This window comes from Molothrus aeneus, chromosome 5 (genome assembly GCF_037042795.1).
Source record: "Molothrus aeneus isolate 106 chromosome 5, BPBGC_Maene_1.0, whole genome shotgun sequence".
Classification (NCBI taxonomy): Eukaryota; Metazoa; Chordata; class Aves; order Passeriformes; family Icteridae; genus Molothrus; species Molothrus aeneus.
In genome coordinates, this window is record NC_089650.1 from 55,271,485 (window position 1) to 55,378,142 (window position 106,658).

Consider the following 106,658-nt stretch of genomic DNA (forward strand, 5'->3'; position numbering starts at 1 on the left):
ACTTCTGAATTCCAACTTTGAGAGGAAAATGTGATTTTTCCATGACTTCTTCTCTTTTTCAGAGACCATCTTTGGTTTTTTTGACACAAATATGTTCAGACAGTGGGAGTCTAGTGCTTACCTTTTTCTGATTTCATATTATCTTTTGTCACATGTATGGGTTTACAGCACAGATGAAGTTTGGAGAAAAACAAACAAAGAATTCTCCATTAAAACAAGACAGTGATACTGTGACCTTTACAAAATGACATTTTTCTTCCAATTACTTGATGGCAAGAACTTTCAGAGCAAAAGTGTGAAAGCTTTGTTCTATGGAAAAATCTGGTTTAGGTGGAATATCTTTCTGGAAGAAAAAAAAATTAAAACTAAATATTTTTTATGAATACATTAAGTAACATTAGTGCCTATCAGGAAATAAGCCAAACTAAATATATGCTCTGCCAGGCATCACTGGAGAGGAACATCTGCAGCTCAGGCCAGGGCCACACAGCCCCATGTGCTCAGAGTCGAGCAGCTGGACAGAGGGCAGGCTTTTCCCAGGGCTGCAAGGGCTTCTGTCCTGCAGCTGCAGAACACAATATTCACATGAATATTGCCCAAACAGCCATGAGTGTCCAGCCCCAAAAACAGGGGTCGCCAAGCTGTTGGTATCATTTGTGTAGCTTGGCACAACACCTGCTGGGCCAAGGGGAACAGGAACCCTCCACCAGGCACAAAAAGCCTCTCAGGTGAGTTGTATGTAAATCCACTCTCCACTGGAATTTGCTCAAGGTTGTCCCATAGTCCCAAATAATTTGTGTCTATACCCTTTGAGTAGCTTAAAAGCATGATAGACAAAAACTAAGTGGTAGTGCTGCTGCTTATTTTAACTAATTTATACATTGTTTTTAACCAATATATATAATTCATTGCCCGTCTCTATCAAAACTTGGAACACATTGGTAACCTTAAATTGCAAGCAGTATTTTCATCTCCTTTCAAGCTGAGCAGAGAAGGAAGTAATTCCTCCAAGATCAGTAAGAGGCATCAGCACTTTTCCATGTTTCCATGCAATAAGGGAAGAGAGGTGTCATCTCATAGGAACAGGAGTCACCTGCTTCATTGTATGTCTGCACTACACTAAGTGTGATGGAATCCCCCTAGGGTTCCTAAGTACTGTAAAAACACAAATAATGGCCAAGGAGAACAGGGACATGGGATACAATGGGATATATGGGCTATGGTGCTCACCAAGCTACTCTACTGCACTGTGTAAAACTGTGGGTTTAAATTCAACACCTTTGCAAAGGAAGTAAATTTTTTATGAGGAAGCATGATGGACAAGGCAAAAAAGCAGTTCACATTCACATCTTTATTTGTTACCTACACAAGCTATAATTTACAGACTGATATTTTCTGAAAAATAAAAACAAAACAACCAAAAAAAACCTCAATATCCAAACACTGTTTCTTAATCTACATAAAATTTTAAAATTTGCAGAATTTACAAATTAATATTCAGAGCAGTTGGGTAAATTATACATCCTCCCTCAATATCCAGGTTCCAAGAGCTTTAGAAGTCATACAGGCACAAGATAAGATATTTTCTTTATACAACCATCTATTTACATAGCTTTTCCCAATAAACGTGGTTCAGTTCTCAAAGTAACTGCCAAGGTTTGCAAAACAGTGTATTTAAAATACATTTAGCAGCATATAAAATTAGATAAAAAGGAAAGACAATTTGCTTAAAAAAAAGAAAATGTGAGATGATAGAAACAAATCCGTAAGAAAAATAGATTAAGATATATTTATCATGACATTATGAACATCTAGTCATTGCAGAACATAGGCAAAACACAAATAAAACACAGCCATTTGTGGGCATTTGAGTTCTAGTCCTGAGCACAGAGTATACACAGCTGCACAACTTTGGTCAACACAGATTATATGCTATCAACACACAAATCATATGGCATTTGCTGTTAGCGGGATACAGCCATGTCAGGTAGATGTACCGTTAACAGCTTCTTCCCATCTATTATTCACTCCACTTTCCTAACAACAGTGTAAGTGACCTTTAAAATCTTCAAACTGCCTCTCATGATCAAAGGTTTATTCCTGGGACACGTTCCTTCCCCTGTTACCCTAAAATGCAAAACAGCTGATCATACTTGTGAGTGAAATACAGCAGAGCACTTTTGTTATATATTTCGGGTTATAATTTTGAGATGGTCATTAGAGAAGATTGAATTCCAGTTAATTTAAACTGCAAGTATTACATATGCACACAAATTCAGCCATAATATATAGAGATACACGTGACTGTTGAGACTCAAGCATGTTACCAAGAGGTTATTAAATACAGTACATATTTTAAGGACAGCAGGTCTAGTGGAACAGTTCACGCATTTTCAGTCCATTCCAGTCATCAGTGTTTAACTACTAGGACATGCAGCAAACTGCATAGAGTGCACCTCAAATTGATCAATGTATTCCTTTATCCCCTGTAATTTCAATTACTGGCAAGATCTTCATTTGCATCTCCTGTATCTGAGATCTGTCCATCTATTATATTCCGAGCTTTCCAGATCCTCACAGTGCGATCACTGAAAACCAAAACAAAGCAGTATTAGAGCACTGTGATTACACTGGGGAGGGAGAGAGGGCCAAGGGGGGACCAGGGACACTTCCTGAAAAGCTTGAGTGCCTTATTCAGAAAGGTATTGTTGGCAAAATACCAGCTCTTTAATGGACATGCAAGGGTTATTCCATCTCCAGGAGACTTCGCAATTTAACATGTACAACACTGAAGGTTCCCTAACCTTATCACAGCACTGGCTATGACCTTTAGCCATCTAAGAATGTATAAAGACTTTATGCCTAAGAAAAGTAAAGAGGTGTCAGTCTGTCATAAGTAAAAAAAGCACAAAACTACAAGACAATTTGAAGTCCTAACTCCCCAACAAACTCCCCAACAAAAAATACCCAACAAACCCAAACCCATTTGCAAGGTGCTAGATAGCACATACCAGTGAGCTGATGTTTAGAAGCCCAGACTGTAGTTATGTACTTTTGGAAAAAAATCACTATTTACACAAATTTAAAGTATGTGTAAATAAAATATCACATAAAATGTATTACAAAACGCTGTTATAATTTGGAAGTAAAATAAAGAGTTAGTCTTGTTAAATAGCAATTTATTCCATGAAAGGGAAGTTATGAATTTCTCATAAACATTAACTTGAATGACTAGCCAACACTGATTCATATATTCCTCACAACCCCCTCAAAGAAACCAGCAGGCTGAGCAGAGTTGTGACAGTTAAAAGTGTTTTCTGTGCCTTCATTTCACTGTAAATTGTTAGGAACCATCTAAATTTTTTAGACCTTAAGCCCGCTGCTAGAAATACCAAAAGACTGACATTTTTTTAATGACAAAAAAAAAAAAAAAGAATTTCAGATGCATGTATGTTCTAAATGGATTAATAAGTTTTAGGCAAACAGAAACATGAGCTTTGATTTCTCCACCCCTACCTATTAGTGATTAAACATAAAACCTGACCACCAAATATGAAAACTTGGCAATTTTGAAATCCAGCTATGATTCAGAAAGACCTGCTTGTAATTCAGAAGGCCAGAAGCTTCCACAATTGGCACAAGAATGCAACACATCCTCTTTCACAGCTCCTGTGCTCAGACTACACCACAAAGAGCTCTGTTGCCATCTCCTGCATATTTTCCATAACAAGGTACTTTTCTTGGTCAATTCCCCTGAGTTTCAGGTCCTCAATTTGCTCACTTTTACTGAGCAAACAAATATTCAAATCGAGGTGTTTACAGGACAGTAGGATGGCTTGCAAAGCTTCTGCTGTATGCCAGCACTTAAACCAAGCACAAACCAACAGCCATGTGCCATGGCTTTTAGGAGAATTTGCACAGGTAAGGAATGAGTTTTACCAGGAAATAGTCCAACTGCAGAGACAAGCTTATCAAGTTCTCAAGTACTGCCAAATTCTCCCTGCCATCCTGTAGATCAGTGGTCTCCAAACTTGTTTTGATCATGCACCTCTACCACTAAATTTTTTTAAGCCCACACTGCTGTGTATATTTATTAATTATATACACATACCACTGAGTTCTGATCATTTATTCCAGCACCCCAGTGGATCATGTTGAGCATTCTCTGGGGTGCAAGCACCCCACTTTGGGGATGGCTGTGATAGATATTAGCACTGAGGGGCATGGACTAGACAAGGTCTCCTGATGCTTTCTATGAAGTGAGTTACACATGTCCTAAACACATGTGCGTGGACAGAATTCTAGCAGGAGACACAGAAAAGAAAGATGCATGGAGAAGAACTCACTCTGCAGCTGTAAAAATCTGGCTGGAGTTGGTGCAGATGGCATTTATTGGGCTGTCATGTCCCTTCATCTCCCCAATGGGTGCAAAGGTGTCCACGTTCCAGAGCTTGAGGGTGCCTCCCCTGCAGCCGCTGAGCAGAACCGGCACCCCGGGCACCAGGCCAAGAGCACAAACCCAGTCCTTATGAGCATTGGGGATTTGCTGAAAGAGAGAAGGCACACAAGTCTCACAGGGCTGCAGAACATTCCAGAGGAACAAGCACAGAAGTGGAAAAATCCCAAGTTGTAAGCCTGATTCCTTGTCCTGCAGCAGTTTTGCTACGTGGCTCTGGGTGGTTTCTGCACCTTTAGAGCAAGGACAGTGCTAACTTCCAAGAGTGTTTGTTTTTGTGAAATAATACTGCAAAACAAGAAGAAAATCTAATATGTACAATTGACCTAATGTAGAACAGAAATCAGTTTAGGATAATGCAAAGTCTGCATGTTTTCTAATGCATATTTGAATGCATTTTTGAACATATGGTCTCTGTATATGTTTCAAGTCTCTATAACTGCTATAAAACACATAAAAAGAAAATCCAAAGAACTGCACAAAAATACACCAGGAAGACAGAAGCTGTGTTTGCCTTCTTTCTTTCCTGTTTTCCTACTACACATTATACATTGATTTTGTGATGTTGCACTTCACAGAAACACATTAATTCTTTATTGAGGAAGAGCACTAGCATTTTAGTTCTCATTCAGAAAGCAAAATGCTGCACAGATCAGATGAGAACCACATCCTTTTGTTGTTCTCACAAATAAATACACGGGGAAAAACAAAAATATGGGGAAATAATAGCCAAAATTTGCTGTCTTTTGGGGATACCAAATGTAGCTTTTCTCTAGTTCAGTTAGGTAAGAATTGCTTTGCTTGCTGCATTGCTCATAATGGAGTACATTCAGCTTTCTAGGAACTTACCTTGGTGTTTCATTTATAACATACACAGCTACAACAGCACTGGTATTCTGAGTCTGCAGCACTCCATGAAACTGGGAATGGCAGGGGGGTGGGGTGATTGTGGTTCTTATAAATCCCAATTCTGTCACAGCAGGGTTTTGTGACTTGGGATGTGCAACACCAAGTGAAGCAGATGATCTCCAAATTCTTTTGAATAGCATGCTTGTTAAGGGATTTTCATTAATTACAGAGGATCAAACCTGGTCAACATGTGTATGCCAAACCAGAACCTCTGATGCAACATTAGCATTTCTGCTGTAAAGCAGCTTGGCTCTGTTTCAGGTTTTGGTTGCTGGGTAGATAAAGGAGAGCAGCTGTTCAGTCTGCAACCTTGGAGGTTTTGAAAACTCAGCTGGGCAAGGCCTTGAGAAACCAGACCTAACTACGAAGTTGGCCTTGCTTGAACCAGCAGGACAACTTTACATTGTGTGACCTCCAGTGGGCCCTTCCACTCTGAATTATCACATGATTAGCAAAGCAACAGCATTTCTCATTCCCTATAAAAGACAATGAATAAAAATTACTTCTATTCTGTCAAATGCTTCAGTCTCGCCTCATTGAAAAACATTCAGCATTTTATAGAAATGAAAAGAAAGAAGTGTGAGATTATTCTTTTCAAGTTCTAATTTTCAAACCAACAAACAGGGGAAGGCAAGGTAGAGAATCATGTCCATATACCAAAAGGAAAACAAGGAAAGTGATATAAATAGTCCAATTTACATACTTATTCACCCCGATCCTGTATTCTTTCTGATGTTAAATTAATTGCAATAGCAAAAATGCATATTGCATAATTTTTTAATGAGCCTAAAATGCAAGAGTGAAGACACTCCTTAAAATTTTAATGAAGTCACTCTGAGAAAACAAAATCTTTCCAGTGCCTATGATTTTGGTACAAGATCCTTAGCATATTTTTCTGGACAGAGAGATGTGAGGGCAGATGTCCCAATACAGGCAAGTGAAGATTTTCTGTAAGATGCCAAATTTATGAATCCTTATTTTAACTGCAAAGTCTTTGTAGTATTCTGAAAAGGAACTGGCACTGAACTGGACGATTTTGAATGAAGGTCAAGAAAGTTTATATATTTATGGAATACTAATTATGCCCATATATATATTTTCTTTTTAAAGTAGCTAGTCCATTATTTTCTCATGTCCCAATACTTTAAAATTTTATTTGTTTCCTTGCTATCAGTCTGCATATTAAATGCATGCTCCTCCTTTCTGTAAAACTTACTGCAAAACCAGCACTCTCTTCTGGTATTTGTTTTTCTGCCTTCCAGTTCTTGGTCAGTCTCAAGTTAAATAATCACAACTATATCTCAAGAACCTCTCATAAGCCCTAGAAGAACAGACCAGCTTATAGCAGGTAGGCAAAAAGCAAAGTTCTTCATGCCAAACAAATTGCAGTTTCCCTGGACTTGAGGTCCTTTTACACCCACTCCCTTTTTTACCTTTTTACATAAGTAAAAACATACAGCAAATGTGTTCTGACAGCAGGTGTTATTGTGAGTGTGTTGTATACAGATCATAACACCTGCACTGTATAAGGAGATGATCTAAGGTCTAAGACTGGGTGGAGTGAGATAGGCTGTAAAACCTCTTCACAAGGAAATATTTTGTAGCCTGATCTAAAATATTGTTTTTCATTAATGAGTTCCCAATCCAAACTTTACTAACTTGTCAAAGACAAGTATCCAGTGATTCCAGTCACAGATGAGGCAAATGCTGCTTTTATTCTGAAGCAGAAAAACAACCCCCATGTACTCAGAGCTAAAACAGGATAACCACTTCACCAGAATTTCCTGATGCTACATGCACAGAAGAGAAAAGCAACTGCATGTAAAGATCAAGTACATTATTGATTTCTTTCTTAGTCAGTGCTCTATGCCTTCCCTATTAAAAGCACCAGTGTCTATGTGAATAGTCATTGTATGAGCCTGAACATTTATAGAGCCTGAAAACAGTTCTACAGCGTGACTGTCACAGCAGCTGCATGATTTTTTCATTACCTGAAGAAGATCTTTTTGAGACAAATCCCATTTCTTAATTCCATTATCTCTTGAGCCACTAAAAAGGTTATCTCCCATAATAGCAAGTGCTTCAATGCCATCATAATGAGGAGGTTCAAAATTGTGTGTAGGACTCACGCTTCCAAGAGCCCCTTCAGTCACATCAAACATCTAAAATAAATAATACAATATGTTATATGAAATTTTCTGCCATCTAACCTGCTTGAAAGTCATGCAGCAAACAACTTCAGGGAAAAAACTTTTTACAGTCTTATTACAGGCCACAGTATCATGATGTATATTTGACAGAATTTATCTACCAGAACCACTCCTTTCTCCCCTTCCACCTTTTGCCTGAAGTGGGAATACTCCACTGACTTCAGAGAAGACTGCTCTGGGAAGAATTACTACTACTTGAATATCATATACACAGCAGCTTCACAGGAAGGGCCCATATGTACCCTGTGTGGTGGGCTAGAGAAACAAAGCTCATGGGTGAGTTTGGGAAACATAACTCACTCTGGGAGAATTGCACAGCTAAGTCGCTTCAGAAAGAGGCATTAATATGTTTTTCTGGACAAGTTGTTTTGGTAAGGGTTACATACTATTACACACTGATGCTTTTCATGTACTAGACACACCTCTCTCCTTGTCTGTGCTCCAAGAATGGGGTGTTAAACTCTTTAAGAAAGGTTGCTTTAACAATTTAAGCCATAATCAATCCCATCAGGTCTTTGTTGCTAGAGCTGCAGTGTAAGCAAATCTGATTCATTTTGCATTGTAGGGAACCAGAACTCACCCAGTGAGACTGAGCTGAAAGAACAGATGAGCTGTAACTTTTTAAACCACCAGCTCTGTTTCACAAGAAAATGTCAAACTTTATCCTCTATTATTTGCTCTTTATTGGCCTTTTAGAATGAATAAGCTTGACAGTAGAAAAGGGAGAGCTTGGTAGTGTAAAATAATACCTTGTGAGCTAAAGGTGTGTTAAAATACGTTACCACATTCAATTAACATGCATCAGTTCCAACTGTAACAAAAAATTCCGTGATAAACCAGAAAAATCAGGTACCTAGAGATGACTAATATTACTGACTCAGTAGACAAGACAGTAGTTTCCTGTGACATGACAGTATCTGTCACCAGGCCTGGTAGCCCAACAGAAAACCACAGATTGTTAAGGGGTTAAAATGGACCTTAAAGATCATGTACTCCCAAACCCTCTTCGGTACTAGGGACACCTCCCACTATACCAGGCTGCTCAAGGCCTTATCCAGCCTGGCTTTGATTACTGCCAGCATTGGGGCAACCACAACCTCACTGGGCAACCTGTTTCAGTGTCTCACCACCTACACAGTGAAGAATTTAATGTTAATATCATAACCTAAATTTCCCCTTTTTCCATCTGTGCCCATTACTCCTTGTTCTGTCACTACAGTTCCTGATGAAGAGTCCCTCTCTAGCTTCCCTGTAAGCCCCCTTCTGATAATGGAAAGTTATGAGGTCTCCACATAACCTCCTCTTTTCCATGCTGAATGGAAGCCTTGAGAATTCATAGACAGCTGCACATATAGATTATTTATACTATCCAAAGTGGCTTGAGAATTCTGGAGGCATTCACTTTGGAGAACACACACTACTCTGAAGCACACAGAAATGGCTGAAATATCCCTGGACATTGTAGTGGCGTAAGTCAAGAGGCAGGCAGACTTAGGAGGATTTATGTAGCCTGGCCACAGAAAGGAAGTACATTACAGATAAACTTCTCTGCCTGTTGACAGCTTTGTTTTCCAAAAGCCCTCCCACATCCTTGCTTTTCACAGGAGCTCACAGCAAGACAAACTTGCATTACATGATTCCACCCTGTTGTTCCCACTGAGGTCCCTCCCTCATTACCGTGCCAGGATGGCAGCTCATAACTAAACCAATATTCTGAACTGTGCAGAGAAGTAATTCTCAGAGTGTCTGCCTCTGTCTCCCCATTGCCTAAGAATCCCCTGGCCTCTAACCATAGGGACACTGCTGATAGGATTCAAATCCACAGCCCAAACTGTCCAACTGTGCACCAACCTCCCTGGCAGTTTTTTGCATCTGGCACAGTGCCCAGCCAAGCATCCAAGAATTGCAGAATAATATGAAAAAATGAAAGCCTAGCTCAGTGAGAAAGCTCACAAAGACTCTGGATCCTGCTCCACCCCCAGCTGTGTTCATACACTCTCTACAGTGTGTGAGAAGAACAGAACAAAGAGTATCCCCTCATAACAAGCTAGGGTTTCCTGCCCATTCTCTTTGGCCTCATGCATCACACATTCTTTGCAGTGTGAAGGTCACCTTTACATGATGATCTACAATTTATTAAGTCTGGTGATTTGGGTGTAGCCCTGAGAAACAGGAGCTTGTGGGTTTGAATAGCCAGTGGGTGAGGTGAGACAAAAAAAAAATAAAAAACAAACAAAAAAAGACCCCTCATCCCAAAAAACCAGATTCCACATCCTAGAGTGAATTAATCACAACTCCAAGAAACAGAAAAGTATATTGGCCACCTTGCCTGAGAAGTGCTGACCTTGCTGTCTTCCCCACTTCAGAAGGAGCCTGGGCTAAACCCTGGACTCTCTTACGTGAGGAACACACAGGGTTGTCTCTGCTGAAACAATTAGGTCTGCACTCCAAAACAGAGGCACTGACTTAAGATAAAGAGCTAAATGTTACCTAAAAGCAGGTGTTACGAATATTTCTCCAAGACTTTGTACACCTGACATCCAATGTAATGGGGATTAAGAAAAAAACTAAACTGGAGACAACCATGCATCCATCTTCCTTAGTAAAACAAAAAAGGCATTGAAGTGGTAAGTATTATGACTGAATATTATTCATGATCCATGACTGGTGAAATAATTTTCATTTTGGCTATCACATTTTGAATGTGTAGATGTAAGCCACTTCTGCTGAAGCCTGCATCCCATGATGCAGACTTGCTGATATGCCAAGTTACCTTTATATAATGATCCTTTGAACCAGTGATAATAAGATCTTGTCCATTGGAGATCTGATCGACAGTAAGGCACATAACAGGACCCTGGTGACCAGTTAGCTTTCCTGTAGACTGAAATCTTTAAGGATAAGAGAAGAAATGAGGATTTGTTAATTTTTCACATATCCAAATGAGTCCATAGCACAGCTTGTGACAAATGGATCATTTCATTTTCCCTATGTCTTCAGTACTCATCCTATTGTTTACCTATACTCTATTGTTCATACGCATGGATAATTATTAAATCTACATTAAACACAACAAAACCCCTCTACTTAATATAGGAATTAAATACTTAAAATAGGAATTAAAACATTTTAATGTAAAGATTAATCAGTCCCCTCATAAGTATTTTCTGTATTTTGAATGCACTCTTTGGGAGCAGGTTCTGTTTGGAAAAGTGCAATTATAGTGCAGCTATCATAACCCCATATTATATTCCACTGGCTTCCATCATCTCATCAACAATTACTAGTCAGGATTCCCATCCTCACCTCTACAAAAGTGTGTTTTGTAGTGCCTGTCAAACAAAACCTTGTGTTTTTCCAGTCATTTTTACTGAAATGATTCATCACAACCTTAACACATGAGAAAATCATTATCTCAGTAACCACAACAGATGAATTAGCTGATGTGTAACTGATACCATATTTTGCCCAGATGTGGACACTACCATATAGAAGAAATACTACACTGACTGTTTCATATGCACAACTTTGCTGCCTATGCACATGTAACCACCTAAAAACATTCTCTTTGGCTGGTGTTCTGTACCTTTTCAGGTCCCACATCCTCACTGAGTTTCCAGCAGCTGCATAGAGGAATGTGCCAGTTGGATTTAGTGCAATTTGATTGATCTGGTTCTCTCCAGCTGGGATAGCAACTGTTCTGTTAGTACTTCCTGAACACACATCAGCAGGCATAGCTTGGCCTGAAGACCTGAGTACAAAGAAGGAAAAAAGGGGAAAAAAAAAAAAAGAAAAAACCCAAATTCTACAGTTAGTTTGCCATACTTTGTATACTCTCTAGAAACAAACTAATTTCACTGAGCAAAAAAGGTTATAAGCCAATTATGAATACTAAACATCTGATAAAACTCTATATGCGAATTGTTTTGTGTTCTCATATATTACTGGTGTCCCATACTGACTTAGCATGAACATGTAAAGAAACATTGCCAACAGTGTACTTATATTACACTGTACTGCAATACTGAATTAAATATAATAAAATGTATCTAAAATCAAGACTCATTTGAATGTTTGGCATCTGAGGTTCAGCATACTCACGTCAAGGTCCGAATGCACTTGGCAGAATCTCTGATGTCCCACACCTTGATATAGGAGGTTGAAACTGTGAAGACCAGGCTTGTGTAGTTGCAATATTTAACAGAAACCACATTATTTGGGTGACCCCCTAAAGACATAATCTCCTGTCCAGTTACCAGATTCCAGACTTTACAGGTACGATCTAAATAAAGACAAACAAAAACGGGAAAAATATTAACAATAAAAAAAAAAAAACTGAAAAATCTCATGCTTTTGCTAAACTCAGTTAATTTTTAAAAAATTACATTCATTCATTTGCACTCATATATTTTCCTCCATTTCTGTAGACACTGCAGAAACACAGCTAAAATAAGTAGTTCTTTAGAAATACTCATAGGCATCCATCTATTATTATCAAAACCAAGCAAGGTTGATCATTAAATGTGCTTTCAAGATCTGCATATTAGCTCCCAAAGCATTTTAAAAGGTATTAAAATCTAAAGGGAAGTGAAAATGCAGACAATTTAGAGGCTGTAAAGTGTGGATGATCATAGATGAAAAGAAGAATCCAATTTTTAATTCAATAATTCATTAATAAAAACATAGTTCAGGATGAGTTTTGAGACTTAGTATGGCTGAGTTCTGTCTGCCACAACACAACTACAAACGTGAGAAGGGACCCAAACTCTTCAGTGTTTTGGGGGCCTCTGAAAGTCCCAGCAGAGAGTGCTTTAGTCACTGTTTTGATTCCATAGCAAAGGAATTTAAATACTGCAACCTTTTATCTATTAAAATCCCAAATGCACAGAAGTTTTCAAGAAATCTTCAACACTATTGGCAAGAACAGGAAACTCTCCCTGCTGCAGCATGTCTGTATCACTCCAGGTATTTTAGATATACATTTATACTGAAATAAGTACTGGAAGGATGAAGAGAAACCTTCATGTATAGACTCCAGTTATGATAGCATGAAGGTAAGTATAGCAAGACCTGTCTGCCACTTTAAAACACCAACTACCAAAATCAAAGATCTGCTGTGCACATGAGAGCTTACTGGCATTTCTGAATTTGTCTGCAAGTCAATTTTTCTGAATCTGATGTCAGTGAGCTGAGACTTTCTGCTTCAGCAACCATTTCCAAAAGATTTAACTTTATTTAATTAAACAACTGTCTACACTCTTGAGTAAAAGCATACTTGGTAAACTCCCCTCAAAAATATATAGAGAAAAAATTTTCCCATAAGTTTAAGAAGCCAGGATATGACTTCAAAAAGGTAAATATTTGCAACATCTGCAAACATCCATTAAAAAAAACCAAACAAACTACTAAATCTTCAGAATACAAATCTAGATGTAAAATAAAATTATAAAACATGCGATTTTTCCCTCACATAGCCACTAAATTAAAATCTCAACAGAAATTAACTAAGTATTATTTACAAAATCTAAATCAATGTCCTTTTTTGCAACTGTGTATTCTTGTACAAATGTTAAAATGTTGGCTTAAAACCTGTAAGATCAAAAGTTTGCCAACTCACTCAAAGTGTGTGATTTGGTATTTTTAACAGCCAGCTAGTAGAATAGCTATGGAATCCATAACTGAATATTAGCAGTCGAAGACCTGCATCTGATGGGGTTGTCAACTATGCTAATACTGGGATAAAAGGGATGTCCTGAAATTTCAAGGTTTATTCATTATATGAACTAGTTAAAAGGAGAGTCTCCTTGTCAATAGGTGTTAATTCCTTCCCAGCCACTCTAATTCCTGTTAGCATTGATACTTTCAGAAAAAAAAAAAGAGTCTGCCATAGTTTCAGCTGCACAACTAAGAATATAGCAAGTCTTTTATATTAAAATAGGTGTTTGTGAAAAGAAATCATTGAGCTCTGGTGGCCTCTGGTGGTATCTTTAGGCCAAACTGAGCAATGATACTGGAAATTCACTACAGACAGGAGGAAAATGTTCTCTTCAAAACACTGCTTCTATCAGTTTGAGAAGCCTATAGAGCAACCATCCAGTAAGGAACTTAGAGGTTACTAAAATTCCAGGCCCTCCCACAACTGCCATGCAGTTCTCATAACAACAAAGGACAGGAAACGAGATGCACAGAGGAAGCAGAAGACACCCTCAGATGAAGATAGCTCAAAAAACCAACTATGGCATGAAGGGTATTCAAACTCTGTGCAGTAGAGCCAAACATGTCCGAATTCCCACCTCCACCCTTACCTGAAGCTATTTGCATTGCATGTCATGTGTTTGCATGCTACCATGACTGCTTCCATCTTATCACTCAACAAGTGTTAATGTTACTGCTTTTTGTAGTTTTCCACTACAAATAAGCAGCCAAATACTACACATTGGAGTTAGAAACCTGTAGATAATTACTGTAAATCCATCTTCAGCTTATGTTGAGAAACAGACCCTTAGAATTTTCCACTGTGTTTACAGCACTAAGCACAAATTAAGAATTTCACAACACCCCAAGTTGTCAAAGCAGCCTCTGTAGACAGCAGACGTACAAAGAGCTTGCCCAACCTTTAGATCCAGTGAAGAGAAGATCATCAGTTGCATCAACACAAAGCACAGCCTTGATATGTCCCTCAGCTGTGTAGATACACTGAAGTGGGGACGATCGGATGCCTTTTGAAGCAGGAAATGGGTTAATTATCCCCCTAAAGAAAAAAAAGGAATGTGAGTTGGGCACAGTAATAGACACAGATAAAGCTAATTTACTTGCATGTAGGGAAAAAAAATTAACCTAGTTCTTAGATGTGAGGGCAGAACAGCTGAATGCCTTTCATAAACTATGTAAGGACTTTTACTATTTAGCCTCAACACACGTCAACTCTGGCCTATCAGTTAAAGAAAATCACATAAAAAACAAACAAATGAAAAGACAACAAGATGCTAAATGCTGGGTACATGGCAAAGTCTGCATAATGCTGAACAAACCAGGACACTTAAAGCTTCTGTATGCCCAAGATCAACCATCTAAACAGCATAAACAGCTCTGAAAAATGGAGCAAATGTAATGTGCAGTGCCAATTCCAAACTCAGCATGCATTTCACATCATCTGATTTCTATGGGCAGACACAAAGAACTGCAGATAACTTCTGTGTCTGAAAAGGCTCCCACTGCACCCTGTACCCAACAACATGCTCACGGCTCAAATGGCTAAAAGGGAGGACGACTGGAATGCTGACACCCCAGAGGAACCTTCCTGGGCACTTTCAGCTAATTCTGTGGTGATGCCAAAAGACTAACTTGCCTGAGATAAACACCTCACAATTCTTTACCAAACAAAAATTACTAGCTGTCTAAAATCCCATGCATACAATTGCACGCATACAGACCCCTTTATTTCTGTGAAGTGTAGAAAAGCCTCAAGGTGATGCCCAAAACATGCAACACTGTGATCTGGCCAGCTTGCAGTTAAGACTCACTGTCATGCTCTTTTGGGAATCACACACATAACTGTGATGAAAAGGAACTAAACCATAGCCCTATCTCATCAAAACAAAACAAAAAGTATCAGATCCTTTAGGAAAATCTAAAAAATTAGTAATATTGTCCAGAAGTTTGCTATAGAAAGGAAAAAGTCCTTTATGATACAAGCTAACTTTGTGACAGCTGGTTAGTTTATCTAGTACATTAAAATTATGATTTTAAACATTTTTACAGTTCAGGACATCTTCACTCATATAATTCATAACTCCTCAGCAATCCTTCTTTAGATTTTACTAATATTAATAGCATCTTAAATTGTGTAACATTATCGTCCTCATTTTGGAAAGGCATTCACCTTTCATCTGCACCATTCTGTGTTTTCAAGAAAACAGGAACAATTTGCTTTTTAATTAATTTAGGTCTCTCTGCTTTTGTTTTCCAGCATCACACTAAACTAACATGATTTTCTCTGTAGTAGTCCCTGTTGGATCATGCTGCCTCTGAACTGAGTTATTCCTCCTGCTCTTCTCACCCAGGAGAAAGCCACGTAAAATACATGTCCTGGAGCTATTTATCTACCTGTATGCAGTGTTCTAAAATCTACAGACAAAAAAAAACACTACAAGTGCTACAATGACCAGCCAAAGCCACAATTACATTATTAGCAGTTATTTGACTGCCCTTCTCTAGATAAACAAATATTTCATTGAGTACCAAAATCCTAACCCACAGGGACACAAGTAGCAACATTTCTTTGATCTCTTAAGCCACTGTGCATTGTCTCAGAAAGAAGTAATAAAAACTACTCATTTTTATTTACACTAGGATTTCGTTTTTAGTGATCAAAGCATACAATGGAAAAAGAAAAACAAAAATAAGGAAATAAGTAAATAAAACATAATAAAATGTCTGCTCCTATTTTTTTTTTAAACAAAGAGAGAAACAATGTGCCTCAGGAAATGTTTACACCATACTTCAGTTATAATTAAAACACCTGACATGCTCAACAATGATAAAAGAATACCCTAAAAAAGGAGAGGGGGAGACATGCTTGACCCAAATCTCAGATATTTCACGTTCCAGCAAAGGCAAGAGAAACAATGCACAGGTATCAGGAAAAAAATCATGCAACATAATGAAATGCCTTAAGAACTGGAATAACTTTGATGTGAGATGCCAAGAAAACAGAAAAGAGAAAGAGAGAGTACCTTTGTACCTCCGACAGAGAGGAATCACTTTCATCAGACCTACAATCAACAGTGGTGGAATTGTGAGGAGAAAGAATATAGGTATCAGCAAAAGAACGCCTCCACATGAGAAGAACACACAACAGCATGGCCAACTCAGAAAAGCAATGCAAATCCACAAACATTATGCAGCATTGCTCAAGATATATCTCAAACCAATGATGATATGGGGGGTAGGGGGGGAAAAATAATTATCTTAAAATATCACTCTCAGCAGTAAGTTACAGTAGACTGTTTCAGCTCCAGAAGATGAGTAACAGCAGCTGAGCCATTTCTTATTTCCCCAACATTTTCTTAGAGAAGTAAAGACAAAAACTTAAAAGGAGAAGATAGATGCACAGGTTAACCTCCATAAGATGCTTGTTGAGAATATCAAAAGAAAAAAAATACTTTGAACATCAATGCCTGCTAAGTGTATAAGAGACATGCAAAATATTAGTAAAAGACATATAAATGTTAAATATGATAACTCACTCAAATAAATACAGCGATTTGCAAGCCATGCTGAGTTCAAAATCCTTCACCTCTCATTTCGAAAAATGTTTAAAAATAAAAACCAAGAAAACATACAAGACAATATTTTCCCAAGACATGATGATTTTCAGTACATCTTAAGATGCCCATTTTCAACTCAGACAGATTCAGCAGTTTCTACTTGACTTCAAAGTCAGGTCAGAGAAAATGAAAAGGGTTTGGTGGGAGTTAGCAATAAGAACAGTAAGCTAAGACAAGGAAGTCACAAGCACAGTTACTGAAAGCCTTGCAAGCCACTGCCTGGTATGTGGTGGCTGTAGACCTCTGAAAAAAACCCCATTTTATTCAAAAAATAGTGCCAACGGACAAAAGCAATTTCTTATCCTGCTAGAGTTACAAATAAAGGTTTATTTTAAATCTGAGTTGCAGTTCATAAGCACTGCATGGTATTTGTATCAGTACTGAAACCTGTAATAGAGATTCTAGTCACATAAAGTCCACTGCCATTTGGAGAAAGGTTCCTAAACAGATGCCTAATGTGAGAAAAATCTGTTCTACTTCTTCTAAACAAGATATGAATATCATCTACTCCTGCAGATCACCTTCTAAAGTCAGTCAGTTCAATAATTTGGATAATATCTAAACAACTGTGTTCTAGCTATTTCAATGTCCCATCCTCTGGGGTGCTGTTGTGAGAGCACTCTGAGCAACACTGGAGCAACTGAGTAACTGCCAAAAGCACTATTTCCTAAATCATCACCTAAAATCTATTTTTGAGTGTAAACACACACACAAATACACAAACATCTAAGAATTCTACCATTTTCTATTTTGGGTTTAAAACTACAAATACCAGACATAGCCTAGAAAACAGGAAACAAGGTTCAGCAGGAAATTTCTCTTCTCAAATTTTTACAGTGGTTCCATGACAGTTTAAAATATTTCCTTTGAAAACTACACAAAAACATGAGAAATATCTCCTCCTGTCTTGCAGAAGGGCAAAATTTCTACCAGACACTACACTGAAAACTTGAGCACACTTTGCATTTCCCTGGTTGGGGGCTGAGGCTTCCCTTTGTGACTTACTTATCCTGCTGAACTGATGTGTTTCCCTGAGAAACAGTAAGACGACTAAAAACATTCATTTCATTACGGGGCCGGCTTGGTGGGGAAGTAGGAGGTGACAGACTAGCCTCTGGGGCTCCAGAATCTGAGCTACAAAAAAAAAAAGAACATCTTCTTTAACAGGTTATGAATGGTTAGAAAAGTTAGATGCAACATGCCTCAAACGTTAGATGCTCTTCTCTTAAGCAAATGATTAGGATTGTAATACAGATATTTCTCAGAGAAGGCAAAAAGCTTAAGGCTGCAGAGTGCAAGATGGCACAATGTTCAAAGATTAAGTGGTAAAAGTGAAAGCTATAGGCAGAAAACACAAATGTAAAATGAAGAAATTCTTATAAAATTGAAGGCTCTTAGAGATACTGTTGACTTTGATTTAAAAAAAAAAAAAAAAAAGTAATTTGCAAATGCTCCAAAGGGCATTTTCTCAGGGCTCTGCCCCTGAGCTATTTTGTACAGAAAAACAACCTGGAAAAAACCACAAACAACCACACATAAGCTGAGCAATAATATCAACAATGAAACAATACAAACTATCCTGGAAGAAAAGAAATAGAAAAATACAGATTTATTTTTCAAGAAAATTCAAAGTTCAAATTACGTCAGCAGAAATAAATTTAAAATAATCTTACAGTTTTTGTTCTTTTGTCTTTGTCTTTTCCACTGTTTTCTCATAGGCTTTTCTCTTTGCTAAAGGTGAAGGCTCAGGTATTTTCTTCTCTGGAAGAGATGGTTGTCTTGAACTAAAACAAGAGCAATCATTATCTCACTCCAAGGCCCTTCACAGAACATTACCTGTCATTCTTTCAGTGTGATTTCAAATTTTAGAACATACTTAATCTATTGTTGTCTCTCGAATTTAAGGATGATAAACTTGTTCTCACACTTGAATATAAAAATATACTAAGTTATTAATGTTGAAAATTGATCAAAATATAGCGTCAGATACTGAATAGTTAAAGGAGATATGCTAATTCAATAATAAAAGAGACTCACTAAAAGAAATACAATGGAGTATGCATCCCAAATTAACATCATGGAAGTCCTTAAATTTCAGATTCCACATGTGTATCTACAATCGGCCATTTACAGATATGAACAACAGAGACATCACAACGATTCTTATACACAAATGAAACTTTGCAGTAACGTATTAATGTTAATTAGGAAGTGAGAAGAGGTACTTCCCACTGACAAGCTATTATAACATGGTTTCTCTTTGTCCCCCACTTCCCTTCTCCCTTGCTTTCCATCCCTCATTTGTCTCTCCAGTTCCTGCTCTGAAACAATTCCAATTCATAGTCACTGTGAATTGGAACCTCTTACTCCTGTCCCAACCTTTTATTCCCCATTAAAATTAGCAAGAATATCAAGAGGACAGTATTAAAGCGGACACCCAAATGTTTTCATTTCACCATAGTCAGACAAAAGAAAAAAGAAAGGAATCTAAGCGGTCTCCATTCTTCTGAACTTCCATTTCTCACTAGTTGAGCAATCACAAAAGCAATATTTGTTTTGTTTTTCCTATTTCTTTGTATTTAGAAGGATTTTTCCTATGAATATGAAACACTCATTAAAGCAAGAAAGCAGATTCTGAAAGTGGTTTTGTTCCACACAACTCCATTAATCAGATAAAGCTCATTTGGCAGGCCACCTGCCTGACATGGTTATGACCATCAATCTCAGAGCCCTACAGGTTCTGAATATGCATAGCTTCAACTTTTCTAAATGTTTCCCTTAAGAGGAAGTTTGTGCTATATAAAATCCACCTGGAGACTGGAATACAGAAGAACATGATTTAACATGGACAGCACAACCACAAACAGCTATCTGACCCAAGCAGAAGAGACAGTCTCGGGTGATCACAAACCCTAACTGGAATGTGAGGGACCTGTAGGACCAGGTGCCAAGAACTGCATCTCCAGGGTCTTCAAGAGACACGAAAAGGAGGACAAGTGATAACCTGCCTGGTTTTGCACGGAAGCCTAGCAATTAAGTCATAAAAAAAGGGGAGAAAGTGGGTCCAATTCCCTCAAGGCCAGAGCACTCATTTCTATGTAGGGCTCCCTTACCTCTAGGCATACTGTGCAAAGGACACCAAAAAAGGTGGAACAGGACACACTCCCTTCCCTATCTTTATGCTGGACTAGTATGCATTTAGGAATGCAAAAATCCTGAGGTCACAAGGCAAATTCTATGAATCAGGTTGACAGGCCTTCCAGCAAGGATGACAAACAGGCTATAGTGTCTATTGCCAGGGTTGCTTACATGTCTACTGAGCAGCTGCTCAATTAAATAAACCAAAGCAGAAACTGGAACCCAAGCTCCTCTGCCTCACACTGGCATCCTGCATACTCAGACACAGAGACAACTTTCACTTGCTCTCTCTCTACCTGCCCTTGAGTCTTCCATCTTTGACTCCACACTGGAATATCCTCAGAAGAGGGTGTAAATAGCATCATCATTTTCTGAATTCTTCTTGAAAGTCTGGGAATGCAGGTATTATAAAAATACAGCTATCTTGCTGGAATGAACTTCCTAAGCACAGGTGTAAAAACCAGGTGCATGATGGCAATGACCTAACAGAAAAGGAACAGGACACATACCTACTACTTCCAGGTTTCCAGAGCCCTTTTATATCTGCCAGGACAGACATCTGAACAGAGCTGACACAAGTCCTACAGAAGACAACTATCCTCTGAAAAAGCTGCTGTAGATGAGTTGAACATATCAAAGGACAACAGCACTAACCAACTTTGTAAACAGAATTCCAGTTAAATTAACTGCTGGCCATATGTATTTATGTAACAGAATCACACAATGGTCTGGATTGCAAGGGACTTATAGATCACCTAGTTTCAAGTAAGTGGCACAAGGGAGAAAACATTTATTGCAGGTAAGGTCCAAGTCTCCTCCCAAATAATATATTTTATTACAAGAGATATGCTGGCACCACAGGTCTATAAGGGAAGGCCAGATGGGTCATAAAGACAAGATTTCTTCAACTATGACCAGATAAACCAGCAAGAGTTCTAGTTTTGAAAAAACATACACACTTGCAGTGAGAAGGTCACTGCAGATTGATTGTGGGCATTTTTGATCACTTATCTACAGAAACATGATCAATACCAATTCAGTATGTGAGGCCTATTGCTGACTGAATTGACTTTGTGACAGTATGCAACTCTCAAATTCTTGCAGAACATAGTTTTGGGAAAATCCTTGTTTGCCTTTTTGTGGTTCACTTTCATAAATGGATACATTCTAGAAGATAGAGTGAGGCAAAAGTTGGCATTACCTGAGTCTTGGATGTCAGGTCATAACACTTGATGTTTTAGATCTTGAAGCTTCAAAAGTCTCTACTGATCTCATGCTAACTGCTGAAATAAGTGGGTTTTCTCCACCTATGCTCACCCTCAACAGCATTCTTTCCAAGCAGATTCTATTTGCACTGAAGCCATCAGCATGGGTTAATAATTGCTGTCAGCAGTGTTTTACTGTTCACAATTGCCACCTCAAGCACATGCCAGAAATACATAGTAAAAAATACAAATTGCAAATGTGCATTAGGTAGAGACTGCTGTAAAAATATTATGCAAATAGGACAGGTGAATATTAAAAGATGCTTAACTCTGGAACCTGTAATGTGAAGATAGCTACGGGACACTGAATGTGGACACATCATTGAATGTGGGAAGTGCATCGAATTTACACATGAGCTTGTGCAACACAGGAGGTAGTACCTAAAAAAGCCAAGAAAAGGGTCTCTAGCAGTGAATGGCCAATCACCAGCAGTGATATTGGTAGATATAAAATGAACAGCAAGAGCAAGTGAAAATAAAAAAAGTGTGTGTGAGAGACACCTGCTGGTCCCAAAGTAAAAAGACAATGATTTTCAGTTCTGTTTAGAATCAAGAGATACTTTCAATTAGTAAAACTGTTCTGCAGGTAAGTGCAACCTGCAAACAGAAAGGATTTTGAAGATTCATAATATCTAACATTTTCCTTTCAAAGTGTTCAACTTTTTACTTGAATACTCTATTGTTGCATAGACTTCTTCATTTTATGCATGGTCCATACATGACAACTCACTGAAAGACTTTTCCTAATAATTTGGACCATATACAAATACCATTATAAAGTTTTTGGGTTGTGTTTTGTTGGATTTTTTTAAATCTCTCTGCTGTTCTAATTAGATTCTCACTATCTCCCTAGAATGTGCATTTCCCATAGCACTAATACAGCAAACTGTTCAAGGTACTAGAGGGGTTTTCCCCTCTACATAGAGCATGGTTACAATAACAAAGCAGCTTAACAGAACTTACATCTTCAATGAGAACCACAGTACCTACAAGACTGCATTTATACTCTCTAGAGTGGTGATGGTAGAAAGGAAAGAGCTTTGTCAGTATTATTTAGTAAGCATCAAGTATATCAACCTCAGTTGTAAAGTTAAAATAATAGATTACATGAAACTGGCAACATGCAATTTTTAAAAGCAAAGGATAATTAGTACAGCATGGCCAAACTTACATGCTGCCTATCTTAGAAGGTAAGCCAGATGGTGGGGGTATAAACTCTCTGTCCCTAGCAGAAGTGTCATGTGTGTCAGCAGCCACCCCACTTTCCTGGGTTTCTGCAGCTGCTGCAGCAGAGCCAGCCGGGGCAGCGTCGGCGGCGCTGCTGTCGGAGCCCAGGTCGCTGCTGGCCGCGTACAGCAGCTCCATCTGCGTGGTGGTCCTGCGGCGGGCCTGCAGGCAAAAACACAAAAACAAAAACAAACTGCCACTTCAGCCTGCAAAGGTGTGTGCCAAGAGTCCCACACTCAACTCAGCATTAGCTGGCAATTAGCATCCCCCTCAAACACTTGGCAACTGCCTTTGGAAACTAAATCAAGAAGCTCATCTCTGCTTTTGGGCAATGATTTCAGAGGAGGCAATTCAAATTCAATGGCATGAAACACTGATTTGAGAACTGGTTTCCAAGGATATCCTTTCAACCAGCTGCCTGCTAATATTACATGAGTACAATTTTACTCACCTACATTTTATACAAATGAAATGTTATAAAGCAGAGAGGAATAAAGCAAAGTGTCAATTTAAATACCTACAATTATACTGGTGTGACTTCTAACATATACAAACTCTGCTTCTTCCTTAGTTTAAGTCACCTCAAAAGTCCACATTATTAAAATTCATTCAGCATTTCAACGATTTGAAAACAACAGAAAAACTCACAAAGGAGCTAAGCTTTGTGCAACACAGTAATTTGTAAAAAATGGATCATACATGTTTGGTGTAATTTTAGAGTGAAATTAAGATCTATTCCTCAGTGAAAGAAAGACCAATAGGGAAGACAAAGATCCAGTCTGAAAAGAGCCATTACAAAAATGATATGCTTATTTCATTGCATTTTCAGACCAAACTCAGTTAAACAGCCCAAAAAGCTGCACACCAAGGAATGTTACCAAATAATTCAACAGCCAACACAGATGGTTTCTTCCAAAGCCAATTGCAGTTGGAAAAGTGGAGGCTAAGCTTCTATTTACTTTGCAAACTTGGTTTATGCTCCTGTGAGCACAGAAGCAAAATTGCCATCAGTGCACATTTCCAGTTCCCACTGCCATTAATATTAAACTGTAGTCAGCCTAGATATAGTCCTCCATTGTCAACTGTAATTAAGACCCTGGAGGTCAAACTTGTGTTTCATAAACTTCAAGATTCCTGTGACAAATTACAAACAATATGCATGTTCACAGTTTCCACTGGCAATAGCAATGAACTGTAGCCTAACTAATATGAATCTGCAAAACTACACCAGTTTGGAGTGCAAGTAACTGGAAGAACATCTCTTCCTGGAATTTTAATAACTTAATCCCAAAATACTGAAGAAGTATTATTTTTATCATTGCTTCTCAGAGTGGAGTGTCACACAAAATCATATTGCACACAAATCATATGTAAAGTACATAAGTTCACCTTTTGCAAGTCTTCATTCATTAAAGTCTCTTGGGCAAAGCAAGAGCATTCTCCAGAAGGTATCATTAAATTATGAATTATTATAGAATCATAGAATCACTTAAAAGACATGCAGAAGAATTATCATCATCATCATTGTACATCCTACCTTGCTTTTGGGTTTGACATCACCACAAAGCTTCAAGAGATCTGAAGATAATGAACTAAAAGAAAAATTGCATCACAGTTAGAAAGTCATACTTTTGGCAGATTTGCAGGTGTGTATTTTATTTTATTAGTCTTTCTACTGAAATCGTGGACAAAGTATAATGAAACAATGTTAGAGATACTTTCAAAAGGATACATGATTCTGCATTACAAAAGGAGAAAATTGCAGTAATTTTTCTAGAACGGATAGTAAAGATTTCCTCACCTTCCTTCTGTTCCAGGACTATGCAATGGGGCATCCTCATCAGTACTATCTTCCAAATTTTCTAGAAAATTTCCAGAAGAATAACATTAGTCTGTTCCTCTACAACAGGATGTGAAGGCTTTAAGTGCTGTACAAAGCAACTCAGACAATGTTGAATGTAGATGAACAGAGTACTAAAGATAGGGATTTTCAAAATTTCTTGACTATTTTCTATCCAGCCCCCACTGAATTTTCCTGACACCTAAAGTCATTCTTTTCATACAATCTAAATACATCATTCATCTAGGCCTACTGTGCCAAACGTGGTCCTCTGTCTACTGTAGTAGAGGAAGAGATGATCGAAAAACAGAAATTCTAGAAGGAAATCTGTAAGAGAGCAGATAAAGCAAAGAAAATTATCTGCAAGACATGGAAGATATGGGATGTAAATCAATGGACAGTAAGAATGTCTCTTTCTCCTCTTTTTTTCACCTTCTTGCTCCAAGACAGAATCAGTCTGGCTATAATGAAAAAGAAAATTATATTTTTAACTAGCTAGTGAGCTGAGGCTCAGTCTCCTCTGATAAAGAATGCCACCAAGTATTTGAGCTAACAAGAAGCAAAAGAAGCAAGCACTTTATTAGTATATAAGGATTCATTTCAAAAGAGGATGATGCTACCACTTAATACTGTAGAATGGCTTTCTAAAAAGAGCCTAATTTCTAACGAAGTTGCTCAGTAAAAATGTTCCTGAAGCAAAAATGGGTGCACAAACCTGTCCACAGAAGACAAAACCAGCATGCATGCCACACACTAACACTGTCAAACATCCAAGTAACACGTCTGCATGCAAATGGTGCAAAATATTAAGCTGACACAATCAGTCAAGGGCACATGTACAATCAGCTCCAAACTGCTGGGAAAGCAAATCCTCTGAATTGTGTGTTATTCTAATAATACATTTTAGGCATAGATCAAGGACATAGGTAACACATTTTTGCAAGCAAAGTCCCTTATTTCTGAACATACTTGTGAAATATTAAGGATTAAAAACCTTGTAATGACATTCCATTACACCTCCTCTTTACTAGAAGAGACACTGAGTTTCTTTACTTAATTTCTGTCAAAAAGCAGATACCATTTGCAATGCATAGAACAAATATATTTGTAACCCCTATTGAAACAGGTTTGACCATGTATATATCTTTAAGTTTATGTTTTGTAGAAAGGGAGGAAAGATATGCAGCTTTCAGCTGAATTTTGAGAAAGAATGGAAAAAAGAGAAGAAAATACTGCCATTTGTGTATGCTGCATCTAAACATGTTCCCTGAAAAAGTTAACACCATCAACCTAGAACCAACACCAATAATGCACTTCAGAGTTACCCAACTGATTAATTAATTTTAACAATGTAATCTTAATTATCAGAAATACAACAATATTCTAAAGAAAGCAGGGTCACAGGAATAGCACTCTGAATTTTCAGGTTTCTTTTTTCTCCATCATGGATTTGAGGCCATATTAAAATCTTTCAATGCTTATTATTGTCATTAGTGTTGTTATTATTGCTATTATTATTATATGCTTTCTGCAAAAGTGGGGATTTAGAGTACTGCTCCTTTCAGTAAGACAAAAGCAGCATCCCTAAAACAAATGCATTTTAATAAAATATAGGATTCCTATTAGAATTATGTTACTTCATCCCCTACTCATAAAGAACTTATGATCTCTTTTTACAAGTGACTAAGTAGAAACTGTGGAATGACAACAAAAGGTGAGATTTTATTTGTAGGCTCACTCTCATGTGACCTGATGAGTATCTTCAGTTTGCCTGCAATTCAACATAGGAGACTGCCCAAAGCCCCAAGATAGAAACCAGTGCACAGAATCAACAAACAGATAGAAAGAGCAAGATTCTGTGAGAGTGAGAAGAGATGAAAGGAGAAATGAAGTTAGTAAAGACAGTAATGCTTGCAGGGATAGCTGCTAGCAAACCACTGCTTGCAGAACAGGTGGAGAACTTCCTGATTATTCATCTTCATCCATCCTCATGCAGTGGCAACTGAATGGTACCAGAATAAAGCCATACACCAGCACAGTTCACCCAGAGGAAATGACATCTGACCAACCCTCTCAAAATCTGCACATAGATCATTGTGACCCACATCCATTGATGTCCATACATCACAGGTGGGAAGTAAAAGCAGCTTCCACAACTCCTCAAAGAGAAGCAGCATTCAGAACTCAATTTCATGGTCATTTTAACTCTTCACAAGAGAGATGGGATAGAGAAGGGCAGCTGGTTCATCCACCAAGGTGGATGTGCACTGAACGTCCATTCAAGTCAAAGCCTGAGCCTGTGATGTACTTTTCTGCACACTAAAACTTCTTGTCTACAGCTGAATGCAAGTGCACAACTACACTGGGGAATGTTCAAGCTTTGCTGAGCCAAGTGTATTCAAATGGATAAGAACTTTTGAAGACAGTAGACCTAAAAGTAAGCATCAAGAAGGCGAATCACAAATACCATGAAGTGCAATCCCTTTGCTTGGGATAATTTTGCTCTACCACTGAGATGTCAGGCATCCTGGTGAGATTGATCTCAGGATCTGCTGCCACCCACACTCCTACCTGCAGGAGCTGTGTCAGGCCCTGCACCATCAGCGTCCCTGTGAACCAGCCAGCAATCCCAGAAGCAAAGCCTCACTACAGAGGTGTCTGAACTCCCTGCAGCTAAAAGGTCCACAAAACACAGAGTGCCAACAGTCTTGGACCTAGATAAGTGCAGCATACTCAGCTGCATTTCCTTCCCATAAAGTGTGAGCAGAGTCCTGAGTGGCTTAGATACTCTAAAAGCCTCAGATCATGCTTGCAAAGTGTTAAAAAGCTTCTTTAATAAGATAACACTCTACAAAAAATTTGATTACAGAGCTGTTTCAATACATTTAGCAAGTGGCTTTTCATTGCTTCAGATATTGTTAATAAGTAAAAACCTGTCCAGAGCTAAAGAAAATGCAATGCTGTCAGGAGAAACAATGCTCCAACAGGGGTGAACATGCACACACATTAAAGGCCTGTTCTAGAGACACTATGATGCTACAAACCACTGAGGTTCCTGAATAAATAACTGGCTGCATGCAGCAACATCCCCTGACACATCTTCAGGTGTCACCTGACAGGAAACTGGCCAAGTTCTCATCATCTCTACATTATGATCTATGTAGTTCTATGTAGTCTACACTTCCATGTAGTTTTGTGCTTTGAAATGCTGTGCAAACTAGCACAGGACAGCAAAACGCAATTAAAAGTAGCACAAGACACAAAGGAACTATCACTGGTAACAGGATTATTTTTCTCCAGTTCCAAATATAGCCAATTCTTTGGAGGGAAAAAAATAAGCTTAATTCATTTGGGAATAACTCTAAAGCAACAGCAACAAGAGACTTATCTCAAAATCAGTGAAGTCAGTAACTTAAACCCAATTGAAAAAGTGGGATATAATTCTGCATTCTGTACAATATTTACATTACAAAATAAGCTATTTCCAAAAGGTTAAAAGTGACCTGGAAATTAAGAATTGCCTTTTTTTCAAACCTAAAATGAGCAGAATTTGTCACAACAGTAGTATATCACAATATAGTTTTATGTAGTCTGAACATACTTTGGGCTCGCAAGCACCAAGTTATAAATTTGAAATACAGCTCTGCTTACTGTCTTCACTTTCAAATACCACAAGGGCTACTGCCACAAGAGCTAGGGGTGGTTTCAGAAAGGAAGAAGTGCTCTTTAAGCTCATGATAATGAGTACATTTACAGAATATTCATGCAAATTTCACACACTCACAAATTCTAAGATGCATCAGTTAGTGAACATGAATGAATTAGTAACTCATGCAGCTGTACAGTACACAGAAAGCTAAACATACTTACCCAGTGGTATGCTATCTAGGTCTGTGTAAATACAGCAACAAGGAAAAAAAAGCAACATTCCAATCAAAACATATCCATTTATAAAAAGAAATAAAACAAAAGTACGCAAATGTATTCTAAATTTTTCTTAGTATCATCTCATGAGAAGTAGAATAGATGCCGTAACGACATAAAATGCCAATCCAAAATCCCTAGCATATGATGACTGAACGGGATTGAATTTTTCAACTTCCCATTCAGAAGTTTAAACAATTCCAGATTGTAAAAATAACAAGCAGATTATTTGAATTTTAAAAAATCTCAATAATAACAAAACTTTGTTTCCTACATTTCACTGCTGAGAGGGTCTACTTAAAAATGCCATACATGCATGTCAATTGTGAAGTATATGTTACAATACAGCATCTATTCAGAAAAGAAATAGTCTAGAATGCCCAGTACAGCATGCACAAAAGGCAAACATGACATGCAGCTGACTACTCAGAAAACAAGATGAAAAAACTACCTTGCAAAGCATGACCCAGAAAAGCATCAAGTTCAGGATTTAATTCAGCTTTTTCTTTTAGCATATGAAACAGCAGTTGGTTTTGAGTAGCACTAGTAATTTCTGTCTGCTTAAGGCGTCCCTCAAGAACTTTGATCTGAGCTTCTTTCTGAGCTGCTTGGAGACCCTAGGAGAAAGAAAGATAACATATGTTTTATCAAAATCCTTGTTTTACAAAATTAAAATTGTCAAATTTTTTTAAAAACCACAAACACAAAAAAAATGTGTACATTGCAGCTGCCTTCTCACATCCTGAAGATCAGGTGTCAACAAAGGATCTTTTTCTTTCCTTCACCTTTTAAAGAGATTCATTAAGCATTCCTTTAACTTGCATTCCTCAGACTGCCTTGCAAATATGCATCTAGTGGCTAAGTGGGACATGACTCCCAAGTGCAATTCAGAGTCTGCATTTTTTAAGAGTAGCAAGCATCTGAAAGATCAACACCTCCACTTTTCCCAAATAACTACTTTTTAAAAAATTATTACCTACGGTACTCTACGACAAGAACAGGGGGAGGTGGAAGTGGGACAGGGTGCGACACAGAACTGTAATCTTTCCTACCCAATCACTGAGTGAACTTTCAGCTTCTAATGAAAGATCTTATGGCCCAACTTATGACAGAATTCATTCTAAGAGAACTTCCCTAGATCCACAGATTTGTGGGAATTTTTTAGTTGTAGAAAATATAGCCAGAGATAATTTACGGAATGGTTTCCAAATAGATTTCCAAATTCCAAAATAAGCAGTATGGAAAAATGAAGGTACAACACATCTTCTCAAAGGCTTGTAGGGCAACAGCAGACTTTGAGTGCTAGTGCTGGAGTAACAAGTAGCCCTATGAATTTACATCCTACATTTTGACAGAACTAAAGGTACATATCAATAGACACATTCTGCAGGTGAAAACAAACAATAGAATAGACGGTAGGCATGATCAATTTTGCAAAAAAAATATCCCTTCAGCTTTTCTATGTGATAATTACTGAACAAAAAGATGATAGAAGCCTTTACATAATGGAGCTTTTAATCATAATAAAGAGAAATTGTTAACAGAGTGAGTCAGAGGCACTTTTCTCACATTAACTCTGTTACAAGAACCATTCAAACACATCCAAGGGCTGAAAAAATATTAGAAGATTGACTTTTCCAGAAGCCAATATGATTGTGGGAATTTTCTTTACCCTTTATTTTTCCACAAACTTTTTGGATTACCTGCATAGTGACGAATCAAAAATGCAAAAGAAACTCCAGAGAACAGGTCCGTTTCAGTATGATTGAAATTTTCCATTTGACTCAATGAGACAGAAAGAAAAGTAGCAACAAGAGCACAGATACATATGTGCACAGGGTTATAAACTGCCAAATACTTATTTTGAAAATATGAGAGAAAACATATTTCCCCAACACCTTCAGAAGAATCCCTGTGGCTCTACTCAGACTGAAGTATATCATGCATCAACATATAACTTAAATTTTTTGAGGATCATATTTGTACACAGGTGGCTGAGCCAGTCTTTTAAAAAAAAGATCTCGAGTTCTCTTTAGGAGTTTGTTGAAAAACACCGAGATTTATTTGATTACAAAAAGCTAGTGCTCTAGTAAGAACAACATGATCTAATTAATACAGTGAAGAAGGCTCTACTGGGGGTTGAGAAACAGGCAGTAAGCTGAAGAGGACAACAGATCTCAAGGGCCTTCACACTGAGAATCAGCATGACTCAGTAATGCTGAGCAGCTTTGCTTTGTTTAACACATATTAGTCACGTCTTTATGTCAGCACAACATATCTGCCCCTGGCACATGCCATAGTCCTGGCACACACATACTTCACTTAACACATTACCTTATTGATACCCATCATAAGGAAGTGATCAAGCAAATATCGAGCTTCTGTCAAAGTGCAAGCGTTAATCACTGCTGTTACATCCAAGGTCTCTCCTTCTTCCTATGTGTGCAAGAATAAACCCAGTCAGATTGTGAAAAAGTCCCAAGAATTAAAATAAGTTATTGCCAGCGTAATGGAAAGGATCAGCTTTGACATTTAAATGCTTTGCAATCTTAACTGGCATTACACTACTGACACTAAAACTCATGTATCAATTGTATAAGTCTTCATCTCAAACTTCACATACAAGTTTTCACCAATTTTAACTTCCTGGCTCAACAATTACACAGACAAACAAAAACTAATTTCTAAATGAGAACATTTTCAGTGCTAACACAGTTGTGGTTTCCTGTCCCCATTTTACCATTTTTGCAATAACATTTGACCTACCTTTGCTTCTTCCATCTGCATGATGTTTGCTTGGCAGTCAGAAATGCTGTCGTTGATGTAGTCTATATTTGCAGTTACTGATTCCATCTCCTCATTTATGTTTTGGACATTTCTATCTGCTTCACTGCCACCCCCACCCTTGATGAGCTTCTCCCTTTTCTTTGAAAGCTTATCTCTTCTTTTGGTGAGTTCTTCACGTTGCTATTTTCCACAAAGACATAATATTACAGAAAAGGGAATTAGTAAGCCCTTAGAACACTGAAGTGCCTTTTTGTTTTCCTTCCTTTGGTACAGTTTAACAAACATATCATGATTTCCATGGGAAGAAGTTACACAGGGGAATACAGAAATCTATTCGCACATGATGCCATTAATGTACTAAGCACAGCAACCCCATTGTTCAAATGTTTACTGGAGCCAAAAGTGTCTTCACTGATTACAGTAGATTCCACCCACTTTGCCAATGCTGCAATAACAGCAGTTAATTGACAGCAAACATACTTGCAGTGCTCCCTATTTAATACAATGATACAGCCAACAGTGCACAGCAGATCACCCACCGTAAGCAGCCTGTTCATATCTGCCTCCATGTTGGAAATAGTCATCCTCTGCATAATAATGTCAGTCACTCTGCGTTCCAGCAGCTGCCACTTCATTCTGGCTGCCCTTGAGGAGTAAACCCTGCTTGTCACTGCTTTCCGCTGGTACTTCCTCCTGTGGCACGTTGAAGAGAAATACACAGCTAAGTCTGAAGTAGCCCACTGACAAATTTGAATGTGGAAATGATCAGGCTGGAATATTTTTCACAAACAACTTAAGGATGTCATGCAGAAGTTGTTGTAGGTTTTCACAGCACCAGACAGCCACCTCTACCCAGCCCCAAACTCTACTGCACTCTAACATGCTGCACTTGAAAAACAGGTTTCAAACACTGCAGCATCTTCCATGACACACTATTGAGTTCAAATGCCATGTAGGTGTTGTTCCCTATTTAACAAGAAGGTCTGCTTCAATTCACAGTGGAAAAGCACAAATCAACTTGATACACTGAGCTCCATTTTCCAACAAGTTTTTCCATTAACTTAACACTGATGGCATTGGACCACCGAGGTAATTTCTCTTGAAGAGCAGATTTAAAAACCCTCAAGATTTCAAAATTCAGTTTATGTGACATCCCATTTAATGCTATTTATTATTATATTATTGTCTTAAACCCAGAAAACTGAAATTGCATTTGATAATGCTAAAATGCCAATTTAATGAGCATTACATGACAACAGTTTGAAAACTAACAGCTCCTGCAACAGCACCTGCTAGCAAGTCCACACAAATTTCAGTTCTTGTAAGAGAGTCCTAAAAAGTTTTAACCCTTACCCTGTTCCATTTGTTGCAGTTACAGATAATGCTTGAACCCTTGCAACAGGAATTCTCATCTTCTGCTGTGCTGCTGTTCTGGAGCCATCATGCTCTCCTGACAAACTAGAACTTGATTCTTGCATGGAATGCTCAGGCAGGCTCAGCTTCCGACTCACTTTTCCTGCCACTTTATCAGACAGAGGCCTGACTTGCCGACGAAGGGCTGTGACCTGAAACACGGTGCAAAGACACGAGTAACTCTCCCAAAACTGAGTTCTAAGTTTCAGCAATACAACATCATTCTGTTTTCAAAGATGCATTGCTGTTTTACCACAGTACCTCTTCAGTTTTGCGACGTAAGATAACTTCTTGGTTTCTTTTCTGAGCTTCCAGAAGCTTGAGCTGATGCTGTGAAAAAAATAGAAATGGCACGATATTTTTTCCATTCCCTCTCACAAGGACTGCATTGTAGAAACAAAAAAATAGACCTCTACACATTAATACAAATCTGCAAAATTGCTGTGACATGAAGACTCAAGTCATGATTGTTTTTTTGATCTTCCTAGTGCAGAACAAAACCAAATGTTTCACTGTCAATTCTATCAAAACCAGTAATTCCATGAGAACAACTTTGTGAAGATTCACTAATCACTAATTCACTGATAACATTGATATACATACTCAATAAGTACAACAAGACATAGAAGACTTATCACCTGAAGCTAGGAACTGTGTTTACATGGAAGTGAAACCAAATTTTGTGCATTTTCATGCTGAAAATACACAGGTACGTGCCTGCCTCAGTAAATGCACATACACAGTGTGTGCCTGCAAACAGAGGCACATCATAATGACATGTGCTTATTCCAAATGAAAGTTCTTTATCTTCAAATCACCTCTCGTTTGCGTTGCTCCTTTTTAAGCTGTGCAATCTCTCTGTTTCTTCTAGATTCAGTCATTCTAGCTTTCTCCTGCTCTTCTTTCATTTGTTTCATCAAGCGAACCTGTAAAGAAGTCATCACTTAGAAAAGGTGTTCACACTCAAGTGCTGCTCCCTGCCCCCAACCATAGAGAGTTTTCTCTTCAAACTCCCATTTTCCACTATATTACATACTTTTAGCCATTTACGTCTTCCATCTAATGTCGTCTTCACTCAGTGCTGAATAACAGCTAATAAGCTGTGCAAGTTGATGCATGTTTGATACCTTAATTTCTGTTCATTAAACCTAAAAGCTGCCCCTCTCCCCCAGGAACAGCCTGATGCTTGCATCTCTTCTATTTTCAGACTTTCAAGCAAATAACAGCAAGAACAGAGTTATCAGATAGATGGATGCACAGGAGATTTCAACCTAATTTTCAGTAAACATTCATTGTTCAACACTTCCATTTACTGAAATATACCTTGGTTTTCTTCATCTCTGTCACCTCCTGCTGCAGTTTCTTCAGCTGCTTTTCATATTGAGATTGATTTTTAAGCAAACGTGCATGTTCCTTTTGTGCTGTTTGAAGTCTCTGCAGTTCTTTATTCATGGCTTGGAGTTTCTTTTCATATTCTGACTTGATTTTTTTTGCCTTTTCTTCTGAATAGGTCTCTACAGAACCTAGAGTAAAAGGGAATTCTTAATCTGCTTTTGTTCAGGGTACTTTTAATTTGCCAGCCACAGCAGATAACTACCTCCTCTGCTCTAGCACTGCTATAGCATTGCTCTGCAATACCTTGAAAACAACCTAATTTCTCTCTAGTTCTTGCCACCTGCACTGCTTTGAACTTTCCACCTTGTATGCATTCTGGGGTAAGAGATCAACTATTAATACTTTCCTCTGATTTCTTTGTAACTAATCTGAGCACCTGAAAGCACAAATACACACATTCACACATATGTGCACGGGAATATAACAACACTCCTAAAAGCCTAGTATTTCTCTTCTGACACTGATCAATGGGGAAGGTCTAAGGAATAACAGGGGAACAGCAAACAGCTTAGACAGTATATAACCATAAAGCATATATATGTTTAAAAAAGAAAAACAAACAAAATATTTTCCAAAGCACTCCCAAAGTGCAGTTACTTGTGACTTGGTACTCTGGAGTCATAGGCAGTTTGCCATCTCAATACTAATACATATTCAAAAAGGTTTGGTCAGTAAACACCTCTAAAAGCTGTGTTTCACTGTTCCTTGTTCTTATTCTCATGCAAATAAAAGAAAGTGGGGAAGAAAGTTCCTGATTTAACGTTTTTTTTTGTGTTCTATCTCCAGGATTATGAGAGCTCTTAGAAAACTGAAAACGCTTATTCACCCAAATCAAATACCTGTCAGTAGCAATACATTTCAAAAAAATTCTTCTCTCAATTCTGATAGAAACTAGAATGATTAAAGAATCATTCACTGGCATTATGGGTACAAACCATACTTCTGTCTTCTGCAATTTCTCATCAAATTTGAAAAAGAAAATGAGAGAAGTAGAAAATGGTTCAACTTCAACAGCTTGTACAAGATCAATGATTTTGTACTTCTTACCCAAGTTTTGAAGAACCTGATCTCTTTCAAGCTGAGTATCTCGAATTTTATGTTGTAGCATCATTAGTTTCTCTTCATACTGTTTTTTCAGTGTTTGCAACCTTCGCTGGCTGTTTTCTAGCTCATCTATCAGTTTCTGCTTAATGGCTATTTCACAGGTGATATTTGCCAAGTCAGCTTGATAATTTTCTAAAATAGAAAGATTTCTGTTAAAAGTAAAGCAAGGACCATGTGAACACAGATAAACCTTGCAATCTTAAGGTCACTGTAAATACATATTGTGCATGGGAGGATTCCACACAAATCACAATGAACCTGGCCTGTGGTCAATTTCAAAACCCATACAGGAACACTCGATCAGCTGTCTATTACATGTTTTAGCAGCATAACCAAAAAAATAACTCACAGAACATACTCTTCAGACAGACAGTTGACAACATACTTTATTGCCTACCAAGATCTGAGGTTTGACAGATATTATTTGCAAAACTCTACAGAATATTGTACTGACATCACCTTTTTCATCAGAGTCAGAATCTGATTCATCTGAGCTTTCAACAACTTCCATATCATCTTCATCCTCATCATCTTCCTCTTCTTCATCATCATGATCACTGACTTCCTGAATTTCCTCCTACAAAACATACAGACATTAAAGCACTCCACACTTTTCCATGCCTCAATAATTTTTGACTATCACTGTGAAGCTGCAGTATTTACCTAGCACATTCCTAATTTTCTTTCTATAACCTTGTAAATCTTTAAACAGACAATGAACAAATAAAACAAATTCTTCTAAATACTTACTCCTTCCAATTCATTATTCTCTCTCTCTGAAGTGCCTTTTTCATCTCTTTTCTCCTGCTCATTATCTGTGTTATCCTCCTTAACACTAGTAGAAGAGGCAGACACAAATTATTCACAAACTGAAATGGCAGTTGTTTCCCATCCCCCAAACCAGTAAGGTGTAATTCCAAATAAAGATGAAAAACAAAGTGTAGTTACAAAAATGTAAAGGGGTTGGGCATGGGTAAAACACAACTTCCAAACTTCTGCAGATAATAAAATAATGCCCAATTACTCTTAATCTTGGTTTGCAAGGTAATAGTAATGATTAGCACATTGTTCCAGCATACTGCACAACTGGGACAATCAGAATATACATCTCCATATACTACAGCAGTACTCATTTTGGCATGGAAGTTGCAGTGTACCCAGAGTAGCTTTTACAAAACAATAAAATAACATTGTGTGCAAGTACAACATACATTACAGGTATTCCTATACTTTCAAGCTATAACAGAGCCTACTCTACTTAGAATAGTCTTAATATTATGTATAAACCTTAAACAATATCCTAATTTATTGTACTATAACCACGCTTTTGATTAGTTATCTACTTTGACATAAAAGGAATGCTCAAAACAGTCACTGATACAACAATAAATAGGGTTTACAGCAGGGGGTTTTTTTGTTTTGTTTAGTTCCAAATGTTTGGTGTATTACTCATTAGGGCAAGTTTTAACATTTTTAAGTGCACATTTAAGACATCACATGCAAATAGAAAACAAAAAAAATCAGTGGCACTCTGCAAATTTTCCCAGACCAGGTATCAGTCCCTCTAGTGCTACATATACAAAATCCAAAGTTCTAATGGATGGCAAGTTATGACAGAACAGGGCCAGACACCATAGGGGGTACTTATGAAAAAATGTGGGTAGGACTGCATAGTGTGGAATCCACCTCAACTAACATCAGCTGAATAAAAGTTTGGCAAGTTGTGCTGTCACTGATCAGGCACAGAAACTAGAAATGCACATCTTCCTCCACTGATACCAAGAGGAGCTCAGATTCAAGATCAAACTCTTGGGGCAAATCCAATACTCAGTGCAGGGACAAGAAATATACAGTAGATTTGAGACACTATGATTTGGTAAGTGACACCTTTAAAACAGAGCTTGAATCTAAAAAGTGCCTGTTGAGTAGCATAGTGCTGTGTACATGTGATTTTCTGTTGTATTACTTTTTAATCTGTTCAATGCTAACTGATTCCCTTCTGCCCCAGTCATTACCAGTTATGAGCTGACCACGCACAAAGCAAAAGCTTTTGTTTGGATCATCTGAATCCATGCAGCAGCTGGGGATGCTGGAATTTAAAAATCTAACCAGATTTGTACACAAAAAATGCCTGACAGGGAACACTGTGTCACACATTCTCATTTCCACAGATTCTCATCTCCCTCAAACCAGAACAGGTTATTAAGCCGAAAGGATAATGGATCTTAGCTGCAATCCTCATGCAAATTGAGACAAACCCCCAGTTTCCCTTCCACTCAGTACAGAACTAACCACTACAGAGAATTTGTGTTCTGCCTAACAAAGGGGAGAGAGACAGAAGAAGGAGAGCCAGCCGTTCTCCCACATAGAACTGTACTGCATAATGTGTGTGCTACTGGTCTGTGGATTCACATCAGCTGCATCAATTCAGTGGGTGTTTTATTTGAATCAAAATAGACAGCAGAAAAATAAAAACTCCTTTAGTTTCACTTTTAATCATAATATAGTTCTCTTTTTAGAGCCCTCAGCTTAACTGCTGTCTGTGAATGACTATTCATCGACTGGTTTGGCTGAAACAGAATGGGAGGAATGATCAAGGCTTTCGTCACATGTTTTCAGACACCAAAGCAGGAGACTTGACTGAGCTGTGATGGTCCAAGACACTCCTGATCTCACATGCCAAAATTATTATTGTCATATACTGCCTGCTAGACATTTCATACTATATGTGCTACTGCACCTTCCTCCTGCCTTTCATTTCACTTAGGCCATGCAAGAAAGAAAACAATTAATTCCCAAAGGTGCCACCTCCACAAAAAAGCTTGCTCAACCCTGTGTAACTCCAGAGTCAACCTCAATTCCACAACAGAGATTTCTTCCTGTTAAAACACTAGCTGGAAGTGAAAACCCAGAAAGAATCCTGAAAATTAACTACTCCTGCAGTACCTATGAATCTACCCAACTTCTTTTCATGTATGACAACCAGTTAATTGAAATGACAGGTAATTAAAAACCTGGGAAATATTCCAACCTTCTTTCTTCTTGACTGCTTTCCTCAAGTTTCTGTAGCCTTCAAAAGCACGAGGTACAGTATTGGAAGGCCAAGCCAATGAAGGACAAACCAGACAGTGAAAAGCAAAAGTGATAAGAAGGTAAAAAAATGATATATATGAGCTTGCGGAGATTAAAATGAAATTTTAAAAGATACCATCAAGAGACAACAAGTAGTAAAAAGGCAATACATCCTGGACAGTTGGAAAGTAAACAGAAAACAAAAAAGAAGCATGTGTAGGTTAACTAATTTGCCACTGATAACAAGTAAATTCAAGTTACACTAAGGAAGAAATTTTAGACAATATATTTAACTTTGCAAATTATTTCTAATAATGTATTAAGAAAATATCTAGAAAATTCTAGAAAAAGATTTCTCCTCTTTCTCCACTTAAAACTGGCTGGTAAAATACTGAAAATTGCAAATACTCCCACAGACCCAAAGTCATATATTCTCAGGAACATATCAGGAAAAAAAAACAATGCACTAGTTTTATATATGCTGATAACATATTGTAATATAAAGTAGGAAAAAGAAAACTTTTTAATCATTACCTTATTAATATTCTAAATAATATATTCTGAATATAATCAATACAAAAAAATCTTCAAACTGCATTCATGTTTTTGTTTGGGTTTTGTTGTATGTTTTTAAATAAAAAGTGGAAAACTGCAGCTTATTTTTCTGGGATTCAGAAAGTACATGTGAATAATCTCTTGTTATTTTTTAATAAATTTAAAAAAAACATGCACCAGAAGCAATGAGATGGAAAAAATGTTAGTATTTCTGTCTGCACTTTTTCCTCTTGAATAAACGTGGATTTATCAGTAAAAAAAGTCTGTATGACATATATAAGAATAGAGATGGCTTAAAATTCATCAACTACTGAAATTCCTCATTTCCCATTATGACAAAGTTTTAAGCAAGAGCTTTTACTACCTTTTCACTTTAAGCTGCCTACCACCTTCCTTTGGTGTTAGCTAGGAGCTAGCAAGCTGAACCCCATTAGTAACTTTCATCACTAATTTAAGGTTAGGGGAGTCAAAAGAAAACAGTCAGAAATGGTTACCAGGTATGTAAGGTTAACTAACCACTGAAAGCAATGTGGAAGATTTGCTCAAGGCCTTCTAGTGGGTAAATCACATTAAGTTACACTGTGGGATACTCCAAACAGTAGGCAAAATATTACTGCTGTGTAAACTGCAGTAAACTGTGTAAACTGTTTCAAATAAACTTCATGACAGGTGCTTATTAAAGCTACAGATATTTAACACTACAGACCTGCTGCTCATTCAGAACCTTGCTCTTAGACCTTCAGGCTACCTCACAGCAATTTAAATAAGTTGTATGTATTTAAAATTATGCACCTTTTGTCATACTGTCATACCCAGGAAACAAAAGACCAAGAAAGGCAGCAGATGGGGCAGAACTAGTAGCCAGGCTTACCAACCCCATTTTAATGGAAAAATGCTAGTTAGACAACTTGAAAGGAAGAGCGACACTAAAGAGAAATAGTAGAATAAATGTAACTAAGTGCCTACAGAAGACAGAATTATAACAAAGAATCCCCATCAAACTGCATGGCAAAGTGTCTTGTGCATTACATTAATGTGCACACTGCCAATTCCTGAAATTTCAATTTTATTAAAATTGAAATTTCAGGAATTGTTATTAATTGTTCAGTTAATATTGAAATTTATTAAAATTATTATTATTGTCATTAATTGTTCAATTAATATTGAAATTTATTAAAATTATTTTATTTTAATTATTTCCGTGATATAGCCTTAACACAGACTTTTCACTAATTGGACAGAAGCACTCTGCAGATAGCAAGAATGACAGTGTATAATCCCTTTAAATTCTAACATTTCTCAGCATCTAAGGAATTTTCCTCCCAACACATGCACCTCAGAAATTTCTAAGTATTTATTACAAAGCACTCTGCAGATAGGCCAGTAGTTAGATTCAAATCTTAGCAGCACTTTGAAGAGTATGACCCCAATTTATAGAACACAAGGTCCACTTTAAGATGAAGCCATCAAGAGGCCACTTTCAACTTTATTTTTCTACAGCTCTCTAATTCTATAATGCTAGGATTAAAAACTGACCTCAAAAACAATTTATGCTAAGTAGTCCTTACTTTTGGATCAGACTACTTGGCCATCCCATCACAATATTATTTTCTTGGTGTGAGAAAGTATGACTGGCTTTCAAAAAAAAAAAACAAAACAAAACAAACCACAAAACCACAACCTAACAACTGAGGCTCTATCTAAGCATGCAGTTAAACGCATGCTTGCTTTTAAAATGTGTTATTAAAAAATACAAAATCAAATCTCTTTGTTCCTGCATTTACAGTTAAAGGGCATACTGAAATGCTTGGCTGAAGAGAGGACAGAACATTCTGCTGATTTTATTTAATACTTCCATCTTACCCTCAAGTTCCTATAAAAATGAGACAAAACCTATCACAATCCCCCTAAAAGTCTTTGAGTTTCCTGAAAAATGATATGCAAAGAATCTAGTTGTACTTAAAATGACTGTTCTCTAAATGCATCAGACATTTGTGTGGTGAATGGATTTATAGATACAGGACCTAAAATTAAAGATATGACTGATCCTCATCTACTTTATACTTTGACTTTTTCAAGCTTAAACTGTTATTGCTTTACTTTGAACTTGTAGAAATCTGAAGGACCATTATCAAAAAGAGTAACAGATTAGAAGCATGGAAAATTTCAACTAAAACTGAGAGATTTCTAATGGATGCAAAGTCTCTGAGTACACAACGCCTTGCTGTGCTAACTGCTATCTGTCAATTTCTATGAGGATTTTAGTAGATGAGAAGTTGGACTGCAAAAAAAACCAGCAAAGCAGGATGTTGCAGAGAGTTAGGAAACCTCAAATTAAAAAACATTCATAGAAGCAAAAGATAAAGCAAAAGAAGCCATTTTAACAGCTACCAAAGAATCCCCAGCTATTCAGAATATCTCTTCTTCAGAAAGCTGTTTCAGTTTTTACATAAGAAATGTATAAGTTTTTTAAACTTCTCTTAAATTTCAGGTGCATTTTAAAAGAAATTTTTAAAAACATCAAAATTTAGAGAGAGCACCTGTGCTTTTATCATTGTGCATAATTACATAGAAAAGTTCATTACAAAGGAGACACTCAATCTACAGGTACTGCACACTTCACTGGAAGAAAAGATGCAAAAGAAAAAACTGTCATGTCAGCATGTAAAAGGGTTTGAAGGAATAGCAGTTTAGGGTCCAAACCCACACAAAAAGCCTTTTTAAGTCTCAGTAATTAAAAAAATAGGCCTTTTTACTAAGAAAGAGAAAACAAATAGCATCATAATTCATACACCACCTCTTTTTCTTTTTCCTTTCTTTTTTTTTCAGCTTTTCTAGATCTTTCTTGGCTATATCTAGAATTTCCATTGTCTCTTTCTCTGAGGAAAGCATAGAAGCAGAAAATGCTGATGGTCCACCAAAGTACGTGGCTCTCGATGAGGCTCTTGACAAGCTGCGCCGAAGATTTTCATTCACTGCTTCACTTTCTAATAATTTTGCTCTTAATAAGAAACAAAACAAGGAAGAATTGTGGACCATTAATTACAACTATTTCCAGTACATGAGGTGCACACTCTTTTGCCTCTGTAACTTCAATGCACTTCATTCTGTCTAAAAAGAAACTAGAAAACAAGGTGAAGTCTAAAAAATACAATGTAGTAAATTCCTTTAATTTCCATATATATATATATACACACACATGCTTTATGAATATAGATAGTATATGAAAACTACACAAAAGCTCTAAATGTAAACTGAGAATAGGCCCAATAATTTTTTGCATGGTACATATCTAAGACATAGATAAATAAAAGCATCTAACATATTTAAGAGTTTTTGAATTTTAAAAGGAAGTACTTCTTAAAAAAAAAAATTTTAAACAAGTAATTTCTCAGTGCTGTCATTTTTATATGAGGTTATAAAGGTATAAAAGAATCATTCTAAGTTTTACTGTCCTTGGTGCAAAAATATTAAGTTATCACCATAATTTAGGCAACATTCTACTCTCATTTCTATTGTCAGTTTGATCTCTAACATTTTACATTTTTGTGACCAAGAGCAACACCAGATGATCTTAGAAGCTCTCCTAAAGACCACTCTCCTAAAGTAATCCCCACATAGGAAAACAGCTGAAGTATTGCTAACACTTCTATTATTTTTTCAATAAAAATTTTCTGAACACATATAATGCAAATACCTGAGATCTTCAATTTCCTTGATATAGTTATGAATCATGTTGCTAATTTCTTCATTTCCTTCCCCTTTGAAAGAGAGGGAAAAGGGGAATGAGGGAAGGGAAACATTGAGAAAGGGTGGTAACAGTATAAATATCTGAATATAGCTACTAGGCACAAGGTACCAGCAAAGGGAAACAGTTACATGGGCTACACATGTAAATCTTAACTTATTTGTAAAATAGCTTTTCTTCTTAAATTGAGTTACATTTTTTGTTCCTCTCTCATGTGATCATCATACGTAACTTGTTTTCCATATTAGTGCATTTTAACAATGCTTAAATCAAAATTACTTATCCGGAGTTTAATTTGGAGTCAAATTAACTTGGTCTGGTTGTTAAACCACCACAGGGGCTAAGCATACAAATAATTCCTATTCAAAAACATTATTTCATGTTTCCTCTTGTTCACATTTCTAAATGGATGGTCAAATCAGAGTACCAAACTATTCCTATTATTAAAAAAAGACTCCAGAAACAGAAGAAATAATCATATGGGGGCCTATCCCTGCCAAAGCAGGTCCTACATTGCTAATATAAAGGCATCATTTTATTTCAAGGGATCAATGAAGCAAGGAAATACAATGAAAGTTCATGAATTTATGAAGCAGTTTCTGCACATTCACAGCATACCTGTCCTGGCTAGCACTTGGTTGGCCTGATCACTCATAAGCTGTGTTATTCTGGCTCTAAGAGCATCAATAGTCTCTTGCATTGCTTTAATTCTAACACGCAGGTTGTTGTTTTCTGTTTGCAGCATTGCATTCTCATGGAACATGTCATTGATGCTTTCAACGCCTTCTTCATCTATAATCCTTTTACCCTTCAAGAAAGTAAAAATATTTTATTATTAGTCAAGGCTGACCTACACTTAAAATTCTAAGTTAGTAAATGCAATCCACACATAACTTAGAATTCCAAGCAGACATTCGTAGCACAAGACAATCCCTCAAAGAGTTTAAAAAAATGATAAAGGAATAGTTTTCAAAAGACTGATGTCTGGGCCAACACCTTAGCATCTGGGTTTCATGTAATTCCCTTTAGTCTGAAATACAAGTTCTTGAGGAGGTTAAAAAATGAGAAGATAACTCTTTATCAAATCAGAACAGTAGCTCAAGAAGAGCAAAAGGTGATCCTGTTTGGTTATGACCTTTATTGCTCAAAACACTGAATAAAATTCAGGAAGAAACAGGCATGAGTATTTGTCTTATATACGTGAGACTAGATTTTTAAAACGAACTGTTTTAGCCATCTAGGAAGTTTCCAAAAGCAATACACAGTAACTGTACACATTCACTTATGCATCAATCTAAGTTGTGATTTGGTCATTTTTGATTTGGAAGTGACTCTCTCATTGCCTTTCAAAAAGCAAACAGCATGCATCATCAGTAATTATCACTGACATTTGCTGACATCTCTTTTTTTGGGGATACGATCTACATTTTCTAAAAATATCTGGTAATCACTGGAATTAAGTGTTGTTTATGTCAGGGCTGCTTTTCCAAAGTTTTTAGCATATGAAGTGGAAATAGTCAACAGGGGAAAAAAAACAACTGTGGAATTATAAGCATTTTAAAGCAGAAGAAATCCTAAGAGGACAGACTTACAGTTTTGTATTCCATGAGCTCCATCTGTAGCCGTGCAATCTCACTGCGCAAAGCATTTATTTGTTGGCTGGCCCTGTCCTGATTAACCATCACCTTGTTCTTGATGTTCCGTGCCCGGTTGGCGTACTTCAATGTGTTCAAAGTTTCCATGAAGTCTCGATCTGAAGGGCTCACACACGCTATCATGAGCGTTTGACTGCAAGCCAGAAACACAGGTCAGCATCAGACACCAAGGGGAAAAAGAGCAGAGAGCAGCTAACAGGTCCTCAGGCACAAGGTGAAACAAGAGTAGCAGCTTCATAGTATTTTACTTGACTTTATATTTTTTGTGAAAATATTTCTAGCTCACTCCAAACCATGAACCACAAAGGTCAGCCGGTGCTACAGGTGCTATGTCTTTTATCTCCCTAGGGTAGGAGATCCTAGATCATTACTTGTTCCACACATGAAATTGTAAAAGCAATTAATGAGCGTTTCCAGAAATGTTTCTCAAATTACAATCAGTTTGCCTAATCATACATAAACTTAGATTAAGGAATTTATAGTCAACCTAAATTCCTCAACAGTGATTTGGATCATGCAGCTGTCAGGACTGATCCCTGAGTTGCTTAGCTACTTCATCTGAAAGATGCCCAAATGCTCATCTTACCTGTCCAGACATGTCTAATGCGCCTGTTCTCTATCTATTCCAAACTGGCCGAGTTCTCCACTGCAAATTACCTCCTGTTCTCCAACAGAAGCCCAAAACTAGGGCTTACCCTTAGCACTCTGTGTCTATAACTGTATTTGTATACATTTCATAACACTACTGCCTAGAGCAACTTTCTGCAACAAAAAGCAGCAGGACCAGAGCTCTGGGCCCAAGAGGGCTATGAACAACCATGCTTCTTTCAGCTTCCTACAACATCCCCTAGCCACCCCATCAGGGGATATTGTTGCAGGATGAGAACACATTCCGTGCTCCCAATGAAAGATAAAGCAGATAGACCAGCAGGAATCAGCAGGACAAATGCAGAAAAAAAACCAAAACCATTTTCAGTCCAACCATCATTCAACAGATTCCTTCCTCAGTTCCTCGAGCACACTCATTTCATGTCAGGTAAGAGCAGCCTAGAAGGTCTGAACCAGAATTCCAGCTGCAGATCACTCTGAAGTTGCATACATTGCCTAAATTCTCAACAAAAAGGGCAAAACACCTGCATTTGATGGATTGAGTACACTCCTGCAAGTTTTAAAGGAATTTGCTTCTCCATTGTATGTCACAACTTGGATAGTTAAGTTAGGAAGAGTGAACTGTCTCTGGGGCAAAGGAGCGTTATCTGCATCAGGCAGGCTGGATTCTGATCTTCACTTTCTATAATTTCAGACTAAAACAAACAAATGAATCCCTGCAACAACTCTGTGAGGCAAACAATCATATTCACCATACACACTGGGAAGCTAAGCTAGAAAGAGTAACTAGCCTGGGTCTACCAAAAAATATTCACTTTCAGAAACTCTTCCTCAGTCCTCACCTGTATCTTTGTGCCAGTTCTCCAAACTCTTTTAGTCCTCAAGATAAGGCCATGCAAGATTGGGAACAAATTTTTTAATCCTGACATTGAGAATGTGCTTACTTTTCTAAATCTCAGAAGACTGGTTCTGCCTTGTGCTCAACTTGAACTCCAGTTTTCTATCTGAATTGTAAAATGGACCAGGGTTTTTTGACGCTGTTCTACCTCCTTTATGTCACCATTCTTTAAATTGCTCCCCCTGCTCCTGAAGTTAGGAAGGTTTTAATTTTTCATATTATACATTTTAACATCCCCTTTATAACACCAATGCTCCATATTTTTATTTTAATAATTCAAGAAACATTAATATTTAAGTGCTGCTTCAGAACTGTTACAGCATTATACTTAAAATAAGGATTATTGTCAGAATAGTACAGTGATACAATGTTTTCATCACTGTTAACTCAGGATTTACTACAACCTAATCCAAATCCTTACTAGTAAATTTCTGTAAGTATTTGTTAAGAGAGAAACAATAATGTGGATGGTTATACCTAGAGTGGAAGTTGGAGGGCTACAGAAAAGGCATAAAGAAATCTAAATCTGATTGTCCAGAAGAAAAAAACTGCAATATTTGTTAAAATTTAGCTTTCCAAAGTATTTTGATTGCCAAAGCCCAGACAAGAAACCATTAAAAATGTGAGGATTTTATATATAAATATATATATATGTGAAAAAAATCTTCCTTAACAGCAACATGCTGATTTGAGATGTCTCTGCATATATGTCACTTACAAAAAACTGGGGGGAAGGAAGGCATCCACACAAGTCTCATCAATCAGAAAAAAGACAGAAGGAATACATACAAGTACTATTACAAACATTCTGGGGCAGCATTTGCCATCTGCACATTTGTGCTGGTTTTGGCTGGGATAGAGTTCATTTTCTTCACAGCAGTTGGTTTGGATTTGTGCTGGAAACACCTGCTATGGGTCCATGATGCAGATATGTTTGAGCTGCTGCTGAGCAGGGCTTTCACAGAGTCAGGGCCTTTTCTGCTCCTCAGGCTGCCCCACCAGTGGGTGCACAAGGGGCTGGCAGGGGACACAGCCAGGACAGCTGAGCCCACCTGACCCAAGGGATATTCCATCCCACATGGAATCGTGCTCAGCACATGAAGCTGGGGTAATGAGACAAAAGGGGGGATATCCAGAGTGACAGCATTTGTCTTCCCAAGTCACTGTAAGGCATGAGGGAGACCTGCTTTCCTGGGAATGGCTGAACACCTGCCAGCCCATGGGGAGTGAATGATTTCCTTTGCTTTGCGTGCATATGCGACTTTGCTTTAGCTAACAAAGTGTCCTTATGTCAAACCCTGACTTTTCTCCCTTGTGATTGTCTCCCGGGGCAGGGAGGGAGTGTCCGTGCGGGGCTCGGCAGCCACCCCATCGCACGCTTAATAAACTCCGGGACTGCTCCTGAAGAACACGGGGGGGAGCCGTGGAGCTGTTGGACGCGAAAATATTTCAGAGTCAAAATAGTATTTCTACAAAAGGCCGATTTTAGAAGAGTTTGAAAAAAACATGCTCAGGAGCTGGTGTATTTAATAAAAAATTTAATTAAGTGCTTTTTGCATTTATTTACAGAGAGCTTAGCAGAACTATGCTGTTGGATTTCTGCTGATTTGTTTGTATTTCTGGAGTTTCTTCCTCCCTTTTGCACTTTTGAAAGTTTCTAGCCCTTATTTTACTTGTTGTTTCAGCTCTTTCTCTCACACTGCAGTGCTTCAGCTTGTTACTAAAGCTATAACTCTCTGAAGAGCATCACAACAGTTTGAGAATTTTCCTCCCCTTCTCCCTACTCCTTTGGGTAAAAACTTCCTACCCTCCCAGACACAGGAGCCAGGTGTATTGAATCACATAAAAAACCAAGAATATTACCTTACTAAAATATACTCAGCTTTGGTCCCTCTTATATTTGTACATGTTAGCATTACAAAAACAAAATCTGACTTATTTTAATAAATTTGTTAATATTTGCTTATATAAAGCCTTCAGAGGTCAAAGCTTCCCTTCACTGTATGCTCAGAATGTATACAAATGGATTCATACAAACCCTGGTGAAAGACTACTTTGTTTTTATTAGGCTGCAATCCAGCATCAGGTAATTGAACAGGTGCATCATAGGCTGAGATACATAATCTCTAAAAAGATGGAAGTGACTGTGGGTGGTAAACTGACTCCAAGCTCCTGTGCATGGCAGTCAGAGCAAACAATTCACTGACATTTAAAGAATAAAGCAAGGACAACAAAAAAAAAAAAAAAACAACCTCTAAGGGAGAAACTCATCACAGCTTTAAAATATGCTGTAAACAAAATCTACATCTACCATTTGTATTATCTACAATCTACAGATATTTTCATGGGAAGAATTTGCCTGAAAATGGTAACTTCTAAGTAACCTGAAGCTTCATGTCAAGTAAAATAACAATAGCACTGGAAAGAATAACACAAAAATCCTTGTTAAAATCTTTCTCTTCCATTGACAGCATTATTTGCACGAGAATTTATCTCCAGAATCTTCCTTGAACAAGACTTTTATTGCCATTTAATATTCATTTTACTTTCTGCAGATTATGTTCTCATTCATGCTCATTCACAATGAAATACATAAAATGTTCCAATTTTCATACCTGTTTCCCCCAAGAGAGTCTTGAAGCAGCCTTGTAAGCTTTGAATCTCTGTATGGTACATGAGTTGCCTTCTTGCTTTTATCTCCCAGTGCACTAATTACATTGCCAAGTGCAAGCTATAAAACACCAAATCACATAACACACAAGTCAGAATCAGCTCCTGTGTAGTTTTATATTAAAACACTATAAATTGGAGTCAGCATATTGTGAGAAAATTAATATACTCATGACAGGTAGCATAAAAATATTTCTGAAGATTTCTGTATTTTACATTTAGAAATTCTTGTGTTATCAACAGTGCATTGGATGACTTACAGTCTGGCACCTGGAAGTGCCAAAGTGCTTAGCACAATTCATTTTCACATGCACTATTAGTATCTCCTGTCAGTCACAAACTCAAGTTGGTACTACTTAATCTAAAAAATATTTGCTTCGGATGACAATTAAAGTTGATCTCTACCTCTAACAGTAGCTATAATTTCTTTAAAATTAATTTTATCAATCTGCTTTATGCTGCATTTAGAATAAAATATGGGGTATTTATATGAAGGAAAAAACATCAGAATTTAGTTCTTCTACAGTTATAAAGCAAAAAAGTCTGATAATGATTTCAGCATTTAAGACTTGAAATTGAAGGCTTGTAGTCCATAGCTATCCTGTTCCATTACTAAAAGGATCTAATGCTTGTTTATAAACAATCAAACATTTGGCTGTGAAATCATTTTTATGTGGAACCACACACACTTCAGTCAAACTGAAGGATTTTGCTTTAGGTGGCGCCCTGTACTGCAAGGTCTTGCTTTGGAAATGCTGCAGCTGCCACCAGAAGATGAAGAACTGCACACACCCTTTGAAGAATTTAAAGCACTTTCAATCTTTTCCACAAAACTGAGGGCTGGACCTCACTGTAAATAAAAGTTTTGTGATCTTCTATTAGTTACATCACACTGATTTTCACCTTCACGCACTTTATGTGTTCTTTGTTAGGACACAACTATGTCATCTAGATCACCCAAATCCTGCTGGCTTTGTGCTTATGTCAATGAAGAAATTGAACTGAATATTCTTTCTCTTCCATATAATATAACCAGAAAAACTACAGAAAATAACCAATGTCATGATGGCAAGAGAATCACTAAGAAAATTCTAATCGAACAATATCCCAGAAAACTGGTACTGCACAATAGCCCAGAAAAAACGAGATACATTTTCACATATAGAACAGACATGTATTTTTGTGTCTTTTTTAAAACAGTTAAAAGACTTTAAAAGAGTCTTCACATAGCCATGGTGCACAAAACAAAGACATGAAACTACAATCTCCACTGATAATCACCAGCTCTACTTTTCAGTGCAGTTCAGCATTAACAAAAACATTAAATACAGTTAATTTAAAAATTACTTCATTTAATACAGTTAATTAAAAATAACCAGTACACAGACAAAAAAAATTAAGCTATAAGCATTTCTAAGTGTCCTGCCTGGGTTTGTTTTACATTATGTTGTATATTTGTATAGTCTTACTAGTCCACAGTTGATGGAAATGCCTTCCTTGGCCCTTTCTCCTGTAGCTCCTGTTCGCTTTAACCTTTCAGATCCCGCCAGATCAACAAAGTGAAACTTGGCAGTAAGAGTTTCATATTCGTTCATCTCAGAAGACTCAGATATTATCCTGTTATCAGTGGCATTATCCTGAAGCAAAGAAGAACCCACAAGGCTTGGTGAGGTCTTTCACATTAACATTTGCAAAGTTCAATCAACAATTATTTACAATACTACCTCTTTACTATGACCATCTCCTTACTCTTTGTTTTATAACAACTGTATTTTGAAACATACTATCTCCATTTTTATCGTATGTACTAACACATCATTCTTGAAAACCTAGCTCTAGATGCATGTGATTACAAATTACTGTAAGTACAAGCTACCATTGCTTCTTGATGAAGAAATGAGGGGAAACACCTATTAAAATATACAAGTCTCCAGCAAGGTCAGCAACACATTTGTATCTCTCCTAAAATGCACTCTTGAATCAGTCGTCAAAGGAAACTGATTTAAAAAAAAAAAAATTAATTACATTATTATCCCACAAAATCACCAGAACCAGCTAGTTTATAAACCTGCCAAATAGCTGAAAGATATTTTGATTTTATACCTCTCTAAACCCCATCACCAGGCTCCCTGTGGGATGATTCTTCAACTTACATTAGGAACTATTGTTGGAAACCATTTCTCCTAGCAGTCCGTATTCCACTAGCACTTCTGACTTCCCCAGCAAATAAGAACAGTAGAGGGAACAAGGGAAAATGAAGAGGCTCCTTTCTCCCTTCCACCTTGCTCCCCCAGGTATGACTGGCACTTGCTGCAAGCCTCTGTCAGTGCAGGGAGTCTGCCCAGGAACACACTGCCCTGGGGCAGGTACCACAGCCTCAGCCTCTTTCAACTTCACATCCCAAAGCACAGCAGGAAAATTATCCTTTTTCATTAGACAATCCCAAACTTTTTTCTGTCAATTAGTTTCATTCTACCATTCACTGTAGACTTCTATTTTACTTTGAGTGTAGTTAGACTTATTGTCAGGAAAGTAACTCAATTAGAAAAGAACCTAAATCACTCACTTCTTGACCTTACTGGTAAGACACCCATTGCAGGGTAATTTCTACTAACTTGGCATGGTGTCAGATAATAAGCATGTATTGAGTATATACTGGATTCATAACAAACTCTCACAGCCCAAACGACAAGCTTTATTAGGAATTTCTAATCACATTAAGCATAGAAAACTCAGAAAAGCCTTAAAAAACAAAAACAAACAAACCCAAGTCTAATGAAAAAGCCAAACACAGACCCTCAGGTATTCTGTGGTGACCTTTATGTCCTTGGCCAGCCAGCCTGCAGCTCCCTTCCCTACTGCAAAGGGTAATGCAGGTCTCTGCAGACCAAACCCTTCTGATGGTAGTTAAATACTTCATGCATCCTTTTGCAGCAGTAACAGAAGAGAATGGGAACTGTGCCACCTCCACAAGACCAGCAATCATTATTTCTGTTTTTTTGATGTTTACACTCTGGGGGCCACACTCTTATTCCCAGCCCTCAGAGCCATGATTAATGCATCCTTTCACTCTCCCTCATTTAGCAAGTGAAATGCACATCCAGAAACTTCCCAGAAGCATGGCTGGTGTGCAGAGAGCCCCAGGAGCCTGTCTGAGCACTGCAGCCCTGGCTGCCTGCCAGCCCTGGGCACGGGCCACCGCACAGAGGGGGCACGGCCACGGCTGTCACCCGAGAAGGAGAAACCGCGTTGCCCTAGTAACAAAGGTCTCCCAAAACTGTTGTCTGCAGAAACTTGAGCTACATCTCTCCTGGCCACCCAATAATAGCTTGTATTAATTTAGATTCCAGGAGCGTTCAAAGGACAGTGTCAGGCCTATCCTCTACTCTCCTAAACAATACAGGGAAAGAAGAGGGTGTTGTCTTAAAAAATTAAGGATTTAGAAATGGCCAGTTCCACAGTCAGATTATCTTGTGCGTATCTCCCAAGAAAAGCTGAAACAAAACAGTTTGACATAAGGCAGAAGAAGGCCACCTCTTCCTCTAACACAAGCCTCTGTAAAAACACAGGCAGAGCCAGGCAACAGTCCCCTGGGGCAGCTCAGCTGGCAGGGAAGGCTGCAAGTGCACCAGCACTGGGGGACTGCTGTGCCAACAGCCTGCAGGAAACAGGCCCCCAGAGGACTTCTCAGTCTCCAGTAGACAGTTTGCAACAAAACTTTCCAAGCAGACAGTGTCACCACACAGTGACTGAAGTGCCCTGTGTGGGCTTGGAGTGTGATGCCAATCCCTCCCAAGTGAAGACAGCTGACCACACCACCAAATCCACAGTTTCAGCATGAAAAGCAGAAAGAAGTGTTTTTAGCAGGTGTATAAAGCAAGTCTACATACCACAAAGGATCAGGAAGGAACCCTCATCTTGCCTGTAAATGATTATTTGTAGTATTAAAAAATAAAAGCAACCCTCCCAAAAAGCACTGCAAATCCAATTCACTGTTCAACATGCTTAAAAATGTGATAATTATGAGTCAGATGCTAGCCAGATAGTATGTAATATTTAAAAATTATATGCAAAAGACCTTTAGAATTATTCAAGTCCCCCTGAAGGTACTGTAGTTTTCAGTATTGTGGATTTCTTCAGAGCTCCCCCCTTTACAACATACACCCAACGGCAACTAATAGCTGAACAGTCACAAGCAGAATATTCTACATAACAGCTCCATGTTCATTCATAGTTTGAATTCAGGTGCACAGAGTTAACACAATACCTGCACCCCAAATATATAGCTACTTAAAATATATATAACTGAGCCTCAGAATTTAATGCTTTTCTACTTGCACCTTACTGGATATCAACAATTAATCTGAAATATCCAAGCAGTTTCAGTTAGCTGACTGCAAGTTTAAACCCACTAACTTCTAAGACACTTAAACGTGCTTTCCCAATTAAAGACAAATTATATTTTAACTTTCTCACTTGTGTATGTCACAACAAAATACTGAAGAAAACACTATGGGAGAATAGGTAGGTTCCTGTAAGAGTCTGCAATTTATGGTTGCCTCTGGCTAGAGGATGGTTACATATGCACAGATTAAATCAAATTATTATAATGCTTAGCAAATTCATCAAGCATTATGATGACTACAGCATCCTTACTAAGTCCAATTCAAATAGCAGTGGCTGCCAAAACTATCCCCATTTTGAAAAAATGACTACTAAAGAGAAGTTTACCAACAGCAAAAGTACGTACGGCGTTAAATGCGGGGCAGACCCTGGTCTGACACAAGTGTATGGTGAAGATAGCGTGTGACCGTGAGCTCTGAACGTTCATCTGAGTGCTGGCAGTGGTTCGAGACAAAGCTCCCAGCTTCAAGCACTGCATCATCTAGAAAACAGGCAACAAGCACATTGCATCCTTTGCTGGTTAAAGGAAAAATGTTCTATGGCTAAAATTTCTCTCTTTGCTATGCATTCAGTTCCTATACGCAAAAAAAAAAACCAAAACACAAGGACAAAGATCCTTAATAAGCAAACTAAAAGTATTTTTTGTGATTTCTGTAAAATACTTAAATCTTTGTATTCCCCTCTTTACTGTACCCTAGTAGTAACATACCTATCTTCAATCACCTGTACAAAAAAAAGTACAATAATATTTGTATTCAGATTTGCAGTATACGTGAATAGTGTTTATTTCACATCAGCCAAATGCAATGCTTTCCTCTCAAATAAAAAAATAACATACATAAGATTCAGGAGATCAGATTTAAATATAATGTCAAAATTCTCCCAGCAGAACTATATTATGAACAAAAACCTGTTCCTAGCTTTAAATGAAAGGCATATGCACTTAGTGTCAAATATATCAGATTTAAGTCTAAAAAGAATTAAGAAAATAAAAATTTTAGCTAGCTTTTACACTTTAATTGCCCAGGAGACAGATATAAACTAGCATGACCTCTATTTTTAAACAGTCATCAAAGCATACAGACATTTTTAGAATCTACTTGGCATGTTACAGTGTCATTTATTTCCAGTTATCACCTCAGATTCTCCATTCACAGTTCGGGTTGTAACGCCCACTGTATAAATTCCTCCCGCTGAATCTTCATGTATTTTAATATTTGATTTTTTATTCTTCGCATCAATATCACGTGTGGTATCAAACAGATCAAGAATTTCTTCATTGTAAAGCTGAGGAGAAGAAAAAGGCAAAAAAATATATCATTTTCAGAAATTCCTCCAATGACTAACAAATCTGTGCATGGCACGTACCAAAAGTTGTAAAAATCCAAATGTCTCAGCTCCCAAAAGATGTGAAACATCCAAACTTACAAGGACAATAGGTAACAGAGCAGCTGCAAATTAGGTGACCTGCACAACTTTCTATTATGCCACCCAAAGACACGTAAATTCCTACACACTGCCAGATCTGAGATAAAATTCTTTGGTGGGACTAGGGAAGAGGAGGAATTTGGTGCCAGCAAAACACGAGTGGTGTCTGTGGCAGGCACCTGCTGTCTTCAGATTTAACCCTGGGCTTTTATTTTGTGGATTCAGCTGGCTGCACCCTGCCCCAAACACTTCCAACTCACTCCACTTGCTCTCCCTGCCATTGCACCTTTCCTCATCTCCTCTCTCACACCTTCATATTTCTATGGCTCTCATTTAGATAAATCTTCCTGGGCAGGAAGGAATTTGACATATAATAATAGTTTTTGTGCAAGCTGCTTCTTAAAGACACCAAGCATCAGCCCAAAAATACTATGGCATGGCTGCTTGAGCAGGGCTTTTGTACTCCATAAGAATATCCTCAACTTTATGCAGTGTTTAGATTGAAGATATCAGGGGAAAAAAAATCCAGACAACCCACCCAGAAAAAAACACTATCCCACTGAATTGCATGGCTGAAGTCTCTGCCTGTGTACCCTGGAACATATCAAGTGTCTCTAATTTAGTTATACTAATTCATGTCAGCAAAGCTCAGCCAGGACTAATTCAATTCCTGATCAAAATCCCTAGGCAACAGTCAAAGAACCACTACAACAGATCTGTATTCACACAAGGTACTTTGTCATAGTACTGAAAGTAAGTGACTTTCTCCTCTCAAAAGCAAAAAGTCATCCCTGAGAAGAAAAAACTCAGCATCTGTGAATGTGATGCTTTTAATCCTTTACATAGTAAAAAAGGAATTATATTTAATTATTAGGCATAGATAGTCTATGTAGCAATCTTCTTACTAAAGTTTTACCTTCATAAATTCAAACAAACTGATGCCATAATTTGGAGCAGATCCTGATAATGCACCTGTAATTGGATGGGACTGCATATGCTTGTCTTTTGAAAAAGCAGGAAAGCAAGGAGTTAAAGGAGGCAGACTGCAGCCAACTAAAGAAAGGCAAGAAAGTAGCAAACAGAAGTCACTGTTCCCAACAGTTATCCAGCTGTAAGACTTCAAAGTTATTCCAAAAATACCATCTTGTTTCAACTTGCTCAACGACTAAATTATTGTTTATGCAACCCAGCTCTAATGGTAGACAGGATGGGAGGAAGAGGATACTTTTTGACACAAGAATAGTGTATAATATCAAACTAAGCAGAAAAAGTTCCTTCTGGAAAGTTTTAGTGAAAGAAAAAAAACTACCAACTAAAATGACTTTTTTTTAAGGGAGAAATTATTATATATATCGTTTAACCTTTCTCTAAATAGATAAACAAGACATGTTTCAGTATGTACATTTCAGCTGAAATACACTGCAATGGCTGCAATTCTTCATACCATTCTCACCGTAATATTTAATCACTGCCCTGTGTTTTGGGACTCAATCATATTTGTAATGTTTTGTCAAAAAACACAATAAATTCAGAAACCACACTGGTTACTGCTCCTTATGCTACTCATGTTGCAGCTGCCTAAGCAAAGCTGCAGCTCCCTGGTGCACAGAGTGGAGCATTCCCACAGCACATGCTCAAGCCAACTCTCTCTGGGCAAATATTAGCCAGAGCAACAAAAGGTTCTGCATAAGGGTAGCAACAACAAACCTAGACTGATACAAAACTAATGCCAGCTTGTTAATGACTAGTTTTTTAATGACCAACTAATGACTTGGTTTTATTGCTGCTGAAGTAAACTAATAGCTTTTCTCATGGGTAATATTGAAGTGGGGGTTTCTACCCCCAAGTAGATAAAGTTGTACACACTGAAGTAAGCAAAACAAATTTACACCTGCTCTTCCTAAAATACATTCTGCCTCTCTGTGTGCCTGAAGTATCAGATTTTTCAGGTTGGTAGTAAATGTAAATACGTTACACCCAAATCAATCCATTTAAAGAGCACTTCCACAGCCAGGAGGCACAGTATGAACCCTACAAGGCATAAAGCAACAGCTGCTGCAGGTCACAAAGATCACAGATGTTATGGCCCCTTACCAGTAACTGTGTCTACAAGAAAGTACAAGGGGAGCAGTTCTGCCACAGTACTGATCAGGGTTTTTTTTTTTACTCTGGGTCTAAGAAAGAAGGGAACCATGACACTGAAACCAATCCTAAACCAGTGGGAATTGCAGAAAGAAGTATTTCCATGCTAGGTTTCTTCTTTGGTGAAAGAAAGTCTTCGGAGCAGATTTTGAAAGCTAAAGAAATCTATGGCAAAGTGACAAAAGCAGGCAAAGCATGGTTACTACTCGAAGCCATACAATTAGAGGGGCCTTTCTAGTTCCTTGTTTTAAAGTTTTGTCAAGAATTACCAAGAGGACCTACAATCAGAAAGGGATAAATGATGACAAACAAATATTTCTGCTTCAAAATAACACTATGAAGGGAAGCAGTAAAATAATTGGAGTGAGATAAGATAAAAAAAGACTTTTTCATAAATTGAAGAGTTGAAGCAAATCCCATCAATTTTCCTTTTGAAACCTTGTATATTAATTCAAAACATCCTGGGATATAAGAAAATTTAAAGGAAGCAACTAGAAAAAATATTTAATTGGTTTTCTTAAAAAAAAAAAAAAAATCTACCAGAAAATCCACATAAAGTTACATCCACAAATGTGGATCATATTTACCTCTAAGAACTGTGCATTCACTTTAAAATCTGGAGGTGGAAGTCCTTGCTTAATAGCACCTTGTTTTTTTTCTTCAATACATCTGAAAAGGTGTTTAACAGCACGTGATATAATGCCTTGCTCCTCTTCTGTTATGTTGACATCAAATCCAGTGCCCATGGTGTATGTTTTGCCAGCACCTGTCTAATTTGAAAAAGAAGTAGTCACTAGAACATGTTAATAGTACGAAATGATCACAGAAGTACAGTTTCTGAACACTACTGTTCACTAGTGTTCAACCTGCCATCTTTATAATATTAACACACACAACAGGTCACTTTGAAAAATGGATAAACAGAAGAATTGGACAAACTCTACTGTTTATCCAGAGATCACATACAAGCAGGCAGAGGGCAGTTCAATCTTTCATAACCCTTCCCCTAGAAACTCTGCCTACCCAGCTCACATCAGCCCTGAGCTGTCTCCTGTAGGTCAAAAGATGAGTTAATGTTTCCAACCAAGGCTGTTAACTGAAACATGTATTTTGAAGGTAAAAGCAGCATTTGCAATTCTTTACTGAAAGAGATCAAATGACTCCCTTAATTAAGATGTCTGAATATCTCAGGTATTATATTCCCATTGTTCTCACTTTATACTAAAGAATACAAGCTCTGTCTTCACTAGGAAGATAATTTAATTAAATGTGAAGTCCAATAGAAGTCAAGGTAGTGTAGTGTTTTCTTAATTAGTGGGTCAAGTCTAAGACAAAGATAGGATCACACAGCTGAACATAATCTGCTAAACTGGATCTGCAAACTGCTTTGTTTGACTAGGAATAGACTTCACCCGGCTAACTTGAGATGCAACACCTAACAGGAGAAATTCAGCATTCAAGACTACATTTTATGCAATCAACTTGTAAAGGAATATTTGGAAGACAGTAACACACTGTCTGCATTGTGCTCAGCTTTGTGCCCAGTGTACTAAGAGGGTGTGTTCTTGATGAAAAGTTCTCTGACTTTGGAATCTGATCTCTACAATTTGCCCACAAGCAAACAATGTGGCCTGAAGTTCTCCAGGATCTATTTTTAAAAAGCTCCTATTCCCAAAAGTCTCTAAAAATGCAGTGGGTTGAAAAGTTGCTCAGAGAAGAATCTCAGTACAACCCATCTCTATAGTGCAAGTCAGTAGGTCAATAATTTGTAATGCTGCATTGAGGTGAATTCAGGAATTATATGGACTGATCCTATTTTCAGTATTACTATTAAATTCAGATCTGTGGCCTATATATATTCTGTGTTTCAACTGCCAGTCTGAACAGAATTTATATAAACTCAACACTCTCCCAGTGGGTAACTCATTGAAAATAAACCCAAGGTGCTAAAACCAGATTAATGCATGCAGAAATGCACTAATTTAAGAGAATAATCAGTTTCAAAAAATTGTTTATTCCAAAATAAATGCTTTAAAATAACATTGTGAAGTTTACCTGGCCATAAGCAAAGACAGTGGCATTATAGCCTTCAAAGCAACCTTCAATCAGCTTTTCTATGCACTGTACATAGATCTCTTCTTGCTGTGAGTCAATGTTAAAGACATAATCAAAAGTGAAGGCCTTATCTTTTCCCAAGAACACTTGAGGTTCACCAGGTGTGACAGATGTACAGATATGGCATCCTTCAATCTTCTCTTTGGCTAACTGTGGTCTAATTCTGTTTTGGAAGAGATAAAAAGAACTATTAGAAATTTTCATAATCAAAAAGAGGAGGAATACAGAATAAAAAGAAGGGATCTGAGAATTCCTTAATGACTGAGAAGGGTGAATTTTTCTTCACCAAGCCAGAAGGATTTTGGTTGTCTGAGCCACAGTACTGACTGTATCAGAACCCCAGCCATAAACTGCTCATGCAAATGACACCATCTTTTCTGAAGGTTCACCTACTTCAAGCTGATGACCTGCCTAGAACCCCAAATGTTTCTGTATGTTTATTATGCATTACTGAAGAGTCACTTTTCTATGTTGTTTCAGACTTGGAAATCAAGCTTTCCAGTTTTATCAAACTTCTGCATGCTTTCATTGTAAAAACAGTCATTTGACTTTTTCACAAACAAGTTAAATGTGGAAAAGGAATACAGGGTAGCTTAAATAGCAATTTGGGAGCAAGGACCCACCAACACCTAGCTCAGTTGCTTAGAGCCTGGTGCTAGTGATGCCAAAATTGTGGCTTCAGTTTCTATATGGGCCATCCACTCAAGAGTTGGACTTGAAGATCCTTATGGGTCCCTACCAATTCAGAATATTCTGTGATATCATCTTAAATGAAAGCCTCCTTGCTGTGAGCTCTCACAGCAAGGAAATGGCTACATTGCTTCTTTCCTTTTGTCAGAAAAGGAACTTGTACAGCCAGAACACTTCTCTGAAATGCTTGGTTTCAGTGAAGTATACCTTCAGACAACAGAAAAAGAACAACATTTAACAAGTTCTAAAGGTAAGAGTGTCTCGTTCCTCATTATTCCTCTCTAAGGCAAATTTCAGCTTTTATTTCAGTTTTTTCAGTTTCTTATTTTACAAAACAACTTGTGGAATATAGCTTGAACTTCTTATATTCTATCATTTTATTGATTCCTCTGCATTCTTAACACTTTCAGCCTCATCAAAACTGAATTAATGCACTGGCCTTACAACTAATAATGACTGCAGAAGCTTGTGATTCCATGGGCTTAATGATTAACTATTGAGAAGAAAAAGTCTGGCTCACTTAGCACACTGTTCTTAGCTGCAAGTAACTAATTTGCTTACAAAGCTACCTTTATAAAAAGATATTTCCAAGTTCCCAAAGCAGCACCAAAAAAACCCAACACAAACCAAACCCAAACACACAAAATCCACACCAAAACATGTGCAGCATGCAGCTAAAAAGATGCGACAAAGAAGGCTAATGAGAGCGATAAAAAGATGCAGTACAGCTACATACAAACAGAAACATGGAATGTTTTATACTCATCTTCCAATTATATAAAGCTTCAGAGTGGCTACTTTCACTTACACAGAAGATCTCAAAGATCTGCATGCAGAGAGTATACTTAAAGGCACATATTCATCTCATATTCCATGTTTTAAGGGACATTAGTTCTCTATTTAGAGTAGCTGTGCTGCCTTGAAGCAAATTCCCCAACATTTTTAGGTATCCCATGTTGGTTTGGATCACAGAGCAGTTTTGGTGTGCACAATTTACACCCCCTTCAAAGGAAACAAAGCCAAAATGCTCAACTCCAAACACACAAAACTTGTTCCAAGTTCTAATGGGAGCATAAGGGCCCAAAGCTACCTGCTGATCTACTCCTGTGCCAGCACCTGCTGATACAGAGAGAGCTTGTCTCCAAAACAAATGAGTGGATTGCTGCAGACTAATTATGTACATGTTAGATGAAATTAGAAACATCCTGCTTGAAAAAAAGATTTTTTTTTAATCTCACAGAGCATGATGTATCTACTCTTTACTGCAGATTCTGAATTTTTCATTGAGGGATGTACACTGCCGTCAAGAGCATTTTTCAGATTTTTCATTCTGAGGGTTTCATTATATCCCACATGTGACACTGGAGATTAACCTTAATTTATCTTCAAGGTTTGTGCACATTAATTCCAGTATAGAAACTTCATTAATGATCAGGAGGTACCACCCTTGTCAGGTTACGCTCTCATGTAAAGTGAAAAATTAAATAAACCTTTGAAAAACATCATTAAAAAAGATTATATGATGTGCAAAACAGGCATAAATATTCTACAACTAGTACTTGCATTTAAGGACACAAAGTATATAATATAGGTCAAATTTTCTCTCTAACAACATCATAAGGAGTTAGTTTTTTTCTTTAAATGAAATAAGAATGCTAAAAGTAATACAGGATTTACATAGCTCCTTCAATTAGAACCAACTTGATCCACTTGTACCTGTGTTGACTGAACACAGAATCTCATAAATAAGTACAGAAGCTTGTAATACATTTACTTCCTTCTAAATTAAGGAAATTTTGGTAATAAAATAGCTTTTATTTCTAAGTAGAGAAAGTCTTCAAAGAAAAATTATTCATATGCCTTTTCTAAAAGCATTTTACACAACTGGAAGGTCAAGCAAATAAAACACTGCAGCTTGCCGTCTAAAACAATAGTTTGAAAATGCCTACTCAGTAGGTTATTCTGCTGCCTTCTTCTACTGCTGTGAAGTCAGTCAGAGGGCAAGCTCCTTTTTCAGACTAAGCACTCTTATTCTTTCACTAATCCAGTGCACTAGCACAGAGGCCATTAATTGTCCTTACAAGAATGAACTCTGAGGCCTCATAAAGGTCCAGAGGCATCTCTCATTACCTTCCAGAGCAAAAAATCCTGGGAAGATCTCTTCTAGAAATCTAGATGGGAAACATTTTCAACATCGAGCAAGCTTTAGTGCATCCCAAAAACACACCTTGTCCCCAGTTCCAAAGTGGCTTTTAGCAACAACTTGCAGAATGAAGTCAACAAGTTTTTTTTTAAGAAGTTTTTTCTTCATGTTTTTATTCTACACTTGAAAGAAAATTAATTTTCTACACTGACAAACTGATGCAATTATGACAGGTGCCGAATAAATTTCTCCTTTCTACAACTAAGCAAAGGCTGACTGACCATGAAAAGGAACAGCATGCCTAAAATATCAATGATTTGCATGATATTTATTCCAGTGATGACAGGACTGTAAGGCGAGCAGTTTCACTGTCGCCCAGCAGAGACTTCCCATGAGAATCCTCCTGGCCAGGGCCAGGTCCTGCCTGCAGCCGGGCAGCTCCTCCCAGAGCTCTGCTGCTCAACAGCAAACTGCACACATCAGCCCAGCACAACCAGCCCACAGCTGGGCTGAGGGGCATCTGTGGCACTGCTAGCAGCTTCTTACCAGCTCAGCCACTTCCCCTGGTTGGAACACAACACTCAGAGATCCAGCAGTGATGATGGTGTCCTTCCTCCCTAAATTGCCACTAAATCTGAAGGCAGTGCTAGGAGACAAGCAGCATTTCACCAGCACTTAGGCAGCACAAAGGAAAAACAAAGCAAGACTCGCCCACAGCAGGGAAGCTTCACACCAAAGACAGACTCCCTTCTCATTCTGTCACTGCTCTTACACAATGTCCCACTCTGCTATGGAGTTGAGAGGTAGCAGAGACAGATCATGACTGCATCAGGTTTGAATGACATCTCCCCCCAAGAGAGATGTGCAGACAAGAAACCTTCATCACCCATCCTGAGGTCTTCCTCAAGGGATACTTCATGCTCTGAAATCTATACAGCTCTCTTGCTAAGTTTGTGTCCTAGGTCCTTGGACACCTGTGTAGGTGTCCTACAAAAAAAGCTGTATTCTATTCCCATCCTCAAGAGCTGATGAAACCAGGAGGAGCATTGTTTTTTCCTTATCTCCTGTTAATGGGCCCATGGATGCCTTTTCCACATGACTCAGGGATAACTCCCTCTGGGAGCCATTTCTGTTTAATGGACCCACTGCATGACTCAGAATTCTATCAGCCCATTGTGAGATGCTCCACCCAGGGGGGAGGAGCTAAGCATCCCCACCTGGATATAATCTGGGATTTGGGACACAACAAGCAGCCTTTCCACTGGCTTCTCAGAGGAATGGTTCCACTTACCCACTGGTTTCCAGAGGACAAGAGCTACCAGATCGTTTCCACAGGATCACCACTTCAACAAGAGCATTTCACCTGGACTGCTGCCACCACCCTAACTAGCAGGGTGTCAGGCTGTATTCTGACTCTGCCAGTGGTTTGTCTTTTGTATTATTGCATGTATTTGGTTTTTTTCCCTTTTCCTAATAAACTGTATTTCTGACTTGGAGTCTCCCACTGGTTTTGCTTTCAAACCAGAACAGTTTGCCATGAATCTAATGTGATGTTCTCAATGAGTAAGCAAGAGATTCCTCCCCTGCAACCTGATTTCTGACCACTTACAAACAATGTGAGTGCATCACCCAAACCTCAAGACTGTCTTACTATTTACACTGAATGTGTGGTCCAGCAAACAGAAGTCCTCATGCAAGTCAGATTCAGTTCCAGCACTGCCTATAGGAACATCTCCTCCTTCTCCATCCCACACATGAATTCGGAAAGTGATTTTTTCCTTTCTGCTTACAGTCAAACATTTTCCACTCTCATATCTTAATGTGGTCACTTCTGTCAGCAGAGCAGGCAGCGCCCACACTTTAAAAATGTGAAAGAGTTCATTCTGGTCATCTCTCCTTGCCCAGCCTGTGGTCTGGCAGTCTGCCACTGAGATTTTTCTCAAGGACCAATTTGACTTCACCCATTTTGTCCTCTATATGGCCCTACCCCACCTGTTTTTCAGGCTACTCTCTTAATTGCAGACAATCGGGCGTTTTCTACCTATTTCCAATCACATCTCCTTAGATGTGGCAACTTCCCAAACAACATTTTGCTTTCCATCCTTCCCTCTGCTCCTTTCCAAAGCATGAACACACCCAATTCTTGTTTACGTGTACTTTGCAGCACCTTCAGGCCACACACATGAAACTTAATCCCCTAAATCTCTCCTGCCTCAGCACACTGGGACAAGTTGTCAAATTAGGGAGCGCTAAACCAGCCAGCAGTTGCACAGTAATGCACTGTATTGTACTGGAACTAATCCCTCAGTAGAGCTGAGGCACAATGTCTCTGCTAAAAGTCTTGTCAGCTACAACAGGCTCAGATAATACAGTTCAGGGACTACAGCCATCATCAGACCTGTGTTATGCAAGACATCAGACTTTACAGAATTGATTCCTGTTTAAATTAGATAATATCATAATATCTCTTTGAAAAGCATCCTAAATTTACTTCTAGGAATGAAAAATTGTCCCAGTGATCTAAATATAAATACATATTATTTACATAAATAACTACATGCATATATAAGGATATATATATGCATACACACACATCCCTTTTCACTACTAAACACTTTTACCTCTCTGCCTGTTTACTTAAAAACCTCTCCATCATGTAATTTTACCCAAGCAATATCTAACCATCTATGAACACGTCACCCCTTAATCTTATTTCATATACTAAACAAGACCAGAGATTTTTTCAATTTGCATCTCCGTGAGAAGAACTGTAAGCTCTAACAAAGCATAATAATCATAATGTTTACCATATGCCTTCTCAGCACCTCTAATAGCAGTAAGCACACAAGAACTTCTATGACTAATCTAAAAAGGGAAAAGAATCAAATTATTCCTGTTTTACAGAAAGCAAAGCAGAAAAAAATAATCATAGGTTAATCTTTCAGACTGCAATGACTGTCCAGAAGCTGTGTGTTGGAATGAAAAGATTATTCTGAAGCCCCATGTAAAGCTCTTTTTCATTAAAAAGGCTCTGTGGGGCAAGGGCTGTTTTCACCTTGCTCAGAAAAGCATAAATTCAAACCACGTGCTAGGCTGAGCAGGAAACAAGTTAACCTGCAAACCCAAGGTTGTCCAATACTTGTCTTACTACACTAAGCCTATTCAATTTTCCACAATTAAGTTTCACATGTGGGTATATGAAACAATAAATCCAGAAACAGCTAATGAAGTACTTAGTATAAGCATAGCAGGCAATATGAACTGGGAAACAGACAAAAACTGCCCAAACCCAGAAGAAAACAGCTTCCAACTCTTACTTCAGCAACAGAATTCCCTCACCTTACTACTCCCTTAAATTTACATTCATCAAATCACTCCCATTAAATTCCCTTCAGAGCAAGCAGGGAGTAAAGAAAGCTAAGCAGGTTTCAATCTCTAAGACAGGTGATATTTAGGCTTGCATAAACTTTTCAGTATTTTTGCTTGTACACACTGGAATCTTGCTCTGCGATTTGCAACACTTTCAAATGAGACCACAACTATAATGTCTGAATGCACTCATCTCAACTGCATCTCTCAACAAGCTTTAAGGATACAAAAAGATCTGGCATATGAGAAACTCCAGGTTTATCTCCTGTTAACACAGCAAAAAGGATGCAGGAACAAATCTTTAGGCTTGTACCAGCAACTGTCACCTACATAGAGTTTCTGAATAGTGGCATCACTAATGGTATAACCCCCTAGTAATGCTATCAATCACTGGTATTACATGTACTGGTGTCAAGATGGGAAAATGGACACGCAATTGCAGATTACAGTGACCACATGAGACACGGCTCAGCGGCTCAGCCACCCTCCACATGGCCAAGTCCTTCCCCCTGCCATGGGCCATCTCTCACCCCAGGAAGCTGGTTCCCCCTGTGCCAGGGGCCCAGGCACACAGCAGTCACCAGCCAGGGCAAGCAGCACTGCCTCGTTGTGATTGCAGCTCCATCACTCTCACCTAACATTGGGGCACTGCTCCCATCACTGCTCCTCTAAAGCTGCCACGGCCCCAACTGAGCCCAGGGCTGCCAGCAGTTGTGTGCCCAGAGCCCAGGTGTTCTCAGCCTAAACACCTCCTGGCAAGCACAAGGGAGGCAGATGTTTTACACATGCACTAACACTTACCTACTTGATGTACCTGAAAACTTCTTGGTGTCTAAAGGCATTTTGGTACAATGGCAACTGTACAATTGTCAATACCAGAAATAAAACCTCCTGGAACAGTTAAGGATACTTTAAAAAAATGCAGTAAGGACAGTGACAAAAGCTGATGCAGGATCTACACGGGTCCAGAATTTACTCCAAAGTCCTATTAAGATACTGATAAAAAGGTATTAACATCCCTTCAAAATGTGTAGCCATTAAATATGACCGTTAAGCCTTAACTTAAAACACTCAGCCACTAAATTACCAAATGGGCTCTAAGGTATAACATTTTCAACAGCTAACTTACTGTAATGCAAGCAAAAAATTTCTATTCAAAAACATCTGCAGAAAATATTTTGTTCCAGTGCTGCAAACTGTCACTTCCAGTTTGCATTTAATGAGAAAGCAACACATGGAAAACCAGAACAAAATTAAATTGAGGAAATATACCACTGCAATAATTAGATTTGTCCACTTCTCTCATACGCTCAAACTCTACCTCTTCAATAATTTTTTTTTATTTTTACACACAAATTTAATTTCATGAAACAATTACCCTTTTCAGTAGCTTGGGTCAGGTCAGCTCCCATAGCCATTAGCTGTTCATGCAAGAGATGACATTGGCAGTGCCAGGCTGAGGCAGTTCCACAGGCTGCTGCTTGCCTTGGTTCCTGAAGAGCCACACAGCTGTATCTCCAGGCAGCCACCATGGCCAGGACACAGCTCAGCAGTGTGATTTCAGATTAATTCTTGTGCAATTCTGTAACAGCCGCGCAGGCTGTGCAACACAGATGGCATCCCCAGACTGGCAGGCACAGCCCCACACTTTTGCCAGAAAAAGAAAATGCAGAAGGGAAACACCCAGGCTTGCTCTCACATAATTCCTACTGCTCTGCATGCTTCTTTCCTCACACCACCCCCACAGCAGGGCTAGCAGATCCTCCAGAAGACCTAGAAGACCTCCAGCATCTTTCTTGATAACATGAATGCACGCATTCACACAAACCTTCTTCATGCGGTTTTACTGTGAACTAATTTACTCTCTAGTGAGCAAAGAAATCCACAACGTTTGAGAAAAATTTGGCTTTTAAGAGAGAGAGAAGGGAGAACTGTATTGCAGGGTTTGCACTGGCCTGGGTTATTTCTAGTCCAAGACAAGGTCATCTCTGATGGAAAAGCTGCACTACCATAAGCTTCCACATGCCTGCCAAGCACAGGACTGGCACACCTCCAGATCCAAGTGCAGTTTGAGTAAAGCCAAACAGAAGTGCCTTTTCCAAAGGCAAACAGTTTTTTTCAATTGTTCTGTTGTGCTACTTGCCTTGGTTTTCTTAACATCTATTGTTATATGTGTCACCTGTCTCAAAAAGTTAGAAGAAAAATAACACAATATCTTAGATAAAATGAGAGCTAAGCAAATGCAGCAAAGTATAACTTATGAGCTAAGACTTGAAGTATGTGTGGTTTATGAGCAAGAAATGAAAGAAGGAGTTATACCTTCCTAAAAGTAAAACTCCAAATTAATTTTGTACCACACAGGAATGCAGACACACCTGTATCATATCATACAATGAAGTGACAGAATAGAGACCTCGGTCACAGCAATCAGGGGTCAAACATGCTTTGGTGCTGAAAGGGTCAAATGCACTCTGGTGCTGAAAGGGACTACAATCACCTGATCTCCACGTAGCTGATTAGCCCCAAGCAACTGCCTTTCCCCATCAGGGAGCAGGAACAATTCATTCTCGAGAGTAAGAAGCAAAAATAAGTATTTCTGCTGCACAAGGAAACACAGCACTCAGCTGCACTACAGTGTGACTGGCATTAGCTCAAGCTCTGGTCACCATGCTGTACGGAACATGTGGACATAGACTGAAATAAAGGTCACTCACTAGCCACCTCTCCTCTAAGGATTAACTCTGAAAATAAAATCCCTGAGAATCCTTATCACCTTTAAATAAGAGGGGAAAAAAGGAACTCCAGAAGGTGCTAGGTCATTTCAGTTTTGATTTGAGAGGTAGCTTTCAGTCTTAGAAAGCCCTGTGTACACTTTCAGCTTTTTGTCTCTTTACACTGCATTTGTGGACATCACCCACAGTTGGCAGAACAGCAGAGACATCCCAAATACTTGGTTCAGACATGAACAACAGGTTTCCCCAGGTAGTCTGGGAACCTAACATTTCCAAAAGGCCAATCAGGAGTCAAAGAAATGTCTTCTGAACCAACAAAACAAATACATAATCAAGGGAAATTGTAACTAAAACATTTACTCAGGGAAGCAGAACCATCTGTGGCTATGGATTTGGATGGCTGCTCCTTATCACTAAAGCTGTGGTTTACCAGAGGGTTCAACCAGTCTGTAATTTGATGGCTGTGCTCTACATATATTTATAGACCAAGTTCAATATCCACAAAGCACATTAAGGACAGAACTGCCTTTAAATTGCATATTAAATCTGTCCCTCTTACAATGACTGCACTTGATTCTTGTAAATTAAAGGCTTCTATTGAAAAATATATTTCAGCTTTTATGACTATAAATCTCATGCACAGAGGTATGGAACACCATCTCATTTCACTGGTGGTGAAATCAATCAATTTCACATCAATCACTAGCACTTACAATAATGAAGACTAGTACAGATTACTATTATGAAAAATTTATGGCAATAGTACCTGATGATTACAACATTTAAAGAACATAGAGGTCACAAATTCAAGAGAAAAGGGAAAATAAAGGTCTCTTCGTGTGTCCCCAGATCAATGTCTACAACTATGCCCCTCATGGATACAGGAGGCCAATTAAGACAGCAAGCATATCCTTCTGAGGGTAAGGATTCATGAAGAAAGCAACTCTACATACCAAAGAAAATGAAACCCTATATTTCTTTTGCATATTATGGAGGTTTTTTCCCTCCAAAATATAGCTTTAGCATGAAACTCAGCAGCCTCATCGTTCCTGCTCTGGGGCTCCCAGCTGTGAGGAGTGGCTGAGTCACTGCTGGGTAAAGCTTACCAGAGCCTGGTACTAATTATGTAACAAGGGCAGCAGCAGGAAAGGGAATACACTTCCTGTAGCAACTTTCTACAGCATGACTGAATGCTTAACAGAGCTTACATGTGCTAAACAAATACCATTATGAGTAAATTCAGATGAAAAAAATTTAAAAAACAGAAGTTTAAGGAAGCCTTTTTGAAGAGTGCATAGCCCAGCAGCCTAGTATCCCTGAGCCAGGATAACAAGTGCTTCCAGAACCTCAGAGACACTTTGCTTCCAGAAATGTTAGTGTCAGAATTCAGCTGACAAAGTAATGTACTGTCAAGAGTAACATGGTGAATTTAGGGTATCCAACCACCCAAACCACTGTAGTTGCTGCTGCCTTCCAAGCTACAGAATAACATTTATTTAGGTCCAGCAGGAAAAAGGGGGGAGAATTAAAAACAAAACAAACAAAAACCTAAACAAAGCCAAAAAAATTCAACAACAAACATGCACAACACCATCAAACAACACTAAACCACAAAAACCACAAAACCACTGTCTTGAGTACATCCAAACCAAAATTCAGTCACATTTCCAGCTCAGGGATTTGAGATACAGCTACAGGGATTTTGAGATAATTTGGATACCTCTTGTATGCCAGCAACCAATCAGCCCAACATATACAAATACACTAAACCTGTAAAAAGAGCATCAGTCAACAGAAATGGGGCTGGTGTCAGCTCTTTTCAGAAAGCACACTTGTAACTAATGTTTAACTACCAGAGTCAAACTTTACTAAAAGCACAATTCTGTGAGACAGCTGGTTTCAAAAACATTGCCAGCAGCATCATGACATCAGCAAATGACCCAAGAATGCCCAACATAAAGGCACAGAAATTACAGTGGATTTCTGGTTCAAAAGTTGAAAATTCCATCTTGCAGAGCAGTAACATTATTTTTGCACACCCTCACATACAAAAAGATTTATCTGCAAAGTAAAATAATTGTATTTTGAAGTTATTTATTTAAAGCAATTAAGTGACATATTTTAAGAATAAGAACATGCATTTGGGAATTTCCTCACATTACAACTTATCCTTGATTTCTTAAAAGCATTGATAAGTACCACAAATATATTCAGAAATAAGCAAGGGGGGGAAAAGTGTTTATTCACAATAGAAAAATAATTTTTTTTAATAGATGTAATGAACTGATGCAATGCAAGGCTATCCAGATGACCAAAAATGTTGTCAGTCATGCCAAAACTAGGCTTCATTTAATTTCTTACTCTTCAGTTAAATGTATGTTTGTTCTAGAAGTTCACTACTTCTTCCAAGCAGCCTAGTTTTTAAAAATAGGTACTCTGTTATTTTTGAACGAAGTTATAAGGTTGCTATGTCTGCAGCAAAGAACTCTTAATTGCCTCCCTTACCTAGATTTCCCTTTCCTTTTTAAACACCCACAGATATTCACTTATGTTCCCAGCTCTTATAGCTATAGCACACAAATCACTACATGTTCATGGCAAGATTACTGTAGCTCTGAAAATTGTTTTCATTTTTTCCCCTCCATACAGAAACACTGTCTTCCCAGTTGCATATTCTCAAGTTTAGGGCAGCTTGTTGCTTTACACCTCTGAGCCACAAGTCCAATAATTACATTTCACCAACTCAAAGCAAACAGAGTTACCAACATATCTATAGGTAAAGCTACAACCCACTTCAGAAGTAATTACAGTTAAATAATAAAACAAAAGAACAGGAGGGTCAGGTCAGTTTAAAAAAAAAGTACAAGTTGTCATTAATCATTACTGAAATGACTGCTTAGCTAACACTACTAAAATAACCAGAGACTTAACAATGGGACAAGACAGCTAAAAACAGTGTTTCAATAATCTGTGCTGAATAGTGCCTTCACTCTGTTAACTTTCAAAGCAACATTCCTGGAACAAAAACCACTGTATGACTTTTCTGCCACGCCTTCCAAAAAAAAAAAAAACAAACCAACATCAACACAAAAACCCACGTTGTATCCATAACACCCGATACACCAAGTCCCAAAGCAAACTGCAGAAAATTTCTTCATATTTGTTGTTGACTGTTTCTAATGAACAGAAGTTGCTCTGTTACAAAACAGAAGGTAGACTGTTCAAGCAGTGACTGAAAGCTCTGAGCTGGTAAATCCTAACTCTGGAGTAAGGAAAAATAACTCACTAGCTTTATTTAGTACTGTCCGTTTTCAAACTTGCAAAACAGAAAGAAACAATGTTATCCACCTTCTCCAGTCACGCTGCTTCAGCTACATGTTGTTTTATGTCTGAATGTCAATCCTCAAATTTAATTATTTTCTTTTTGTCTATTCATTCTATTTTCAAGGCTGCAAAATCATTTGCATCAGCAGCAACAGCATCAAACAGAGATGATTTTTCCATCCTTCTCTTCCTATGTAATGACACTGTATTAAGCTGTATTCTAAATCTGACTACCTTGCTGTTCTTTCTTGGCTTGAAACATTTAGTTAGAATCAGGACAATACAGGAAACTACACTAAAAGGTCAGTAGGTAGCATTTTCCCCACACTGAGCCATGCCTCAAACAGATTGATCACTACAATGCTGGTTTCAGGCATAAACTGAAGCATTATGAAGCATTTAATAAATATAAACTGTCAATCCCCAAACTCTCCCCCACCCTTCCTCAATCCCCACCAAAGCTGAGAAGTCTGCAAGTTTCTTGGTACTCATTCTTAACAACACTCTCCATGAAGTTTCAACCAGGTGCAAACTTTGGGTTATCTACAGGCCATAATCCTTTGTTCAGCTAAATGCAGGCTGACTTTCAGATGTGGTAGAGAGGGGACAGGGAAAAAAAAATTAGCAAGACACTATTTAACATTTATATGGAATACCAGTGGAAAGCTGAAATAATTGGAGCTTGAGTAACACAAGAAGTCAAAAGAATGGGATTTATCACAGGTGACTGTTGAAATAAGTTTGGAGTTGGTACTGCTCTATCAGGGCCTAATTCAACATCCTCTGTGCAAGAAATCCACTGGAACCTCACAGGAAAGCCAGTTTCACACAAAAATTCACATCCCAAAGCTAGAAGAAAGAGAGGTCTCCCCTGCAACAACACTTGTGCTTAGGGCTGAGCTGCTGCCATTTCACATGCTCAGCCTTTCATTGAGTTCAGAAGGGCTTATGTGACACTATATAAATAGTGACTACAATATCCAATATATCACTGGAGGTTTTAACCTAAGAGAAAGGGAAAGAGAATGCTTTGCTACCTCATCAGAAAAGCATGGGCTGGTTTCATATTCTTCACTTTTGAAAATATATAAAATAGAAAAGCCTGTGTGATTTTGTAACTGATTATCTTCCACACCAGGGCAGGTAGGAGCTCTTTGTTGCCTAGGCTAAACAAATTCAGTGTGGAAATCACTGTGGAAATACAGTCATTCTCTTGGTTTAATTGCTACTGGCATGCAGACCTTGCTGCATTAGCAAGCTTACAGTTTGGAATTACCACTAGTATTAATACTGGTACATTTCACCAAAATAATAGCTCCAGGACAGAGCACATCCATGAAACAAGTGCACCCCAGTCATGAAGCACAATGTAAACTGCACAAGACTCATGGCATACTCTCTGAATAAAGTTTATAAAGAACCAATTACTTCCTTCCTACTTCTATCTGCTTTAGACAACCATTATCTATGCTGGCCTAACAGCAAGGCTAAACACTTTCTGCTTCATGTCCTAGCTGTAGGCTCAATTTTTCATTACAGCTCAGGTTTCCTGATAAGATTACATTAATAGTTTGGATTTCTGGTTGGATTTGTAAAGTAACTTCACAAAAACAAACAAAACAACCACCAAAAAAAAAAAATCATGCAGCAAGGTGGCTCACACAAATTGAAAGCAACTATCTCCATTTTACATCACAGGCCTGGGAGGCTCTGACTCCATTTCTGGAACAGTTCTCTGCTGTGTGCAGCTGCTGGCCTGGGCACTGCCCTGCCAGTCTCCCTCAGGTTCAATGCACACAAAGCAGAAACACCTGATCCTGGGATCATTTCTGTCTGCTGAATGCTTGGCCACAGCTCCTTGGGGACATAAGGTAAAGTCTGTCCTGACAAGCTGCTTCAAGGTCAAAACCCACTTCTTTTGCCTTGACTCAATTAAATTAGCTCTTCTTGGCAACTAATACTTCTAAATCAGGCATTTCCCAGCTGCTCTCAGAAATCATCAATGCAAATGACTTGTGGTTTGTCTGCATTAGAGTTCATAGTCCCTCTTACACTGGAGGTAGCACAGATGCTTTCAAATTAAGTATTCATATATTAACTGTTTCAAATTGCCTTAGAAATTTAAGTTTATGGTAATTGTCTCACTGTAGTCCTGATCTGTAAACCAGATGGTTACAGACCTGCCACAAAATATGTGACCAAGCATCTCATTCCTCCAAGCCCTTAACATCGGACAACAGAGGAGCTTCTTTGGCTTAAATGAGACCTAAGAGGATAGTGCACAAAGGGAGTGCTCACAAGGTTTTCCAGGAGCTAAGAAGGAACTTCACCAGGAAATGGAAAGCTCTGAGTTCATACAAAATGGTGTGTAAATGGCATACTGGTAGTGTCTCAAGGCCAGGGAGGGTATTACACTGAGGCTTATATAAAGCTTTCATAATGGGTCACACATTTGTTAAAAGCTACAGACAGATATATCTCTATAAAAATCCATAACTTTACAGCTGTTTCAGGTAGTTTTCCTCACCAGCACCAGAAGATTGGATATTAGCACAAGCTACAAACTCTGCATTGCCAACTGCTATGAATCAGGCAGCAGCCTCCCACACCTCTGACTTCTACTCCATGGCTGCACTCAGCTTCAACCACTTACCATCCCTGCTTTTACAGCAAAAAAGGGAAAGAGGGGAAAGATCATTCCACAGTAACAAAGCTCTAGTGTTTCCACTTAAAAGAATTTTTTCTTAGTACTACAGACAATATTTAAAGGATGGGGAAAAGAGATAAAAGGCCATTTACTCCAGCATATGCTATGCTACCAGATATTTAGAAAGAAAAGTTGAAAACTTGTTAAGGTAACTGGCGTTCTACAGAATGTGTCAGCATTAAAAAAGTCTTAGGTCAATAGATCAATACTTTTTTCCCAGGAATTTACAGGTTTCTCCAAAACAGGTACTTCAAACTTTTTCTAAGGCAGCCTGCTTTTACAATTTGTATCAGAGAGAGAAAACTCTGTGCTGTTTAAAATTTTAATATTTTGCTACATCATGCTATCCAAACTGTTAATTGTATGTTTAAGGGATTTCACCACAGAATCTGAAGAAAGGCTAAGGCAAGAAAGATAGCAAAGAAGGCTCTTTCAGCTTTTAAAAAAAGCTTTTTAAATAAAATACTGTCAGGACTGGGTTTTTATGGAAGTTTTTTGTTATTGTTTGCGGAGTTTTTTTTAAGAAACATGACAGCTAAGCAGATAGCATGACCTTAAGATCCTCCCAGAAAAGTTTGTTTTCTCCCTGGTTTCAACTATAGACTTTGACTGCCCATGCCTTATCACTTGACTTTTGTTTACACAGAAATACAGAACTCTGTCATCAAATGAAGTGCAACTGTAATGCAGCCCTTACGTAAGCTCAATCACATGAATAATTAGTAAGGCATAAAAAACTACAAATAGCTTATTTCCCAACTCACCATGAGAGTTAACCATTTCTAGACCACTGAACTAAGGATCAGTGGCTGAAGAATGGGAACAAGATAAATTGAAACTGTGAGAAAGATCCAGGACAGGACGCAGGATTACCTAGTACAAATGAAAGGAGAGAATTTCTTTGACTTGGCATTTGAGGTCAGGACTGCTTTTATTTCAAATACAATCATGTTTTTAACAGAACACAAAATTAGATTCTCAATTAAATCCAGTTGACTGGGGTTACACAATATGTCGTTAAGTGTCAGAATGGACAAAAAATTTATACAATCTTTTCTATCATTCCCATACTGCCATCCTCATCTCCAGCTATCACAGAGTTTTCAGTTCAGAGAAACAAGACTGCAGCCCTCTGTTCCCTGGCAGCCATTGCAATGCATTAAGTTGTTTATCTCTGATCTGCAGCAGCAGTGGTGGCAGAGAGGTGTTGGCAGAGGAGTCTTGCAACAGCAGCAAAAATGGAACAACACAAAGACTCAACAGCTGAAAAATAGTCCAACAGTGACACTCCACCTAAAACTTGCTGACAAAGCAGAAACAACTTCAGTACCTCTAGCAATTCTTGCTAAGGCTTTAAAAAAAAACCAAAAACCCACACCACAATGAAATCTGGTATATGTAGTCCTTTGTTACCTACCTTAGCTAACAATTTAAACTAACTAGACCAAGTCTCAAATGTGAAAAAAATAGGCCAAAAAATAGCTTTTTCCTTTTTAAAAGAAAAAGCCCTACACCCCACAAGACAGTCCCTTGTGTCATCTGCAGCTCTCCTCTAATTTTTGAATCAGTCACAACCACTCTGAACTGAGCAAATCAAGTATGCAATAGCACATAACAAGGATATCCAGACAAAAATGCATTTGATTAAACAATTTCTGGCTGCCTTTGAACCTTTCCTACTTCACAATGAAACTGGAAGTCCATGGCTCTACACTATCTTGGCATCCCTATCTAGCTGTGGAAGACTCAAGGGAGAATTTTGAATGTCTGTTTCTTTTGGAAACAGAACTTCTCAGCTATTTCCAAAGTAACTGAAGACATACCATACACTTGTGCTCCAATCATACCTAGATCAATAAGCAACAAGAGTCTCCTCAGCACTGAATGAACACTCAGAAGACAGGCACAGGCTCATTGTTACTCCAACACCACAGCTGGCCCTATAAACAGCAGTGGACCTCCAACTCTGTGTATCTTAACCCTGTGCTGAAGAAAAATATCTAAAACAAGTCACACAGATGATTTAATTATTTCCAGTCTTGGAAGTGAAGTGGCCCGTGTCCTCAAACCACGGATTAGCTCAGCCTGGCACACAGAAGCAAGGATCCATAAAAGCTCTATGGCAGCACCCACCCTGACACACAGGAGTGTATCCAGAGGATTCCCACCACTGGTAACAGCTGCAGCAGAGAGAGACCCCTTGAACACAAAAGTATCTCCTACATTTTATTTCTTAATTATCAGAACAGAAAAATAACATGATGCCAATTCAAGTTACTTGCGAGCAAAGGAGAGGACCTCATACACATTTGCTGTGCTGGAGAGACCATCCCACTCTACACCAAGGAAGTGGCAAAACAGGAGAGCAACTATTACAGCAGTGCAGTACATGGCAAGCATTCTGTCCCACTGGATATTCCCTGGACAGAGTCTTGAACAAAGGAAGTCTTCTTAAGGTGAAAACTGCATGTATAAATTAAAGAATACACATATAAAAGGAGCAGTTAGCTGCCCAGCTAGACTACAATCAGTTATATTTCCTTGACATATCTGGTAAAACTTGGAAGTCAGTAGCATTTCCTAGCTACAATCTGAGAAATCAAAAGCATATAAATTCAAGAGACACAGATGTGAGCTTTGAAACATTTTATTCAGTCTACCAATACATTCCTCTGTTTTAAACAGATTGAACTTCAACCAGACAGCTCTTACACATACTAGGCAGATATCCAGCAATACAAACCAAACTGAATGTGAACTTTGCCCAGCACTCCACATGCATTTTATGAATACACAAATCTAAATAAATAAATCAAGTGAAAAAATCCGTTCTTCATACACAAGACAAAAACTGATAATGCACAAATTAAAAATAATTTCCAAAGAAATTATTTGGAAAGGTAGTCAGTCCTTTGGGTTGTATTCACAACAATATCACATGCTTCATGGGATAAATCACTGACTATTGTACACATTTCTTTCTGCCATACAGAAGATACTGTCTGAACAAGCCAGAAGAACTGAAAGAAGGAAACATTAACTGTCTCAGGACAGGGAAAGAGACTCTTCTATGAGAAGAGCACATCTGAAAAGCCAAGAATTAAACAATGATGGAGTGTAATTATTCCCATCACTCACTTCAGTCAAAATAATGAGTAAGCTTAAACTGTGGCAGAGAAAATGCAGACAGGTGAGTACCATATATTCCTGCTGGGAAAAAAAGACTGTTAGCCCAACCTGAATCACACTCCAAATGCTTTCACAGCTGCAATATCACATTTACCATGAAACAGTCTTCAAAAAGGTAGTGGTGGGTCATATGAGGAGAAAGAACAGACTTTCCACAGAAAGAGTACAGCAACCATGCAAACAAACAACAAAAGCCTCCAGTACTTCACCCTGTGTATGCTTACAACACATTATCTCCTAACAGCAGCCCTATCACCAGCACCACTGCATGACTGTCAGTCCCCCAAGAATCTGATCTACCATATTCAGAACTCAGCTGGAGAAGAGGCTGCACCCCCTTTGCTGAAGGTGTCCCCCACATCTCCCCTTTCCAACAGATCAGAGGCATAGAGCCCTTCAGTGTCTTCTTGGCTTCCAGGCCCTGTCTCCTCTCTGTCAGTGCAGAAGAGAAGGTTACAAAGACAAAAGGCCCAAGCTCCTTTCTGAGGTTCACAGTGGGAAGACAAGAGGCACTGGTCACAAAACAAAGCAAGAGATTTCCCAGCTCAGCAAGGAAATCTGACCATCAAAAATTGGAACAGTCAAGTACTGGTTGCCCAGAGACACTGATGAATCTCTATCTCAGAGGTTTTTCCTAGACCGGACTTTAGACAGAGCCTTGCAAAACCTCACCTGAATTTAGTTTTGACAATGCTTTGAGGGGGAGGCTGGGTCAGATGACCTCCTGAGGTCCCTTCAAACTTGAATTAACCTAGGCTTACCCTTCCAAATCAGTAAGGCTTTACTGTTCATGTGGACATTGTCACACCTCTGTGAACACATTCTGACATTTGAATGGGATCATTCAATTGTACTGAATTCAGGTCCTGGCACCCCACATGCAGCTTCACAGAACTACAGACAACTGGGGTGGAAAAAAAACTGGGAATGTCAGAGTTTATTCACCCACTCTACCTTTCTGGGCTAAAGTATTAATTAATTAACCAATTAATTAATTCAACATTTAATTAAGTATTTAATTTAAATATTAACCAATTAATCCAAAATCTTCCTGGCAGTAACCAGTCTGAACTGTTTTGAAGAGTTTCCTGTAGGAACAATTTCACATCTCCATAGACAAAGCACAGGTTTATTTCCCTCCCTATTCATTCCACAATATCCATCCTTACAATGGATAAATATTTTCTCCTCTCTTTTACTTTTCTTACTGAAATTTCAATCTAATAAAGAACATTTTATTCCTTTCCACTCCATACTTGACTCTTGGTATTTTAGGATGCAACTCTTAGAAATCTTCACTCCTCATATCTCACATGGAACCAGACATGTTTTCTAGGCAAAGAGCCCTTTCCTGCCTCTTTTCAATTCCTCTTAGTCAGTCCACATTTTTTGTGAGCAGCAGGACCCAGAACCTACCACTAGACATCAGCAGCACTGAACAAAAAATGATTTCTTTGCTCCTTTGTAAAGACTCCAGGTTCTACATACACTGAGTTTCTTCTTTTGCTACACTACACCCCTGCTGTTCCACACTCATGAATAATGTGTGTATTCTTCAAACATTTGCCTACACCAGCAGCAGAGAGTGCATCAGCCCTTTGTTTTTAATCAAGTATCTTCCAAGATGTAGGTCAACAACATTCTATGCAAGTTCCCTCTTCCCAAGGAGGCATTTCCACACTCAGCATCCTGAGAGCTGGAAATCAACAGGAGCAGGGGCCAGCTGGCAGGGACCAGCCCTGTTCTGGGGGCTGCAAGCACACAACAAAGCTAATTTGAAAATCTGAAAATCTCAGCATTTGAAAATCTCAGCTGTGCAATGTTTCTTGGAGGTCCCTTCCAACCTTGACAAGCCTATGACTCCTCTTCAGGGCCTACCAGGGCTACACTTGTTGACATTTAGAGAACAATGAAAAGTCCATCTGTTTCTACAAGCTTTGCAAACAACAACAATGAAATAGATCTACAGCAACATTTTAAAATGCAGAGCCAAGACAGTGGGTTGACCTGCCAATGTAGATCACTTTGAAGACTGTGTGAGGAAGACAAAGAAAGAAAGAGGGCAAACAAATAAAAAAGACATCCATAAAACAAAAAACTGAAACAATGAATCAAACAAACAAATATTAAAGAACCCCACAGACACAACCCCCAAGAGCAAATTCAATTCAGCCCCAATTCAAACAAAACCCTTTTAGGAGTACAAAAACTAAAAAAGAACATTAATTATACTAAGGTTTAACTGTCAAATAGTTTGCTTGCAAATACCAATTCAGTCCTATCTCTCATCTCATTTTTAGAGTTTACTGAACACCAATCCACTTTTGCTGAACTCAGAGTTCTGCTTGTAAAGATCAGAATGGCAATTTTATTGTTCCTGAGTGATGGGCTGGCTGATCAGATTAGACAGAAGCATAAGCTGCACTCTAAGTGATATAGATTGAACAGGTGGCCTTCCCTCTGATCTACAGCCTCTTCAAACACTTACAAGTAGAATCCTTCTCGTTTCAATCACCTCTAGAAAATATGCACTTAGCCATCCTTAGCCTGACAAAAATATTTTTCTGGTCTTTAATGCATTTCAAATAGCTTGCTTCTAAAGACATCAGCCTTTCCCAAATATACCAGTAATTCACATGCATGATATTTTTTAACTAAAGAAATAAATACAGATATATAGGTGGTATTAACATCTATAGTCTACAAAGTAATATGTATGGATAATAATTTTAAGGAAAAATTCAAAGGCTTTACATTACAGAGAGAGAGTTTAAAAATTATTATTTCACATGTCCTTAAAGATTAGACTTCAAAAAGAATGCATTTGAGACTAGGGAATGAAATAAACCTTACCTGGGTAACTTATGCAGAGTGACAACTAAAGCAATATATTGTTTGCTTAGTAGGTAAAAAAAAAAAAGAAAGTAGTCAGCTACTTCCTCCAGATCAAAGTGTCTGGTACAGGCATAATTTTTTTTACTCTTCACAGAAATGAGTGAAGAGGAGAGGGAGAAACAAAGCCGTATATAGAATTTTTAACAGTAAGACTTTTCATAGAAGGTAATGACTAACTCAGGTGTTTTAGCAGAGTTGGTTTTCTCATGATATTACATCATGTATTATTTATATCATGTTTACTTTGAAGCTATGTCTTTGGCCTGAGGATCTTATGACATGATTCTAAGATGACAATAAGCAAAGTGCCAGGGGAGCATGGGGAAGGAAAAGCAGGAAAAGAACATTAAAAAAAAAAGACAAATCCTACTATCTGCACTCATACCCTTCTTGTATCCTCATACAGGTGGAGATGGGTACACAGGGATGGGTGTCCTACGACAGAATCAAGGACAAAATAAGACAGAGGCACTGCTGCAGTTGGTAAATCAATACCACAGAGAGTGATTAGCAACTCTAGGACCTTGGGATAATGAGCTACTCAGAATGACACAAAAGGTCTCTGGACTCATCTCCCAATTAGTCCCATGCTCAAGGAAAAAACGTTCAACAAAATGAATGCTAAGGATTACTGACTTTGAAAAACAAAGTTAATTAGGTAAGTATTTTAAATAAAATATATACACACACATCTTAAGTCTACCTTTCTATCACTTTATTCCAAGAAGTCTCACAGACAACATGGTACCACATACTTAAAGGAACCCAGATACGCCACTTTCTACATTTTATGCAATATTAGATGTTTTACTATGCATGAGAAATTTCCTAGCAAACCTGCTAGTGACCCTAAAATTATACAAGACTGCATTTCATCATTTGCAATGTATTTCTAGAGGATAAACTCTTCTTTTGTACCTTGAGCCTATTATTGATGATTTGCATAACTTCTTAAACAACATTGCTAACAAATCCTGTATTTAATATAGTTTCTTGACTGACATTAGTACTTCACAGCTAAGCAGCTTCCCAGCTTAATATATCACCTTAAATTTGTTTTAGCAGTATTAGACAAAGGATAACTAACATAATCATAAATGGAAGGAAAAAACAGCTCATTGAAAAAATACACCACTTAAAGACAATAACCAAGAGGTTGGAGAATTGACTCAAGATGTGGAATACCTTTTTTCAAGGCCCCAGATGTGACTATACCCAGTAAACAGAGAAACTTGTTTGATCAAACTCTTCCATTATCAAAACAGAACATGGCAGAAAACATAAAGTGTCAGACTTTGAGATGTCTCACAAAAGGGAAACATTTTCTGTCTAGCCCTATTATCAATAACATTCCATGTGTCCAGCTCTGGTAGTTGAACTGGTAATGCTACAGCATGCTGCAGTCCTGTAACTCTCACTCACATTGAAAATACTGCTTTACTCATGCTTTTACAGGATCAGTTATGCTGAACATAAAGGGAAAGGAAAATAAGTATCCTTCAAAGCTACAATATCAAAGAGGAAGCAGTTCAGGAAACCTGGAGTATCTGAGAGCTACTATGGAAAGATTGCATTAAATCTAAAATGTCCTGCTAAGAGACAGTTATTTGCTAACCAACTGAACCATGCAGAGTTCCTACAGCAGCATAAATGCAAGAGCCAACAGTGAGACACTAAATTACCTAGACAACAAATCCTTTAGTCCATTTTTAAATTCAACAATGGAAGTGCACTGTTCAATTTGAATGCCTATAAATTGCTGTGTATAGTCAAACAATTATAACCTTTTACTAAGGTCCTGTTGCCCTCAGCTTTCTGTGTTGAAGCTCCAGAGCAAACAGGCTCAAGGGATAAGTCATACATTTTTGTTAGGTAGACTTAAAGTTGTAAAGATGCTTAAAGGGTGCACTGTCCCAACCTCCATTTGACAGCTGATTTAAAGAAAAAAAATTTCTTTACACAGAAAAATAACTATTCCAGCAGTGGCCAACTCTACCAAATCTGCTGAGGCTACTACTAGAATAAAGGAACAGATGGCACTCGCTCCTCACTCTTTATTTCCATTCAGATTGTATTCAGGAAATATTTTATGCTAATCAATCATGAGATCTGAATCAGTAGGTTTTCACATTTTAGAATACATTTTGAATGTTTTGTTTCTCTGTGCATCAAACTCACTGTGACACTAACCTTATTTTTTCAATATTCTCCATGTGTATCTTGTTGCTGTAATAAACACATCAAACAAGACCATTTTTGAAAAATAAGGCAGCATTTCTCCCCTTACACTGGATCAGATATATTTCACAAGGGAAAAGTGGAAATTAAGACAGAACTAAAAAAAAAAACCCACCCCCCCCCCCCCCCAAAAAAAAAAAAAAAAAAACCACACACACACAAAACAAGGAAGAATAGGAAGAAAATGAAAAAAAATTTAAAACTATTCAAGAGAAGAGAAAGAGAGCATAATAAAAAGGCACAGCTCACGTAGTTACTCTTGCTAGACTTGTTCAGATTTGGTTTGATTTCTAATTAAACTTTCTTGTTCACAGTTCAACACTTCTCAAAAGTGTTTTACATGGAAATAATATTAGCACAACAAAAAATTCTCTAGCCACCACAGATATTTAGTATTCTGCTGTATTTTTTTTAAATAAAAAAAGCACCGAAAGTTGCTTGATTTTGGCAGCAGTAGTCAAGCAACCTAACATGAAAGCAGGAATTCCAACAGCCATCTCTGAGTGGGCAGCAAGGGCAACCTATAAAAGGCTTAAAGCAAATCAAGGGAAAGCAGAAAAGCAGAGGGAGGGAGCGGGACTCTCTTGATCCCATGCACAAGGGTCATTCAACTACTACAGAAGAATTTACAGATGTCACACAGTAAACCTGAAAACGTGAAGCCTGGAGTTCAGCAATAAAGGAATGTCTAGGCCAACAGATCATAAGTAGTAAAGAAAACACCATGAAATGGAAATTAGTGACTAACTTGATGGTTTTTCAAACCAAAGTAAACTCCCAAGTCTTCTACAAACTTTGTGAAGTGACAAGTTAAAAATACAATTCATCCAAAAGCATGAGCAGACTGCTGAGGTACACCAACCACTGCTATTTCTTCTTCCTAAATTCAAGATACCCATCTTTTGGCAAGGAATACATGGCACTAAGGGAAAGGTCCAAGTAGGATTTCTTTCCCCTCCATCCAAGAATGAGTTTGTGTTTACAATACGCGTGGTGAAAAGGGAAGTTTATTTCCTAGAAAGCAAGATCACAGATTTCAGCCTGCCCCAAGCAATATCAGTAACGGATGATCAAGTCAGATATTATGAAACCAGAATTAATTCAGCAGCAGATGGTGCCATGTCTTTTCTTCAGCTAAAATGCAAAACATACCAACGGGGTAAAGTTTCAGAGAAGGACAAGGGGATGTTTGTGTAAGTCAGAGAGCAAAGAAAAACATCAAAACTAACAAAAAGATATGAAACAGGAACTTTCCATTAACAGATTCCATGCAGAAGAGTTATTTCCCAACAGCTTGCTATTTAACGCTGCTGACAATTTCTCTTTTATTACGTGGGGCATTCTTGTGTACTCACAGACTGCTGAACTTCATTAACACAGTTACATATTTTCCCCAAAAAAACTTTAACAGCTGATTACAGATGGGAAATAATTACTGTCTATTAAGATAAAAAGCTTGGTCCATTCTAAGGAACCAAGGGATAGTACTGTAGTCTATTGCTGTTGCTTATCTAGTTACAGAATGATTTATGAGAATGCTTAGCACTGTATGGGAAGCATGAAATTAGTATCTCCAGAGCTTAAAATATATACCACAGCATGCATATCCATTCATCTAGCATCTGAGGTTCTGTTCATGGTGGGAAGCTTAAACACATCTGTAACTGCTTGCACAACAACAGTCCAAGAAAGAAAATCAATCTCAGCTGCCATTAAAGTGCTTCAAAACACACTTGTCTAAAAAAGACAGGTTCCTTTCACTCTGTTCCTTCTTTCCTAGTGTATCTAACAATAGTTGGATCTAGCACAGAGGAAAACAGCCTCACTATAAAAGCTTAAAAAGAAAGTGCTTTAAAAGAAGAATGATGCAAAAATGTGAAAAGGTAGAGGGATGCATGACAACAAAGAGCAGATTCCATATGGGGAGGAAAAAAACACACAGAAACTAGTGAAGTAGGAAAAAACCCTACATAGGACAACCAACCGATCACACAGTTCAACAGCTGGGGGTATGAAAAGAATTTCATACCAAAGCTTTGCAATGGGAAGCTAAATTTGCAATGGATGAACATATTCTACTTGTGTAATCAAAAGTCAACACTGTATCCTAATGCCATGCCACAGTAAGCTTTAGTTGTAAAAAGCTCTACTCTCCACTAAACTGAATTAGTAACCAATGTGTTTTTCCAGCTTACTTCATCTCCCTTTTGGAAAAGCAGAAACAGAAGCTGTGTGATTTTAATTCATCAGCTGCACTTATTACTTCTACTGTTACTAAAAACATTTACCTGTAGACCCATTACATTTTGCACACAGTTTCCATACTTGGCAAACAAATCAACATTTCACTTTTGTGAAGCAGTGTCAGAACATATTGCAGACACCCAAGGTGGGTATGAAAAATAAATTTTTTAGACATCTCAAGGCAGAACTGGGTACCCAGATCCCAGAGCCTCTCTACACACGTGAGGAGGAATGCATCAAGACTCCTGCTCTTCATTTGAGGGCTGAAACAAAGCAGATGTCAATCGCAGCAGATGAAGCAGCGCCAGTGAGGCATTCCTACCAAAGCAGGGAAGAGGGGAGATACACACAGCGTACCTAGGATGATGAGAAGTGGAAACTTTAACTACTCTGTTCTTTACAAATATTAAACATGCCTGATCATAAAACACCATCCTCTGAAGCTTCTCTGTCTTCTGCCCATTAACACAGTTTCAACTGGGCTCCATCTTTCACGAGAACATGCCCAATGCCAAAGCTCTGCAGCTTCACCAACCAGTAGTGGAAGCTCTTTTATTGCCCACTCCCCCTGAGGTGTCACCCAAGCATGTCAGAGTGACCATCTTCTCTTAACTAGTGGTCAGCTTGTTCAGCAATTCATCTTTTCACACTGGACTTATTTTCTTCTTCTGTTTTAATATAGCATCCCTAACAAATCAACACTGAAGCTTATTATCTGTACATCCAGGGCCTCCACCAACTCCCAGTGGATCAAGGCCATCTTTCACCTTTGAAGGGCTAGAAGACAGATATTTCCTTCAATGCTCTGCACTGTTATTTGGATCCTGTTATGGAGAAAACACAACAGACACCCTTCCATGCTTTATCAGGTACAGTCCTCCATACAAGACTTCTTCTCAGACCTATCCAAACATTACTGATCTCCAGAAGTTCTTTTGTTTAATGTGTATTCAAAAATGCAAAGGACTGAAATGCAACTTTGATTTCTTAGACCACCACTGCTAGAACATCCTAAAATAGCCCCAAGGCACATGGAGCAAGGACAGGCACTAACTGTTGGAGCCATTTCAATTCCTGCAACCCAGCTCAGGTCTGATTGGTAAAAGGGTAAAAGTAACTGCACACTTCTTGGGTGACCCCATCCAGCCCCTTCCATGGGTCACACAACAGCTCTGAAGTGCAGTAACAGAGCTAGACCACTGGCTGTTGAGGATCTGAATCTTAGGTGAGAACTTCATCTACCCAACACGCCACAAGCCTACACACTGCATTTTGCTGGTGGACACAACTAAAGTTGCAAGAGACAAGAGTTAGAAACTATAATCTACATCCTGTTGTGAACTTGAAAATGTTGCTTATGATGTTGATAACATTTCATAGCCTTCTTGTCAAAAGTTAGTCTTCATATGCTGAAAAGACACTTAAAAAGGAAGACAAATTTTAGACTTACAAAAATGATCATTTTTCACATTTAAAAGAAAGTTCTCTAATCAGATGACTGCCTTCGATCATGGGGGCTCTCTGACTTTATGTGAAAACAGACACTACACACAGTCACACAGAGAGCAAAGCTCTTTGCCAAAGCTGCACACCATCATCCACAAAGTCCACAAGTCTTTCAGTGGTGAGTGACTAGAGAAAAATATTTTCTTAATTGGGGAATTTAACATTAGTTACTGGATTATCTGCCAAACTATTTCCAGCTTTCATGCTTCACTAAACCGGAGCTCATCAGTCACAAACCCATGATTACACTGAAGAAAATGGAGAGCAATTAGCATACAAGATGATAGCTTAAAGCTGGTGCTAATTGGAAAGAATGAAGTATTTTTCATTCCTGTTGGATACAATTAGGTGAGACAACCAGGTTCTGGAAAAACAATTTGCTAAACAATTTCAGTGATGTCTACTCTGTAACCTATGTTTAAAGTCTAAGCAAATTCATGCCTTTGCAGTGTATCTTGCAACCATGAGGGTTGCAAACTAAAAGCTGGTCCAGCTGTAGAGAGAGCCTTGCTCAGAAGCATACATACAAAACACAACAACTAATTCATCACAACAGTGGAGAGCATTACTGAACTGAGCTCAAGTTGCCAAAAAGAGCTGAAGAGCAAAACCAACAAGGAAACAGAATATAATGCTTATAATGCATGGTACAGCACAGCACCAATACACACTGAGATGCAAAATCAGCTGAATTATAGGACTGCACAAAATACACAATCAGAAATAAAAGAAAACCACCTACAAAGAGCTACTGGTGCAAAAACAATTATTGTGCATGCTTTTGTTCGTAAATGCTAAACAGAGAGGGGAAAATCTTGTACATGAATAGTTAATTTGCCAAAAGGAAGAAAGCAGACAGGACGAAAAATGCAATCCTTCATTATTGGTGAACTGCACTCAGGCACAAAATTTTAGTTAGACAATTATACTGCAGAAATATACCTTATAACATTAGGGATTTGTTGTCAAAAACTACAGCTGGGTGACTTTAATTTACTTCTACAAATTCTTTACCATATATTATTCCTAATCTATTTTCAACACACCCCCAATTACAAATGTATCTCCACCAGTAGGTTTTTTATTTAATTCCAAGCTGCAACAAACCTCTGCATTTGTAAATGAACTTCTACATCACTATTTCTTTTGGCTCAGAACATATTTAATACTTTCTTCAAATGAGAGAGCAGTCTGTAAACCTGTAACACACCCTGTTTTTAGGATCACACCTATCTCATATTTTCCTTTTTAAAAATACAGCCTAATTATGCTTTAGACTAGTACCTCCCTGAACATTATGTGAAAAATGCTTCAACAGATAGCACTCACAAAAGCATCTCTCCCAACAGAAAATGCTGCTGCAATCAGACTTTAATGAACAACTGCAGCATACACACCACGTTACCAGGCAGGGGTGGTGCTTCTCTGTTTACTGAAAATGTTATTGCACCGCTCCCCCAACTCCATGTATCAACAATAGCACACAGTAACATCGCTTATTTCTGCATCCTTCAGAGAAAACAAAACAAAGCTAATAAATCACCTTCTTCATCTTCCCGAATAACCCTTGAATTCTCTAATGCAAGACTGCCCAAGGACCCACTGAGTCAAACAGACCTTCCCCTAAGGTCTGATTTCTTGTGTTGTAATACTCAAGTGTGCCAGCATAAAGAAACTTCTTAAAATCAAAGAAATAAATCAACAGACAGTATCACAATTAAACCCCAAATATTGATGTACCTATACATAAACAGACATAGATACATGCACATATACATCTATTTCTCCTCATGCTTCAATCATGTAAAGACATCTTGAAAAGTGAAGCATCCACGGGCTAAATTGGAAGCTCTTCAAACAATAAAATAGTATTTTCACGTAGAAAACCGAGAAGAGCCAAGACCTCACTGATGAATAGCAGATTTTTATCTCTGACTAAAGAGCAATTTGAATTAACTGATGTTATAAAATTATTTAAGCTCCCCTCCCATCACGACTTCTACATACACCTAATTCCTATGTAGTGCGAGCAGCCCTATGGGAGTCCATCCCTTTGGTATGTGAGGTTAGACACAGCCTCCGCGGGATAAAAGCCTTTATCCTTCTAAAAATACCAGCGTGTCTCCTAAAGCTCCGTGATGCAAACAGCATCGCCACAGTCCAGGGGCTGCTCTGCTTCCATGAGTAAGCACTACCAGCACCGGGCTATAATTAGTTGGGAGTATTTTTAGGGTCACTGCTCAAAATTAGAGAGAAATGACTGAGAAAGACCTCAGAATGGTGGGGGGATTCCCCTCTCCTTTGGCTATCTCCTACTGCTGTGCGGAAAAAGCGGCTCCGCAGGGGCCGAGGGGAGGCGACCCCCTCTCCGCAGGGAAGATGTGCCGGGCTGCCGTCCCCGGCCGGGTGGGCGCTGGGAACGGCCCCGCCGCCCGCCCCCGGCCCGCAGCAGCGCCGCTTACCTGACCGCCACCCGCACCGAGCTCTCGTCCGGGCCGCCCGACATGGTGCCAAGGGCGAGGGGCGGCCGCAGCCGCGCCGGGAGCTCCGCCGGGCCGCGGAGGAGGTGGGGGCACTGCTTCGACTCCCCCTCACCTCCTCCTCCTGCTCCGCCACCTCCTCACTCCAGCCATTTTAGGTGACTGAATGAATAGGTAGGAGCCGCGGCAATGCAGGGCGGTTCGCACCGCTCCTCCTTCCCCCCGCCCCGCTCCGGCCCGGCCCCTCCAGAGCCTGGGCAGGGATCGCTGTCAGTCAGCCACCGGCGGGCCGAGCCACGGCCCCGGTCACCGGCCGCCCGCCCCGCCGGGCCCGCCCGCTGCAGCCGCAGTGCGTCAGCGGCCCCGCCCCGGGCCGCCGCCAGCGCGGGGAGACGGCGGGCGTGAGGGCACGGAGCTCCCGACACAGACACCCAGAGACACAGACACCCAGAGACACAGACACCCAGAGACACAGACACCCAGAGACACAGACACCGCCTCCTCGACACGAACCCCTTCTCCGCGTGCCCCCTTCATACACACACCCCTCCTGAGGCGCCGTGTCTCCACGCACACCTGTTCCTTATGTGGGCACACACTCCTCGCGTTTGCCTTTCCACAGCACACACCCGGTGCTCGCACAGCTCCCCTCACGCCTGCTCGCCCGTGAAGGCTCGGCACACTCGCCCTGCCCATGCCCTGTGCGCTGGCAGCTGTGGGCGCTCAGGGCGCCCTGGAGGTGCCCGGCCACTCGTGCCTGTTCCCCGGGCTCGCAGGGGCACACGCGTGGCGCTGCCCGCCTGCTGCAGCGCTGCACAGGCACAGCTCCTCCCCACACACCTCTGCACTCAGGCCAACAACACGCTCGGCTCTTGCACACACAACGCACGCGGGCTCTGCACGCAGCTTCCGAGGCCTCCATCCCGGGAAAGAGGGGCCCATCCCGCTGTGTGGGCTGGGTCGTTTGCCCTTGCACGTTTTTCCTTTTCCCAGGCAGGAATGAGATGTCCTCTGGCCCTGTGTGGTGCTCGCGACCCTCGTGCCGGCGGGCGCACACAGTTGTCCCACCTTCCTGGGGTACTTGCAGGTTTGTTTGCCGAAGCTGCTCCAGCCAGGCATCTCTGTTCTCATTTCGCTAATGAAATGCCTGGCTTTGAGCTGGAAACTGAGTGGGCGGATGACACTAATTTTTGATGCAAATCGTATCCCTGCCAGGAAAGAAGGCTGATTATTTTGCCCAAAACAATTCACATTCCTAAGGAAGATTTTCCATCAGAATAGGCCCGGGTTTGAATTCGTAATGATATGCTAAAAACCTTGCAGTTCTAGTTGTTTTGCTTCTGATAGTGAAGGTTGGTCACGCCCAGGCCCCAGCCTCTGTAAAAGATGTGCAGGTGAGGTCTCCCATCTGGATGGGGCCTCTAGCCATAGCCCTGAATCTTTCAAAAGTCTCTCGTTCTCAGCAGGAATCCACTGTGTTATTGTTGCTCTGCATGTTTCTCATAGTTATTTTCTCTAACTTTTCTATTTTTCTTTACTTATGTAGAAATCAGATTGTTTCTAGAAAATGGCCCGTCTGGAAGTTGCTATACAAAATGATGTTCTCCTTTCTTTTGAATTGCACAGCACCAGCATTCAAATCCCTGACAGCATTTGAAAATAGGGGAAACTTAAGCTACATACCATATTGCTGAGGTAAACTGAGATAATATTTATCCAAAAAGCAGAAAAATCCAAAAGGCAGATGGTTCAGTATGAAATCATTGAGGAGTCTGGTATAGGCAGAACAAAGACTAGATTTCCCTGGGCTTCTCAGCTCATTATTCTGTATTTGATGCCATAGGTCAGATGCCTTGTTTCTCCTTTTGCCATGATATTTTATGGGATGGGCAAGATAGCAGATAAAGAAAAAGCTCCTAGAGGTGAATTGTGTTGGCATTCATACCAAACAGCCTCAAAATGAAAGTGATAGCAGTTTCATAGTTCAGGGCGTTTCCATCTAGAGGGGAATGAACAGTCTGACTGTGTCATGCATCTGTGGGTATTTTACTGAGCTCTTTAAAAATACCTGCAGCTCACCCACAGTGAGTGGAATCCTATCGCCTAATTAGGTTCTCACAATTTATGTGCACTAGATTTACAAATCCAAATCTTATCCAGAAGTATCCAATGCATTTTTTTCAGCTGGCACAATTACAAGGTTAATGTAATAAGCATACTCAAATGTATACCTCGGCACAGCATTTATTTCACATAGCATCTTTTGCTGTCCAGCAAAGCTCATCCACATCATATTGCCCATGTCTGTAAAATCATGCTGAGTCAGTGTCTCTGGTGTGCCATGTGAGCTGTGCTGAAAACCAAGCAGGCAGTAGCAGCTGCAGGATGCTCAGACTCAAAATTGGACTGTAGACCTTTCCAGGGACATTGACTGTTGTGTGGCTATTAGACATTTGCTTCAGCTTGACTTCATCCAGCCCTCTCTCTTCCATACTGAAAAAAAAGTCAACAGATCAAAGTCTGGCAGAAGTTCTCCTTGAGCTTAATGTCATGTATATAAATGGGTTAGTATGCACAAATTTCAGACCTTAATGACAAAGGTTTTTTATCCACATTGGTATTAAAAAATGTTGGTGCTATAGTAAAATTATTCTATTCTACGTTATGTTTATTTCAGCCCTACAGTATTACCCACATATTTTCTGTCTTGTATATTTCACTGTCTTGTATATTTCCAATTCCAGACTGTTCTGAAATTGATCTAGCAAGTGACATTTAGCTTCTTACCATGTTTCATGCAAATTCCCTGGTATGTGTCCATTCAGTAATAAAGCAGGAAAAAGACATAGGTCCTGTTTCTATGCAGGATTTTTCTCTGTGTTCCCCATTTCCAGAAAACATACAACCCTTCTGTCAAAATGAGCTTTTATTTGATTTTTTTCCCAACTTGTTCAATGTAAACAAGCAGAGTGCTATACTGTTAACTTGGCTGCACCAGGAAACTTGAATGAAATCTGCTTTTCATTTCTTATAATGTGAATGACCTTCACCCTCCAGCATCCTATTCATCTCCTTGAAGGAGTAATTTGAATATAAAAGGCACAATATCTCCCTTTTTTTTTATTGTGTAAGTATGTAGCTAAAGTGCCAGTGTCTAGTTTATATAAAGCTGTATAGGCTAGATGGTAACATTTACAGATTTGTCCAATCTCACAGCTAAGGAATGAGGCTTTCCTAAAGGTCCTCTCCCCTCAAGGCTACAGCACCACAGGTACCAACCACCTCTGGTCACTCCCTGAGCAGCTGCAGAGGGATGGGGGACAGACTTCAGGGCTGGGGGGCAGGGAGGGAGTTCACAGCTCTGGTCCCTGCTCTGTACTTGGAGGAGGACTGCTGGGAACACCCCTCATCACTCCCTGGCAGCCATCCCGGTGACAGTGCCACACTTTCACTGCCTCCATTCTCCTGCCACACTTTCACTGCCTTCATTCTCCTGCCACATGACTCAGCACCATGAGCTTCATTCACTGGGCAACCAAACAAAAACCTGTGCTTGCAAGGATGAGTGCTCTGCTTGACACACACACACAGCACACCCTGCACAGATGATCAGGCTGCCCACAGAGTTCCTGTAAGCCTCAGAAGCTGCCTAAAATCACTGAGCTACACACAACCTGAATGAGCCGAACAGACCCCACTTAGGGGTCAGAGCCCTGTGCTTTGACCTGTGGATGTTTGCAGACAACCTGTATCAGCTGTGCCTATGCTGTACCAGCTGGGTTTGAAATTATCTAATTGAAATAGACCACTTCCAATTTTTTAACTGATAACTTAGCAGTGCTAAATAAGCCAATTTAATCAAAGATTTGGCTTGTTCGTTGCTTATTTCTTTGACCTGTTGAGCATTTCATTTAATTTGAAGAGGAGATTCTGTTAAGCAACGGAGGTGACTTGGTTTCATTGAGACAGGCAATAATACATAAATCACTGATTTCTGATTAATCTGTGTCAAATAGATTAATTGCACCATGACTGGTAGAAGGCTTCAAGAAAAATCCTTAGGTTTTGTCAATCAAATATTAGGTTTTGTCAAGTTAAGCATTTCCCCACCATTATGGAAGTCAGTGATTCTTTCAGATACAGACAGTGGAACACAAAATATTCAAGTGCTATAAAAGAATAATATTGAAGGACATTACATCTCGTCATCTGCATAGTTCATGCTGCTTTATTAAATTCACACACACAAAATAATCAGCTATATATCATCTCATTAGTGACTATTGTTTTCTTGAATGTATATACTAAATATACTCTTCTTTGCCACATACAAGCCACAATTTATTCCATGACTTTTAACACACTGTGAAGCCTAAACATTAGGCAAATAGAAGATAATGCATAAATTAAAGTGAGCAAAATTTATATTATATTCATTTATACAGTAATTTGAAAAATGGGAATATTTGGGCTTATATAAGTGGCCACAGATTTTCTCTCTGCTTTTTGCTTGTCCATGTCTGCCTATGAACTGTGTGACCCAATAATTCCTTGTATTCCAGTATCTTCTGATACAGGAAAGGTAACTGAACTCCTATGCAACTGTGTTTCATGAACTGCTGCTGATGGAAATTATGTCAGCAACATTCATGCATCAACAACATTCATGCATCATCAAATACTCACTCCATTTTCTCTCATAAGCACTAAACTCTTCAACATTAATGTATACAGTGCTTCCAGCTTTCTACTTCTCTTTGTATTTTCTGTGTGAAAACTTCTCTTTGTATTTTCTGCTTGATGCCTTGGGCTTACATGAACCTTAGGCTTTTCCATAGTCACCTTTTGAAAGATCTCTGCTATGAACAAAACTAAACTTCTAAAAACTGTTACAATTTGATTTTTAAGAACTTTCTGGAAGTAGTTTTTTTCTTCTCTGACGGGCTTCTCATTTTAAACTGCAAGTCTTGGAAAGCAGTCAAGCCTATAAAAGACATTTTAAATACCTACCATTTTCTTCCCATCACTCACTAAGACTTTTGGTTAAATAACAATGAGTAAAGAAAAGTGTTAAGCCACTCTTAACTGGCAGGCTAAAATATACAACAGGGGAGCATTTGCTTCCAATAACTGTGGAGAACAAAGCAAGCTGCAAACTTGGCTCATGACAGGATGGGGGGAAGTAATCTCAAAGTTGAGAAGGAAAAAAGGAGTGCAAGGTGATGTTTATGTAATCAGAATAACTGCAGATAAGGAAAGGAAACAAACTGGTTTAGTACAGATGTCTGTGGAGAGAAGAAGGTAGAGAAACCAGAAAGGACAGGGTGGAGAAGGAAGAGGGATTTCTGGAATCAAAGCCAAGCAATGCCTCTGCAGGGTTATTTCTGGAGCTGATCAGCATAAGAGGAAAAGCAGCATGAAGCACCTCTGAAGTGAGAAGAAAGGAAGTTGGTGTTTTCCATCCACCTTCCAGAAATGAATGAACTGTACAGGAGAAAGTACAATGAAAAGAAACATATGATAAAAGGATCATATCTGGAGCTGAGAAGAGGATTCAGTGGGAATAGAACCACTACACTTGATGAAGAAAGAGAGTATTTCATTGTGTACTAATGCTTTTTACTCATAAAAATTTTATAGTGTTAACTATATTGTTGTTAACAAAGCAGTATCATTTCCTTGGCCCCACAGGCCAAGAGTGGTTGTGTTATATAACAAAAAAGTGCTTTTGCCCATACACTTATTTGTCTTTCTTCTGGGCCTAAGGAATGCTGTAATTTGGACTACTATTACTGCTGTCTATACTAAGATGGTCATATCAGGGTCATATATATTTTGATATAAACATGCATATTGTATTATATCCCATGTAGCACAAATACACATTAGATCCCCATTGAACCAGTACTGCCAGACTAGAAGAAAATACATGAAAAAAAAAAGAGCTAAAACATATCTCTGTAGCAGACCTCCACTATGTGATCTTAAACAGATTCATGATTCAAATCAGTGGATATCACTAAGAATGAATATGCCTTTTATGTCACTGTGTTTTGAGGATTTGTTGGTTAACTGAAAGTTGGGATCACCTGTTCTGCAGTAAAATCTTGCAAGTTCACCCTGGGAACTGGAAGTCCCTTCAGGTATTAAAGGAAGAATCTAAATAATAGAGATGAGTGGAAAAAAGACCAGAAAGTAGTCTTTATAATAATGTAATTTAGTTCAATCATTTATCATAATACTATTATAATCTAGCACAGTATGAAGAAAAAAATAAGTCTTAGCAGGACAAGACCTTACTGGGTCTTTGGGTTGTTAAATACCTCCCAAGGTTAGCCAGGTCCTGTAGTTTTTTGCAAGGGACTTAATCCTGTGGGTCAGAATCTTGTGCTTCTAAACCTGGTCCTTGGGCCTGACTCACCAGTGCTTTGAAATAAACCCAACATGATCAGGATAACTGAATGTTATGCTGCCTTCATGTCATTGCAAAAGACTCCAGAGTAGTAACAGTGTAAAGTAGTAAAGTAGCCAGCTACTTCACACATCTTAACCAAAGCCTGCACAGCCCTTTCCTTCTCGTAGAGAGAAACTGAGGCAAGAAGGACACGTGAATTGCAGATGCCTGTAGAAGAGATGCTTGTCAAAAACAATATTAGGGCTGATTCCTGTGCCTGCGCAAACACTATTAGACCACACCTTAACAAGATGAATTATTAATACAAAAGCTACACGGGAAATTAATTTCTGCTGCCTCTCACCAAAACCAGCTGTTCAGACTTGAATGTGTCACAGTTGCACAACATAAATTTTGGCTTAAGGATACAGTTACCCAACATGATGGATTTTTCATTATGTCCTTCCTAATAGTATCCTCATCCTTCCTCTGTCCTTCCCATTTCCCTCTTCACCACTGTGATTTCAAGTTTTGGTTCAGCCTTCTGGAAAGTACTGAATTATGGGAGTCCTGTATTTGTATGGTGAGCACAGTATTAGCAGTCCCCAGGGCAGACTCCTCTGGGCAGCATCCTCTGTGCAGCCTTGCCAATCTGCCCTGGATAAGATAGAAAAGAAATTACTTTATATATTTAAATGATAAGCATCAAACCCTAACACATCCCAGATGGAATCAATGTTAAGTTACACATCTCTGGTAAAATATCCAGATGAAAGTAGTTCCAATGAGAATGGGAAATTTTCTGTTTCCCTACAGAACCTGCAGATGACTACTAGCAGAGGTTACTTGCTTGCCAGTTCTATTATTACACTGTGTAAACATCTTATCCTGCTGAACTGTGTTCCCAGACTCCCTCCCACTTCTCTATTCCCTACTCATGGAGTGCCCAAGACCCAGATGGTGAATTCTTCTGCTTAGAATCTGTACAATTTTTTACAAAATCCCATTTCCTAATTGGCATCCTTAGGCATTACCACAGTAAAACCAATAAATAGTAATAACAAAAAAAGAAGGATGGAAGGTGGGTGAAGACATGACTAATTACCTAAACAATACTTGGACCACAAGCCACAGGCAACATAGGAGCTTGGGGAAGAACAAGTGGGTGGAGAGTTACCTGAACAACAGAGGGTTGGGCAGGTAAAGAGTAGATATTGCAAGACAAAACTGAGAGTTTTTATTTTGATAGCATCATGGAATTTATAAATTAAGGGATGACAGCTGTAGATTAAGCATGGCACAGGTTGCTTTACTCTCTCTGTGAGTGCAGGCTGGCTTGGCACTGTCACACAGAAAAAAGCTCATTGAAACGGTGATATAACAAGCTGGGAGATGTGAGAGGCAGAAGTTCCCAAGCCAGGTTTGCAGAAGCACCACGTGCTGTACCATGGCAGCTGCAGCACCAAGCCTCATCTCCCCTTTCTGTGAGGAAGGATGTGCTTCCATCTCAGGGCTGGGCTTACACTTGGGTGGAGGAGAGGCATGCACTTATCCTGGTAGTAGCAATGGTTAAACAACAACTCCTCACCTTCCCTTGGAAAAATGCAAGAAACTGAGCCTTGTTTACCTTAATATTTATTTTAATTTATTTTCATACCGCTCACTGTGTGTATATCACTTGGAAACACTTAGGTCAAAAGATGATACAACAGTGACTGACTGAATTTTATTTAAATTTATATTTGTGGACTGGGAGCATAGATATAGTTGCTCCTGAAATGAAAGAGCACTTCTTTGCACAGTGGGTAATGAACTTCTGGAATTCATTGCCACAGGAGATTGGGAAAGCAGGCTATTAGCAGGCATAAAAAGGATTAGACAAGATTTGTGAACAATGCCTTTATTAACAGATAATAAAAGGAACAGGCAGTCCCAATGTCTGTGGGCTTAGGAGACTGGACCAGAGGAAGAGGCCAGGTTCACATGCTCTCCCTCAAAAGCATCTCCTATGTTCTCAGGCTATGCCATCTGGATCTGCCTTGGCATCTCTGTTAATGTTGTGCTGGGAGTGTGGGGCACTTTCCAGGCTCTGCTGGGGCCTTCAAAACCTGTGGCTCAGCCAGGGCAGATGGCCAGCACCCCTGCAGCTACCCCAGGGCATCACAGGCACTGGGCAGCAACAGCACCTGCAGAACAGTTCTTAATGCTCTGATGGGTTAAGCCCTAAGTGGTGCTGCTCAAAGAGGGCCAGAAACCAGCACTGTGGAGTTGAAAAGGAGGTATAAAGAACAAAAAGGAACTGGCTTTAACAAACTATTCACTGGGGATCAGGAAAATATAGATGGAGGGAGACAGAAAATTCTGTTAATACAGTACAAGTTTGATAATTGTTTGGGATAGTACCAGAGGAACTCATGCTCCAAAAAGTGAATAAAAACAAGTATTCCTTTATTTCAGGGGACCCACTAAAAGGACAAGTGAACATCAAACTAGACATGACTTTTCAGCTATCTCTTTTTCCAGCTGAATGCTCTAAATACATTTGATTCTGCTCATACAATTTCTGAGTACTTCTACTACCCTTTTCTGGATTCTTCCAATTCTGTTACCTCCTGCTTGAAATCAGGAGAATATACTGAAACTACACTCCATGTTAGGCTGCACCATGGATTCTTACCCTAGCACAGGGATGTTCTCTGTTTTTCTCATTTTGTTTGCAAGTCCTGAGGCTGTTTGTCTGATTGACCAGCACTGAGCTGGCATTTGTTATTCACCATCTAATATCTTCTTCCTGTATGGTAATAGTGAAGTCTTTTTTTGTTTTGTTTTCCCTGTAAATGGAAGACCATCTTCTCCTCTGCCTTTGTGCTCTGAATTTCATTTACCACTTTTTATCACTGAGTCATTCTGTATTAGGAGATTCTTCTAGATATTTTCATAACTATTAAAGTTATTATCTCATTGTCTGGCTTTCCATGGAAAATGTAGATCTTAGCAAATATTTTTCTGAGGCTTAGATAATCAAAGCATTGAAGAAATTAGGGCTGTTTTAGAAAAATATGAGGAATGAGGAGGACCTGTAATATGTGATAGACTGGTACAAGAGAAAATACTTAAATTAGCTCTGTGTGTGTGTGTGTGTGTGTGTGTGTGTGTGTGTGTGTATCCCTGGTTACATAATAGCCACAGAGCACATAACTAAAGAACAGAAATACCTGGAGGGAATGAGCGAACAGAGGAACAGGCTGTGATTGAGAATACAGAAGGAGGATCTCAGGAATGAAGTTCATTACAGTGGTCTATGTTCATATCCAAGAAAATCTCTTTGGGAAAGTGAGAAATCCCTCACCACTGAGACACTGTAATTACCACTGGCAGAAAAGGACCAGGAACAGCAGCAGTGTCCATTCAGAAATTACTGTGACCTCATTTGTATCTCTAGGCCCATGGACAATGGCTAATCAACACAAGAAAGAATTCTGGTTTCTTTATGCTTTTTCTTCTGCGTTTTCTGTTCTTTGAGTGAAGTCCTACTGTAACAAAAGTGGCAGTGTAATGTAAAAAATGTCCCTCACAACCATTGAATAGTAGTATAGTAGAGAAAAGAGCACCACCTAGTGCTAAGTGCTGTTTCTTGATGCTGAGGTGTCTCCATACACTCTTGTCTTCTGGATGTCTTGATTTTAGTGTTTTCCTACAGTTTACCCATCCAAAGAGGATGTAATCCTTGGCATCGAGGAGTATCCAGGCTCCTGATAAGAGCAGCTGGTTCATCAAGAGCTCAACATCTCAGAGTTTTGTGCACACTAAGGTAATGCCCTAGGCACCTAGTTCACATAATTGTGGTTATTTGTCTGATTCATTCGGGCTGGATTCTACTGCCCTTACTCACCCAATGGAGTTTTGTGCTCCACAGATAAGTCTCTCTGCTTTCACTCTTGTGAAAATTAATCAAAACTTCTGGGACAGGCTTAAGATACCAGAAGACCAATCTTCTAATTCTTGCACTAATAAAGCCAAGGATTCATTGCATTTACAGTCTGATCTTACATCAAATTTTCTAGCTTTTCTTGGGTATGTGAAAGTTGTACTTTTGTTTGTTTGTTTGCCTGTTGAGGTTTTCCTGTTTGATTGGGGTTGTTTATTTGTTTGTTTGTTTTTAAATTATCCAGGAGATCTTCAGAAAAACCATTGTTTTACATGAGAGTTGCCTTCACTATCATGATGATAGATCATATGCAACCTTAATTATTTTTTAAGCATTTATAGAGCATTATAAGAGATGTTATTGTTTGTTTTCTTCTGATTAGCAATCCACATTATGTTAGTGTTCTTATTTTTGGTCTTCAAAGCCTTCCGCTTTGTATCACAGCACTGAGTTTTCTGTCATAATGTAATTAAAATTTCAAAAGAAGACAAGAAGCAGGTAAATCAACTTGGAATAATTCTGCATCAGCTATCATTATGTATTATTTAAATAGCTCCAGACTTGAAGATACATGTAGCATTGGTTATATGATGTAATTTACATATAGGTGTCTATAGTAAAATGCAATTTAAATGTCTTATTCCATTGAAATTTGTGATCTTTGCTGACACCTATGGCCAGATTAAATTTCTCTAATAATGGAGTTATTTCTTACCGTGAAATTACTCAGCATTCACCATCATTTTAACAGGAAGATGATGAAACTCAGCTGTTCAAATTCCTTCCACATCCTCTGATTTGCAAAGCACAGTTTAGCCCATAGAGCTTTTTATTTCTGTCCTTTGTAGTCCTACATTTTTATCCTATCTGGCCAACTTCTCCAAGTGCAGTCTTCACCTGAAAAGAAATGCTCTGTGACACCCAGAGCTTCTTCTGCCATATTGTGTCTGTAGTCCCACTGTTGCAAATATTGCCACCCACTAAAGATCATTTCTTAGTTTAATTTCTAAAATATCAAGTGATTGGTTTGGATGTTTTACTTTATAGGAATGTTTTCTTGTTTTGTGGGCTTTTTTTGTAGCTTATAGGATCTTGGTTTATTCTTACACATTTTTGTCCTTTTTCAAGAGAAAACAGTGGAATATGTCTGTATGAGTATGTGCTGTATGAGTATGTGTGTGTGTGTATATATACATATATATAAAATACTTTGGAAAGGGCTGGGATTTTGCATCTTTTCTATAGTAACAACTGTGGGGAGCATGGGAGAGTCTGTGGGGAGCATCTCATTGCACGTGGGTTTAATTCTGTCACCACACTCAGCAACAGAACATCTATTCATAGCTACACTACTGGCACAGTAATTAAGTAATTGGCAGGGACTAATTGATAAAATACAGCTACAGTGAATTAAATAGCCTGTGCACCTCTAACTAGGAGAGTTATGAGTTCATACTTTTTCTCCTCAGGAAACTAACAAACTCCTGAGAAATGAAACCAAAGCAAAATTATGCTTTGCTATGAGTAAACCAAGAGCAATAAGAGACTCTGGCAACTGCATAAAGTTCAGGTTTATGGCCCCATGCAAGGAGAGTGTGCAGCCCTACATTAATGATGAGCAGTAGCAGCTAAGATCCCTGCTGTCACCAAGGGCCTGCTGCTCTGCCCTCCCCAGCTGGCACCTTGGCTTTTTCTTTTAGAGGAGGCAGAGGTCACCAATCCTACCCTTCAAACAGAGTGGGGCTGGACTCGCTTTATACCAGGGCAAGGAGAGGGCAAGCCCTGCTCCACTCTGCCTGGAAGCTGTTCAAGCCTCCTTCCCCTGTTTGTTCCACAAGGTCTAGGGAAGGAAAAAAGCATACCTGTGTTAATGCCAACTTGGGAGAGTCAGTTATTCCCTAGGGACTTCTTTCTTTTCTCACACAGCATGCCCACTGTCAGGAGCGTTTGGCTAGTTGCAAGCAAGAAGCCAGAGTCCTGCCCTGCTGTGATGATAACTTTTGCAGGAGCGAACTAATGGCATCTATTTAAAAATTGTTACAGACCAAAGATTTTTTTTCCCCAGACTGTCTATTTGTTCCCAGTTCTGGTTTTGTTCTGTGTTTTCAGTGAGCATATAATTACCATGAATTATATAGCAGAACAGGGTGTGTATAAGGCACACCTTGAACAAGCAGGTTCTCATTGGCTTGAGCAATGGCTTGAGAGGTGTTGTTTCCCAAGCACAGCTTGCAAACCCACGGTCTGGGAGGCTTCTGCTGAAAACTGTTTTGTTTTAAAAATTTTAAAAAGTGACATATCATACCTCCTGCTATGACAGGGCAGTCTGTAGCTCTTGGATTAACTAACCATAGCCTCTCCTTATAGCAAACATAGAAACAATAAAGATCACAGACTAAAATTATATTAAAGCAGATACAGATATTGACTGTCAATCATTTTTAGCAGATGTCTAATAAATCCTTCTTTTTATGTTTGGGCAGGGCAAAGTAACCATCTTGCAGATTTCATCACCATATTTCAGTTTAGTCCTAAGATTATTCACAGAATGGTTTGGTTTTGAAGGGACCTTATAGATCATCTTGTTCAAACCCCCTGCTATGGGCAGGGACACCTTCCAGTAGATCAGGTTTCTCAGAGTCCCATCCAACCTGGCCTTGAACACTTCCAGGTCACCAAGATGAGACTGACTAATCTGTAGTTCCTGATATCTTTCTTTTTTCTTTTTCTAAAAATGAGGGTTATGCTTCCCCTTTTTTAGTCAGTGGTAACTTCACTGGACCACCACAACTTCTCAAATACGATGTATATTGGCTTACCCTCTCCCCCCACCTCAGGACCCACAGATGGCTCCCATCAGGTTCTATGGGCTTGGTCACACCTTCAGGTACCTTAGATGGTCTGAAACCTCATCTTCTCCAACAGTGGGCAGTTCTTCATTCTCCCAGTCCTGCTGACTTCCTCTTTGCATCACTCCTGACTTTGGAGGAAGTGACCTTTGAATATTGACCACCTTTCTCAGGCTTCTCTTCCCTCCAGGACTTTCTCCCATGGCACTCTATCAAGCAGATCCCTGAACAGGCCAAAATCTGCTCTGCTAAGTACAGGGTTTTGAGCTTGCTGTGTATCCTAATCACCACCCTGAGGATCTCAAACTCCACCACTTCATGGTCACTGCAGCCCAGGCTGCCCTGGAGATTCACATTCCCCACCAGATCCTACTGTTGGGCATCTCTTGCTTTCCCTGGCATCAAACGGGCAGGACTGGAAAGGACCAGTCCTTACCAGAGATTTCCCTCCCCTGGCACCCTTACTTTAAAGCTTTCTTCACCAGCTGGGCAAGCCCCTGACCAAAGATGCTCTTCCCTTTCTCTGCCAGGTGGACCCCATCAGTAGCCCAGGTTTCTCAAAGTGGGAGCCATGGTATAAGCAGCCAACCCCTGGCTGTGGCTCCAGTTCTGTGACCATTTCTTGAGTCACCAGGTTCAACTGGCCCTTTCAAGCCCCTTCCCTTTGACCAGTAGAACTGATGAAAAAATAACTGCTGCCCAGAGCCCTCAGTCTCCCTGCTCTGAAGTCCTTCTTGATACCTCGTTACAGCATTAGCTTGATACCCCTGTACTCAGTCTGTTACAGAAGCCTTTCATGAAGGCATCCTGAAGGCTTCAACATGCAAGGTGATTAAAAAAACTACAAAAAAATAAAGAGAAGAGCAGATCATTGTCAGACAAGCACAGGGATAGAAGGAGCTCACCTGCCTGAAAATCAGTGCTGCTGCTCCAGTCAAAAGAGGTAACTGATTATCATTATAGGCACAGGACAAATACACAGGAAATATTTATTTATATTCATTCTTCCTGTTTACTTTTTTTCTGTGTAGATTTGCTCAGTCTAATTCCTCAGTTGGGTTGATACAGTAGCAATTCAGAATTTTTTTCTGGGAATTTGTTATGGGTACCTTCCATGCTCCTCACTGACAATGTAAAATGCAATAAACCCAACCTGCTACCTGAGTGGTGGTCAGCTCAGGTGCTAGATAGGGACAGGACACAAAGAAGCCTTATTACAGAGTTATTCAGTATTACAAAGTTTTTCAACACTAGTCCCTTTCACAGAGTTAAGGTTCTTAGACTGAAGACCCAAAGACAGTCTTTGTGCTCTGAATTTCTCTATTTACCTGGTAAAACAGTGACCACATTTTGCTGCTTGACAAACTGCGGGACAAAGTTCTACCTCACTTCTTTTTTCTCAAACATGAAGTGCATGATGTAAATGCAGGCCTGTGACACGTGTACATGACATCTCTGTCACAACATACCCTCAGTCCAAGACGCCCAGTGATGCTCAGAAGGGACCAAAGTTTTCCTGTGTCCTTGCTGAGGTGCTCCTTGGTCATACAGCAGATGAGTGGTGCTGGTAGCCTGTACTTTGCCATGTGATTACCAATGATAATTACTAATAAATAACCCCTTCACATAGCAAAGTCCAAGCCACATTGTGAATAACTGGGGTTACAGTAAGCTGCCCCTATGGGCAAATTTTTATATAATTGTCCACTATGGGTACATGTTCACACAGCTTCCAAACTGTCTTTCAAATTAAGCTAAACCACTCAGACATGTGGCAGCTCATTCAAACCCTGGCAAACTGTCTCAAGACCCACAGAAAGCTTGGTCAGAATTTGAGTTAAAACCAAAAGAACTGATGTAATGCTACTTTTAAGAAATAGTTCCTGCCTCCCCTTGTCTAGGCAGCAATGTGTGCAGCCATGTCATTAGAAAGGCAGAATTTGTCATTAAAGCCTTTGTGCTGCCCTTTTCCACGAAACCCTAAGCTAGGAGGCAGCAAGAATAATCAATGAGTTGTGCTTAAGGCCTGTAAGCCCAGAATCCTTCTACATAATAACACAACTCAATATTCATCACTATCTAATCTGCCATTCAGTCTTCAGCATAACTGCATGTATTTCTCCAGAATGCTCAATAAAACATCCTTAATTATACAGGCTTTTCTGTATATTTTCTAATTTAACTACAACTTACAGTATTTCTTTTTAACCTGTGGGTCATGTTCTTTGAAATGAATCTGAACTTTAACCTCTTACTGTCATCAGCCACCTGCTGAACTATCTTCTATTACCCAACAAGTTTTTGTGTAGAAAATACTGTGATTTATGTACTATAATACAACCCTCTATTTAGTTACAGATAAAATCTTATGAAATCTTTTCTGGGAAAACTGAAATTTTCCTGGCTTGACTCAGTTTAAAAGTATACACATAAAATAAAAAATAAAATAATCTTGTTTTGTTATATGGCATAAAGAGAAAGTTATTTATTACATTTTGTAGTTGGGCTGTATCTTGTCATGTTATCTTGTCATTAAGAGTTTCAAAGATGTAATGTTTTTTGTAAAGGCCAAACTCCTGCATACTCATAGTTATGCAAGAGTAAAATCTTTCCAGATTAATAGGAAAATATCCAGCACTCATATTCACAAAGAAAATATGAAAACTCAGATTAGCCACATATTGAAGGCTTGCAAGTTAGAAATATTAAGATAACAACAATCCAATACTTGTTGTTTTCTAAAAGTATCACTATTTTTAAGAAAAACTGTTCAAGGTGTGGCATTAGCAAACATGAAACCTTGCTCCATTTTTTCTTCATGAAAGTATCAGAAGTGTTTGAACTCTGCATTGGAAACAGATTGTGCAAGCCATCCCCAGCACGTAGAACCTAGTTTTGAAGCATGAAGAAACAGGTTTGGAATCAGCAGGGAAATGGTACTGAAATATCTCTAGGTAGGAACAGGCAGGGAAACATTTCATCATGTTCTGTAACTTTCAGGTCCAGCTGTTTGTGGCACGTGCAGCAGCGCTCGTAAGGAAAACCCTTTCCAACTTTCATTTACACAATATGTGTGGCAGGCCAGGAGAGTCATATCCAGGCAGCATCTACTGCAGGCAGAGGAAGAACTATGCAGAAAAGACAAAAGCACCATAGAACTTTGCCCACATGTTTCCCAGGCTGCAGCAGGTTAGAAACATTCCAGTCTTGCCACCGTGTTCAGGACACAATTGATAATCACCAGGAAACACAGCTAAAGGTATGCATGGGTGTAAGTCTGTGCTGGCAACATTGAGTGGTGCTCAATGTGTGCATCTCCACAAGGCACATCAACATAAAGCTCTCATAAATCTTGATTACAGTGGAAATAAGGAGTAATTTCACATCCATGTGGGCTGGCTGGCAATCCACCAACAGCCTTCATGCACTGCTTTCTGTCCCACCCACACAGCAGTCACCAGATCAGCTGCTCTCCTGCTCTGGAGTCCCTCCTCTGGGCTATGAGGAGCTGCCTGCTGTGGGTACTCGTGCCAGCTCATGCCACACACAAAGCACTAGATGGCCCTTGCAGTCTATCCCTGTGCCCCACACACTCATCATGTTTATCACTGGACCCTCTGGGTGGCCTGGGACAAGTGTCTTCCAGCACAACAGGAGGATGATGGATGTGCTGGTGTTCAGTCAGAAAAACCATAGCATGCCAGAAAGGCATTGCTGCAGTCATGGCTGGATGTGGCCAGAGGTTCCCAAAGGCATCTGGGGGTCCCATTAGGACCAGGGGTTCAAAGTTCTACAAATGGGTTAAAAAAGAAGCATTAATGTTTTCTTTGGCCCATAGAATATTGGCTGAAGGGGTTGAAGGGGCCCCAGATCTAATGATTCACTAAAGGTGGACAGCAGCTCCCCTGGCTGTGGACAGGCTCTTCTGGAGTGGGAATGAGGGCTCTCTGCTGTAGAAAGAGTGGTTTTCCAGCTGCTCCACCTAAGCCTGTCAGCTGGTGAGGGATGGGTCTCTGGCTGGTAATCCCACCCCACTGCTCTGGCTGGGGAGCGGCTCCTTCATCTCATTCTTGGTTGACTTCATGGCAGCCCTTGCACAATCCCTGGAACTACTGCCAGGCATCTCTGTTATGTGAACACCCTCAGAGCTCTTATGTACTCAGTTTGAAACAGACTTCAAAGATGACTTGCTTCTAGTCTTCAAAAGAAAGTTCTACTGCCCCAGAGGGGAAGCATTCCCTGGCTTCCCTCTTGCCCAGCTTTCCCTTTCCTCCACCCCACTGCTGGCTTTTTGCTCTGCTGAGGAGCAGCTGCCCTTGCTGAGCCTTTAACCTCACCCCATCAGTGTGAGAGAGGAGTGGTGTTCCCTCCTTCCCCAGTCCCTTCCCCAGTGCAGGGCCTGGGCAGAGCAGCAGGGTGCACTGGAAGTGCCCTCAATCCAGGAGCCCTGCAGGACACCCCGGGATTGCTGCTGGCCTCGGTCCGGCTCCTTCCTCCTTCACTGGGGCCAGAAGGACATGGTGTTTGGGGAAGCCAGGCTGGCAGCTCTGCTTCCAAAACAGCACAAATGCTTAAGCTGCAACAGATCAGAGGAACTCACCTGTTTTCTCAACAAAGCCAATTCTCACCCATTTTATCACAAATCTCCTAAGAACTGGGCTTCACCCTGCCCTAGGAATTCCAGTTCTGTGGAGGTAAATAAAGGAGACATATAGACATATACTTTTTTTTTTTTTTTAAGAAAATAAATTAAAAGGATCTTATTTTTAGTTTCACAGCCAGAGAATAAAGCCTGGAAATATGAACCACAGGTAAGGCCAAATGCAAAGCAGTGCTGTGGGTAGGTACTGCCTGTGCTGTGTGGCAGCTCCCTGTTCTGGGACCTTGACCAGCACCTCCTCTTGAGAAAGACGTACCAAGGTGTAAACAGTTGTGCTCAAAACTCCATGAATAAACAGAAGCACAAGAGGAAAAAACCCAAAATTCCAAAATTTTCAATTTCCAAAACACATGACCTCCCCTTATTTCACCTTGGAAGGACAGAGTTGGGAGCATGTCCCTCTGTCTCTTGTCTTCAGACTCTGTGTTCTGTCAACAGACAGCCAGTGTCAGTGATCCCTGCAGTGGAAACCTGTCTGAAAGGGAGCTCTGACAGCCTCAGATCTGCTCTCCCTGGAAGCTCTTCTGGGCTAACCTCTTCAAAGTGCAGGAGGGACACACCATCTGCCTGCTGGATCAGAGGAAGAGTGCATGAGATTTAATTAAGATGATTTTGCCCTCCAGTCAGGCTGTTTAAAAATTAATTTTAGTTCTCCTACCTCTTCCGTCAGACTTGTAAGCTAGAGGAGCAATGTACCCTGAAGTATTGATTCTGCCTCTCAGATGGCAGTGACCTACATTCATGGGTGCTCAGCCCAGGACTCCTGCTGTGCCACCACTCTGCAGACTGGAGGAATGATCAAGGTGCTGGTTTGGATTAGAGGCAGAGGCAACATTAATCCTTTACTTTCTTTTAAATGCACCATGATTCATTATCTCAGGCAGGATCCCATATCAGGTGCATTAGGAAAGCTTTGTGAGAGACAAGCTGAGGTTGTTTGATCAAAGCTCTGCCCTAGGCAACATGAGAGCTCTTCCCAGCCTACTACAGCTGGTTTCTGTACAGGCAGACAGCACT

The 106,658-nt window shown here is 39.1% G+C and overlaps 1 protein-coding gene across 4 annotated transcripts; it reads right to left on the reverse strand.

Annotated features, from left to right (window-relative positions):
• Positions 1-1,336: 1,336 nt before the first annotated feature.
• Positions 1,337-88,047, reverse strand: KIF21A (kinesin family member 21A). Of its 4 annotated transcripts, XM_066550794.1 has the most exons (37): positions 87,793-88,047; positions 58,234-58,456; positions 56,766-56,948; positions 53,746-53,895; positions 52,955-53,089; positions 49,674-49,841; positions 48,150-48,265; positions 43,965-44,160; positions 42,991-43,180; positions 42,322-42,385; positions 41,422-41,625; positions 38,029-38,067; positions 35,748-35,832; positions 35,457-35,574; positions 34,941-35,129; positions 33,822-34,021; positions 33,317-33,424; positions 32,760-32,828; positions 32,439-32,650; positions 31,625-31,778; positions 31,065-31,265; positions 30,633-30,734; positions 28,750-28,915; positions 28,245-28,265; positions 24,336-24,396; positions 24,072-24,126; positions 22,479-22,696; positions 18,578-18,688; positions 17,910-18,038; positions 16,311-16,349; positions 14,190-14,326; positions 11,677-11,857; positions 11,162-11,326; positions 10,349-10,466; positions 7,357-7,527; positions 4,347-4,546; positions 1,337-2,588 (listed from the first exon to the last, which is right to left on the reverse strand). In XM_066550794.1, the coding sequence occupies exons 1-37, from the start codon at positions 87,834-87,836 to the stop codon at positions 2,495-2,497; spliced, it is 5,016 nt and encodes a 1,671-aa protein (XP_066406891.1). In that variant the 5' UTR covers positions 87,837-88,047; the 3' UTR covers positions 1,337-2,494. The 4 variants fall into 4 exon arrangements, with proteins under 4 accessions (XP_066406891.1, XP_066406892.1, XP_066406893.1 ...); XM_066550795.1 differs by lacking the exon at positions 38,029-38,067; XM_066550796.1 differs by lacking the exon at positions 17,910-18,038.
• Positions 88,048-106,658: the final 18,611 nt, after the last annotated feature.

What these genes read in the sequence shown, in the direction of transcription:
- KIF21A (XM_066550794.1), bottom strand. Translation starts at nt 87,836, where the DNA reads ATGTCGGGCGGCCCGGACGAGAGCTCGGTGCGGGTGGCGGTCAG. An exon ending in AGCTCATGGAATACAAAACT is followed by an intron (nt 43,181 to 43,964) that starts GTAAGTCTGTCC and finishes ACTTTCTTGAAG; the next exon opens with GGTAAAAGGATTATAGATGA. An exon ending in CCTAGATAGCATACCACTGG is followed by an intron (nt 24,397 to 28,244) that starts GTAAGTATGTTT and finishes GAAATTTTCTAG; the next exon opens with AAAATTTGGAAGATAGTACT.